Source organism: Gymnoscopelus microlampas (assembly GCF_963454915.1).
Source record: "Gymnoscopelus microlampas genome assembly, chromosome: 2".
Taxonomy (NCBI): domain Eukaryota; kingdom Metazoa; phylum Chordata; class Actinopteri; order Myctophiformes; family Myctophidae; genus Gymnoscopelus; species Gymnoscopelus microlampas.
The window spans coordinates 45,101,222-45,245,400 of record NC_139939.1 but is presented as its reverse complement, the minus strand read 5'-3'; the positions used below and the strand labels follow the sequence as shown (position 1 = coordinate 45,245,400).

At 41.3% G+C, this 144,179-nt stretch overlaps 7 protein-coding genes across 9 annotated transcripts in view; 6 read left to right on the top strand and 1 right to left on the bottom strand.

The window, feature by feature from the left end:
- Nucleotides 1–3,071: 3,071 nt before the first annotated feature.
- Nucleotides 3,072–26,511, top strand: evi5l (ecotropic viral integration site 5 like; the record flags this gene model as incomplete). Its single annotated transcript, XM_084046677.1, has 19 exons — nucleotides 3,072–3,316; nucleotides 5,872–6,061; nucleotides 7,739–7,963; nucleotides 8,342–8,416; nucleotides 8,677–8,802; nucleotides 9,501–9,644; nucleotides 10,044–10,133; nucleotides 12,742–12,839; nucleotides 13,193–13,253; nucleotides 13,404–13,457; nucleotides 14,175–14,207; nucleotides 16,343–16,483; nucleotides 19,497–19,613; nucleotides 20,280–20,420; nucleotides 21,735–21,911; nucleotides 22,633–22,779; nucleotides 23,198–23,293; nucleotides 24,190–24,285; nucleotides 26,182–26,511. 19 exons carry the CDS (start codon nucleotides 3,072–3,074, stop codon nucleotides 26,509–26,511), a joined length of 2,586 nt encoding a protein of 861 aa, XP_083902803.1.
- A 6,663-nt stretch (nucleotides 26,512–33,174) lies between these two features.
- Nucleotides 33,175–37,865, top strand: LOC311037510 (uncharacterized protein). The gene is made up of 6 exons (XM_084046689.1): nucleotides 33,175–33,351; nucleotides 34,445–34,721; nucleotides 35,154–35,317; nucleotides 35,450–35,590; nucleotides 36,071–36,236; nucleotides 37,156–37,865. The coding sequence occupies exons 2-6, from the start codon at nucleotides 34,466–34,468 to the stop codon at nucleotides 37,332–37,334; spliced, it is 906 nt and encodes a 301-aa protein (XP_083902815.1). The 5' UTR covers nucleotides 33,175–33,351; nucleotides 34,445–34,465; the 3' UTR covers nucleotides 37,335–37,865.
- Nucleotides 37,866–41,211: 3,346 nt separating this feature from the next.
- Nucleotides 41,212–46,512, bottom strand: LOC311057842 (N-acetylmuramoyl-L-alanine amidase-like; the record flags this gene model as incomplete). The annotated part of the gene is made up of 5 exons (XM_084074956.1): nucleotides 46,403–46,512; nucleotides 44,778–44,873; nucleotides 43,399–44,265; nucleotides 42,147–42,357; nucleotides 41,212–41,515 (listed from the first exon to the last, which is right to left on the bottom strand). Exons 2-5 carry the CDS (start codon nucleotides 44,848–44,850, stop codon nucleotides 41,212–41,214), a joined length of 1,455 nt encoding a protein of 484 aa, XP_083931082.1. The 5' UTR covers nucleotides 44,851–44,873; nucleotides 46,403–46,512.
- Nucleotides 46,051–49,336, top strand: trappc5 (trafficking protein particle complex subunit 5). 2 transcript variants are annotated; one of them, XM_084074965.1, is made up of 3 exons: nucleotides 46,051–46,116; nucleotides 47,372–47,655; nucleotides 48,391–49,336. In XM_084074965.1, exons 2-3 carry the CDS (start codon nucleotides 47,386–47,388, stop codon nucleotides 48,685–48,687), a joined length of 567 nt encoding a protein of 188 aa, XP_083931091.1. In that variant the 5' UTR covers nucleotides 46,051–46,116; nucleotides 47,372–47,385; the 3' UTR covers nucleotides 48,688–49,336. The 2 variants fall into 2 exon arrangements, with proteins under 2 accessions (XP_083931091.1, XP_083931090.1); XM_084074964.1 differs by having other exon boundaries at nucleotides 46,056–46,120.
- Nucleotides 49,337–50,246: 910 nt separating this feature from the next.
- On the top strand, nucleotides 50,247–69,262 carry mcoln1a (mucolipin TRP cation channel 1a). The gene is made up of 14 exons (XM_084044778.1): nucleotides 50,247–50,424; nucleotides 57,455–57,726; nucleotides 60,032–60,199; nucleotides 61,653–61,809; nucleotides 62,729–62,813; nucleotides 63,215–63,311; nucleotides 63,708–63,807; nucleotides 64,123–64,229; nucleotides 64,932–65,081; nucleotides 65,343–65,444; nucleotides 65,586–65,708; nucleotides 66,130–66,336; nucleotides 66,641–66,771; nucleotides 66,949–69,262. Exons 1-14 carry the CDS (start codon nucleotides 50,394–50,396, stop codon nucleotides 66,983–66,985), a joined length of 1,767 nt encoding a protein of 588 aa, XP_083900904.1. The 5' UTR covers nucleotides 50,247–50,393; the 3' UTR covers nucleotides 66,986–69,262.
- Nucleotides 69,263–72,087: 2,825 nt separating this feature from the next.
- prr36a (proline rich 36a) lies at nucleotides 72,088–110,852 on the top strand. Its single transcript, XM_084043672.1, has 6 exons — nucleotides 72,088–72,257; nucleotides 90,313–90,970; nucleotides 91,237–91,318; nucleotides 98,674–98,906; nucleotides 99,719–102,340; nucleotides 106,412–110,852. Exons 2-6 carry the CDS (start codon nucleotides 90,391–90,393, stop codon nucleotides 107,605–107,607), a joined length of 4,713 nt encoding a protein of 1,570 aa, XP_083899798.1. The 5' UTR covers nucleotides 72,088–72,257; nucleotides 90,313–90,390; the 3' UTR covers nucleotides 107,608–110,852.
- Nucleotides 110,853–122,694: 11,842 nt separating this feature from the next.
- pkn1a (protein kinase N1a) overlaps nucleotides 122,695–144,179 on the top strand; it is a 61,069-nt gene continuing 39,584 nt past the window's right edge. The window contains exon 1 of one of the 2 annotated variants that reach the window (XM_084044318.1): nucleotides 122,695–123,622. In XM_084044318.1, the coding sequence (XP_083900444.1) occupies nucleotides 123,602–123,622 (21 nt within the window). In that variant the 5' untranslated portion in view covers nucleotides 122,695–123,601. Of the gene's footprint in view, nucleotides 123,623–134,794; nucleotides 134,912–144,179 lie in introns of those variants that run through there. The other variant, XM_084044319.1, reaches the window with a different exon arrangement.

The window sequence follows — 144,179 nt, the reverse complement described above, 5'->3', positions numbered from 1 at the left end:
ACACTCAGACAGACAGACATACATATATCTCCATATATGAAGATATACAGATGCAGACAGACGGGTACAACGAGATTGCATAACTGGAGGGTCATGTGTTTCCAATGGTCATCCCACCAGTGTAGTTCCAGCAAATTCAGGAAAATAAAAATACATTTACCTTCATCACATTAGTGTTACTGATTAACTTCTGTTTACACCATCTGCATCTTATTATATTGGTCAAGTCAATACTAGTGTGTTTGATAGGCCAGGCAGGGCGTTACTATGTTGTGACAGTGCTTCTGATTGGCTGATTTGACCAAGCCGTTGCTCTGAAGTGTTTGGTCTCATGTGGACTTCTTAATGGTTCTTTTGATTGGGCTGGTTTCTGTGTATGAATGCAGCGCTTGTGCCTTCTCCAGTGTCATCCCCATTCAGACTGGTTTCATGCCCTATCCTCTCTCTCTCTCTCTCTCTCTCTCTCTCTCTCTCTCTCTCTCTCTCTCTCTCTCTCTCTCTCTCTCTCTCTCTCTCTCTGCCCCCCCTGTCTCTCTCTCTCTTCTCCTCTCCTCTCTGCTCACCTCACCCATTCTCACCCTCTTCTCTTCTCTCTCTCTCTCTCTCTCTCTCTCTCTTTCTCTCTCTCTCTCTCTCTCTTTCTCTCTGCCCCCCTGTCTCTCTGTTCTCCTCTCTGCTCACCTCACCCATTCTCACCCATATCTCACCCCCCTTTCCGAAGACATGGGAAAGAGCATGTACAAGAGCAAGAGCCTTAACTCTTCTTCAGAGGTGGACAGTTCCTCTTTTTTTTTTTTTTTAAAGTTATGCCTCTTTGTCAACTTTGCTTTGAAGTATTCTGTAAGTCAAGTGCATGTCTGTGTGTACAAGTACAATTGTGTGTGTGTGTGTGTGTGTGTGTGTGTGTGTGTGTGTGTGTGTGTGTGTGTGTGTGTGTGTGTGTGTGTGTGTGTGTGTGTGTGTGTGTGTGTGCGTGTGCGTGCGTGCACATACTTTATGTAGTGTATGTACAGCAGTCAGCTCCACAGGGTTCTCCCATTATCAGAGCTGTCATCCATAATGCAGAGTGAACAGACACATGATTATGGCTCAGCTCGGCATCTCTCCCCCAGAGCAACAGTATTGCCACTGGCTTCCTACCGAGAGGAAGAGGGGCAAAACGGGGATGGAGGGAGGGATGGAGAGAGAGAGGGGTAAGGACTCAAGGAGAGAAAGATTGGGGGGAGGGGATATGAAGGGAGAGACTGAGGAAGATGGAGAAAGACACGAGAGAGACACACAAGGAGATGTTTACCTAATGTTTATCCATGTAGATGGAGAGAGCTGGTGGAAAGCTCTGCCTTTCGAGGCCTTAGCTTGCTATCTAGCATTAGCTGGTAGAATGTTGCACGTTGAGCAGGAGAACCCGCTGACACACCATACACATAGCCTGTTTAAATGTCTCACAATCCTCCCATGCATATAGTGATCAGTCAAACACTTCCCTCGCTCCATTTATCTTTTCCAGACCCCATAAATAGGCTATGCTTTCATGCGTGCACACACACGCGCAGTCACACACCCACGCACACACGCACGCGCACGCACAGCACACATGCACACACACTCCTTCACTTTGCTTTATCAGAAAATTCAATTATAGTTTTTTTTTTTTTTTAAACTGCTGTTGTAGCCAGTGGCTCATATAATGGTTTAAGTCTCACCAAAGATACCTTCTACGCAATTCTTGACTAATTTCACGATATTACTATAACTATTGAATCAATAAATGTTTTTTAATTAACTGGCTGCCATGAGATCAAGAGCAGTGATGACTTAAAGAACCATGACTTAAAGAACCAATACATATGTTCACAGGTTTGACCATATATCGTACATAAACATTCCCAAACCCTAGCGGCCCTATTCTGGGGCCGGTAGAATAGGGCTATTTTTGGTGAACAGATTTGGTGTAGTCTAGAGGGGAAAAAGAGGGAACCAAGTAGTCCCCTGGGGGACCCTGGTGTATGAAGTATATAGAGTTTAAGTGGTTAATGACTTTGCTTTTGTTGACATTTTATCCAAAGTCATTTAAGTGTTACCGTACTTACCAGAATATTTAGTGAGTCAATGTTGAAGATGTCACAGGCATTTAAAGTCACTGCCAGTTGGTTTTCATAATGTACTGAAATTATTCAGTCTTTCTTGAAAATAAAACAACCCACAGTATGGTGTGGAAAATGGTAGTCAGTGATGTTGAGTTTACCATGATGAGTTGTAGACAATGGGCTGAATCTAAACAGAACACCAGTATGATCCTTTTTATTTTGGCATGTCACTACTATAGGCAAAACGTTTTCAAAAGTTGGTTAAGTTGTTTGAATAAAAGTCATTATTGGACCACATCGGTGCAACATGTTGCAGAGAAATGGCAACGGACTGAATTGCCCTGTTGCAGGCAGGTGCATTTTGGGGATTCTAAGTGGTTGCAAGTTGCAAGTTTAAAAGAAGACACTGTTGTTTAACCCAGTTTAAAAAAACAAATAAATTCCTTATGAGAGTGGATCCTCAGGGCTATAATAGAATAGCATGATCTACTCTTTCTCCTAAGATTACATCATTTCAGTGACTCCTGACCATTCAACTCACTGCATATATTTGAGAGAAGAAGTCGTTTTTTGTATCACTGTTGGACTAACTGTATAACTATGTTATATATCAATTAAGTGCTGCACAATCCTTTTTGTTAAGTATACATCTTACATCTGTATTTCTATGAGGCATTTTTCACATCACTAAGAATTATAAACAAACAAAACTTCCACCAGCCTAAATGATAATTTGTTGCCATACGGTATTGCTTGCTGAAAATAACTAGATTTGAGTCAATCTAATTCTCTTCATCAACTTTTATCTCTGTGACAGGTTTGAGGATCTCTAATCCGGTTGGCTCCGAGGCCAGCACGGCGGCCTGCTAATCAAAGCAACAGCCAGCCTCACTGAGGGGGTGGCGGGTTACAGGAGACCCCCCTGCAAACCTCCCATCACACCGCTAGTGCTTCGCGCCTCCCTCCACCAGCGACCGCGTCGCTATGTCTACACCGAGCGCCAGTCCAGAAAGAGAGGGTTCTATCGGGGCTCCCACTCAGTTGAGCTGCCCATCCTCATCGTCCCCCGGCATGGACCAAGACCCCCCTTCGATTGGTAGCCCCGTGCTCAGCCCGGACTCATCTTCCCACGATGCACTGCTCTCGGCACCTGCGGCCTCCCCGGCAGACTCGGAGAACCTGAGTCCGGATGAACTGGAGCTGCTAGCCAAACTGGAGGAGCAGAACAGGTGAGAGGGGTCCCGCTGTTGTGGGGTGGCTAAGGCTCGGGTGAGGATTCTGTTCTGTTTACACAATGGCACCAATGAAAATGCCAGGTTGAATGAAATACCACAATAGTAGACTAGTGCTCAGCGACTAGTTGTCTAAAAAACAGGTAAAATTGTGTTATTAGGCAGAACAATAGGCAAAAGATTTCTTCTGAAAATACTTCCCCATCAGACAGGGATGTCACCCAAATAATATAGAAAGAATAGTAAGAAATGTAAAATACCCTGCATATTTTAACTTGAACTATTATTGCTTAAAAGTTGGACAAAGAAGTGCAGAGAAAGTCAAATAGACCTTGACATTATCTAAGTAGCTTTGTAGCGGAGGCAAAACATTGTGGCATACATAGCAACCATTAACTATGTCCTTCATTTAATTACCAGCCATACACAGAGCACCCAGTGTACAATCATGAAAGAGAGCCTCTCATGCCATCTGCAGGCAGAGCATGACCTTTTCGTGTACTTCTGCACCTGATTATAAGAAGCATAAAATACGTTGAAATGAAAAGCGTGTCTAATCAGTCTAATCAATCTTTTAAATGAGTAGACAGAAGTCAATGCAATAAAACATTGGTGAATATATCTATGATCACAATATATCTGATACATAATATCTCACACATAAGAATTTACTACACACATATTAGCTAGTCACAGTTTCCTAAAACCATATCCTACAAACCCATTTCCTTTTTGGAACCCAGTGTATTAAGTGGAAATACAGGCCATGGTTCTGCAGGATCCTAGTCTATAAGTGTCTGTGCACACCGCCAGTATGCCAAATAAATATTTTACTCAAATGTCATCTAATTATTGGCTCAGGAATACGACAAAAACTAAATTCTCCATGAATTCAAGGCGTGTAATTATAGATAGAAAATACGTTTTTTTGGGGGGGGTGAACTACACCTTTAAACCAAACACAGGATGTCTGGTTTGTTAACTGCAACAGTTAACAAAAAAATAATGTTATTGATTATTATTATATATATTTGTGATTACAGCCACTTTGCTCTGTGGAAAAAAGTAATAGATAGAATAATTGCTAAGAAAAGAATCGATAGTTGCATCCCTGTCTGGCTAATTGCTTGGTGTTTATAAGGACAGACAGAGAGAGAGAGAGAGAGATAGAGAGAGAGAGAGAGAGAGAGAGAGAGAGAGAGAGAGAGAGAGAAAGAAGAGGAAAAGGCCATATGAGGGTCCATCTGTTATTATGTGGGATAGACATACACACAGACACATTTATTATCAGTTAAGATTGTTGTGCAGGCTTGTGAGTGTGCACTGTGCATGAAGGCTTGTAGACTTTGTGGAAGAATTTTAAATTATATTTTGCTGTGTCATTTAGAGAGGTTAAAAGAAATAGCTTCTGGCATTAAAAATGAGTCAGTAATGAAGGTACAATATGTAGGAGCAGTTGAGTATGCAGGCTCTATTTAATTCTTTTACATTTTTAAGTAAAGTTTTTTTTTCTAAATGAGAAGAAAATAAACAGGCTGAAATGTACATGGCTGGCCTGTGTATACACTTAATACATTGGGTCCTAAAAAGGAAATGGATTTGTAGGTTATGGTTTCAATGCGTTGTAAATTCTCATGTGAGGTCCAGATGCAGTAAACAGGTGTCAGCGGTCTAGACTGTGGGTGACACAGGTGCAAGGACAGAACTCACACAGAGCTGCACCATCAGCCAGGATATATGTGATCCAAGAAGTGGTTACATATTTTAGTCAGAGGAGGTGGGCCAAAAGAGAAAGACATTTTACACCATTACTAGTAGTATGAATAGGATTTAAAACATGTGGACTTTGGGTAACATGCTCTTTCAAGAAGCATGCTGCATAGCATGCTACTTATTTGTCACTCACTCAAGTATTTATTATTGTACCTAACCTACTACTGAACCCAACTGGTGTGAAGTCAATCTGAACAAAATTTCAACATTAATTTTGACCAGAGGTGAAATGAGGAGGTTCACTGCCCCTTCAGACACCCACATTAGAAACAGTAGGCAGATGATTAGATACATATTTAGTATCTGTAACATCTGAAGCAATTGGTGAAAAGTAGTTAAGTATTTGTGACAGGCATACTTATAAATTGACCAGCTAACCACTGGGGCAGCAGTGGCTCAGGGGTAGAGTGGCTGGTAGAGCTGCCGGATGGCTAGAGTTAGTGTTGAAGTGTCCTTGAGCAAGACATTGAACCCCTAATTGCTCCCAATGAGCAGGTTGGTGCCTTGCATGGTTTCAACTGTCATCCGTGTATGAATGTGCGTGTGAATGGGTGAATGTAATGCACAATCTATGTAAAGCGCTTTGGATAAAAGCGCCATATAAATGCACCATTTAACCACAGACTTATGTTACAGCCCAGCCATACTTTCTTTAGCAAAACCGGGACATGCTGACCTGTGATTGGTCCCTCACTAGATTGGAGGACATAAAGGCAGTGGGTACGTGAGACTACAGTGGGACATCGCCTCTTATAAGTTGTAACTTCCTCCTCACTCAGGTTGCTGGAGGCGGACTCCAAGTCCTTGCGCTCGATGAGCGGCTCGCGGCGAAACAGCAGCGGCTCTCTGGTGTCCAGCTCCTCGGCCTCCTCCAACCTGTCCCACCTGGAGGAGGACACCTGGATCCTCTGGGGACGCATCGTCAACGAGTGGGAGGAGTGGAGACGCAAGAAGGACAAACTGCTCAAGGTGAGTGTGACAGAATGGGGGTTAGTTAGATTACTGGTGTTGGATTGAGGGGAAACGTGCTTAATGTGATGATAGGAGGGATTATTGACAGAGCCATTCATCATGAGACCAACCTATCAATACTTCATTCACCCTTTTCTTATATTACTTCCTTACTGGACAGCAGTGTTGCCAGATGTGAAATGTTGAATTGTCGTACCGGAGGCTTAAAATTATCGTATTTGAAAGAAAACCATGGTACACAGCCAAAAAAGAGAAATCACACGTGTAAATATGTAATAAAAGGCAACTTCCTGGACCTTACACAAATAAAAGCCTGAAACTGGACTGGAAAGACGCGACCGGTGTTTTTAATGCCTCCAAGTGCAGATCTAGGGTCAGATTTACTGATTTCCTGACTTATTTTGAAAAGCCAAATTGGATCCCGAATCAGCAGCCAGGGAATTGATTAAATTCACAAACTTTTTTGTTATATGGTGAAATTATCGTACATTTGGGCATTTTTGGAATTATTGATCGTACATCGTACAGAGGGTAAAATTATCACACAAGTACAAGTACGATAATTATCGTACATCTGGCAACACTGCTCGAAAGGGGGGCCTGTGAAAAGTGATGGTAGGTCTGGGCCGCTGGCGTAGCGTCCAGGCACCTAGGCTCAGTGTAGCCTGACAGTGTGTCGCGGGTTCGAGTCCCAATCCCGATGGCCTTTGCTGCATGTCACTCCCCATCTCTCTCCCCATTTCCTGTCAGCCTACTGTCCTGTCAAATAAAGCATAAAAGACAAAAAAATGATTTAAAAAAAAAAGTGATGGTAAAGAAAGGAGAGTATTTCTATTTGAACAGTACATGTGAAATAGAGATTGTTTCCAGGCATTGTTCTTTTAGCACACTGCCATGCAGAGGTTTGGATGTCTCTGTGTGACCACCAGCTACACTGAGGGGTTACTATCTGCATTGGACAAAGTATTACCTGGCTGGTCTGGTACCAAAAGGAAGTACAGTCGAGTTGAGTTGAGCTGGTGCAATGCAGTGGAAAAGCACCTATAGTGATACGTTTTCGCTCAGTCAAAGGAGAATCCCTCCTTAGCCAAGGGAGATATTAGGCGTCTGGTCTTCAGGCAGGACTACTCTGCTACACATGCGAACTTGACCGGACAGATCTACAAACAGTAGATAGTTGAATTTAGAATTGATTTAGCAAAGTAATGTTAGTCCTTGATGAAACAAGCAAGGCAATAACCAAATAATATTGTTTCTATATTTAAAAATGTGACCAGCCTCTATTAAATAGAGGCTGGTAGCTGGTACATTTCTAAATATAGAATTATTATTTATTTCATTGATTTATTATTTATTTCAGAATTGCAATGATTTACACCCACTGTCTTACTTTCTTTAGGAACCGATCACAAGGGCTATTGTTCACCATAGAACCAGTATTTATCAATTGATTATCGATACATTTTGCTCACACTCTCTCCTTCATCCTTTCGTCTTCTCTCTCTCTCTCTCTCTCTCTCTCTCTCTCTCTCTCTCTCTCTCTCTCTCTCTCTCTCTCTCTCTCTCTCACTCCCTCACTCTCCCACTCCCTCACTCTCTCTCTCTCTCTCTCTCTCTCTCTCTCTCTCTCTCTCTCTCTCTCTCTCTCTCTCTCTCTCTCTCTTCCACCACCAGGAGTTGATTAGGAAGGGGATTCCCCACCACTTCCGGGCCATAGTGTGGCAGCTGCTGGGCAACGCCACGGACATGCCAGTGAAGAATCAGTACTCAGAGCTGCTGAAGATGTCGTCCCCCTGTGAGAAGCTCATCCGCAGGGACATAGCCCGCACCTACCCAGAGCATGAGTTCTTTAAAGGTCAAGACAGCCTTGGCCAGGAAGTACTGTTCAATGTCATGAAGGTGAGAAAGTAGGACCTTGAATGTTGAATATTCATCATTGAGCTTTGAGTCTTGGTTGAAAAGTTTTCTGAAAAGTCAAAAGTGTGTGTGCATGTGTGCTTGCATGCATGCGTGTGTTGGGGCAATTTTAAGGAGTAGACTGAATTCAATTGTTTATTAATTGAATACCAAGGACCTCAATGGAAACAAGACCGCAAGGACTTTTTTTGGACAGACCTTTTAGACAAAATGTTTTAACTGTACTTGTGCTGTTTTGCATTTATGCCTAATAAAATATTCAATAAAAAAATGCAGGAATGATTACAAATGTCACCCTTGTCGTTTCCTATTCACATGAAGTGAAACCAACCTAACGTGTTTGTGTGGGTTTTCTTTCAGGCATATTCACTGGTTGATCGGGAGGTGGGATACTGCCAAGGCAGCGCATTCATCGTCGGCCTGCTGCTAATGCAGGTAAGATGGTCAACTAAATTCACTATAGGAATGATGAGGATATTTCATTGAGATGGTTTTGTATCTTGCCATGGAGACCATAATGTGGTGCGTTTAACCAGATCCAATTCCTGTATATCCTATATACTATATAGTGTGAGTAGTGAGTCACCAACTATAACACTGTAACCAGACTGACTGGCTTCATGCCGCGCTGTGATTGTAAAGACAGAAATGTATATTCTTTACATAATGAATATACTGTCTGCCTTCCTTACCAGATGCCAGAGGAGGAGGCCTTCTGTGTGTTTGTACGTCTGATGCAGGAGTACCGGCTAAGGGAACTATTCAAACCCAGCATGGCGGAGCTGGGCCTGTGTATTTACCAGTTTGAGTACCTACTACAGGTAAGAGACTGCGGCTGTGTAGGAGGGCATTCGATTTTGATGCGAATATTATCCACAAGGGGGCAGCAAGTATCCGGCTTCATAAACTAAACCAGGGGTTTTCAACCCTTTTCATATCAAGGTCCATAATTTATACCATTTGATGAGATTTATCCTCTCAGACCCAAAACTTAGAATATTTTGTTATCGTTGGATATGATTTTATTCACAATTCCATGCTGTATTGATGTTGGTACCATAGGAGAAATAACAAGCAAACGTTGATCAAAATAACAATTCTTTATTTAAGTAATGCAGATGCAACCTGCAGTTTATTTAAGTAATGCAGATGCAACCAGCAGTTGAAACCAAATGGACCCGGGTCCATTTGGTTTCATTTTACGCTCTCAAGAATTAAAGATCTATCAAATAAGGGTCCATTTGGTTACCAACTCTCCATCATTTAGCTGGGGACCACCTGGAACCCCCTCAAGGACCACTGGTGGTCCCCGGACCACTGGTTGAGAACCACTGATCTAAACGTGCTTGTGTGCCTTGGTTTATTCATTGGTTCAGTCATTGTGTGGCTCAGGTGTTGATCGGCCATGCCTCTTTCTTTTGCTCGTTATTTCTCTTGCGTGCTGTCTTTCTCCCTCTGTGTTTTTGTCTTTCTCTCACTTTATCTTCTGCCCTCCTTTTCCATCATTCCATCCTTACAGGAGCAGCTTCCAGAGCTAAATCTCCATTTCCGCTCCCAGAGTTTCCTCACCTCCATGTACGCCTCCTCCTGGTTCCTCACCCTCTTCCTCACCTTCCTCCCAATGCCTGTTGCCACACGGATCTTTGACATTTTCATGTATGAGGTACGAGACACACACACACACACACTCTCTTTTCTTATTTTTTTGACAGTTTTACCACTTGAAATCTAACTTCCCTATTCTTTGAGGAGCGTTCGCAGAAAATAGTTGGATCTACAAGCTCACAACGTGTCTCAGTCTGACACTTTGTGAGCTTGTAGATCGTCTATTTTCGGTGAAGATATTTAATGTTGTGGTAAAAAAACACCAGACCAAATACGTCTCCGGTAGGTAGTGTAGTGGCTTAGGAATTCGACAAAAACAAAAAAAATCCCCATGAATTCAAGGCTTCATGGAGTGTGTAATCGATAGAAACTACTCCTTTAAGTCTATTTTATGTGTTAGAATATGTTTTTTCTTTTTTTTAACGTGTCATGTCGTCTGTGCATCACATCCCTATAGGGTCTAGAGATCATCTTCCGTGTTGGTATGGCCATCCTGCAGTACAACCAGACTGACCTCATCCAGTTGGATATGGAAGGCATGTCACAGGTAAACCACACCAGTTGCTGTAGCCTTGCACAAGGTTGTGGTCATCATGGCCACGGATTCACGGTTATGGTCATGGCCAAGGCTTCACGCCGCGCTGTGAGCTTGTAGATCTGCTATTTTCAGTACTTCTTAAACTCTTTTTTTGTATTTATTCTATTATCTATTTATTAAATTGAATTGTTTTAATTGATGAAAAGTTGTGATTTATTTTGTTTAAACCTTTTTTTATGTTTTCAAATATTATATTTTCTTTTAAATGTGGGAAACGGAAAAAAGGGGATATTTACTTGCGTCTCGTGACCCATAGAAATTGGTCCTAGACCCAAAGATCGGTCCCAACCCACTGTTTGGGAAACAGTCCTTTAGACTCCTTAGAAATTATCCAGAATAACCAGGCCCCCACACTGTGTTTGTTTATGGGCAAACACATTACAAACCCTGAGCAAGGAATTTCCCTTGAGGACAATAAAGGACATCTAATATAATCTAATTTAATCTTGCCAAAGCGTAACATCATGAGAGGGATTTTCTATGATAGCTAAGCGTTTGGTCCTCATCCTCCTATTGGCCACCTCCGTTTACATATCTTCGTGAAGTAGGTGGCCGCCTTTTTAGGAGACCGGAAGCAGGTTGGAGTCTATTATTTCCAATGGAAGAGTGAACGTGAACTCAGCTTCTGAACCATTCTTTATTCCCATCGTCATTGAACAAAATATTGGACCCAATATTCACAAGCGACACAATCTTCCCAAGATTTTCGTTCTAAAATTGGCTTTTTTCAGAGAGACAAATCAGGAGAATATCAACTTTATTATCGACCTTTCTTTGTCCCGCGGGATCTACAGTAGCACCAGTAAACATAGGACCTTCGAGATCTGCCGTCGGCCACTTAGGAGACTCATACCGCGGCGAGTTTGTAGATCTGTCATTTTTGAAAAAATAAATCGTGAAAATGTGTGCAAATCTTTGAATATATATATACATTTTAACTCAAATCTTTGCTTCTGGGGGTCCCTGGAACAAAATACTTTTAGATGGGGGGGTCCGGGGCCAAATACATATCATTTTGGGTGGTCCTTGACATGAAAAAGTTTGAGAACCATTGATATTATAGCAACATACGTTTTTTTTTACTGTTAGGATTTAGAAGACATTTGTAGAATCCCCAGAAGCTAATATTGTTCCATGGACCCCAGAAGCAAATATTGCAGTTAAAAATGTTCACTTTAGATTTGCAGAAATTGTCAAGATTTTTCAAAATCTACAAGCTCATAGCAAGCTTGTATACCTGCAATGTCATATATCATATATATGTCTTAATGGATTAAATAGATACTACAGTATATGCCACACAGACACTTTGAGCACCCTCCGTCTCACAACATCAGCCTTCCTGGTGGGTAGTTTCCCCAGCTCTTTCTTCTCTCTAACCTTGCAAACTGCAAGAAACTAGCTTACCAACTGTGCTTTCCTTTTGTACCATTCCTTCAGTTCACCTCTAGATGTCACCTTTGGTTTAGTTTTTGGCTCTCTAGTTATTAGTTTGATGATCTTCATCTTTGTTGATTATGTCATTGAGTTCACCTGTTTCTCTGTGTATTTTGATATCCTAGTTTACTCAGTTCCTTGCGTAGACTTGAGCTGCATCCCTTTGCTTTTTGTGCAAACCTTGAGCCCTCAGAGCAAACGAAAGCTAGATAAACTTTTAATCATCATCGCTTCGAGGGTCACCTTGTGTGCTTTGACAAACTGGATTGCGACAGCCTTAGATATTCCCCTGAGACTAAGTTACACACCACTTCCTGCTGGTCAAATCATCAGCATGCAAACGAAATGGAGCTTGTAGAAAATCGAGCAGTTAGTTCACAGCAAACGCATTTATATTTGTATGATGAATTAAATGTCTTTGCACTCTGCTGCACATGCAAATACGAAATCACTCACTTTGAGGGTGTGCTGTAGTGAAGCTGACCTGCATAATTTATGAATTGGAGCAACATTTTGTGATGCGAGACAAACTATATCAGGTTTTGTTGGGGGCAGCCCTGAGGGCTGAGGGGTAACCTTGCCCTTATTCTTACCTTTAAATCCTTCAGTAAAAACTTGCAATGTTTACCTTCAAACCTGCATCCTGTTGAGCATCTATTTCTTGCCATTGTCCCAAGCAAGTGTTGTTTGGAAGACCCACTTCCAAACAACACTTGCTTGGGAAGATTCACTTTCAAATTCAATATTTGAAAACATACATTAAAATCTAGTAGTGATTCAAAATAAATTCTCAATTGTGTCCTAATGATTTAGATAAGTCACCCTACTTTTGGCAATGTTTTTCACTATTTGAAGAACATGACCTGTGATTTGAGGTAAATCAACCAAAGATGTGGTATACTTCCAGGAAAGAAAAAGAAGAAGTATGACTTTGAATTGCAAAATTCTATTTGACCTGTACAATGTTTACAAAAGGGAACAACCTTGGTTAGTAAAGTACCACTTATTGTTTTTTTCGTGGCAGCCGCCAGTCTGTACATAAAACATGAATAACGTGCTTTGTCTCTCTAATCCCATCTGTGCCTCTCTTTGTGTCTCTGTCTCCTCTGTGTCTCTGTAGCATTTCCAGAAGGTGATCCCCCACCAGTTCGACAGTTGCCCAGACAAGCTGATCCTTAGGGCATACCAGATCAAATATAACCCCAAGAGGATGAAGAAGTGAGACTGTTTATTATTCAACCGACAGCTAATAAGGCCTGCTTTAGGGGAGAAAATGCTTAATGTAGCCCAATGGGACGTGATGCTATTGTACTTGTATTGATTGAGGTTTGTGGTCTTTGCTACTGTATGATACTGATGGCCATTTTGGAAACACATGCTTTTGTGATTTAGCATCTGGGTTGATGAAACGTCTGTTTCCTTAAATGACAGTGTACTTGTCACTTTTGACTTGAAGAAATAATGAACGATTCTGTACAGCTATAGATCTTTACATTTTGTTTATTTTTATATTGCAAAATACAACACTGAATTACTGTTTTAAATTTACACTACTCTGCTTAATTCTCCAGGCTTGAGAAAGAATATACCACAATTAAGAACAAAGAAATGGAAGAGCAAATTGAGATCAAGGTGGGCTGCATTCAAATGTTGATGTATGTGTTTGTGCACTTTAAATAAAAGAGCCATAAGTTTTACACTTTTGGGAGAATCGATCAAATGCATACACTGTATGAAATGACTGACTGATGCATAATTCTCTCTCTCTCATGCACATTTCAGAGGTTGCGTTCAGAGAACAGGCTTCTGAAGCAGAGGATCGAGACTTTGGAGAAGGTAAGAGATGGGCATTGACTCTATGTAAAATGCTCACATAAAACAGGTTTATGGAGGACATATTGGACTGAAACGACTAGAGTGGATACCAGAATGCTCTTCACATTGGTACAGGCCAATCTGAAAGCTTTGTGTGTTTAGTAATTAGATCATGTCGCATTGCTTTAAGATTTGAATTGATGGAACTCATTCTGTTCAGAGTCGTTTGTGCCGAAGAGCTTGTCTGTCTGTTGTGTATGTTTGTGTGGGAATGGTTGTACATCTGCTAATAAATGAGCCCATTTGTAGAATACAGCCTGCTTCTTCCGTTCTGTACTGAAGCACTTAAGAGTCAAAGCACTTTGTCCTATTTTTCAACCTGGTGTATGTTTTCATGCAACTTGAAATAACATATTTTCAACGTGTTGACGTTAAACGTTGGCACTTTTTCAGTTTAAAAAACATGTTTTTCTTTTGTCGCTAAAGCATAAATCAGGCTTCCCTCTCCTATTCACTTGGAAATACTTTTATCTGTCTTTTCTCTGTGATTTGATGCTCCTTGCTTTTTCACAAACTTCCAGTGGTTGTTACATGCTCTCTTATTGAGTAAAACTCCCTCTCCCTTCAATATCCTCTTTGGCTTCCTTGTGGTTCATCCTCCCCGGGGTGCCACAACCTTTCTGTCACTTTCTTCATCTGTTATTCATCTTCCTCTTCCTCTCCTTCGTGGTCTTGTAGGAGAGCGCTGCTCTGGCAGACAGACTGATACAGGTAGAGTACTGACTGATCTTCCTGTCTATTTCTCCTCTCACTCCATTCTTTTCTTTTTTTCTCCCCCCTGCACTGCTGTTTGTCCGTGCCTCTCTCTTCTTAACAGTAACCAACAAAGTCTGCATGAGAGAATGAGTTTTGTTTTGCTTCTTTATCTTTGCTCATCCTTTCCCTCTGTAAGACCCATCACCAATCCCTGGCTGCATGATGGAAATGTGAACATGCAGCACAATGCTGCATGTACAGTACAGTAGCATGCAAAGGTTCAGAAGCTCAGCACTGAGAAATATCTCAGTTTTGAGGATGAACCCATTCAATCCAGGGAAGAATCTGTGTCATTTTAGATTTATTTGGCTATTTTTGAAAAATCGTGAAAATTTGTGCAAATCTTTGAATATATATATGGGGGGGGTCCCACATATAGAAACATATGTTTTTTTCAGAAACCTGTTTGAAGACATTTGAAGAATCCCCAGAAGCAAGGTTTTGAGTTACAAATGTTCGCTTTAAAAATATATATTCAAACTAAAGATTTGCACAAATATTCATGATTTTAAAAAAAATGGCAGATCTACAAGCTCATAGCACTTGGTGCCGCGCTATGAGCTTGCATATCTGCTATTTTTGAATAGCTAAAGAAATAAAAAATAATTACACAGATGCGTTCCAGTCTTAATGGGTTAAGCCATATTCATAGTTATGTAACATAACAATTGAGATTTTTGACATAACATAGCATAAAGGGCATATTATGCGTTTACATCTAGTAACTTATAACACAATGTAACTATTAACTATATTGAAATCATCCTGGTGCCTGGTTGCTCAACCGGTGCACAAACCATGCTCCTTGAGAGTTCCTGTCCTGTCTCTCAACTCTCTTACAGAATCTACATAAAGCATAAAAATACACTAATAAATAAATTAAAGGATCATAGCGCGGCACCGAGTGCCGCGCTACAAGCTTGTAGATCTGCTATTTTTGAAAAATCGTGAATTCTTTTTTTAAATATTTTTTTCAAAAACTGTTAGGATTTAGATTTTTTTAAAGAATCGCCTCAGGTCTTAATGGGTTAAAGGAGCATACTGGCATCATGACATCATTGTCCATTCACAGCTTCTGCCATATATTGCAAATAAAGAGAGACAATTTTCCTGTTAATATTCCCCTTTAGTGATAGATTATACATTTGTTTGTCATTAACAGAACTTACCTGAATAATTGAGTCAACGTAACCTAAATATCATTGCATGGTTAATAAGCCATGGATGTTTTAATATAGTTCATAATTCAATCTTTTCTACAGGGACTATTTGGGGCTAAAATGTTCTAATCAATCCACTGACTAAAATACATTGAAACACAACGATAACAGAAACCGCACAACAATATTTAATGTGTTGGATTACCTACCTCAAACAAGTTTCAAGTCTCTGCAAGTTGATTTTCTTACTGTACTGAAATGTATGTAATCCAAAATCTAACAAACCATTTTTACTTCACCAGCACCAACACTCTTTTCTTAAACCAGTATGGCAGTACACTACAGTTCCAAGTGTCAAGTATAGCATGAGTCGTAGACCATGGGCTAAACGTGACAGATGACCAGTATGATCCTTTAAAGACCTTTTAAAACAAACAATAACGCTAATGACACAATGCACAGAAACAAGCTCAACATTTTGTTGTTACCTGAATAGTTACAGTAGCATGTTCTCCAGCCTTTAATCCATAAGGACCGGGAACGTATCTGCGTCATTTAAGATTCCTTTGGCCATTCAAAAATAGCAGATATACAAGCTCATATGAGCTTGTTGATATGCTGCTATTTTTGAAAAATCGTGAAAATGTGTGCAAAATAATCTTTTCATATATATTTTTTATTGCGAACATTTGTAAAATATTTTGTTCCAGAGAGCTCCAGAAGCAAATATTAGAGTAAAAAAAGTGTTTAAAAAATATATATGCATTCAAAGATTTGCACAAAAAGTTCATGATTTTTCACAAATAGCAGATCTACAAGCTTGTAGCGCGGCACTCGCTCTTAATGGCTTAATGGGTCACGGTAAAAATATGATTAGTAGAGTAAGAAAACTACTCTGACCCCTGTTGTTGTGTCATCGTACTGTTCCAGGGTCAGGTGACACGGGCGCAGGAGGCAGAGGAGAACTATGTGATCAAGCGTGAGCTGGCGGTGGTCCGGCAGCAGTGCAACGCGGCCAACGAGAATCTGGAGAAAGCACAGGACACCATCCGAGAGCTGCAGGAGCACAAGGTAAATGCTGCTGACCCACAGAGACAACACAGTACACAATACAATATGTTCATTAAAAGGGATAGTTCACCCAAAGAAGAAGAAGCCTAGGCTTTGAAGAAGCCTAATACTTAAATTGAACCCGAGTGGATAACGAGATGATAGGCATTCATAATATTGTCACGTATGGATTTTCAAAATCTCTTATCTTTATTATTTTCACATGACTGTATAGTAGTATCATGTCTTTGCTTTGTCCAAATCATTTTTTTCCCGTTTTTGTCTCTTCTACCCAGTTTGAGCCTTTAGCCTGATAGATAGCGGTCTTCAAACCAAAGTTTGTTGTTTTAAAGTTTGAACTCGCTTGAACTGTGTCTGATGGGAAGTGCTTCCTGCTATGATTCTCACAAATCACTACACCACATTGGTTTGCGAGAAAAGGGAAGGGTTTATGTTAAGACATTCATAATGTTTGGAAATGTCATTCAAACATTTCGAGTGCGAGTTGTCACAAAGTGTGTTGCTTCATGTGATTTGTGTGTTTTGTGTGAGTTCAATGAATTCAATCTCTATCATCTGGCACTGAACTAGTGTAGATTTTGTTTCAAGTCTAAAGGAAAGACTATTTCATACTTTATTCTGGCCAAACATGTTGAGCTTTGAATCAGTGGCTTTATTCATCAATAAAGGACATAACACTGTTCTGTCTTGAGAAATTGCTCTCAAAGTCTCTGGAAAAACTGCTCACCATGGACCACATGTTAATTCATTGTGTAAGACCACTGTCCATCCCATCTGTAGACTGTCTTAAAGTCACACTTCAGCATTTTCATCCTTATGTTCATATAATTGGTCCTCACTATTAGGGCTGTCACAATTACAGATTTAAGTTGACGAGTAATTATCACTCAAATAATTGCGATTAACGATTTAATTGTGTATAATTAATGGAACATTATGAATAAAAATTACATTTCTGTTTGGCTTTTAGCTTTCGTAAACAAAAGTTGCACTGGTCAGATTTGACAAATAACACATATTTAATTACTTTATACTTAAAATTAAACATTAATAGTGGAAATAGCCGATCTATAAGCTCAAAACGCGTCACATCGCATTTTAAGCTTATATATCTGTTATTTCCACTATTTTTGCCTTTTTTTTTTTTAAATTATTATTTTTTTACATGGAATTGATTATGACGATTATGCAAAAAATAACTGCAATCATATGAAATAATTGCGATTAGACGATTATGTAATAGTTGTGACAGGCCTACTCACTATGCTTATTATAAGATGGCACCATTTCCGTCTACTGGCTCTGTATCTCATAGGTGGGCTGTGGAAAGTTTAGAAAACTGCCTACTTGGGATTCCAAGCTAATGGAAACTACAGCCCGTCTCTTCCTGGAAAGTTAGCATTCTGAAATAGAACCCGCTAGCCTGGCTCCAGGCAGCCCCTGAAACGCTAGCCTCGCAGTCAGGGTCTGGTGACGCTGTAGAAGGCGGGGTTTTCTTTGTTGGAAATCTAACCGGCGGCCTAGCCTCGTTCCCAGCCTTACTCATCTGCGAAGAGAAAAGCCTGGTCACGACCGAATGCAGACAGTGTCTATAGGAGCGGGACTTTCGCCGTACGCATTTCCCCCGGAAACTATCTTTTTCAACCAATCACAACACTCGTTTCATTCATGTTGGAAAAAAGGCTAAATGTTCCCCGATGTTTCTATTCACATTTACCAGAAGAGCTTTGGATTTACTTTGGGAAATGTATATAATAACATCCCTCGCAGGAAATGCATAGATAAACCATATAGATGTACCATCCCACTGGGAAATGTACACATATATATTTACTGTTTTCTTTTTCATTTACCATAACATATACAATGTTTTTCCTCTCACAATACATACACGCCACGGAAATACGCTCCCAGAGTTAAATTAACACTCAGCTTTACTGTGTGGATGACTCACAGATACACATGAGTTCACACGCCCACTGTCACTCCCAGTGTGGTTTGGGGTTGAGACTGAGATGATCTGTCAAGATTTTACACACGCAATCATATTGTATTTCACCTCGTAGTGTTTTTCCTCTTTCTAACCGACTGTCTCTATTGTTCGCATTTATGAGTGAGCATTATATAAATTATATTCTTGGTTTTCATTTTCAGTTCATGTGTCACCAAAATGACACCAACTTTATCTTTATCTGCTACAGCTACAGTACATAAAATCAGGGCCTTCACCACAAGCTTTCTATTGCACTGGTTTTTAAATTGTTTTATAAAGTGTGTGAATAACTAAAATGCCATAAGCCATTTATACCACTTTATTTAATTGGCAGAGCAGTTTTCTGGCAGTAGACTACTTGTGGAATGTGAGTGTTCCTATGGAGAACTGCTGCCCACAACCTAATGTAATCTGTTTTACACATCATGTCCTGCAGAAAAAACATTTCTATAAAAAAAAATGCCTTCTGGGAAATTGAGTAAAATTGAAAGCACATTGGGGCCTAATTTCAGCTGTCAGTTACTGAAATAAAAAGTTCATATAACATTGGAGGTGTTGTTTACTGATAAGGTGTCACTGCTTGGCTTTCTATTATACTTCTTTATCCAGAATATCAATGCAGCTTCTGCAGGTTATTACTTTTGTAAGAGAAAGCAGTGAGAGACCCAGTGTGGCAGCCCCTACCCTCTGGAACTCTCTTCCTATGGAGATTCCTCAAGCGCCAACAATGGACTCTTTTAAGTCCGCACTGAAGAGACACTTGTTTACACAGGCTTTTAGGCTTTTTTAGGCTTTTAGCTTTTAGCAGCCATATAAATTAAAGTTATTATTGTTGTTATTATTATTAGATGTAACACATTTGAGGTCATTAAGTAAATGATGTCAACAAGTACTGAGAAATTACTGTACGCCACACTTTGCAAGGCTATGGGTGAAATATTGGTTGAATAAGCACATTTTTAAGTCTTTTACTGTTGGTTGACAAATCCCACCATCTTACATCAATGGTGTTCCTTTCAGTACACAGATCAATTTGTGAACGATCTTCAGACGCAGCTGGAGCAGTCCAGGCTGCAGGAGGCTGAGCTGCTGGGAGCATTGAAGGAGATGCAGGACAAGGTGCTCGACCTCGAGAAGGTGAGCTCACATAAAAACATATCATCAGCAATCACATACTTAGTGCCTGCTGCACAGAATTAGGCGCACGCAACAGTGTGTCGCTGTGCTGGTGTCGCTGTGCCGGTGTGTGTGAGTGTTTCTGCATTGTTTTAGTTGTACATCTGTAAAATACAGCATCTGCTATGTCTGGGGGAAAATAAAAAATCATATTACTCTCTAATAATATCTTAGACAGAAGCAGAGAGATGCCAAAATGCACACACACTTTAACAGTCACACGCACGCATACGCACGCGCACACACACACACACACACACACACACACACACACACACACACACACACACACACACACACACACACACACACACACACACACACACACACACACACACACACACACACACACACACACACACACACACACACACACACACACACACACAGAGAGGGATAGAAAGAAAGACAGAGAGGTGAGAGCATACATTTTACAGACTGAGAGACAATGACTTTTGCTTATTGATAATTATGCATTTTAAATATCATTTTATTAAAGATATATTACTGTGTGTGTGTGTGTGTGTGTGTGTGTGTGTGTGTGTGTGTGTGTGTGTGTGTGTGTGTGTGTGTGTGTGTGTGTGTGTGTGTGTGTGTGTGTGTGTGTGCGCGTGTGCACACATCCAGAGGAGTAGTTGCCTGCCTGATGAGCACAACGTAGTGGCTCTGCAGGAGGAGGTCAAACAGCTGAAGCTAAGGGAACTGGAGACCCTGCAGTCCTTCAGAGAGATGCAGGACTCCATCACCGAGCTTAACCAGCGCTGGCAGGTAGCAGGCACACACACACACACACACACACACACACACACACACACACACACACACACACACACACACACACACACACACACACACACACACACACACACACACACACACACACACACACACACACACACAGCTGATGCAGTATACATGCAAACGCATGTCCACACGATGACTTGAAGCTGGCTTTTCACAGGCTACAATTACTTTGTGTCAAGATTTTGAATTCTCCGGACTAGAGACAAAATGTGGCTCATGTGGTGACATACCGTTGTACACGTAATTTCAAAACTAGTGTGCAGTCTTGTCGTGCAGTTGCAGTTAAAATGTGTCACTTTGTACCAAAACCAAACATCCTTTCCGGTCAAGTATAATTTGTTTCCTGCATGAAGCACACCACTGCATACATGAGAAAACCACTTGAATTCTGTTTACTGCATGAGGGACTTTTACTGCCCAGGACTGGCTTAACCTATGACGGGCTGTTATTTCTTTGATTTTGTGCCCCACATGCCTGGGGCGAAAAGACACTCTGAAAATGGACTCACTGTTGCCACCTATCTAGCTTACATTTTACACAACAATAAAGAAACCTTAATTCTGTAAAATTTGTGACTATTTAGTCAAATTATGTCAACTATGTTGATCGACGCAATTCTTTTACAAAATAGATTTCAGTCCCATTTTAAACATGCCGTTTTGCTGGCTGCTCCTCACACAGTTCTTGAGGCCGTTGCTTATAGTGGCCACTAGAGGCAGAGGGGAGAATGTTTTGTTCTCTTTTGTTCTCCCAATTTAGTTGTTATGCTTATTCACAATTCCCCCTTGTACTGCAGTCTGTTGTCACTGCTCAAGTAAATGATGTCAACAAGTACTGAGAAATTACTGTATGCCACACTTTGCAAAGCCGGCTGGTTCGTTCATTAGGGAGGATGTAGGCGAGCACATGTCTCGCTGTACAATACATGTGACACCGCCAGTGTGTTAAGTCCTCACGGTGAAACACCTTTTCACCACAAGGACGTTAACACATGCGGAGGAAAGCATTCTTTTTCTCAGTTCAGACTGTAGTTATTGTCTGTGGCGCTTTCAATCTGCTACCTCTAAACCCGGATGTTCCGTGTCCTGACAGATTTAGTTTTACACATCGACCATTAGTCCGACCAATAAACAATTGAGTATTCCTTTATCTTATTTTATTTTATTGCAATTGTTTTTTACAAATGTTTGTTTGTTTGTTATTCTTTGTATCTCTATTTTGTACACAGATACATACATAAACATACTTCTCATACATTCCTCCTATGTTTTTTCCAGCACCACATGTCCCGGGGTGGGGGCACCGGTGGTGGTGGGGGCCATTGGAAGGAATCCCCTAAGAAGAATGCTATGAATGAGTTGCAGGACAAACTGATGACCATCAGACTGAGAGAGGCTCAAGCCCAGGCTGAACTCAGAGAGGTCAAACTCAATGTCTTGCAGCTGGAAAGCCAGGTTAGTGATGACTGTCATTCCCTTGACTTTAGGAACTCAGTAAAACCCTAAAGGTCTTAACAGACGGGGAGCGGTGGACGCGGGCGTTACCGCTCGGATCAGCGGGGATCGCGCCGCGATCATCGTTGTTTTGTCCTTCTACGAGGTACGGGGAAAGGAAAAGCTCACCACAATCCAGCTCTTGCCGCCCCGCGTGCGCGTGCACAAACGAGCATGAGCGTGATAATTTCACGGGGCCGCGCCCGCTCGCCTCACCACCCCTCAACTTCTCCGCGTGTCCCAAATAATCGCCCGCCTCTCATTGAAAATGAATTACATACATAGGCGCGTCGGCCGCTTCCCGTCTGAAATGACCTTAAGTGTTGAAGTGTAAAACTGGACGCAAATGGAGCCCCAGATGTACATCAACACTGAGGATTGTATTGTGTAGGCACAGTATGATGATAGTTGGATCAGAAAATATAAAAAAGACATGCACATCCCAATGTCCAGTAAAATGGGTCATGTATAAAAATAAAAAAGAACTTTGTAGAAGAGAGAGCAGAAGAGAACATGAATGTGCGTCTCTTTCTGTTCTAATCAAGAAGGTAAATTACATACATACTGTACATTAAGGCCTCATCTCTTTCTTCTCTGATTTCGGTGACTTATTCCCTCTCTTTCTACACTATCTCCCTCTCCCATGCTCCATCTCTACCCTCCCACTATTCTCGCATTCTAGAACCAGATCCATAGCAAGCTGATTGGTCGCCACGAACAGGAGCGCTCTGCCCTCCAGGACCGTATCCAGATGGTGTCCAATCAGAACAAAGGCCTACAGACCCAGCTCAGCGAGATGAAGAGGAAACAAGCAGAGTCTGACTGCAAGGTTTGGAATATATTTATTCCCTGGCCAAATCTCTTACTGACGCATGCTTGCATTACATGCTGAAAGGACACACTGTATTGGTGTCATACACAACATAACCAAGCTTATTTTCTACATAAATCAAAAACACTATGGTAAAAAAAAAAAAAAAATCATTGAAAAGGGAACACACTGCAAACTCACTTACAGGTTTTAGGACTACAAACTGAAACAGACTATAAAGCTGAAATGTACAAGCCTGGGTAAAGCCCTCCCTCTGGAAAACTCATTTTCATTTGAAATCAAATGCAAATGAGATTTCCGGAGGGAGGGGGGTTTACCAGGCTAGAAATGTCCTGGAAAAACGTGGAAACATAATTTGTAATCCTATCTCTCTCTGTTTCTTGTGCCCCCTTTACCTTTCTCCTCATACATGCAGAGTAAAGAAGAAGTCATGGCGGTACGATTAAGAGAGGCTGACAGTATGGCTGCGATGGCTGAACTGAGACAGAAGATGGCCGATTTAGAAATACAGGTGTGTGCGTACATCATAGTTAAAAATAATAGAGATGGCAACGGAAATCCCCTCCCATCCACTTGCATTGAGTTGCTCACCCAGCGCATGGGCTGAAATCACCCCTTCTTCCGGGTTGTGAAATGTGACGGACGGAGCCTATTTGGGGCTTCTGTGACACGTTATGCGTCACGGAGGTGACGCGTTTTGCGACACCCCCATGCGCAACCCTGTGCGCAAGCTTGTGAGTCGAGCCCATTGGTCGAAACCGTTTTCGCTCGTTTGTGACAGTGGCCCCAGGCCGTTTTAAGCTGCAGTACCTATGAATGACCAGCATGTCCAATGTGCTTCAATACAACCTCTGGGTTCTGGGGGCTTGGCGTACATGCATACATCCATGTGCTGATGTGTGTTTGTGGGCGTGAACGCATGTATAGGTATGCAGTTCAAATCAAAGGAAAAACATCCGCGCACCATCTTAAAAGCTCCTAAAATACCTTATTAACTCATTCACTGCCAGACTTATTGCCGGCCGCGTTTGCCCACTGCCAGAGATTTTTCATCGAAAAAAAAAAGTCCTCAGGAGCTGAGATACAGAATTTTTAAGCTTTAAGTTAACAAGGAAGTGGATGGGAGTCTTTTCCTTCGAAAAATCATATCTCTTTGGGTCAAATTTTTTTTTTTTTTTTTTTTTTTTTTGAAAAATTAATAATTACGTTTTTTACGTCTGTGGCAGGTTTGGTAAACGGGAATAATTACGTTTATTACGTCAGTGGCAGTGTATGAGTTAATTGCAGCGCAATGTTTCGACCTACAGAAGTCTTCGTCAGGTACAAACATGATGTAGGTCGAAACGATGTACTCCAATTAATGTGTGATTTGTGTGTGTGTGTGCGTGTGTGTTGTGTATCTTGCAGAAGGAAGAAGGGTTAATCAAGGGGCAGCTGAACCATTCAGATTCCAGACAGTATATCACCCAGCTGCGAGACCAGATCGCTGAACTCAAGAATGAGGTATGACACACCCACACAAGGGCACACACTTCATTACTGACCTTTAGTTTATTCACAGTTTACAAGTAGTTGGAAAATAACAATCACATCTTACTATCTGCTGTGTCCCTGATAGAGTTTTTCTAGTGTCTGTGATCAACTGGGCTGAATCAATATGGCTGATTAGTAATATCAATTATAATGGTGATTAATGTCAAGGAACACTAATAAACAAACAACAAAACATAATACTGACATGACATTTAGGGCATTTTACTGTATTCATTTGAACACACACGGTCTGAAACAGAATGTAGTGAAAGTAAAAGTGCATGGCATTAAAGACGCACAAACCACACCAACAGAACTTTATGATGCCTCAAAAGCTGCATATCACTTCAGATTCATTTATCCAAGTGTGCTTCTTGTAAAGAGGGACCAAAGTTCTTGCAGCTCCAACCACGATCACAACGTTCTCACCTCTCACAAACCTGCTGTGAACTAGAGCTCTTCGACATAGTGTGAAAGTTGTTTCACACGTTGAAGTCCCTTGATGCGTGCGAGTAACCACCCACAATACTCACTCATTTAGTGAGTAGCAGTGCGTGACTAGGAGTTGTGCGTGTCAAGGTAATATAATGAGGCTGCCCTGCACTTTGCCATAACCTTCCTCGCTACCTACCGTTCACAATCATAGCAAGATTTTGTTTATGTTTTCCACATAAATGGTATTGAAACTTGCGTGACTACAATAGAGATCAAATCACTGCAGTAGGCCTAATGTAAGTTCTGGATGACACATACTGTCAGTGTTGACGTATAATGAAACAGCTTTGTGATTTAACTTGACTTAGCAAGGCACTGAAACAAAATAAAGAATTACTCCTAATTCATGAGTTTTCAAAATCCCGTGGGTGCATTTTTACACTCATTTGGGTCTAACACTGATAATGTTATTGCGCAGTAAGGTTGTTGTCTAATGAACATTTCTGTGGTGTAAATACAGACAGAGAGAGGAGGAAGACAACAGCATTGTCATAGCAGTTCCAATGGTTTACCACAGAAGATCCCCCCCTTCACACCCCACCCCCACCCAACCTACTCTGTGGGTAGCCTACCCCAATGCATGATGGGAAATTTATGTGCGTACATTATTTGACATGAGTGAGTGAGGAGCATGCAAACCTACCACACCACTCAGAAAAAAAACACCTACATACGCACAGGTGCACAGGAGGCTCAAACTGGTGGCTGTCTGTACACTCATATGAACTTTATGAACACAAAAACGTACATATACCACATATTCACCACACATGTACGTTTTCATTGGACAGAAACGATCTGGTCTGGTTGGTGAGAGACCACATGTGCCCTGATTGAGTTGTAAAAAAGCACTTGCTGTCCTACATACTCATACTACCACCTGATGCAGAGCTAGATCACTGGGTTCCCACAGTTTTCAAGAGACATTTTCTCATCTCCTGATTTTTTTATTCCATCATGTATCATGTATATACGAAAATTATGCAAAGATCTCAAGGAATAGCTCTAACATGCATTCCCTTTAAGGCCAGTCACACCACCTACAACCGTCTCGAAAAACTAAACTGGGGGCGTGGCCAAAGCTGCGGGTGTAGCAACACAGCTTTCAGTAATTGCACTTACTATTCTATGGGTTTATTTCGTCATAGTGCAACATATGGGTTTATATGGGGACGTTGATTCCCTTCCCCTTTTCGCTCATACTAGGACATGACGTATGTGTAGGTGGAGGAATACTTTATGTATATTCTTTAATCTTATTGTTATTCTTTACACCCACTCCTCCTTTGGTGTAAACTTGTGACGTGAAGGATAAGAAAACTTGATTAATTGAGGTATATGATCAAATTTCCATCCCTTCTGTATATCCAGGTCCGAGAACTGCGAGGGCAGAAGGTCGGCCCCGGCGGCGGCGGCGTAACCAACGACTACCAGGACCTGGATTGCTTGGCCAGCCCGGCCTCCGTGGAGGGGGACTACCTGAGCTCGGACGACGACCTCCTCGCCAGCCCGCTGCCGCCCAGCGCCCTGTACCCGGGCACCCTGCCCGGCCCCGGCCGCCACCCCTCGGTCACCCCGCTGGACAGCGAGGGCAGCACGGACAGCGACCCGGAGGAACGGATGGTGGTGCGCGCGCACCAAGACCACCCGCCGCAGCAGCTGTACGGCAGCATGGTCTGTGCCGAGGGCCTGGAGAACTGAACACACTGACACGCGCTGGTCAGCCGCTATTAGGTGTCAGTGTGCACGTACGGACTGAAAGAGAGGTTAGAGGTGCCGGTGTTATATACAGGACTGAGCCGCTATACTTTAACCCATTCAATCCGGGAACGCACCGGTGTCATTTCTTTTTTTATTTCTTTGGCTATTCAAAAATAACATATATACAAGCTCATAGCGCGGCACCGAGTGCCGTGCTATGAGCTTGCAGATCTGCTATTTTTGAAAAATCGTGAAGGTTTGCACAAATGATTGAATGTATATTTTTTTAAAGCGAACATTTGTAACTCAAATCTTTGCTTCTGGGGGGGTCCCTGGAACAAAATATTTTGAGACGGGGGTCCGCGGCCAAATACATATCTAAAATATTTTCTAAATCCTAACAGTATGTTGCTGTATCAGTGGTGCTCCAACTTTTCCATGTCAAGGACCCCCAAAATGATTTGTATTTGGCTGCGGACCCCCATCTCAAAATATGTTGTTCCACGGACCCCCCAGAAGCACAGATTGGAGTTAAAAATGTTCGCTCTAAATATATTCAAAGATCTGCACAAATTTTTCACGATTTTTTCAAAAATAGCAGATCCACAAGCTCATAGCGTGGCACTCGGTGCTTCGCTATGAGCTTGTATATCTGCTATTTTTGAATAGCCAAAGAAATCTTAAAATGACAGATACGTTCCCGGTCTTAATGGATTAAACTGGGACTGTGCTGTATACTGTGTTCTCCTCCTCCTCTCCTTCTTCCCCCTCTCCAGAGATTTTTTTCCTCCCTTCCTCGATGCAGACATAACGTCTGCTGCGATCGGACCTCTTCTAGACTTCGTTACTCGTTGTGTCCTCAGTTGCGTCCCTCTGCTTTCTGTCTTTGTCCGCCCCGCCCCCATCTAAAAGAATCTACAGTTTTTGACCCTGTAACCGCTGAAGGAGGCATGAAGTCAACGCCTCTATTCTTCATTCATATACCCACACACACACACACACACACACATCATACCAGGACAATGACTGAAGCAATGCACACATATTCATCTATCCATAATTACACAATAAATACACAAGTGTAAACAAAGACAAGGTGAGAGGGGCTTGAACTGAACAAACACGGCTGCTCATTTTTCTTTTAGATGTGAAGCTAAAGGACCGCGCGGTTCCCTATAATGCAGGAACTCACTTTAGCCTCTGCAAAGGCTTCGGTGAAAAATGATTATGAGGACGGCGGAATGGATAAGACAGGTGGATGAAATATTTCTCCGTAAACCGTCATAAACTGATCAAATTACGAGACGTCGTCTCCACTCATTTCCTTGTCTCTTTCTTCCATTTTCCCACCTTGAGCAGAACATGCTGTTTGGTTCACAGTGGACTCCCATTTCTTTCTTTCCTCCCTTTCTCCATATCTCGGTTCCATTCATGAAGGATGACACCGCGCGAGCCGCGTGTCTGCTGTCCTCGAGAACAAAGGAATCCCCATCCACTGTCCTCTCGGTACACGCAGGAGAAAAAGATGGACAGAGAGACCGAGATAGGGAGAAGCCAAGAGAAGGAGAGGAGCGCTGTGTGGAAGTGTACACATCAGTATCATAGAGATGTCACTAGACATTTATAAATGACTTTCATAGCAATTTACCATAATTAATATGTGTATCGTCCATGTCTACTGTATGCCTTGAGAATTAAAAAAAAGGCGAGCAAATTATGGTTAAAAGAAAATCCACCAAGACCCAGAAAAACTCATTGTTGCCAAATCTTTTTTTAAATTATTTATATGTTGTAATTTATTTTGGTATTTTTGTTTTTTATTTTTTTATATATCTAGATAAGAACCATATATCTATTGAGATACTGACAGAGGCCAAACTCTCTATTATTGGTAGAGATCCCACCGTCCTTTGTGCCAACATGAGCCCTGCGGCCGTTGTGCCAGGGTTGCTGTGACGAGATGTGTTTGAGAGATGGAGAACGTGCTGCTATCGTTTTAATTTTTACTTCTTCCATTTTGTTTTTGTGTTGTTTTTATGTTGTCAGTGTGAGGTGAACGGGCAACCTCCCTTTACCCTTGGAAAAGATCAGCGTAACGCTTGGAAAAGATTAGTGTGACGATTATTTGAAAACTAATCGCAGTGTAATAGAGCTAATTACTTATATCTTGCTTATGGGTGTCCATATTTGGAGTTCTCCTGGCACAATAATGCCTTTTTTGTTTGTTTTTTTTGATTACTTGATCATTATGATTACAACACCTTTGTTGTTCTGAAACTTAAGACAACTGAACACAATTCAGCAGAAACGGTGAATAATGTGTTTGCCTCAAAACTCAAATGTTATCACGGTATTATGTTAGCCATTATTAGTGCCCTCTGTATTAACAAAGCATTTCATAATAGAATTGCTGATCTAGAATCACCAGTCCAGGTCAGTTTAAAGACAAATGTGATCCCAGATCAATGCTTGGATAATGTTTTGTAGTATGTGCCATTGAAAGCGGTATGGATACCAAGAGAAAACCTATGGTTATTATGAGTGAAGAGTGTATGGGGAAACATACAGTATCAAAGAACACATTCTGACTTCAAGAGTACAGTAAGTCTATCAAGAATTATACAGAAATATGACATGAAATGAAACGTATACAGATACATATATAGCTATATCACAATGAGTTACTTGTGAGAGATTATTCTGAGTGTGTATAGTTTATCAAACAGGGTGTCAAATGTACAGAGAAGCTGCTTTTTTGCACTAGACAAAGAAGACCAGTCTTCTGACTCAGATGTGCTCACAACATTAAACAGGGAGAGTTTTTGCAGAGGTAAAGTGTGGACATTAGAAGGGGATCCAGGGTGAGATCTTGTCTTGTGATCAGTTCTAGAATAAGAATAATTATTAATTATTTATTATTAATTATTCATATTGTATGCTCTAAGCTTAGCCAACCTGACTTGACCAGCTCATTTGACCATGTTGAGAAGAGATGAGTTCTCCAAAGACCTGGAAATTGCTTCATACTCTTCACTGTAAAATTAAGTGTAACTGTTTTTGACCTATGTTGCTAGTAGCTGCAATAGGGTTAAATAAGGAAGGAATATTGCCAACTTCTAAGAAATATACAGACAAGCTAGAATTCTAGCTAAAGAGGATGTTGGTTTACCCCATATAGGAAAGTAAAATAGTCCTTCACCATCTGATGCAATACTTAAAATCTCTACTTTCTATTTCACGTATCAAATCTAATTATTATTGCAAATACTGGCATTAATGTCATTCTAGTGCAGGTCAAAAATGATTGTAAGAGTTCAATGTCTGATCTCCCTACAGTATATTAACTATTAAAAGGTAACTCAGATAATGACAATTAGCTGATGCTTTTGTCTAGAGTAACTAATAGGTTGACATTTATGCCCGGTCAGGGTGGGACCTATACTTGGGTCTTGTTATGGCCAAACTTTGCAGTTGGGCATTTTTGGGTTGGGTTTGATTTCTAAGATAGTTGGAAAAATGCTAGTGTAAATGATAGCTTGGACTGGGGTCACGTGTACAAAAGGTCATTCTCTATCTGTCTCAGTTTGTGTTTGGATAGATTTCCTTGGGTTCAGGTTTGATGGTTTAAAGTTTTACACCTAAGGTCATAAGATCTGATGTGGATGTAAACCCAATGCTATCATGATTCAACGCTAAACTAACACAGCTGTAAACTGCTGTTCAGTGATGGTGCTCCGTACTAGCCACTGTCTAAATACAACTGTATCAACTGTGACAGAAATTTTGATATGTTTGTGAATTCCTTTGGAATATGGTACTGCTTGTCATCATTATTGTTTTTTTTTTATGATTATCGTTTCATTCTCTGAACAGGATTACATGAGATGAATATCATACTGTGCCATAATAGTAGGTAGACGTACACGCAATGCTGCACCGCTACATGTACAGTAACTTTTCATTGACAAGGGAGCCCTCTCATTTCATAGCCAAGTCATTTGAAATGAATTTCAATCATCAATGCCACTTTTGTGCAGAAAGATTCTGAAAACTGAATGCCCCCCCCCCACTCCCCTCACCCCAATCACATACTACAGTACAGGCCGCCCTACTTTCTTCATGGTAAACGATTGAAATGTGATAATACAATGCAAAAACACTGAGAATTCCTCCAGGCTTTGTTCATCCCAGTTCATTATTCAAGGTGTTTAGGACTTCTCTGAAGTACTGTACTGTATGTGACGGCCATTTTGGTAGCCATGCCATCATGTTCCAGAACATTGTCCACTCTCTTGCAATTTTACTGATGTTGTTGTCAAGTATATTAAATGACAGTAAAAAAGACTATATAAATGACATAATATGATTAAAAACGAGACGTTTCAGTGTCCTGTATCCAATGATTGAATGATACAAAATACAACTTGTGACACCGCATATTCGCAGAAGCTCTTTCCAGCAGCTCACTGTTGTTGTCGGTTCACATCAGGGGATTGTAGATGTTGATTTGTGAAAACGCTACTGGTATAGCTTAAAGGAGTAGTTCACCCAAAAAATTACTTATTTTCTATCAATTACATACCCCATGAAGCATTGAATTCATGGAGATTTTTTTGTTTTTATCGCATTCCTAAGCCAATAATTTGATTACCAGCAGAAAGATGCTAATGTAGCCGGTAGGAGACTCAAAGGAGTCTCTTTGAGTACAGCCGGTCATCAAATTATTGGCTTAGGAATGCACCAGAAACAAAAAAAATCTCCATGAATTCAATGCTTTATGGGGTGTTTATTTGATAGAAAATAAGTCATTTTTTGGGTGAACTATTCCTTTAAGATATGCATGTATTTTTCTTAAATACCTTTTCTTTTGGCCTTATGTCTAGATTCAAACTGCATTTTAAATCAATGAAAACTGATGGTTTTAGTCAAACTCCTTCCAGGGTTTTCAGAAAATGTGCTATTGGTGTTGACGTGTAGTCATAGTTAACCGTGTTTTTGTGTTGCCATGTCATGGTGTGTGCTTGAGTTTTTCGTTTTTTTTAAAGGCCTTTTCTGACTGTATTGACATATACAGTAGAGTGACAGGAATTGGGGAGAGAGAGAGACGGGGAGTGACACGCAGCAAAGGTTGTCGGGATCGGGATTCGAACCCGCGACATGCCGTCAGGCTGCATTGCAGCCTATAGGTGCCCGAACCTCTACGCCAGTAGTCCGGACCGTGTGCTTGAGTTTTTGGCTTGTGATGCCATAATGTAAAGTTGGTTGTCCATCCATCTTCATCCGATTATGTGTGGTCGGGTCACAGGGTCATTGGTGGTGTATATTTAAAATCTTCACTTTCTTTCTGTGGAACTTACAATTTGGTAATCCACTACTGTGTCAACATACTATGACAACACCTTACAAAGAATTTTCAGCACCAGTGGCTTCTCTTCTCAATAAATTCAGATTGACCCACAAGGGTTTTTGCATCACTCAACCACTACTAATACAGATACAAGCAGAAAAGTGTAACAATACGAATAATTCAAACTAAGATAAAACTAAGAAGAAGCCTTCAGCAGTAGCAACGTCATCGTAATACGGTAAGGGCGAGAGACAGAAAATGTGTTTGTGTGGCTGCGTGTAAATAAGGCATAACCATATGTGATTTGATTATGGTACACTATAATATTAACCTTTAGGAGGGAAGGTATCTTAAAAGCAGTGGTGGAAAGTAACTAAGTACATTTACTCAAGTACTGTACTTAAATACCATTTTGATGTATTTTTACTTTCCAATTTTAAATTATTTTACTTCCAGTCCACTACAAGGCAAATATTGTGCTTTTACTCTACTACAATTGTTTGAAAATGTGAGCTTGTAGATCTGCTATTTTCAAAGGATTTTATACATTTCCAAACTTGAGAAATGGGACATTCTGCATAATGCATACTTTTACTTTTGGTACTCTAAGTATATTTTGATGCCAATACTTCTGTACTTTTCTCAAGTAAAATTGTAATGCCGCACTTTTACTTGTAACAGAGTATTTCTACATGGTGGTATTGATACTTTGAATCAAAAATCATGAGTAGACTACTTCTTCCACCACTGCTTAATTGAGTGATTGATCGATTGAATACTTTATTAGACAGAAATGTAAACAGTCAGACAGACATTTGAGCTAAAAGGATAACACAAAAAAGTCCAGGGGACTTGATTCCATTGTGGTCCTATGTATTCAATTTATCAACATAGCATAACAATAACACCAAAATACAATATCATCAACACATCATCTACAATATAAAACACTACATGTACTGTACAGAGAAGAAAAAGGAAAAATAAGGGGGAAAGAATTGTAGGCAGTGAATACCATCATTTTTCTATACCTCCCCCTTTGGCCTCATGAAAGATGGACTTTCAGGCCTGTTTTAAAAGTCTACTGACTTCAAAGGTATTGTATTGTCACCTTCCAAATAGTTTTTTGTGCTTCGACTCCGAAGCCTCAGTTGAGTTGATTAAGTTGCTGTGAGGAAGCTGTGTGGTCAAAGTGTCTGCCACAGCGATGAGCCAGATGTCAGATTCAGATACTTCCTTGTCATTGTCATTCTCATCTTTGTAAACGACTATAAGCCCATCAACTGCTCAGAATTTGTCCAACCTCTGATTGGAGATCTGATTGATATACTGTAATAGTTTATCCAACTTATCATAATTGTAACTTTAATAATCGTATATCCTTTTCAAGACAGCGTGTCAGTTTGGCGTCTGAACATTTTAGGTACTTTTTGTGAAGTTAAGTTAAGCTTGATTTGTGATGTTTGTACGTACTTGGAAGAGTGACTAATCTGGTAAGTTTATGCATATTTTCAAACTAAAGTAGCTATATTGTCTATTAGCATTCATAATAAGCTACCTGTTTGTCATGTATTTATCATTTGTTCATTGTATTTGGAGCTGATTTAAATCGTACTGTATCTTCTAACACTGAATTTCTCGTATGAGCTCACTTAATTCTAATTACTTTGAATGATATACGCATTTGTCTTAGTATTAAACGTGTTATTGATTATGTGTTATGTGATATGCAAAAACGTGTTATGAATTAATGATATTAATATATGTCAAGAATCCAAGTGAAAATATTGTGAAGTCAAGAACTTCTGAAAAACCACAGATGGAAATTTCTGGCTGGCATTGTACTTCTTTATATATATATATATATATTTTTTTCATAATAATTCAGAGAGAGGAAGCCCTAGGTGCCTATTCAATGTCTTACTAAATCACTAAATCACTAAATCACTAAATCAAATTGAGTTCAAGTCAGGAATTAAAGAACCACATAGTGAATAGATTGACTATTCAGTGGCAATAAGAAAAAATAACTTTAACTACTGCAACCTGTACAGAATTCTCTGTAGTATTACAACTGCTCTATTCTTCTTGCTGCCCTATTTTAAAATACAATGGGCACATTCAATAATATAACTAATATAAATAAATACGATGATAAGGTATCTATCAAGACTTTACTGATAATAGCTGTAAGTTGTTCATTTAACTGACTTGTGTATAATGTATTTTTATTGAATACATCCAATAAAAAAAGATTGTATTCATTAATTGATAGCTATTGTCACAATATTTGAGCAGTATAAACCAGTACTTGCTGCCCTCTCCTGGGTAATCGTTTTAGTTTCTGCAACAGCTCCCTCATTTTATAGTCTTATTGGCAGAAACAGGATTAGTATTACATTTTGTATAATATTTAATAACACAGATGTCACTCATGTATATCTAGATCTACTTAAGCTTTTAAATCTATTAATTGCATTTTATAATAAAAATAAAATGTGATGTAGTGAACCGATTGATATTGATATTTATTTATTTAATCTCAGAGGTGTCATTTTATGGAGTCTACATTATTTGTGTCCATAGGTTGTTCCATACATCTAAAATATGCCTCGTTCATTCCTGATAAAACGAGTGGGTCTGCATCACCTGCGTCCCACATCAACCAACACCCACCCAGGTACCATAGTAACACTGAGTCAGCTTAAAAAAGAACAGGGTTCCTGGAGTACACCCCTGGAGCATTCCTCAACCAAAACATATACTGATCGTATAACTAACGGATCATTACCTCCGTGTCTTGCAACTGGCTTCCACCCTGATGCAAACACTCAACTTCAGTCATGCAGCACCAGATCACATGGTAGGAGCTTTTTTTTTTTAAATACGTCTTAATATTACTTTGTTTGTTTAAGTACAGTACTGTTAAGCCCTGGAGGAGAGCTAATCTAGGGAAATGTGTTAGTTCACTTGGCCATGGTGTATAGTATCCCCTGTATAACTGAAACTGGAACCCTGTACATGACCTTTGTTGCATGTGATTGGTTTCCTTTATTCCTCAACACTTGCACGTGTAATATTGCTTAAAGAATAAGTACAATAATCATTAAGAGAATGTTTGTAAATATATAAAATATATCAAGTGTCCAAGAATCAGGAAGAGGTGTTGTATTGTAACCAACCAACTTCTTCTTTTTTTAGACCACAGCAGGCGACCTAACCCTGACCCCAACCCTACCTATTGAAATGCCTGCAGTCCTATTGACATAACAACAATCTCCCCCACTCTCCCTAGTGGTATGGTCCAGGCCCACGTTGAGCCCAGAATGTCAGCAAGCACCATCAGTAGTGAGGTGTGAGGTGTTGATGCACCAACCTCAGAGCCTCAGAAAGACCCAAAGCAGTGGCTGCTCTAAGATCAGTGCTCTTCTTGAAGAACAGTGTACTCTCTGTGGCAAAGTATGGCATCATCTCATATTACAGTAGTTATATATTTGATCATGATCCAACTCTGGGACTAACACATACAGTAGCCTTCTTAACTAGAGATGGAGGTGTTTATCGTTTTATTTCATATCTTTCCCATTTTAGATTTTTCCATCCCTGTCCATTTTAAAGTGTCACATCCACAAGTGTCATGGAAGCAGACTGCCCCTGTCACCAACATACACCAAGACTAGCAGACAGCATGGTCAAAGGACAGACACTGGGAAGAAACCATGCAGGAACAAGGTATTCTTCCTTTAAAAAAAAACAAATCATAATTTAACGACTTGACTTAAGCCCTACATAATCCGTTGTACGACACATTTCATAAATAGCCAATCTCCAAGCTCACAATGCTTTAGAGGTGCTATTTTCAAAGAATAACTTTTTTTAAAGTTTGAAGTTTTGAAGATTTCCCCAAAATAGTGATGCCAGAGTTAATGTGGTTAATATGCATAAGCATCTAACTTGTAATTATATTTAAGGACATACAATAAACAAAAAAAAGCGAAACCCCAAAATAAAACAATACAGCACCAGGCGATATAAGATGAATCATTTGAATAACATTATACCCAAAAGGGAACTGGCATCCTCCAAAAATGCATTGTTTGACTCCACACTACGCAGAATGTATTTTTCCGTTTCGATCTAAAATCAAAAAACATATTAGATCTACTATCTGCAGATAAGAAATCATGAGAATGTTATACTCTTACATTTCAGGAAAGGACATTTGACTGTAACGTGTGCGGAAAAACGTTCAAGCGCTCCTCCACCCTGTCTACTCATCTGCTAATACATTCAGATACCAGGCCGTATCCCTGCCAGTACTGTGGCAAGAGGTTCCACCAGAAATCTGACATGAAGAAACACACCTTCATTCATACTGGTGAGTCTAGAAAACAATATTGACTTTTCAGGGCATGGTTGTTGTGACATTGCTGAATTTAATGTTCAGCTGTACGCCATAGGCGCCCTCATGTGCCAGAGCACTGCTATAGATCCTCTGACAGAAGCCATCTCAAAGTCTAGAGACTGTGTACTGAAGACTGTGCAGCCATAGCTGAGTGGGTAGAGAGGTGGTCTGGCAATCACCGATTAGACCCTCGGCTCGCCTATTTACTTTGACCTTAACCTTGTTGGTAACAGTTTCTATGAAGCTATGACTATATTAATTAAATGAAATAGTCATAATACTTTATAACAATAATCATAACACAATATAAAACATTTTACAATTGCATATATATTGTAATACTTTATAATTTCTGGTCACTCACTGAAATCTTTTTTTTTGCAAGGATCATAGTGTATTATAATTCTCATTTTACAATGCATTATACATTAATAACTGTTATAATGCATTAACGTGTGATTACAAGTCACTAAGTGAAATAATATCAGCAAAACTATCCAAGAACAACAAGGGGGAGGCTGAAACAGAAGATAGGTTCCTGAACTATGGACCACATGACTCTGGAACCATTGGTTCCAAAGGCTACTTACTTACTTATAACTAGAATTATACAGTGCTATAAGCAAATTATAATTGATTATAGACATGGGCTTCATAAAAAGTGTTACTGGCTGTTTCCTTTGAGACAACTGAACTGTAAGTGTAGCCTAGACTGTTTGACCAGAGTTATTTCATACCCCTTATTCTTTATTTTAGTTGTTGCATGATTGTACATCAATTATTAAAACTTTGTTTGAAGGCTTTTGAGAAAGCAATTGCATAGCTTTTCTGTATGAGGATCTCATTGGGGATCTTTTGCACTTAATTCATTGCCTCCCGCTGTCTCTTTCAGGTGAGAAGCCTCACGTGTGCCAGGTGTGTGGTAAGGCTTTTAGCCAGAGCTCCAACCTCATCACCCACAGTCGTAAACACAACGGGGTCCGGCCGTACCACTGCCCTCACTGTCTCTATGACTTCCAGCGCAAAGTAGACCTCAGACTACATCAGCAACATCACTGCATGTACCACTGATTTCACTGCGACTGAGTTCAGAGTTGGAATAAATGACCGTTTAACCTAATTTATACTTTGTCATATGACAGTGTTGCTTGCCAAAAATAACTGATTTTCAAGCTTGAATGAGGCCACTCCACTGAGTGGAGTTTGTTAATATGTGTTGTTTTATTGTCTGTCAGACAGCCCTATACCAGAAATATCTGAATGTATCCCTCTTTTATAGACAGAAATAGCCATACATAAGCTTGGTAGTGGCTTATGCTCTGTAATTGTCAAGAAGAAAAGCACCAGTACTGGAGGTTCTCTAGGTTTAAAGCATAAAAAGACAAAAATAACTCATACAGACAGCTCATGTAAATGGTCATTGCTTTTTTTGCCTGGGCATTATGACAGCTGAACAGTAGTGTGACTTAGCATCCAAGTATAATGTGTTGAGTATAATACAATAGTGTAGAGTATAATAATGAGACCATATGAAGCTTGTAAACATGAGAACCCGGGTTCAAATCTTATGATATGAGAGAGAGGAAGGATTATTATGATATATTATATCAATAATAATTTAGTAAAAGTAATTGAGAAATACGTTTATGAGTCCAATAAATCAGGCAATTTGTGTGTTAGCTTTTGTATTATGTTCATTAATTTCACATCAACAGATACATTTTTCCTTCATTGTTATGATTTTCGTCTTCTCACGGCTCGACTACGGTAATGCACTTTTTTTCTGGCCTTCCTAAGAGAAGCACAGCCAGAGTTTTAACAAAAACCAAGATGAGAGAACATATCACTCCAGTTTTACCATCTTTACACTGGCTACCGGTAACTTTTAGGATTGATTTTAAAATCCTTTTAATTGTTATTAAAGCACTTAATTGTTTAGCACCTACCTACCTTTCCGATTGCCTGCCCAAATATGTTCTTATGTTCTTATGTTCAAAAATGAATTATAAAAAACATGGCGAAGCAGCTTTCTACTTGTATGGGGCAACGGCTTGGAACAAGCTCCCATTACATATAAGACAGGCATAGCTTTAAAAGCAAGCTCAAGACCCACTGTTTTACTCTTACTTTTAGATTCCATTTTATTTTTGTTTTGTTCCTGCTATTTTCTTGAATTGTTTTAATTTGTTCTTGATCATGTTTTTGATCTTATTGTTTTTAATCTTGTTTAATATTGTGTTATTTTTCTTTTGTTAATCTTTTTTATGTACATCACTTTGGGCTGCATTTGATGTCATGAAAGGTGCTATACAAATAAAGTTTATTATCGTTATTATTATGATGTTCTAATATCTACGTTGTTTATACCACTGAGCTCTGGCAACAAAGTCATTGGAATAGTCTCCACCTGTAGTGTGAGCATCCACTTGAGGATTTACAGATTCATAGTCATGTACAGTGCAGTAAGATGATTGACTATATGATGGACATATATTTGTTCATTTGACTCACATCAGTCTCAGCCATTTTATGTGATGCATCAATACCTTTGAGAGTGATTGAATGAGAATAATAAAGTGGTTCAACTAAGTGCAATTAATAACATGCCTTTGAGATGATTGACAACCACACATTCCATATATCAAATTATTTCCCAGTGTCTCTTAAAACTTATAATACTGTACCTGAGAAGCCCAAATTGTGTCTCCTAGTTTTATTCAGTTCAATCATTTAATGCAAGTATTTGTGGACTTGGTCAGGGTGAACAATATCACTTTTAGCTTCACTATAAGTGCTTTAACTTAAAGGGTGATGTTGGGTATTGTAGTTCTCTTGATCAAGTAATTATACTTTGTAAATTGATTTAAACACAGTGGTGTGTATATTGTGGATGTGTTAAAGGTTAGTGCATAAAATGCAAGATATACCCAAAAGGCCCGACTGAAGAAAGCCCAATGGTCAAATGAATATATTCTGGACGAAATGAGGAATGACTCAGGTAATAAATTCATGATTTACCAAGATCTTTGATTGTAACTCAACACAATATAATCATAATCACATTGGATAGTACATCATGAATGTATTATGTTAAACACACGTGATCAGCTGAATTATATTCAATAAGGGCTTTGATCTTTTTTGTTCTGTTTGACATATTATGTTGATGTTATTTCTGATGCCCTCTCCAGAAAATACGCTTGAGAATTATTTTGGAACCCCCCTTCCATAACATTTGCAATGAGAGTAGCTGAGTACTACAACTGGTTTTATTTCCCCCACAGCTTGCGAAGTGATCTCTTGAGCCTGTAGAGGGCATTGATACATCAATTAACTAAAACAGTACAGACACCATACTGTTAGTGTCTTGTCATCTATAGGGCTACCGAATACCGATATTTATACTTGGTGATAAGATTACAAAATGGGGGGGTTTGTAGATCTGTTTTTTTTCCGGTGTCTTCTATGCCCAGGACGAGTGCTTATAGGCGGGTAGGATGAGCGAGGAAAGTCTCTGGTTGTTCCAAAGCTTCCATGTGGTGCAATTGCTGTGTGTTAGGCTGACAGGGGTCTCCAAAGTTGGACTGGCTCGCTGGATAGGCCTGATGGTCCCCGGGGGGATAGGGGGGTCCCCAAAATTGTCCATGAATAAACTTGAGAATACACATATTGGCAAAAAAATATGTTTATTCTTTTTTGTCTTTTTTTCATTCTTCTGCTTTTGAAGAGTCTTTTTCCTGAAAAATTATAAGACAGGAAATTAGATGATTATAGTATTACCTATCCTGTATAATGTATGCTGAGTTATTCAAAAGGCTTTTAGTTCAAATATTCAAAGAACCAGTTTCAACCTGATGCACTGGTGAATTTACATGTCACCAGACATATCTGTAGGAGGAGATCTCTGATCGTATGCCAACGCAAGACTGCATTTTACCAAGCAGTGTGCTGTTCAGGTGAGCAAACGCGGGGTGCAATTAGGGGTTAAGTGTCTTGTCCAGAGACACAAGGTACAAAGGATAGAATAGAGGACCCTTTGATTCCAATGCTCTACCTACTGTGTCTGCAATACTTCCCCCCTCAACTTTGTTCTACTGATACCTTATCAGTTTTTAGGAAGCCCAACACACACACTGACGCTCAGTAGTACCATTTATATTATTATGTGCCTAATCATAGATGTAAGCATGATGACCTCCTGTAAAACCTTAGTTTCTATTAGATAGACCTGTTTAAAACCGACAGCTCTATTGAAAGCTGCATTTATTTTTTGTCTTTAGATCTTATGTTGACCTTTTCTTTCAGAAAACACATCCCTGAATGGGGATGAACACCATACTGTCTTCAGTGCCCTTAAAGTAGTATTAAACAACATTTTAAAAGCTGCTACGGTGAAGTCTGACCTTATAGATGTTATGCCACAAATCATCAAAGTCTCACCATGAGGACTGGTGCTCTACTGGTCTACTGGTGCTCTTTCATATGGTACCCACCTGAAACAGGCCCATGACCCCCTATTCACTCCAAGCCATGGTTTCAGAAACTTTGAGACTAATCCTGCTTCAACAGAGGTTTGTTTTCTTAAGAGGTAGTTATGTGTGTAGTCAGGTACTTTAAGATGTATTTTTAGATAAGTTTCTTATTTTCATTTTCCCTCACACTCCCCAATCAATTTAGACATTTTCAATTCCCACTGTGTACTGCGATCCACCGGTCCCTGACACGAACAACCTCCACTGCGGAAGTAGTAGACAACCACATGCCTCCTCCGTTTCACATGGAGTTTTACATGACAGCAAGGAGTTTTACCAGGGGAGCATAGCGCAATGTTCTCTCTGAAATATCTAGCCCTGACCAGTAAGCCCTATGATAGATAATTCTGCACATGCTCATCTGCCTCACCATATACCAAGTGTTGTTAATCTACAAATCTGTTCAGGATGTCTTTTCATACCCTGAAGTGTTCCCATCCGCTGATCTCGGCATAGAAGGCATCCCCCGGGCAGGAGGTGTAGTTCACCATTTGTCGATGTCCATGGATGGTGAAGTTGGCTGTCAGTCTCCCTCCATCTACGGCACACTGGATGAGACGATGGCGCAACAGGTCCATGGAATAGCGAGATGGCAGGGCGGAGGAGTAGTTACCGATGATTGACACGCCGTGGCCGATGGAGTTGTGCCCTCTGGTGTGTGTGCCCATGTATTTCCAACCCCTGCCCTCATAGACATAGCCATCAGAGCCAACCACAAAGCTATGGGCACAGAGTGAGTAATGGCACACAGATAACAGATACATTACAAGCTTTCTAACAATACTTCTCAAGGATCTTGATTAAAACATTTTTAAGCAACAGTATATAAATAACTGCCCCAGGATATTATCCACCCTACACCTACACTACACCCCTTCCCACCAGTTAACATGATGTCTGTCCCTTTCTTCCCTACAATATTCTTGGAATATTCTTGGAATGTGTTTCCCTCCTGGATCCTGGATCTATAGAATGAGCTCCCCCTTGGGACTGCACTCAATTCCCATTTTTCACCACACTCCGAAAATTCGAAAATCTTTGTTGCCTATTTCAATAGATTCTAGTTATGCTATGCAGATGTATAGTCCTTACTTGTTCCCACATGCTATGTATCATATTTAGACAGACAAACTGTATTGCTGTATGTTATTTAGACAGCATGTTTAGACAAATGCTATGTTTGATGTTTTGGTATCCTACTTTGTAGCAATCGATTTCTTTGCACTCTATTTACTTGTCCATTTACCCTATCGTTTGTTGACTAGGGTCCATGCCATTTACTCCGATGTGGTTTGCCTACAGTATAATTTGACAGTTGCATTATTACAGACAGTTTCTGGTTCCTGTTTACCTGTACCCAATGTCACTCCAGCCACGGTCATTCTGGTGGAAGCGCTGCATTGACCTCATGTTTCTGGCGCAATTTGGGAAGGACAAACAGGGTGAGGAAGGCTCATAGGTGTGGTGGATGTACAAGAAGCGAAGCGGCAGCGACACTGGGATAGGCGTGTCCCGGAAAGGTTCTGCCCCCCACTGACACCGATGGATGATGGGAGGGCAGTCTGGGTAGAGGAGGAGAAGATGGTGGGTTTTGTTTACTGAGGGGGTGGATGTACATGTCTCTATGTTTACATCAGAAATACAACACTGCACAATTGACCATTTCTAAATACTACTACTACCACTACTACTACTATTACTACTACTACTACTTATAATAATAATAATAATAATCATCATCATCATCATCATCATCATCATAAGAAGCCACTCTCAAACCCGGTAAATAAATTGTTTTTTAGCGGCGCTAGCCGCTCTTAGCCCTCTATACCTGGCTTTTGCGTCAACGTTCTGATTGGTCAGGCTCGCCAAGGTTCTGATTGGTCAGGTCCGTCAACGTTCTGATTGGTCAGGCCCGCCAAGGTTCTGATTGGTCAGGTCCGTCAACGTTCTTATTGGTCAGGCCCATCGAGGTTCTGATTGGTCAGGTCCGTCAACGTTCTGATTGGTCAGGCCCGCCAAGGTTCTGATTGGTCAGGTCCGTCAACGTTCTGATTGGTCAGGCCCGTCGAGGTTCTGATTGGTCAGGTCCGTCAACGTTCTGATTGGTCAGGCCCGTCGAGGTTCTGATTGGTCAGAACCTCGTAACATATCTTTCTGGTACCAGATGTATACACACGGACACACAAAGTTTATTTTTTAGGTACCCACTCTATCAGCTATGACAGATCAGTTTTTGCCACTTACCTTGGAATGCATTTGGTGATTCGCTTCCAATGGCACTATTTAGTGCCACTGGAAGCCTTGAAATAAATTTACAGAGATTTAATATTGTTTCTCTAGTATTTCTCTGTGTGTACGTATGTCCGTGTCTATGTCCAGGTGTATGTCCATCCTTATGTTCGTCCTCTGTATTCTTATTAACTGGGGTATAAACTAATATTGATATTATATATTAGATATTAATATTGAAACACATATCTATGACAAAATGTATCAAAGGCGCCGCTACCTTCACACAGGTGTGATTTTTTCTTATACATTCCAGAGTTTCTATCAGAGTGACCAGGAAACATTTGCATGAATCTGTGCCAAAAACGTACCCCAATATTTGTGGGCAAATTGCTGCAATCCGGCTTTCACAGATTTCTCCACTCCGTCATCAAAGGCAATCCATTGTGTCTGCTCCAGCTTCCAGACCAAAGCTAGCGTCTCCATCACCTCCTTCTGGGGATCAAGTGGTTCTAGAATGGATCTGGAGATCTGCCTTCGCCTTGGGCTAATGGGGCTAGATATATCATCAAGGCCCTTCCCTTCCTGCAGAGCATAACTGTAGTAGCCCTTCAAGATCTGACTTAGGTTCTGAGGTTGTTCCGAGTCAGGCAGATTGCTGATGTCGGTGCCCAGGATAACTCCATCCATGCCCCCATTGATCAGAGCATCAGTGGCCAGAGAAGGTGGACGAGACAGTTTGAACACCTGAGGATGGGTCATATTGTCCCAGCAGCCATCAGGACCCAGGCGATTTGCAGGTGGGAAATCCTGGAGGCTAAGGAAGGACAGGCCTAGATTTCTGGCTAAGGTGAGTGGGACAATCCCCACAGCTGGCGTACCCTCCATTTTACCTTTCAGTCCTGCCTCAATTCCTAGCAGTAAGGGTGCTAGGGCTACAGTGGTGCCATCTGGGACAAGAACTACACCTCTTTCCTCTCCATGGTTGGTCACAGTATGATACATGGCCTTATCAAAAAAGCTGAAGCTTGAGCAATTCAGGATGGCTGACTCAAGTGTTTTGATGTCACTGATGTTGTTAGAGGCACCCAGGAAATGGATGGTCAGTGCGTCATCGTGACCTGCTGTCCTCCGCAGGGCCCGGACCAGAGCAAGAGGGGGCAGGCCTGGGTTTGAGTTTTCAACCTGTGCCACAGCTCTGATGAAACTCTCCATGCTTCGCAGGTGAAACCCTGGCCCTGACATCAGAGAAATGGAGACGAAGAGAAAAACAAGTGCTGTAGGACATTAAATGTAGACGTGTGCCTCACTACACTGCAAAATCCTGAATATACATTTAACCCATAAGGGATCTAAACTAACACTCAGAATTGTACAGTGTACATGAACCTGGATGGAGTAATTTCATATGCTCATACTGTAGGTCACGCTCTTCCAAAATATATTTTACAGATTATATGTTACATATCTCGAGGGAGTTGAAAAAAAAATAAACATAAAATTGTCTTGTTAATGTGGAGAATAAGTGATACACTCATTTGGCAATCATTTTGTCAGGGAAACATTGCACAAATAAATACAGAAATTATGAATGTTGGTGTAATTGTTTGTCTTATGTAGACAACAATCAACATTAACAATGCCAGTATAGCAAACAGTATAATAAAGAAATGATATTTAGATAAATCATATTATAAATATTAAAGTTGATGCTATAAAACTTGTCAAATGGTTTACATGAACTGATTACCTGTCGGTCTGCTGTAGACACTGTTGCACGATACAGTCAGGATAAGGAAGAACCAATGTCCACTGCAACTCATTTTCAGCTCTGTGATTGAAAATACTAAAAAGGACGTGAAAAAAGCTTAATCTTAAAGATTATTGACCTAGACAACTACGATGAGATTGTCTTCCACCCCACTACTCAATAACTCAGTGTAAGGCATGGAGGAATTTGTAACAATCCTCTGTAGGCTCTCCAAAACGTTCCGTTGGGCAGCAGATCACTCTCTTTGTAACTTCACAGACTGTGTACGTGTGTATTTATGTGTGTATTTGGAGTATTGTGTCCCAGAGGAGGAAAGTGGGTGGGTTACTCTTTGTACACTGATGGTTCCAAATATTGATTAGCCCAAAGTTAAAGTGTGTCATAGAAGAAAAAGTAGTTCAGGTCCTCTAGTTTAGCCTACTATATGGAGTTTCCAAATAAATTCTTTAAAGTTGTTTATATGTCACATTCACTCTACATTTTTTCTTTATAGGTTACTTAAAGTATTCCATATGGTGTTCGACACTAATAATTCAAATGGAACATACTGCAGACCTGTGGTTAATTTTTACCAGCTTATTGGACTTGTATTGATCTGTTTATTTGTTTAGTGGTTAGTTAGGGCTACAAGGAAATACACTGAACAAAAATGTAATTTCACAACATTGCAGTTCACCAACAATTGAGCATCATTAGCCGATAGACCTCACATTCTGAAATCTCAGAATAGATCCCAGAATTAACAGTAAAACTGAAAAGAATATAAAGTTAAACTATTTTCCACATAATTACAATTGTAAAATGGAATAAGACTCTGGTCACCTCAGAATTTGTAAGGTATTCAGTAAATGCACCATTTACCTCAGAGGCAAATATTGTACTTTTACTCCACTAGCCTACAATTATTTAAAAACTTTAGTTAGTTCCTTTGTAGATTTTTATTATTATTACAAAACATGCATTAACCATTTGACTTCAACCCTATTTTGGCCATTTTAAAATAGTCTATGCGATGCGACGCATTAATTGTGAGCTTGTAAATCTGCTATTTTCAAAAGATACATTTACAAAAGAAAACTTGTGAAATGGGACATTCTGCATAATGAGCACTTTACATGCACTTTTGGTACTTTAAGAACATTTCGATGCCAACATGTTTGTACTTTTACTCAAGTAAATGTTTTAAAGTAAAAAAAAACATACTGATACTGTCATATCTCTGTCACGATGGAAATCCCACGTGACTGTGACGTTTAAACCGGGATCAGGAAGTAAAGTGAAAACATTGGATTGGATTAAAGCTTGGAAGTGTATATTCGTAAGTAAGTAAAACCTCTGCCTCGTTTTATCTTCAGTTTAATGCATACTGCCAACTGATCAAATAAACAGCAAATGATTTGTTCAAATAGCCTTTTGCTAAAGTTGAATTGCATTGTTTCTTTTATGTAAACAACACCAAGCTAAGGCTAGCAAGATGCTAACGGAACACATAGCCATGGTTCACATGACGGTTATGGATGAACTTCAACCTGGTGTTTGCACTTTCTCCATTTACAGCCCGTACATCTACATAAACGTTCAGATTTCAAATATAAAGTGCTTACCCCATGGCCACGGATGTTACAATTTTGTACAGTACCCGTATCTTCCGTGTTGTTCAATAAAAAGCTTTTTAATCCGATCGGTGGCCATTTTCTCCGAATTTTCTTCATCATGCTTTCGACTACGCGATCCTATTGGTTGGGAGGTGTATTGCACTCTGATACATTACAACTCTATGAGGAAATAGCCACCAATCGGATTAAAATGCTTTTTATTGAACAATACGGAACGTACGGGTACTTCGGAGGGCCCGTACATAATTGTAACATCCGTGGCCATGGGTTAAGCACTTTATATTTGAAATCTGAACGTTTATGTAGATGTACGGGCCGCAAATGGAGAAAGTGCAAACACCAGATTGAAGTTCATCCATGACTGTCGTGATATGTCAGTCATGCATCAGGGCTAACGTAACTGCATTTTTAATCGTTGCTGTTGCTGACTGAGTTTATTGCTGTCACGATTATACATGTTCTTGACGATTCATTGTCATACAAATAATTGCGATTAACAATTTAATCGTGTGGCTTTTAGGCCAGATATGACCAAAAAAAACTGAAATACTCTAAGAAATGACTGACAATGACCGACACCAATAATCAAAATAAAACATGTGGCCAAAACATCCCATATATGATATTTTATACAAAAAGATATGTTACAAAATAGTGGAAATAGCTGATCTACAAGCTCACAATGCGTTGCATGGCGACTCGTTGTGAGCTTGAAGATCTGCTATTTCCACATTAAAAAAAAAAAATGTTTCAAAATGTATCATGAACCTTTCTCAACATGTAAACGATGATTATGCAAAAATAATTGAGATTATCTCAAATAATTGCGATTATGTAATAATTGTGACAGGCTTAACTGAGTTATGTTATTTTTGAAAAATATATTTGAATATGTAATAAATATATTTTTTTATTAAACATTTTTTTAATATTTCATATTATTATTATTATCACTAGATCATCCTAGAAACATGGAGACTCGCTTCACAAGGGGGAAGTCTGCCATCTTGGAGCGGCCTCTCACCCGACCCAAGACCGAGGTATCGGTGAGCGCCTTCGCGCTGCTGTTCTCAGAGATGGTCCAGTACTGTCAGAGCAGGGTCTACTCTGTGTCCGAGCTGCAGGCCCGCCTGGCGGACATGGGCCAGGGGGTGGGTGCCAGCCTGCTGGACGTGCTGGTTCTGCGAGAGAAGAATGGCAAGAGGGAAACCAAAATACTCAACATACTACTCTTCATCAAGGTAAGAGAGACGTCTGTCTGTCTGTCTGTCTGTCTGTCTGTCTGTCGAGCTATAAAAGGTCTTTTGGGGAATTTCAAATCGATGCGATCGAGGACTAAATAGTCTTCACAAGGGAATTGTTGTTTTTATGGTAAAAACAAAGTTGGATTATGAATTTATGGGTTAGGCCGTAACCTAAAAAAAACAGTAATCTTAACTACTACTACTTCTTCTTCTTCTTGTATTAAGTAAAAAAAGAGCCCATAATTATCAAAAAACATAAAAAATGCTTTTGATGTCCTCACAAGTATGTGAATGAATTAATGACATTTTTATTTTCGTGTCATTCCACCATTTTGGCCCATCCCATATGGGATTATATGACACATTACACAAAAAGAAAGCAACTGACATTAACAATCCTTCCATTTTGGCCCATCCCATATGGGATTATATGACACATTATACAAAAAGAAAACAACTGACATTAACAATCCTTGTCTCACAAGAGTGTGTGTGTGTGTGTGTGTGTGTGTGTGTGTGTGTGTGTGTGTGTGTGTGTGTGTGTGTGTGTGTGTGTGTGTGTGTGTGTGTGTGTGTGTGTGTGTGTGTGTGTGTGTGTGTGTGTGTGTGTGTGTGTGTGTGTGTGTGCGCGCGCGCGTGCGCGTGACAGAGAGAGACTCTGATAGACTCTTATCAAGCCAGTGACATATTATAACCATCTCTTCTCCTCCTCCTTTGTTCAATGGTCCACAGGTGTCTGTGTGGAGATCGCTGTTTGGTAAAGAGGCAGACAAGCTGGAGCAGGCCAACGACGACGACAAGACCTACTACATCATAGAGAAGGAACCCCTGGTCAACTCCTACATCTCGGTACCCAAGGACAACAGCACCCTGAACTGTGCAGCGTTCACTGGCGGCATCATAGAAGCCATCCTCACCCACAGTGGCTTCCCTGCCAAGGTTACAGTTCACTGGCACAAGGGCACCACGCTCATGATTAAGTTTGATGAGGCTGTGATCGCCAGAGATAAGGCCCTGGAAGGCAGATAGAGGAGGAGGAAGATGTGGGGGGTCATTTGAATTTGAGTGAATAAATCTTTATTCATTATTATTATTTTAATCTTTTTGAAGTGGTCTCGTTGCACTTTTTAAAGTAGAAGTGGCATTATACTGGGGATCAGGTGTGGGCTTTTTGTGTGTTACTATGTTAATAGACATAGAGTAGAAAAGCTGTTAAAATGGCAACAGCTTTATGGAGAATGGAGATCAGAATATACTAACTAGACCAAACCTGGTGACCTGCTTATCCTTTACAATAGAACAAAGGAATTGCCAGATCTCTTTCTAAATCAAATATATTGCTGTTGGCAGCAATGAGCAACACAGTTTTAAATGGGCTGTTTTCATGGAAATTGTGAGCGAGTCACCTGGTTAACCGTACGGATACTAGGATGATAGAAGCATTTTCCATGCTTGGCAGTCCATGGAAACTCTTCTAGTTCCTCATTGTTCTTGATTAGTTAGATAATGTGATCCAATGGGAGTCCTGATGCAGCCACAGTTGAATGTCTCCGTTCATCCATTTAAGCCCCATATACTTATTATTCACACACACACACACACACACACACACACACACACACACACACACACACACACACACACACACACACACACACACACACACACACACAGAAAATAGCCTATTCAAGCTCACAATATGTTGGCAATTCTTTTGTTGTCTGTATGTAAATATGTTTCTGTTTGTATGCTGGGCCTATTTGGGAAATTTAACTTAAACATGGCATGCACAAGGAAAGTATTATGGTTCCAAGGAGTGCCAGCTTTATTTCTTGGTCATATAATTCAACATTCTGTTATTGTGTATTCATGTAATGGGATTATCGATCAATGATCAATCCAAAATAATGTTACTTGTGTTGTACCAGAATATGAGATGTAACGATTACAATTTTGAATCATGTTTCGTAAGGGGTATTTCAATTTAAAACACTTATGTGATCATTTTAACTTCTACTTAGGCTTTTACGTGCAATCCCGACAACTTTTAAGTTGCTTGATTCTATATTTAGATATTTGATTTTGATATTCATTTTACCAGACACACCTCACTCCTATATAAACCTATTCAACTTAATTATTTCAAACTCCATGTTAGACTCCTTGAAAACACACATCCTTGGTTGTAAAATTGAAACAAAGATGTAAAAGTAATTGAAAAATTACCCCTTAACGCATTAGAAGGACAATATCATCAAGCAACTTAGAAACTACCTGGGCTGCACACAAAATCCCCCAGAAGATGTTTATGTAAAAATGACCCCAGAAGTGATTTAAAGTGAAACAACCCTTTTACACCATTGACATAAAAAAAACCTGGAATAAATACGTGCAAGAATCTTTTTTGTGTTAAAAAATGTATTATTTTGTACTAGTATGAATCAATAAACAGGAAAACACAGTCATGTTGCTGGAGGCAGGTTGGAGCCATAGACTGGTTGTGGTTGGAGCAGGGAGAGTGGAGAGGGGAGGGGATGTTGTTGCTCTCAGTGTCACATGGTACAGCGTCACATGACCAGTAAGGAAGAGACCTTCAACAGTAGTCGGCAACTTGAGCTCCTCGTTATGTATGGTCTTTACCGATAGCTGCCTGTCTTCACGGAAACAACCTTGTTTACACACACTATCAGCTGTTTTAATGTTATTCTGCATATATATTTTAAGAGTTCAACTTCATGGCTACGACCGACAACCGCGATGTCCCAGGTATGGTGATATTTTATATGGGCTTTTCGTCCCTTTTCTTTTTGTTGCCATATGCCTTAAGTTTAAGGAGGTGTATTGTTGTATTGTGTAATGCTGCTTTTCTAGAAGTACGTTGTTTACTTAATTTATGTATGTCTAAAAAACAGGCTTTGGATCAACCAGTGCAGTGGTAGTGTACTGCAACAACACTGGCAATGTTTTTGGGAATTCTTAAGTTCACTGTCTATGACACACCACCTTATGTGTTGATCCTTAGTAATGACTCAGTAACTCCTGTGTTTACTCCGAAACATTGGACTACTGATGACATTTGGAACTTTCTTGTGTGTTATTGTCAATAGCAATAGAATGGAATATAATACAGTTTAACTTCTGTACAGTCATCAAACTTACCACTTGAGTAGAACTGTGCACCCCCCCCCCCCCCATGGAGTATTTGTCCTAACTTCTTTGGCAATTGTAAGTAACAAGGCTGTCCTGAGTTTAACTGAAAGAGGCTATTGTTTTAGAAGCCAACCAAGAATCAGACAACCCCCCCCCCCCTCTGTGTCTCTCTCTCTCTCACACACACACACACACACACACACACACACACACACACACACACACACACACACACACACACACACACACACACACACACACACACACACCTTGTATGTCCAAAACAGATACTTTTCAGGAAATGGAAAAGATAACCTGTGTTGCAATGGATCCATTGTAGTTATTATTTGGTCACAAGCTCTTGTTAATACATTCCAGCAGTTTCATACTTTTTTTTTAAAATAGCCGATCTACAAGCTCACAACCCGTCACAATATGACCCGCTTTGAGCTATTTTTGCTACTCTTGTGTGACACTGTAGTAATGACGAAGTTGCAAAAAAAAAGTTGGAACGATATGCTGTACTTGCCCCTGTTTTACAAGCTCTCTCACATGAGCAAATCTCAGGATTTCCCATGTGAGAACATCCATGGTCCTACCATCCTTCCCTTGAGGGATATTCATTGTTTTCCAGCCACGTGCTCTCCTTTTCTTGGCTTATGTAATACACAACAGTGTTGGTCTGTCTTGTGTCTATAAAACAGTGCAGTCATTATCAAAACAAGGAAAATCAAAAGACAGCACTACTATAACAAAAAAACGTCTAATACTACATTAGCCATGGTTCACATGATGCTCGTCTGTCACAAGCAGTCATGTTTCAGGGCTAATACTACATCATCTTTCATGTCAGTTTTGCAAACTGAGCTTCAGGAAACCATATTAATACATAATATAAATGAATAACTTAATTTGCGTGTAGCCTATCTTTTATGGTTATCCCATTTTTAAAGTTTTTTTGGGGGGGGAGATTTTATGCCTTTATAGATAGGTGTTGGACAGTAGACTGACAGGAAATGGGGAGAGAGATGTGGAGTGGCAACTCTATGGAAGTGACACGCAGCAAAGGTCGTCGGGATGCGAACCCACGACACGCTGTCAGGCTGGCATTGCAGCCTACGGTGCCTGGACCGCCACACCGGTTTATTCTAATGGAAGCACTTCTGACTAGGGCTGTCAAGATTATGACATTTTACGTGACGATTAATTGTCATGCAAATAATTGCGATTAGCGATTTCATTTTGTTTTTCGTTAAACACTGGAACATATGAATACAAATGACATTTCTGTTTGGCTTTTAGGCTTTTTTTTAAGTTACACAGGGCAGATAAGAGCAGTAGCGACTAGCAAGGCTACGAGAGCATTGCAGATGTAGCTGGCTTTGAATGCTAGACATTTACAATATAGATTTATAGCCCGATATTGTACTGTCAGTACAGTATGTACCTGGTAACTTCCTCCACTCATGGCGTCATCACTGTACAGTTCTAATCTACTACCTGTACACCTGTCACCCTTTCAAGTAATTTCCAAATAATTATGAAGTCTTTCACCACTCTAGCTCTATATGAAAAATACATCTGATATTGTTATTTTTTAGATGTATGGACTAGTGTAAATACAGTTGTACCATATATGTTGCCATACAGTACCTCTACTAACAGGTTTAAGCAGTTCATACGTTGTTACAGTAATTATCCTGGCCTTCACATGTACAGTATATGAGCTAGAGAATCTGGATACCAACCCAGCATCCTTTAAGTTTGTTTAAATGTTATCCTAACTTGGATTGGCAGTTTGTCCGTGGGTGGCCTAGGCTAGTGCTCTAGACTGGCAGTCACAGCAGAGATCCAGTCAGTGATAGGGACCTGTTGATGGACTTACTGTCACGCTAGTTTGAATGACTTTGAATGACACATGGGGAGCTGAGTCTGCTGTCACCGTTGGCGCTACAGGGACAACCCTGAACCAGAAGGGCCAGATATTTCCACAGATTTATTCAGCTTGATTGACTCTATCTCCTTATATCAGCGCTGTTGGCACTGCAAGTTGCACGCAACCCTTTTAGTTTGGCCAATCACTGTCAGCCGTGACCATCGACAAGCGTCTCTGATCAAAGATCTCTTAACTTATTTGCGAAGCTTACCGTGTCATGGTGACACAAAATGTTAAGTGGCTGAGTTATTCTGGCTGTTTGTCATTCTTTCACCTGTTCTTTCTTTCAATGTTTTTGAAGAGAGAGAGAGAGACAGACAGACAGACACGCAACCTCTGTCAAAACATGAACATCTCACCTGCCTTGTCTCTAGTAGACTAGAGCTCACCTGAATGTGGACATATTACCATAGAGGCTTCTTACTATGATGTTATTAAGGTCAGTCCAAAACAGCAGCTGTGCTGCTCAATAGGAAGTGATCCTTGTGATTATGGGTTTGATTTCTACTGCAATCAACCTCATGATGTTTTTGGGTTAATGCATATTCCTCTTTCCTCAAGTTATATAGGCCTACATTAAACATGTTCAGTAACTTTCACTGCAAGTAATTATTTAAAAATACAGTTAAACCAATTATTCAAGATTTGATAATTTGATGATTTGATTGATTTGAATAAAATGTCTGTGGTCGGGTACAAATTGGGTTCATGATAAAGAAGCTATTATGTCAGAAAATTACACACAAACCAATAATCCTACATACTACTTGGTATATAAGCGATTATTACAACCCTGTAACAATCTAAGCAACAGTAACCATTTTCTCACTGAAATCAATGTTCACTCTGTACAGAGGGAAATCGGGCAGTTGTTGGTAGAATTAGCCTAATCTCTGCAAATTGTTGTCATTCAACATGCTTACTTCTGCTGCTGACCCACATTCTACAACTGTCTGCACTTTTATTGCCCCTGAGTCACATCACAATTTGTCCTATCGCTGACTGTAGTCTGTGAAGATTGGTACAATCCTGACTCAACATGTTATCCTTCCTGGCTCACGTGCTGACTAGCTACTGATTTATTCTTAAATTAGTTGACCCTTAGTGAACTACATAGCAATAAATACAGACAATATAAACACCATATTTGTTTTTATTTGTTTTTCTCGGGAACAGTCTCAATTTTGTGTAGAGTGCGAGGCACCTAGTGATCATGAGAAATGAAGTTTACATACACAAGTCCTTGCTTCTGATTTCAAATATCGTACACTGTGTAGAGGTCTTTAAGGCTTGTCTGGAGTAGCATGCTAATGGAATAAATATTTTGGACTAACGTCTAAATAGAGAATTCTTTTGAGGCGTGTTGAGTTACTGTCACTAGTACTATGACACATTGAACAATGTTGTTTTGGACCATACATAATGAACTCTCTGTGTGCCTGTGCCCCCTGGCTTTGTCACAAAAATAGCATATATCTCTGTATCTCCCATAGCTGGATTTCTTTATACTGTTTTTTTTCTCCTTTCCTTAATCGTTATTCTTATCACAAGATTAGGGTTTGTTTTTAGCAAGTAAAGAAGTGATACTTCTTTGTGAAAAGGTGGGGTCTGTGTGTTAGTGGTAAGCTAATTCCGCTTATTGGTGCATCCACTGTCATCAGTGTCTAATACTACTTTAATTGAACACCACCCTGCTTAGTGTCTAATCCATCCTACATTTGAACACCACCCTGCTTACAGTGTCTAGCCTACATTTACACAACCCTGCTTAGAGTTGGAACTTGGCTGTCTGTGTCACCCGGCCTAACCCATGTGTAATTACCTCAGCAGAAAGTAGTATCACAAGTTCCAAACTGTTTCACCCATTATTGGGGAAATTAAGTTCTGAGTTCAGAGAATGTCATGGGTCCACTTTGACCTCCTTCTGTTTTTACTTACACTAGCCTTGACAAACCTGGTCAGGCCAGACTTCTGAGAATTGCCAGCTTTAGCTACCTAACCATCCAAGGAATTTGTCAAACTTCTACACTGGTGTCCGTATTAATTACCAGAGGTGGCTGACATAGCAGCACAACAGTCACCCATAGCGAAATCAGACCAATTTAGTTTAGGTCTATTTACAGTGGCACAGTCACTAGTCACTACACAGTATTTGTGTGAAAGTAAAAAACACATTTCAGAATGTTATTAAAGGCCATATGGTTATATCTGAAGAGTGAGTCTACTTAACATGTTTTAGTTCAGTGATGTTTTAAAATAAATCATAATCTTCACTCTTCAGGCGTCCGGGTGGCGTTCAGGTAAAGCTCTTGCCCGTAACCACAGAGGCCCGGGTTTATGGGTGTTCATGGGTAGGAATACTGGTTAGTCTGGGTCATTGGCGTTCCCAGAAATTACATTTAGGGCAGGCGAGATTTTTTTCTCTACCTACCCCCCCCCCCCCTCCGAAGGGGGGGGGGGGGGGTACTCGGGGAAAAAATCTCGGGGGAAACAAGTTAACAACGCAACACTGACTACAAAACTGAAAAACGTTAATAAAAACAATATGCAAGTATAATCAATCAATCAATTATTCAGCAGTGGTCTCTTCATGTTGTAGTTTAATCTGCTCTCATACTCAGAGCCCCTTTTATGCCTGGTGAGTACAGGTGATGGCCCAGAAACCCCCACACCTGGCACTCCTGGCACCCCATGAAGATAAAGGCAAACATTTGCATCACTATAGTATAGGCGACGTCGCTCTGCTGTTTGGATGCGGTAGTGATTAGCTGCCTGCCCGCGTGAATGGATGAGGTCCGACGGCCACTATTCTCTTTGGATTTTTTTCACTGCCTGTTTTTCAGTCTTTTACTTTATTTTCTAGGGGAGGCTAGGTTTTAGTTGGGCAGGCGGGCGCCTGCCCTGCCTCTATGGTGGGTACGCCACTGGTCTGGGTGCCTGTTCGGTGGGGAGGGGAACGGCGGAGGATAGGTTAAACCTCTCCACGCATCTTGCTCTCCTGGTGAAACTCCTCACTGTCAGTGAGAAACAGCTGGCGACTCCATGTGTATTGGAGGCACATGGGTCTCTACACCCTCCCCAGACTAACTGTTGGGGTTGGCAGCGACAGGGACCACAGTACACACACGGAGAATATAATGAATAATGAATTGGGGCAAATAATGAATTGGGGAGAACATGATGAAAATGTAAAAAAAAAATAATAATATCAGACTATAAATAATATGCCCTGTGCATTCATAATTTAAAACTATAACTTTAAAACTAAGCCTGACCCCTTGATTGTAAGCCAGAAGTATGTGATAACTATGCTATACTAAACATGAAACATGAATTATTCAGTTATCCAGCGGCTATTTTCGCACCTGGGTTGGTTATGAACATATGCTGACTTGATGAGTGTGGATAGGAAGAGACAGCTTGAAGAACAGGAACAAAGGTTGTCACTTACTACCAGAGGGGGAAAGATACTAAGGACATAGTGATGGTATGGAGACAATGTGCAAAGGTGTCAGATTGATGTAAAGCCGACAAAATTAAGGACAGGCTTTCCTTCACAAACATGCACCTGTGTTGGTGATAGCAGATATACAAGATATACAAGCTCATAGTGCATCCAGTGCCGCGCTATGAGCTTGTAGATCTGCTATTTTTGAAAAACTGTGAACATTTGTGCAAATCTTTGTGTGTGTGTGTATATATATATATATATATATATATATATATATATATATATATATATATATATATATATATATATATATAGCTTGTATATCTGTTATTTTTGAATAGCCAAAGAACTCTTCAAATGACACAGATGCGTTCCCAGTCTTAATGGGTTAATACAGTGTCAGCAGTTCAAGCTAACTACAGCCCTGTTAGATCTGAGTGAGATTGTTTTAGAACTTACAAAAATAAACCCTGCAACAACATTGTTTTATGACTGTCAGAGTTGGAGCGCTAATGGATGATTGATGACACGGCCAGACCAGTTCATTATGATGAATGCAGTATGAGTCAAATTGTGCAGTAGCTTCTCAGGCTGGCGATTTAGAATGACATGCTTTCTTTCTTACTATTTTGATTATGTTGTGGAGCTGAGATTATTTCCAAGGAAACTGGTTGTTTTTTCATCGTATTGACCTTCGTCAATTTGCAGACCGTATGACAAATTCACATTGTGATCACATATTCCATGAAGACACACTTGTACTGGCAGAAATTGACCGTCCTAACAGATGACTTAGGTTGAGCATCATGTACTTGGATGGAAGAATGTATGGTAAAGCAGTGGTTCTCAAAGTGGGGTCCGGGGACCCCCAGGAGTCACTGCTGTAACTGTAAAAAAGCTTCTCTTTAATATGGGGGTCTGGCATATCTTTTCAAATGGGGGTCTGCGGGCTTATATGTGTCAATTTTGGGGTCCTCTGCATGAAAAGGTTTCAGAACCAGTGTGGTAAAGAATAATTTGGCCTGGGGCCTCCTACATCAGTATGCTACGTTGAGCATGTAGTTGCGCAGCAAATTCCATGACAATCAAGCAAGTAGTCTTCGAGATATGTTGTTTGGGACTAAATTGATGGACGGACTATAACGACCAAATAAGGCCATCCTTATAGTCCCCCCTCTAGCAGAGATAAAAATGTTATGAAAATTATGAACAAAATGCTTCGTTCTCATTCTCAACCATCTCTTTTTCTTCTCATTTAGAAAGCGACAAACAGTCTTCGCCTGAGGCTCACCGTGGCTCCAGTGACGACAGCGCCTGCGAACACAACCACCATGGCACCAACCATATCACCAACCATGGCTTTCCCACAACCACTGCAGGTCATTGGCTGGGGGCCGATCGAGACGAGGAGGCTCTTCGCAGGAAACTGAAATACTTCTTCATGAGCCCCTGTGACAAGTACTACGCTAAGGGTCGCAAACCCTTCAAGTTGGGTCTGCAGCTGCTCAAGATCATTATTGTCACTGTGCAGGTACTGTACATGTTTTTTATATATTTATTATTATTAAGTGTGTGTTCGTCTACAATAGTAAAACAAAACTAAAAACTAAAATAGAAAAACACAAGAGACGACGACAACAGCAACAACATTGTAGTAAGTAGTATTCGAGTAGATGCAGATTTCAATTATATTATACATGGAGGTACACAGAGGCAGAAGATGCAAAATTGGGGTGGATTGTCCAAACCGCTGAGAAAAATAGTAAAACAGATTCTAAGTTAGTATAACTAAAATGTAACTTAACAAAAGGAGAGAAGAAAAAGAGAAAAGGAAGTGTGAGGGCGCGCTCCCACCACACTTTTATTTTACCTTTGGGGCCGAATCTGCTTTGCCAATGCTTTGTCAATGCAAATGCGTGCATTCATGGTCTTCCACGCATTTGCATTGACAAAGCATTGGCAGATTCCTCCCCAGAGGTAAAATAAAAGTACGGTGGGGCTGTGCCCTGAGAAAGAAAATGGAAGTGGAAGGAAAAGAAGGGGAGGATTAATACGAGAGGGAAAAAGGATAGGAAGAGGGAGGGGGTTAAGGAGAGGTGAGGGTACGGGGGGAATTAGAGCTGAGTTTGCAGTGTGTCAAAGTACGTAGGTTATGAAAGAATTCCATTCATGGAAAAACAATTGCAGAGTTACCCTTTACAGATGATTTTATCTTTTCTAATTTAAGATAAGACATTACATCCCTGAGCCACATAGAGGTAGATGAATTTTTTGATGATTTCCATTGCAGTAGAATGCAACGTCTAGCCAAGAGGTATGTGAAAGCAGGAAAATACGTATATTTTCACATTGGGTTCTGTGAACATGTCACACTAACTCAGGGTTTCTTAAAGTGGGTGCCCGACTGCCCGTGACGCCAGTCCAGGGTTTCAGTGGAATAATTTGATGGTACAAGGAATTTACCAATATCACTTATAAAATATTTTTGGAGCCTAGTACAAAGTTATTTTCAATAAATTCTAACCGAAATGGATATTCTTTTGACGTTTTCCTCACAACATATCTCAGGGGAACAATGGACGCATTTTCATACCCCCTCCCTCTCCCTACGTAGACTGACACATGCGCTCTTCCTAACATTACCTGTCAGCAGATGTTGGAGAGGCTAGATGAAAGAAAGGGAAATAACAAGGATAGTTTTCTAGGGAGAAAAAATAACCATTCAGCAGTAACTGACATTGGAGACTGCTGAGTCAGGAGCAGCAAAACGGCCAAAAGTGAGGCTTTATAACGAGTATATCTATTATAGTTTGGAGTGGCGCTTCTACCTGCCCTACACTGGTATGCCTGATCTGTAGGGAAAAGTTGTCAAATGCAGCAATGGTACCAAGCAAATTAGCCATCCAGGATACAAGTCCTGAATTTTGTACAGAAACACAAAACCTTGCAGAGGCCCAACATGCTGGTATAAATGAATGGAGTCTGAAGTGTACAGTGCAAACATGAAGTACACACAATGTACAGAGGAGAGTAAACAACAAAGAGACAAGCTGCTATTAGAAAGAGCTCTTTAACACAAAGCCGCAGGCTTGCTAGAGTTTTCGCAACATACTGCCCAGGGCTTTTTACTTTTCTTTTTCTCAGAATTTCTGGTACAAGGTTTTTTGGTTCTCAGGTCAAAAGTGAGGGAGCTAATAACTTCCACCTGGCGTACACTGATTGTCTGTTGAGTTGTCAATACAAATTTCAGCAGGAAGCGTAAAGATGATAATACTTGGGTTTTAGAGTTTTGGGCTGTTGATTCATTGCCTCTGATGGCTCCATATTACAATGTCCCCTTTTTGTTGACTTTCACTGGGGAATGCAAACACTGGTAGAATAAAAATACAGCAAAGGCTTGCAATGTAATCACTGGACCATGACAGCATAATGAAATCCTAGAGGTGTGCATAGTTGAGCGTTGTGGCTGTGTTTGTTTGGGGACCGAATGACATAAACACATACGTACGTAAGTACAGACGGCATACAGACAGAGAAAGGCAGACAATCAGACAGCCTCATTACAATAGTTTCGCACTCAACTAGTTTTGATAATCCAAGAACATTTGGGACGATGGCCAATCATTGTTAGTCTTTTTTTTTGCTCTGCCATATCGCTTTTCTCTCTGACATAATCTCTCACACTCGCTCCTCTCCCTCTCAACTCACCTAGCTCCTGTCTCATTCTTTGTTGACTCTCTCATTCTTCTCTGTCTTCCTCATCAACCCCTCCCTCAATCTCTGTCTTATCCCCTCCTCTCTCCCATCACTGTCTGAAACATCTTTCCTCCCTCCAGTTAGTGCTGTTTGGTCTGAGTAACCAAATGGTGGTGACGTTCAAGGAGGAGAACACCATGACCTTCAAACACCTGTTCCTGAAGGACTATGACGAGGCCTCTGATGACTCCTTCGCTGTGTACACTCAGAGTGACGTCTACGATCACATCTTCTATGCTGTGGACAAGGTTAGCACTAACAAAATGAACTTCACCTTGGCGTGCAAACCCTGCCTGCAACAACATCCACAAAGAATCCAGTGCATCAAACCTTATCACCGGGTTAGGTCAAACTGGGCGGCAGTGGCTCAAGTGGTAGAGTGAGTGGCCGCCTTGGAATCGGAAGGTTCCCGGTTTGATCCCCTGCTCCTCCTGGCTGCGTGAGGAAGGGTTCTTGTGCAAGACACTGAGCCCCTAACTGCTCCTGATGAGCAGGTTGGTGCCTTGCATGGTTTCCTCTGCTGTCGGTGTATGTGAATGAATGGGTGAATGTGAAATACATTTTAAAGTTCTTTGGATAAAGGCGCTATATAAATGCAATCAATTTACCATTCTGTGTCTCTGTTCCTTTTTCTTTTTTTTACATTGACCTTGAGTTTTTTGATAGCGTCCCAACGATGCTAATGCCTGCCCCCACCCAGGTTCAGGTTAATGTATACGTTGTCGCACAATAGTGTCACGCATCAAAAATAGCAGATCTGTCTGGTGGGTATAAATCAGGATTCCGTTTTAACACATTGACTGCCTAGAACGACTTAACTCGTTTTTAGCTTTTCATCACTTGCCTGCCAAGATCGAGTTAAGTCGTTTTTAGTAAAAAAAAATAACTTTTTTTTTTTCTAATTTGACCCAAAGACCAAGGAGATATGAATTTTCGAAGATCTTTACTCTCATCCACTTCCTTGTTAACTTAAAGCTTTAAAATGTTGTATCTCGGCTCCTGAGTACTTTTTTTTTTTTCATTGAAAAATCTCTGGCATGAATAACAATAGGCAGTGAAAATAATTCAGGCAGTCAATGTGTAATAATAATAATGGATTTAATTTATAACGCACTTTACATTTGCAATTTACAATCTCAAAGTGCTACAGAAGGCAATTGCATAAAAACAGAAACATCACACCAATAAAAGAAAACAACAACTAAGAAACTGAAACAAAACAATTAAAACATGGGGGCATAAAGCCTAGAGGTAAAAAAGCTAAAAAATGCTTTGCTAAAAAGGTAGGTCTTTAGTCCTCTCTCAGTTTAGGTTACAAGATCGGGTCATACTTTCGTTTTTGTGGTCATTTTGGTGACTGTCGGAGGATGAACACGTGAGTCTGCTCCTTCCCCAGGCCAACAGTGAGTGGAGTTTGCAGTCAACTTGAGAGGAATTGGCCATTTATAATTCAGGGACAAAATGTAAATAATGAATAGTTGTTAAAGAACAAAGTGCCATCAGATATGAAAACACAAGCAAGCACAATGTGATTTTAGTCCATTCAGAAGGTTAGCTTTCATCTCAGCTTAAGAACTGTAAAATGATCCAATCAAAATAACAATTGAAAAGTCCAGGTGCTTGACATCCTATCAGTTATCGACTATCGCAAAGAATGGAGTATTGTTGTTTTAGTTGTTGTTCTTCCTGTCTCCTTCCCAGTATCTGACCTTACCAGAGACCACGATAGGGCGCTACGCATATGTCTACGATGTGGGTGTGAAAGGCAGCGCCCTCTCTCTGTGCCAGCAGTACTACAAGAAGGGAAGCATTGACCCAGCCAATGATACCTTCAACATAGACCCTCGGGTCATCACAGGTACAAGATCTCTTAGGAAAATGGGAAAATAATAAGTTTTAGGTGTTTCTCATAGCTGTGCAGTACTAATATATAGGAACCATGCTTCTGCTATGAGTGAAGCAGTCTGTTATATTATATGTACAATATATGTTATAGTGTTGTACAAGCAAAAAACGCTGCACTTCATGCCGTGTTATCAGCTTGCCCTGCCTTGATGGGGTCATTTCACTGATAACACGTCTCGAATCGACGCATTGATCAGCATGTTCAGGTTTCGGTAACCAGCATTGACCAGGTTATTTCGTGGGTAATATAGGCTCTCATTTCCCTCCCTCCCTCTCTCTCTCTCTCCTTCTCTCGCTGACCGAGCTCTCCCTCTCTCTAACTCTCTCTCCCTCTATACTGTACCTACCCCCCCTACTCCCCATGTCACTCTCCCTCCAGATTTATGCTGACGTTATATGTTGCCTAACAATGCCGAATGTGGGCACGTCTTCATTTTATAATTGATAATATTCCCATTTACAGAATTTGTCCATGGTCTCAGTTCTTCAAATTTCAGTTATTGCTTTTATCTTTGTGCAGTATTCTTAAATTCTTAAATAAATCAAGGTGAAGTTAGATTTCCAGTAGCCTTTGTTTGGCTATATTTATATCAGCAGAAATTACCTTAATTTCATAACTGGTAAGGATGTTACATAACCTTTGAGTACCCCGCTTCCTCCTTTTGTGTGAAATTTCATAAGATGAAAGTGAAAACAAAACAGTGGAAATAACCACAAATCTACATTCTCCTGATCTCTCTACGGTTATCTCATAGGCTTTTTGTAATTATGTTAATTTGTACTATAATCACTCTAGATTGAAATAAATGCTTTTACTTTGATTATCTACATCATGTAATAGTGGCTACAATATCTCTCTGTGTTTTTTCCAGACTGTGTTGGAGTGAACCCTCAGTCTGTCCCGCCGCCTCCCACTGTCAATGATGACTACAGAAACTTCACCCTCAAGTTCCACAAGTAAGCTTTGATTTGTCACTTGGCTCTAGCCTTTCCTTACTACACCCCCATTGGAGAGACTTATCTTTGTGTAGTATCTGCTTTCATTCAATGAGGGACTTATCTCTTTGGCCCACACACACGCATACGCACACCCATGCATGCAAAAGCACGCATACTGTACAAGTCACCTACATTTTGTAGCTAATCTACAACGTTGGAAAAAACAACAACAAAAAAGATTGGTGCAACAGTCATAAATTATCAGTTCTGTGGTCCGATTTCCTTGTGGAGAACAGGTAAGAAATGAACCCGCTGTAGGTTACATGAGTGTAAAATGGTGTTCACCCTTACTGAGATACTCCTGTCTGTTTGTGTCACTTTGTCTCTCTCCTCCATCCCTCATCTTCCTTATTCGTTAGACTCATTAATGTTACCATACAGTTCCAGCTGAAGGCTATTAATATTCAGACCATCATCAACAATGAGATCCCTGACTGTTATACATTCTACATTACGGTGAGAGCCACACGCACGCACCCACTTTTCTCACACACACGCACGCAAGCACAGACAGACACTGAAGTAGGACTGTGACGGTACGGAATTTGAATTACTGTGGTGCAATAGCAACGTGTCCTGGCGGTACATAATATGTAGGGCTGTCCTTGAGTAAAGACATTTTCAGTCAACTAATAGTCATTGGCGTTATCCTCTAATCACTTACCTGCATCCATTTATTTTGGGAAAATCTATTGAAAAGTGTTTGAAATATTTTTTTGGGGGAAAAGAAAACAAAGAAATTGTAGGAAGGTAAAAAAAAAAAGACATATTTACTGAACCATAAAAACGGGTCATTATGTTTTGGAAACACTGTGTTACAGTCATCTCTGCTGGTACTCTGCTGTCTTACAGATAGTCCTGGACAACAAGGCTCACAGTGGTAAAGTTAAGATCACTCTGAAAAACCAGGCCTCTATAAAGGAATGTAAATATCCCAGCGTCTCTGGACATGGTAAGACACAGTCAGAGTGGGAAAGTATGGATGGGTGAATGCTTTGAATAATGACTTGAAAACAGATGTCAGTACTCAGTAGTATATAATGCCTGCCCATAGCCTATATTTTTCATTGTTTATTATATAGTCTCGTACTTAATTTTTTTTCATCCTTTACTTAATATATATATATAAATAAATTAAACACACACAGTATATATAAATTAAAGTCTGTATAGATGTACTTGACTTGAAAGATATGCAGCAATTAGGTTGTAATTTGATGTAAACATGCTGTTGGTTTTGGTTTCTTCTATCTGTGTCAACTCTCAGCGGAGAACTACACACGTTTGGCGTTTGATGTGGCGGTGGCTTTGGTGTGTTTGCTGTCGCTGCTGCTATGTGGACGCTCCATACTGCGAGGCATCATGCTACAACATGTAAGGATGGGATCACTTTTCACATATTTTTATTGAGCAGTTTTGATATACAATACTATATACATGTAACACTACTGACTCGAGATGTGCTCACACCAAAGAATAGGCTGGGACATAGAGACAGGATGGATGATTGATTGATTGATTGATTGATTGATTGATGGGGACATGAGACAAGATGGTGGTTCTCAACCTTTTCAGGACATGACCCCCCAAAATAATCAATCAGTGCAACACATTCAGCCAACTGTTCCCACTCCCCACAGGCTATGGGATTTGGGATTTTTATTGATTGACGAATGGCCCAAACTATACAGTTTATTGAGAGGACCGGGTACGTTGATCTGATCACTAGTGATTTGTTATGGAAAATCAAATACCCTCCACCTTGGAAATCGCTTAGAGTGGATGCAGTGTCGGACTGTAGCATTCAGTCTTCAGTCTGATATCAGGCTAGGTTAGGGGGAGAAGATAAGTTGATGATGGAGTTGAATGTCAATGGTCCACATGCCATGAAGGGTTAAATTGTGTTATAAAAGCGTCCCAAATATCATGAAACATTTTTTTTTGTTTTTTGTTTTACAATCCTACATGGGATTTTTCTAATTTGATGATTACCAAACTTCTATGCTGTTTCCCTCCACTATTCATCTCTCTCTCTCTTTCATTCTCCACTCTTTCTTACTCTCATATCTGTTTCAGGAATTTGTTGAGTTTTTCAAAGATAGTCTCAATCGTAAGGTGTCGGCAGGTGATCGTTGGGAGTTCATCAACGGCTGGTATATCCTTCTCACCATCAGCGATATCCTCACTATCATTGGCAGTGTGATCAAAATAGGCATTGAATCCAAGGTTTGTCCTCTTTGCGCCCTCTAGTGGACATTTTGTGGTACTGACTTTTTACATTATTGTTTTTGAACGTCAACAACATGTGTTACACATTCTCTCCATCCATATTGTGAAGAGTGGGGCCACAACTTCAGTATATCGCCTTGATGACTAATTAAGCCATTCTTGAGCTTTTCAATAAAAGAACTATGATTGTGCATGTTACTTCCCTGTCAAACTTGGCTTCCCTGGCTTACGGCGACTATCTTGCTTCTCTCCTGATAGACTATGTCTGCCTATGATTTGTGCGGTATCCTGTTGGGAACCTCCACGCTACTGGTGTGGGTTGGAGTCATTCGCTACCTCACCTTCTTCCAAAAGTACAACGTAAGTTACAGACGTTCAGAAATGCTTGTGTGATTGAAGACTCACAACGGCGAGTCTCTCTTTCGCCGTCAACCATACTCTCAAACAAACGCACACTTGCATGATTCGTAATTGCTGTCTAAGACATTGTTCTGCCCATAGATCCTGATAGTGACGCTGCGAGCCGCATTCCCCAATGTGATCCGGTTCTGCTGCTGTGTAGCAGTCATCTATCTGGGTTACTGCTTCTGTGGTTGGATCGTTCTGGGACCATACCATGAGAAGGTTTGACAACAATACCTCCCTTAATTAACCCTGGTGCCCGAGGTTTGGGCAAACATAAAAATACGACTAATAATAATAATTTATAATATAATAATGTAAAACATAAAAGATATGAGAATAGCAGATCTACAAGCTGATGATGTGAAGCGTTGTGAGCTTGTTGTTTGGCTATTTTCACAATATTTGTCTGTGGAACCGAGTCAAACTAAATGTAACTCTTACAATTCCAAGTGCTTGTCAGGGTGGGGTGTCCCCAGTTATAATATGATTATTTTGGGGGGTCGCGGTCTGACACGTTGCTACAGAGCCCTGGGGGACCCTGGTCAGCTAAGTACATAGGGATAAGATGGTTAAGGATCACATTTCAACCATTGGAACAACGGCTTACATTTATTTTATAAACATTTTGATTGCGTTGCAGTTCCGCTCTCTGTCCATGGTGTCAGAGTGCCTGTTCTCCCTCATCAATGGAGATGACATGTTCGTGACCTTCTCGGGGATGCAGGACAGCAACCTTCTAGTGTGGGTCTTCAGCCAGATTTACCTCTACACCTTCATCTCCCTCTTCATCTACATGGTGTTGTCACTCTTCATCGCTCTCATCACTGGGGCCTATGAGAGTATCAAGGTGTGCTTAGATGGAGTGGTTTATTCATTCAGATTAATAATCATTGATTATTATAGGTTTGTTTTCTTGCAAGAAATTATTCAATTTAAAAATGTATTCATTCTTATACTGAGACGATGTAAGGGGAGAGGAAACGGAAAGGGAGACCTGTGTTAGTACCACAGGTGAAATTCAGTTTCAGCTTCACCCAGCTGATGGCTCATAGTTTATGTTTATGTACATTTTTTACCAAATAACATGGTACATTTGTATTTACCTAAACACTTGACAATGTTTCCTATACGACTCCATTCACTCCCACCAGCACCAAACTCAAGAGCCAATCCATATAACGGACCTGCATGCCTTCATAGCTGAGTGCACAGACACGCCGAGCTCTGGGAAGTTCAAGGGTCTGGAGACCTCGCCCTGCTCCTTCTTCTGCTGCTGTGACAGGTTGGTGGAAGGCACAGAGGTCAACAAGACAAATGAAAGACTTCTATTATGTCTCTTTATACTGTATCCATTTGTAAATTTTACACAAAAAATCATTTTGTAAGGAGTTGTTTCTTTTTAGTACATGACTTTTTATTATTGTAACATAATAACCCATGACATGTGTGCTTGCTGCAGAACAACAACATATGAGGATGTCCTCCTGGTGAACTGAAGTGTGACCTCACCTCAGTGATATCACTGACACCCCCTCCTGGCCATAGTGTCATACTGCACACTCCTGACGCTCCTCGCATTGTTTCCCTGCTACCAAACCTGGGTCCTAATCTCATCAACACTTCCGTGAAGGACGGCCCTCTGCGGTTTGGTAGAGACTCACAGTTCATAGGGTTAATTGGAACCGTTTTCTGTCCCAGGAGTGTGTAAACAACAGTCAGGACCAGGACTGGTCACATCACATAGAGAGCATGTACTAGCAGAGCACAGTGTGGACTCTGTGGAGGCATATTGACATTGACATCTGCTTAATTGGTTCTGTGTTCCACAGTCCATCCAGCGAGGATGCATATCATGATACATTTCCGGCTTCTCCTTTTACTGTTCTCTTGACTCTGACCAGCTCTGACCAGAAATGGACCAGCACTTCCGGCCTCTAAAGAGGATTCAGTGGCATCATGGATGAATACTGCAGAGACATTGTGCAGTTTCATTTAGACAATCGCTGGCCTGGCTAGCGGTACATTAATACAGTGTTTCATTTAAACAGACTTAAGTTCATCAAGATACTAAAAGTGCCTTGGGAGAATCAGAAGGAGATGGTGTGAGAAGGCACTAAAGGTTTTGAGATGTCAATATTTTATTTTATTTATTGAGCATCAAAAGAACTGTTCTTTAGTTCTTTTAATTTTCTACCCAATTTAGTCATTGCAATTCAATGCATTATAGTTCCTGTCACTGTCAACCTTGTTGGTCTCGGAGGAGGGTGTGTTGACCACCACATGTCTCCTCCAATACACATACCAGCCATGCCTTTCCCATTTTCCTAGTTGTCAATATTTCAGAAGATGATTATTTATGATTAAAATGGCTTAACCTCATACTAGATGTATAACTAGTAGTTGCATTCATTAGCTCTCATGGAAATTGCTTATTGACGCTTATTCACAATATACATTTAATGTGCTCAGCACATCTCTATCCATTACACAATTGCCTTGAACTGAATGGACACACATTCACTGCCAAACAATAGTTTGTTTATTTAATGAATTATGCAACTTGAAACACTAACAATCAAACCCACCTGAAATGGTTTGTTGTCTGGTTTCTGGCAATGTTTTTAAAGAAGTATAGGGCAGCCTGCCCTATTTTTTTAGTCCTTGTTTAGACAGAATAAAGGCTATGCCTGGCATTGGAAGATCACCTTCAGAATTATATTTCAAACAGTAATGGCACAGTCCTGTTCTCCTGCAGAAGGCTCCTGTTGGCATGGCTCAAATATTATAGTTGAATGTTATCTGTTCACAATCAGATTACCCACTTGTTTCTCATTTGAAGTACAATTTCACCATGGAGAATTCCTCTTGTTCTGAGCTAATGCAACTTTTACTTTTAAGTATGCGAGCAAACTAAGAGGAGTCATAATTTTCTTTATCCACCCCTCCTGCACTCTTCCAATTACATGAACGAAATGCGTCTCTTTCTGCAAGCAATGATGTCTGGGTCACACTGACCTACAATGCTTTTAGGCTGCTTTTGTTTTGCCATTTTTCTTTGTCTGTTTTATAATGATCTCTCATTTAAAACTTTAACCTAGTGCCTATACAGCATTGTACAGCATAATTTTATTTCATTATTTCTATGGAGCATGAATAGAACAGAATACATCTATTATCCAAGCATAGCTGGAAAATGCACAAGAAGATGAGTCTTCAGAACATTTTTTTTTATTGAAGAAATATATTTCTAGTTGTTTGTTTGTTTTGTTTTGTTTTTTTAAAGAGAGGTTGAATTATCCTATACTGTCTTTGGATTGCTGTCTTAACCTCATCGTTCTGGGGCCCTTTTCCATATCTCAGGCTTCTGCTGGCATTAGCAGAAATGGACAATAAAACTTGTTGAAATACATTTTAAAGTTTATATAAATCCATATAGTTTCTTAGATACAAATAAGAAGCCTCTTTGTTGTTCAGCCGTTATGTTAACTATCTTGTTACAATGTCCAGTAGTTCATTATGGTGAGAAGAAAACAATAATTATCTTGAGAACATTTGAATTCGTTTTTTGTACTTTTACCAAACAGGACAAACAATCCATTGTAGCTTTGGATGAGTTTTGTGTAGCATTAACTAGATGCATCTTTCATGCAATGTGCAGATATTTGAATCTATACTTGACCTGTGTTTGAGCTTTGCTGCATCTGCCTGTTGGTTGTGACAACCAACCAAAAGATACCATTGCAAATCCACTGATTAAAAGGATTAGTTTCTTGGGTTGCTCTCATATTCTCATTTTAACATTTCAATAAGCCTTTAAATAAACCACAGCATATGTCATAATTTAACAGGGAGCAGAAAAGGCTGATGTTTTCATCTCATATTGCCAATGGTTTCAGGGATCAAGTTTCATTTGGGTGCAATTCCTTTAAAATATCAGAGGAGGGTGCAAATGGTTTGAAGACCACAACATCCTAAAGGATATTGACAAAGTAATCCTTAGGTGGCGGAATAGAAGTCATAGTAGATCATGAATTAAAGTGAAAAGTTGTTTTTTTTATGTTTGCACGTAGAATCCAATCCGGACAACAAATCTCACAAAGAAATACAAAATCTAAATGGATTTAAAGGCTAAAGCAATTTGGGAGATAGAACACAATACCATTCTGAGTAGGTCAGTTTGAATTGTACAGTTTCTTTTCCAGAACACTCTTGATTGAGAACTCATTTATTGTTGTTCATCTTCCTAAGCGGCATTTGGCAACAGCTGTACGAACCACATCTTTGCCGTTTATTTACTTAATTGCATATGCTCATACATAATGTAGGCTACCGATCTGCTCTATCCAGCACTGCTGGTTTATAGCCTGTCTTAGTGATGTGCGTGCATGCGTGTGTGTTTGTGCGTGCGCGAGACAGCTAAAGTTTACAGTTTAACATTGGAAATACGTATACCTCATTATTAACATGCACAGAATAGATTAACTACTACAGTATTTAGAAGTGAGTGTACTGTACATATTTAGCTCTTTTTGTGCTGTATTATCTTTTCAATGGACTGATCTAATTTGTTTGTTAATGTCATTTTGGATATGAACTTCTTTTGTAAATAAATGTGTGTTCCAATCTGTAATTACTGACAGTGTGATTGTGGTACTGGGCCTTTTATTCTAAAAGCATGTCAGCAGAAAATTGCAAAATGACAACAGTGAACCAGTTATCCTCTTTGTACCTGAAATAAAACTAGTGTTAGATATATATAGTCTGTTTGTGTTTAGCATATGCGTGTATCTACTTGGCTATCTGTGTCTATCGTACTAATCTGTGTGTGGGCTTAGTTTGTTTTGGCCCACAGGCAGTGTGTGCAGCTGTTCTTGGTACAAGGTGTGTGTGCTAGTGGGGTTTGGGCAGATGGGTGAGAGCAGACCACAATAAAGAGATTGTTATTCAAAACAACCAAGAAAGGTCTTTAGACTATCACTGTATCCCATTTTTATTAGGGCTGCATAACAGAACCACACCCTTCATCAGCATCAATACTTAGCAGTAAGTGGCTGGGCAGGAAGAGTGGGATTTAATAGCTTTGGTTTCTCTGCGATGTAATGGTGGATGTGTCATTAGAGAGTCTGGTTTACTAGTTTTAATAGTTTACTGGTTTTGGGTAGGGACCCAAAATGGGTCACTGACCTGACCTACTTAGGTCCCCATTATGATGACAAGTGCCATGTTTTCTGAGAAAGACATTCAACAGAGATTCTTTGGCCAGTATCACCCCAAAACAATCTACAAGGCGTATGCATCGTAGTTATTGCACATGAAAACATAATGCATAGTGTTCCAATGCAAAGATGTGTGCTAATACTCCAGCAGAGTTTAAGCTGAACCAGTGAAATGTGAGGGAGCCGCGAGAGAGGTCAGGATTTTTTCCTTTCATCTTGGCATGGGGCCCCTGCCGATTGGAAAGACTGACAGGCTGCTGATGAAACAATTGCCAGAGTCCTGAAAAGCTGGGAGAATGATCTGGTCGGGCAGACAGACTGCATGACTCATACACTCACAAATCTCCCCTTTCTTCTAACTACTACTCAGTCGATACACACTTTCTCGGAGTGAAACGCACTATGGAATGTATGGTGTACAAGGTCCATGGGTTTATGTATTTTAGGTAACTACTCACAACTTCAGTGGGGTTAGTTTGTTTTAGTTTCTGTGTGATAGAACTCGTGCTCCTTCTTTTTATTGTTTGCATTTTCTCTTTGTCGTATGGTTTTATTCCAGATAAACCAGTTGATGTCAGACTTCTCAGCCCATTCATCCCTTCTCTTTTCACCATGCAGTCCCAATAGTCTTTTTATGTTGCCCTCTTTTCATTGATTTCTATTGTGAAGTCTGCAGCTGCAGAGCTCAAAGACAGAGAGAAAAGCATTCAGCTCACAGCTATTGTGTGGGGTTTGTACCATAGCCGAGCAGACACTGTACTATACCTATTATTGATTATTCCATCATGCATTAGTTTTGAGAAAAGGTTGTGTGAGTTGACTTGGTGAGAACTGGTTAAGACTTAAAGATAAATAGTCTGCATTTGAATACTTTTCCCTAAAACAATAGGCCCGGGGGAGGGGATATTTCCTGTATATCTTAATTTTGGATGCTATGAAGATATTGAAGCTGCCTGGCAAGGATGAATGATGATACATTCTTGACGAATTGAATACGCAGGACCTAATGGAAACAAGCCTCTAGGGATTTTTGTGTTATCCTTTAGTAGCATCATTTTGTAGAATCGGAGTCGCACCACTGTACAATTTACAAACTGTAAAAAATAAATTTAAAAAAATAGTAATTAATCAATCAAAATGCTGAGTCTGACCTGATGACCTGACCTCCTCAACCCTGTTTTGAATAATATGACCCCCTGACTGTTTTGAATAATCACATCTTCATGTATTTGATTGGATCCGGGCCAACTTCATTTACATCTTTTGACGACGCTTCTCCTTCAATTCCCGGCGCCACAATAGTCACTCCCCCCTCAGAACCCTCATGTGCTGCACATTCAGAATCCGCTCAATGTTATAGTATCCTCTACCCTGCCGCTGCCTGCTGCTGTCGCTTCTTGGAAACAGGCACGCCGTTATTGTTCGTCCTCTTAAGTAATTTACGTCTCTCTCGACATATTTAGTGCATTTCTACCCCGCACAGCATTGAAAGGGTGGGACTGTTTGTTTTCTGCTGCCACCGTGAAGCGAAGCGTGCCTGGACGCCTTGAAGGTAAAGACTGTTACATTGTAGCCAGTATGTCGAAATATAGCCTATTCTACTGTTTCACTGAGGAGGTTACATAGTAGCCGGACTATAATGTAACCTCTCGGTGAAACACAGGGGTGGTCTGGTCTCTGTCTTCCTATTCTAAGCGTTGTTGTAGATCGGCTGTTTTTCCAATGTGCGACACCGTCCACCGACCGAAGTAAATCAGGCTAAAAAAAAAAACACCGTCCTTGCTTTTGGTTGGATGTATTTATTTGGTGATTGTTTTATCGTAGCATGCATGGAATTCAACGTTTGGGCGGGTGCACAAACACACACACTCAGGCTACGGTTACACAGCGTGTTGGAACAACGGTTCACATCATGCTTGTTGTATATCGACTGTATTTGACAGTTTCCACTTATCCCACCATCTTCACTCATTCCCCGTATGTATATATGATGATGCACTGACGTCTATTGTTCTGACTGAGAGGCTGAAACTGGGCCTCAAACAACGACGCGTGTGGTAAACCAGGGCTAAACCAGGGGTAATTTAGCGTGTGTGATTGTGCTCGCGTGTGTGATTGTGTCCTGGAGCCTGTGCATGGCTCACTGTCATCATGTCTGATCTCTTGCCCAAATGCACGCCTATGGCCACCCTGAACCTTAAAATGATGGTCAAATCTTTAAACGGAATAGTTTTTCATTATCTCCCCGAGATTTCTTATTGACACTTCAGCGTCACATCATAATTCTAGACTTACCAGTTGTTAGCTTTGGATTTGAGACATTGGCTATATTTATATTTTTACAAACCTTGAAAATAAACATTGCCATAAAATACAAACAAATAGACTGTGCATTCAACGTGCTAAATGGCTCTGTCTGTTATAATCGGTAGGCTACAGTGAATTTCACTCTCGACAGACTGGTCAAGCATTTACTGATGGGAAAGGGAGAGATTCAGGAGCATCAGTCTACCTTCTTGTCTGGAGATCCTAGTGCCGTTTGTTTTGGCTCAAACTCCACATTACATAATCGGTACATTTTTGGGGGGAGGGAGAGCAACCATGTGGGTGTGGTGGGTGTGCAGTGAACCTTTTTGCTCCAAATGGACTCACCACCGGCACCCACTGGGGACTGCCCCCCCCCCCCCCCCCCCTTTGACACACACACACACACACACACACACACACACACACACACACACACACACACACACACACACACACACACACACACACACACACTGGTGTGAGTTGCTGTCAGGTCTCTCTTGTCACTCCGACCTCATCGCTTTGTTTATATTTAGTGTAGCCCTCACCTCAGTTTCCCTTTCCTCTTCCCAAGCCTGAAGCTCACCAGGGGACCAACTCAAAATAGTTGCTTGGTTGTTCCTGTAACCTTGGTATTTAGCACGTTTCCCACTCAGCACGTTTCCCACTCAGAAGCCATACACACACACACACACACACACACAGTTTCAGTGTAGTGTTGGACCAGTCCTCACAATTGTTCTATCGATTCAGTTTATTGACTACACTTTTGCCACCACTTATCCTGTCTTCTTCATGCATTTCCCGTATGATGCCCTGGTGCAGACAGCCTTTTAGCCTCTCGGTTCTGAGAGGCTAAAACCGGGAAGCAAACAACTATGCTTGTGGTAAACCAGGGGTAATTTAGTGTGTGTGATTGTGTCCCGGAGCTTGTGCATTGCTCACTGTCACGTCTGATTTGAACATTGTTGTCTTGGCCAAGTGCATGCCAAGTATTAACGTGAGTAGGGAAACAAACTGGCCTAACCCTATACCCATTCAATGTTGTTGTATTTTGCCTTTTCGGTGCATGTAACTTCATTGTCATATCATGATCAATAGACCAGTTTCTAGCTTGTGATTTCAGACATTTATGTATTATCAAGCCCAATAAACCCCCATTTACATAAAATACCACAGACTTCTCCACTGGGGAGTATGTAAGTTGTGACACTGCTACCAGGGTGTGAGTTGTCGCTGAGGAAGGTGATCATCACTGGCAGCAGGGGGTAGCCATGTGTGAAAGACTTTCTCTCTCGCTTCGAGACCTCATTATACGGTCACTTTGTTTATATATAGTGCAGCTGAGCTGATTCCCATAGTAGGCTACCCACACCTCTGTTTGCCTTTCCTCTTCCCAAGCCTGAGAAGGGGGGTGATTTGTGATAGCGGAGGTGATTTGGATCATCGGAAAGCAGAAGCTGTGATATTCTATGGGTGGTTTTAAAAAAAGGGTCTGGACTTGTATCCTGACTGCTCCATTGTGTTGATATAATGGAGCTTGTGTACTGCTAACTACTTTTTCCCTGTTGTACTACAGTACGAACTGCAGTCCTGCTTGTATCCATTTTGAGTTGACTACTAGTCATGGAGTATAAATTGACTTCACTGTCCTCTCCCCTTTTTGAGTCAGGAATGAGTGTGGTGGTACACATAAAAATCCAGATATTAATTAATAACCCAGGACTGTACAAAATGTTTACACTCGCAGGGTTAAATACACAGGATTTTAGTTGCAGTTTGATGCAAGCTTAACTATCTATGAAATGCAGATGGTTGACATTGCAACATGACTGCCATGGGCTCCTCCACATGCATGTTATTCTCTGACATGCATGCGCCAAGCCACCTGACACTCCCATGTGTGATTTAAGACTAATGTGTTTAGTGTCTTCGTCAAAGTGCCGAAGCTCAATACCTCTCACATGCCTTTCGATAATTGGCTTAAACAAAGACTTTCTTTTAAGTCTTGAGCAGTTGCCTTGGGGTATATAAGTTTCAGTTAGAACTACCATTGAAGGATTTATTAGTTGAGCTACAAAAGATTGTAATGTGTCTGTAATTTATGTATATGTTAGCCTGTCTGCATGACTCCCATACACTGCATCATCAAATCACAACGCAAGACCTGGTTGAAACTTTAACTTTGAACATCAAGGTTGGTGTCAGCAATATAAAGCCATGCAGCTCCACAAAAAATAAAAACACTTGAGTAGTTCTTGTGGTATTTTCACAGTACATTTGCACGTAACATGAAATTTGTTGTGTGAATTTACCCATCCTAATTATTAGGGGCAGTGGATACTATTAGTTCAGCGCTCAGGGAGCATTTAGGGGTTAAATGTCTTGCTAGGGGACACATGCGCTGGACCAACGGGGGGGGGGGGGGGCGAACCGAACCGGTGACCTTGATTCCCAGATGGCCTCTCTACCCATTCAGTTATGGTCACCTTATGCACCCTTGTTATGAAATGCAAAGATGAAGGGTAGACTGCTACTTTGGGATGCATTCACCATTTGTGTTTTGGATGCTCCAAGACGAGGTGTTTTAATAACTTAAGAGTGTATTGTTTTCTTTCATAGTTCTCCTTTTGATATCTTATCGTTTTGATATCACAGCATCGTTTCCAAAGAGCGTCTTACGCTAGGGATAATTGACGGGTATCCAGTCATTATTGATAAATAAATCCCGACAGGGTAATTAGGCACCGATGACTTATTACATGACTACTTCATGAATTGACCCAAAAGTAACAACGAAACAAAGTATTTCCTTGCTTACGGCAATGAAAGTATTCCATAAGTCTTGCGCTGCGCCGACACTGTTGCCTCGGAAAACAATAAAGTGTTGATCAAATGGAATACATTTTTGGTTACTGCATTGTCTATTTCTCGCTTCAAATGTTTTCAAAAACATTCTTGAGAGCAATGTTTAGTTGTAAATGACATGGTGTGTTTGTTTACATGGCTGTCATGTTGGATACTGCATAAAATCAAGCAGCGCAGGTTGATATGAGCAGGTGCTCTGAGCCTTTAATAGACAGCGGTCTGTTATTGAGCTCATTGGTCACTATCCAGAAATAACACACAGCTGAATTCAGCGATTTGAACAATCAGAATCAAGCATTCAAACAAGCCATGTAATAATGCTGCTTATTTGAACTCTGCTGAACATGCCTAGTTCTTCTCACATATGCAAAGATGGATGACAACAATTTCCATACAAAGCTCACCATCATGTTTCTGTTGGTTAACAGTGTGGTATTGCCTTTGTATTTCTAATGGCTTATGACTCTCCATCTGTTTTTTTCTTGTCCTTGTATTAAGCACGAGAGCTTAACAGCTGTAGGAGGATGATCATGGATGTTGGGTCGGGGGGTTCAAATCCATCTTCCTCACTGTTGTCCCGCATAGTGAGTGGATGATGTACTCGACAATTATATGCTTTGATCCTCTCCCACTGCCGGCCTGCCTAATATTATCTGTCCATCCACAACCATTAAATCATACCGGTGGTCCATGCATGGGCTTGATCTAGTTATTAAAAAGAGTGAGCAGACATTTGGCATTTCTTTTACGTGCATTGTGGAGGTTGTGGTTTGATCTATTATGAAAAAGAGACTGAGCAGATATTTTGTGTGAGTGTTGTGGAGGCTGGTTTCATACTTAAACCCCAAATACTTTTGGTTGATTAAGAAGTAGCATGCATTTAGATACGTTTTGGATAAAAGGAAAATATGATGCAGCAGAATGAAGCCTCTGAAATGTGTGGTCCATCAAACGGGCATGAGTAATGAAAAATATGAGAGGGGAATAAATTGATTCAGGCATTACAGGTTTGGTTTCGGTTGCATGTATAGTTTAAAACACATTTCTGTTATGAAACTGACTGAAAGTTACTGTTTGTCTGTCCAGGCCCAAGAATTTAATACCAGTTGTAGCATAGCTTAGAGAATTGTGCAGAAGTCATCTGCAAGAGTTTTGTATCCACATTGTGTAGTTGAGTAAAGTTGCATTTCAGTCCCTTCTCTCAGATGCTTAAATGCTGTCAAAATCAGAAAATGGAAATAACAACTCTTAAGTTCACAATGCAGAGAATTTCCTTATGCTAGGAAATTGGCCACTTTTGCGTGCCTGCACCCTTTTTTTCAGTTCCACACCCTGGGAAATAGAATCTCTGCTATTCCCCTCCTCTGCTAGTCCAGTTTACGGCTTTCACAAAAGTATTACTGCACGTTTCATCATTCACTTGCATTTCATTGGGTATTTTGCTGTGGTTCTTGACTGTCCAACATCCTAGCATTGGCAGTGTTGTTTTTGGCTGTCCGGCTATGGACTGGTTCGATGGTGCTGTAACTATCGTCACTGTGGTTTGGAGTCTGGCGGTATCCTTCCCATTAGGATAAAGGGAGCCGTCGAAGGAGACTGCATTTTCAGGCTTTCTGTCTGCGTCTGGCATTGTGAAGCCAGGATCCAAGCACTGTAATTATTGAAAGAGTAGTTCAGCACTTTCCCCCCCCAATCTGTTTTCATCAGCTTTATTTTTTGGTTTCGGCCTTGAACACCATCTCAAAGAGGTACTTGTGCAATGAGCTTCAACCGTCACTCAAGGCTATTCGTTTTTTTTCCCCCTATAGCCTGCAACATTTAGGCTACCATATTTGAGACGCTGCAATATAATGGGATATTTTCAAGCTACTAACTGAGGGTTGGATAAGGTGAGTTGTAGTTTCCTGTGGATGTAAGGATGTCTTTGGGCTGGCAGGGCATATCCTGTGATTACTCTAGTCTACATAGTACAAGTTTCTCAATGTTAACCCATTCAATCCAGGAACGCATCTGTGTGATTTTAGATTTCTTTGGCTGTTCAAAAATAGCAGATATACAAGCTATGAGCTTGAAAAAGCACTATGTCGATCTTTGAAAAATCGTGTAAAGTTCAAAAACTCAAATCTTTGCTTCTGGGGGTCCCAAGAACAAAATATTTGTATTCTACAAATGTCTTCTAAATCCTAATCCTTTTGAAAACACTTATTTTGCTATATCATTGGTACTCTTTTTCATGTCAAGGACCCCCAAAATGACACTTGGTGCTGCGCTATGAGCTTGTAGATCTGCCATTTTTGAATAGCCAAAGTATAAAATAATGGTTCACTCAAATCTAAAATGACACGGATGTGTTCCCGGATTGAATGGGTTAATTTAACTTGGAGATTGTAAAGATATAGGTCCGTTCTAAGTCCATCCTTACACTCGCCGAAGACGTTAACACTGACTATTTTGCTGTGCGCTCTACCTCTCTGTCCATGTCCATGAGTCTAAGGCTATCCTGTGTGTTTGGTAATTGAGTGTGTTGTTTCTCGCGGCACAGGGGTGTGGCTGTGCACTTGGCTGGGTGTCAGACCGGCGAGTGGTGGGTGAGGTGTGGGTTCAGTGGCCAGCTGGCCCGATCTCACCCTGCTCGCTCTGAGGCGTGCCGGTGGTAACTGATCCCACCCGTAGGCTCACAGGATGACATTGACTATCTGCCTGTCTGACAAACTGGGAAGCTGCACGCCGAGTCTAATAATCTAGCAAGACTCTTAGACTGCCTCATCCAACCATCCTTCACAGAAAACCAAAATTTGCTTGTGTTTATCAACATGAAAGCCTGTTCTGGGGCGTGAATATTCAGTGAAAAAAGCAGATTGTGATATGTCAGCGCTGTGATATGTCACTTCGTGCCACGCTGCTATTTTTGAACATTTTCAAAATCTTGAAAGTGTGAGAACTACTGATTTTAGAAGGCATTTGTAGTATCGGCCTCAGGTCTTAATGGTTTAAGTGAGGCGTAAGTGGTTAATTCATAATGTGTTTTTGTAAGGATGGGTCCTGGAGAGATGCTACATTTCTCTTTGGGTTTCGAGCTGGAAAAGTTTAGGAGGAACCCCTGATCTATTTTCTCTTCACCTCTCACCAGGCCGCCTGGTGTCCATGCATGGTGAGTGGAGTGTTTTTGGGCAAAGCCACCAGTGTCAGCTGCTCCTCTCCCCAGCTAATCCCCCTCCCGCCCTCCAACCCTCTTACCCTCTTTCATGTCTTCCCTTGGGGGTTTCATGGTGTTGTGTAGACAAAGGGGCAATGCCCCACCCCATCCAATACTATACTATAGGCGGTGCGCACTCTGCGCACACACAAACACACACGTTGGTTTATTTTGGTGAAAAACAATAATCCTCAGTGCTCATTTAACTGGATCCTCACAGGTCCATTTGTGTCCATTATTACTCAGCTAAATGAACACTGAGGATTTTACTGTGTATCCTTGTTTTCTTGATCCCCTGTCCATTCTAATGTTTTATCTTCTGTTGAATAGAATCTATTCTAATAACATTCCTAATTTTGATGACAACACATATTGTACCGCATCACCCTGTCCTGCCCTGTTTAGCCACCTGATTGGACTAGTCCTCGGGTGCTTGTTGGAAGCCTGGCCAATGTTGAGAACAGATTTTGAGAGGACTCTCCCAGGCAATACTAGTCCATGATCCATTCCGTACATGATTGCCATTCCTCTAAAGGCTGGTTTGTCATCCTAACTTGTACTTAGCACCTGCTCCTCGCGGCATTATTGAGTGGTACTGGTTTAGCCTCACTTAGCACATGCTCAGTGTCTCAGATGGAATTGATTGGAATTAGGAAAGGCCAGTCCAGCTCAATCCTCCCTAATTAATATACTGTAGTTTTGCGTTGCTAAGCATATGGACTCTGATCCTATATGGTCGGAATCAAAGCGAGCATTGACGCATTCTCCATCTGCCTTTGACATGTGCTGGAAAAAGAAATGCACCTATAGTTTACTGCTTTCTCCCTATTCCTTTAAAATCTCGTTATTGATCATACTTACATACCTTTTTGCATTGCATTTGCATAGATTTGAGTTTTTTTTTTTTTCATTTGAGAGTACACTACACTGTAACTATTGGATGCAGGGTAGGGCAGGGGTAGGCAATTGAGATAAGCCTAGGGCCAATATCACTCCCAGACATTCCATCGCGGGCCGGGCCTCCCCGCGAACATGCACGCGCGCGCAGCGCGCGTGCATGTGCGTGCACAACACGCGCCCGCGCGCAAAGCGCGCGGGCGAAAAAATTTTCGGGTCTAATTCGGGTCTAACTCGGTCTAATTCGGGTCTAATTTGGGTCTAATTCGGTTCTGTTTGACCAATATAAATCAAAATTTTTTCCGGTTTAAATATCAGCACAGGCGATTTTTCTGGTGATTTTTTTTTTCTTCTTCATTTTCCTCTAATCTAGCTATAAAATGTAATAAATCCTTTAAAATGCATCGTGTTTATGAGTGCATGATTTCAAAAGTGGGTTCAGGTTCTATGAAATAAGTATTTATAATTATTTGAACATGAATTTTTAATACTTTTTTTATGACACTTTTCAGTAAATCATTCATACTGTATCTTTCTGTATTTGGATATAATAGATATCGGTCTGATACTGTATAAAAATAAAATCCCTCCCCCCAAAAAAAATAAAATAAATATTTTTCAAAAAAATTTTTTTTTTTTTTTTTTTTTTTTTTTTCAAAATTATCTCACGGGCCAGATATTATTTCTGGGGGGCCAATTTCGGCCCGCGGGCCGCCTATTGCCGACCCCTGGGGTAGGGCATTAAATTGCAGCAGGATTAGTTGGTGCTTTTATCTTATATTGTAAACATGCATTTGTGGTAATGGGAAAATGACTCTCCCATGGTTGTAAATGCCATGTAATGATATTTTGATATTACTTTTTATTTCTATTCTTATTAACCAGAATACACTTACAGAAATGCACTGCTTGCACAGAAGCTACAAATCATCACAGAGAGAACGCGAGAAGCCGATGATGAATTCAAACATTTTCAAATGTTTGGTAGTATGTCTAATCAAGGCTGTTCTTCGGTGATGGTGATGGTTGCCAGTGGTAGACGGTAGTAGATGAACATGTATGGTAAGTTGACATGTGTTAACACTTAAGTGCATAGCCAGGTTTTGTGTAGTCTTGTTATCTTAGACAGAGTTATAGATGCCAGTCAGCAAGATCGTTGAGGATTAGCTTGAGAGAGCAGTGTTCTTTGGAGATAAACGTGCGGTGCTTGGCTGCATGTCTTCCGTGATTAATTCGCCACAGAAAGAACAGACGCCCCTCACACACACACACACACACACACACACACACACACACACACACACACACACACACACACACACACAATCCTGCAACCTAAGTCCAGCAGGAGGAAAATAGTGGATAATACTAGTATGAGAGTCAGAGTTATTATGCGTCATTTTCCTGAACCATTAATGGCTTTTTTGAATATATAATATTCATAGCCATATGAATATATAATAACAGGATCAGTGCCCTGCCCTCACCACTATTGGAAGTAAGTCACTGGCAACTGGAAGAAAGACTATAGTGCAAAACGTTACTTTTCAAGAAATAGATTTTTTTTCTTTTAAAGTTTAGTTAATTACTCACAAGCTCTTGTTAATGCTTTCCATTGATTACATATTTATGCAACTACGGTATGATGAAATATGAAACGGAATAGGACATTCAATTATGAAGAAAAACAAAGATGAAATATAGGGCAATATGGACAGTTGGGTGGGTGTCTGACTGAGAAAAACAGAATGCCAACTTCTCCCCTCCTTACCCCCCTGCATCCCTGTTTTGTTTCTATCCATCACGCTCTGTGAGGAGGGAGAGGGGTACGGAGGCTTGTTTGGCATGCCGAGGAATGTGTCTGCTACAATTACAGGCTGTTGTGATGTAAACACTCATCTCCAGTTATGTCAACTCATCGGTTATGGAGACTTGTTCTGTTTTCTTCTCTGTAATACAATCGATAGCAAGGTTTTGGGGGAAGTGGGGGGGGGGGGTCGTTTTTAAAAGCCACCTTTTTGAATTTGGGATGGACACAAATAAGAAAATTAGCAACAGCAACGCTGATATTTAAAACGTACAACGTGGAAAAACATGGGTCTGTAAAGACAGGAGGGAATTGGGTTTGACCCTCAATGCCACACATTTTGGCAGTGCATTTGGTAAGGGCTGGGACCCTTTTTTGGCAGTGCATCATCCATCATTCAGATGGTGTTTATACGTCATCATTGCTTCTTTGGCACGACCTGCCAAACTTCCTGTTTTGGGGGTTTCTTCTGTCAAGTCTGGGCAGTAATTTCTGCTCGTCTTTTAACCACTTACGTAAGCCCTACAGTATACGCGTATACTTGAAATACAGAAATAGCTGATGCATGCATGACATGCCCAAAATAGAGATGCCAGCGTTAATATTAAAACGATTTTCTTTTAGACTATGTTATGCAATTGCCTTCCTGCAGAACTGAACTTGGTCATGAGAGAAAGATGCTATTAAGCAGGCTGCTTTTACTGCTTTATAGAGTTTGTGTATTGTAAGTACTAGGTTTTATGTGCACTTGGCTGAGCCTCTCCATTTGGCATGCTAGAAGGTGTGCGCATGTAGCTGCTTCCTTTTTAACAGGAGATTGGATGTGTGTGTGTGCTCGCCATTCAGCTGCGATGCAGTAGAAGGGACAACACTACCTTATATGGTCAGATGGAGGAACAGTCGTGCACACAGCACCCATCCTTTCATTCCCTGAACTTGAACTACGCTTACCTAGCCTGTTATGTCTTTTTCTTTAGCCAAGCACACTGAACCAAAATCTTTGAACGTAACGCATTGAAAATAAATCTTAGATTTTGTCATTTGAAAAAGGAGTGTCCTTTTTACTTAGTTAGTCTAAACTGACCATCATACATTTGTTTAGCACAGACAAGACCTGTGGTTGAAACCAGACCTGTCGTTGAACCAGTTGTTATATTTAAGTGTATCCTGGATATGCCATTAAAAATGAAGGGCATTTTAACTATATTTAAAACACTGTTCCTTCCCCTTTTTCACGCAAGAGTGGAGATTATAGCCATCTTTTTTTAAAGTTGAGTATGACTCTGTGAAGTTTGATCACTGACTGACCCGTCTGTATCTCTGTTTCTCATGGATGTCTCTCACACTGGTTTAAGACCCACCTCCTTTTATATAAATTCACCGGCCTTGGCTGCACTCCTTTGCCTTGCCGTATAAACCAACTACTCTTTCTCCAGTCCCCCCCTCCTTTCATTCCAACTCACCCGTCTATCGTTCTGCCATGCTCAATTGCATGCACACGTACACTCACACACACACATGCACGCTCACAATGAATACAGCCTGTGTTTCTTCGCGTGTGTGTGTGACCCTCTCTTTCCCTCAGCTGGACATGAGAGTAAGTTAATGAACAGACAGACAGACTGAGGGTTTCCATGTCTCCAGCACAGTTTACCAGCACTAGCCTGTGTCAGGGTCAGCAGAGCCATAAGTTGTAGGCCAAGAGTCTAAATGGTAGGGTTGTCACGATTACAAAATTTAAGTTGATTTTAATTGTCATGCAAATAATTGCGATTAACCATTTAATTGTTTTGGCATTGAACATTGGAAAATATTAGTAACATTTTTATTTCTGTTTGTCTTTTAGGCTTTGTAATAAAAAAAATCCACAGGTCATATGACAAATAACTTGAATATACAAAGAAATGTGACGCATTTAATCATTTTATTCTTTGAAAGAAATGTACAAATAGCGGAAATAGCTGTTTCTGCTAATTGCGATTATCTCAAATAATTGCGATTAGACGATTATGTAATAATTGTGACAGGCCTACTTAATGGGGGACAAACTATGCTCGTCACTGAGATTCAGGAGATGAAGTGTGTGTGTGTAATCATAAGAATGTAGGAACTGTGTGTGTGTGTGTGTGTGTGTGTGTGTGTGTGTGTGTGTGTGTGTGTGTGTGTGTGTGTGTGTGTGTGTGTGTGTGTGTGTGTGTGTGTGTGTGTGTGTGTGTGTGTGTGTGTGTGTGTGTGTGTGTGTGTGTGTGTGTGTGCGCATGTACACCGATCTCGTTGACGTACTTTGGACACATAGGCCCCACACATAATGCTTCATGTCATGCACCCACACCTTCAGAGTCCATAGGTCTCTCACACTGACACATTCTCTCTCTCTCTCCCTACACTCTGGCTCTCGCTCACACACACACATGGTGCCAGCTGTCTCTGTGCAGCCCTGAGGAGCCAGAGAGGAAGTCAGTGGAGCTGGAATGTGGATGGGTCAGATCTACTCACTCAGGCTCCGGTGCTCCGGGCGTTTCATTCCATTCATCAGCTTTACCACAGATGGAGCATTGAAATGACTGAAGCCTAATTTATGCTTCTGGTAGAAAACGTGAAATGCTTTTTCCCCCCGGTTGACAAGGCGATGTGGTGCATATCACTTTTTTGACACACAAATTGTTTAATTAACCTAGTGACTGATCAGCATGAACGAACCCTACTGATAAATCTGTTATTATTATTTTCATTATTATTACTATCTACCACTTTGGTCCCACATCTCAAACTACTGGGTAGATTGTCATGCACATCTCAAAAATGACTGGGTAGATTGTCATGGAATTGCACCTTCATGCTCCCTGGAAGATGACCCATACTGATTTTGATGACCCCATGGCCATTCCTCTTGCACCTGAACAGCTCTATTCTAAAATATTATGTTTTTTCATTTTTAACCTGACTAATGAGAGCACAGTCCGTTCAAACCACTCTTGTCTAGTTGGTTGTAAGGAGCGGCATAGCCTGTAGTGAGCCTTTTAGACATTGGCCTTGTTATTCATGCTGGCATTTGAACAGCAGTCCTGGGTGACTGCACAGACAACATTTAAGCCAGCTTCAGTATTCAACCCCCACCCAAACAAGTCTGTCTTCCCTCAATGTGCACAACAAGGCCCCTGCCTTGCTCGTAGCACAATTAAATCCCTCTCCGGTTATATTACAAAAGGGTATTAAAAGTGACCCATTTGCCTCACCCCACCGATGGCTGTAGGAGTGAGATGGTGATGGGCCAAGACAGATGTAATTAAACTGCTTGAAAGAGGGAGTGACAGGATGCAGAAGGCTACATTTCTTCAGCTGAGAAAGGGGATTGAAATACCCAGCAGCCTAGTCAGTTCATTCTATGTCTAGACTCACTCTCTTCCATAACAGGCTTTGGCCTATTGGCTAGTGTGCACACATACTCACCCTCAATGTCTCCTCTCCCAACTCTTTAAAGCCACATTATACTTGCTATAGCATTGAGGGTCTGCTAGGGTCTAAATTACTGTACTTTATGTGAGGACAAGTATGCTGCCTGCACAAGTGCGCATGGCATGCACTAGAACATAAAAATGGACACTGTTTGAGGAGAGGTTGAGTAAAGAGATCTGTCGTTACGCTGTATTATGAGCATGTGACAACTGGGGACTTGAACTTGAAGTGATCTTCATTGGTAGGTTTGTTAAATGTTATACAAGCAGAAAATAATTGGAGCCTGAGTAAGACTTCTCAAAGCTTTGCTGAAGGAATTTATTGGCATCTAAGGACTTCAGAGTATAACAGGAATGCACGGAAATGATGTTAGATGGAGTTAAATAGGACAGTAGACCTGTTCATTACAGACTTTAGAAGGTCATTAGATTATGCTATATATATTTAGTGCAGCCTGTATTGCTCTTGCAGGTGTGCGTGTAGACACTAAATGGCGGTATAATCAGAAGAAAAATGTAAAAACAAAACCTGTGGACAACTAAATAAATGTTAATTGAAAAACTATCTAACATTACATGGATGTCCTTTGAAAATAAAGAATATAAAAATATATAATTAGATGAACCATGTTGCGTCTGCATCGATGTGCAAACTCAATGTATAAACAGGCCTTTAAGACCTTGTCTGGTCCAGTCTGTACATTAACATACTTTGAACACATTGTAATTGCCGCTAGGGGTATTGTGCTAAATTGCAACATTAACCATGCTGGGCTCCTAGAAAGAGGCATGCTGTGCCCTGAATTTTGTGTTGGACTTTCTCTTGAACAGCGGTTTGTTATGCAAATGTTTTCCAAAGGAAGAGTAGACAATGGTGGATTTCTTATTTTTCATCAAAATGCATGAGCTCCTGATTCATGATCGTACAGACCATGTTTGGTTTCCTAGCCATGTGGTCACTAGTGTTTTCAACTTTTTGATCATAAAAGCCCTGGCTTGTAGTATTTATTAAAAAAGATAGGACTACCGTTATGTGCCATATGGCTGATTTATACTTGGTTAAGCACCGAAAAAATAGCACACGCTCTACAAGTATGTAGAACTTGTAGTATAAATCAAACTTAATTTCTCTGACATTTTGGTCTGCAACACCTTGAAGTGTCTCCAAGTGCGGGAAGTGTAATTTTCTCTTGGAGTTATGGATATGCTTGCTTTGCAGTCCAGTTCTTTAACTCTTGCAGCACATTCTCCATTTGACTCGCTGTAATGCCATAAAACATTTGTGTGCAAAAACTGCGACTGGGATTTAGCTACATGCTGATCCATCCATGTCTCCCTGTGCTGTTTGACATACTGTCCAGTTGGCAGCTGGTGGGTGATAATGCCTGTGCTCGCCCAATGGAGGGGTCATCTTCTGAGGAATGTGATTCATGGTGAACTCTGCTAAGCCCAGGGCATTAGTAGCCAGACTGGCAGAGCTGTGTCGTGTAACTGGCATTGTCACACGTTTGAGCTGTCTTCCTTTCCAAACACTGCCATGTGTCTTTGGAATATTTTTTTGTTTTCCTCCATTGAATAGGTGGGTGGAGAGCTTTGCCTAAAGAAGTGAAAATAAATGTGGTGTCTGTTTCACTGGGTGTTAATGTCACAGAGTCTAAAAATGCATTTTCTGACGTCTAGCCTAATGGTCGTAAATTCCTCTGGCGAGTCCGATACAGCCTAAAATGGACGTGAGGTGCATGTATGGATCATGTGATCAACAACATGTGCACTGCTAGTGCAAAGTGTCACGTAGGTCAGAACTAGCAAAATGGAATTGACAAAATACATTTGTTCTCTGTATTTATTTTTTCAAGATTTTCATCTGGGGGGGATTAGTCTGAGCCAGGCCATACAACAATGATGACAATCATGTCACATCCATAAAGGCTAAGTATTATACAGCTGTTAAAAAAAAATGTTGTGTAATAAATACACACATTACTGTGTATGTAAAAAAAAATGCACTGGTGCATCGGATTGTTACTCACTCAATATCAACCGTATGCAATTAAAATCAGTGTAGAGAAGGAAAAAATCGTATCAGAACAACTCTACCAACAAAGCTACCAAGTCACTCTGTATTCTGTAATCCAATCCAGTGGTGGTGATGAATTGTAAATTTGTAATGGGTAGCAAAACTATGGAAGGTTGCCAATTTTTTTTAATGGCTTCAAGCCCCATCCTTGCATGTGCAAGACTGATAACGGATTTTATTATAATCCTCTGCACTCTTGATTTACTGGTTCTTTAGACTTGATTTTATTTTGACAGACATTGTCCCTCCTACATTTGATTGAATAGGTCACTGGAAAGTTGGTCTGATGGACTAGAACAGTCATTCCAATTTAATGTTGTCCGTTTTAAACACTCCTCTCTGGATCTCCCTCTCGGACAGGAAATTAGAACCACAAAGAAGCGAGGAGTAGAAAAACTAACTGCAGGAGGTGAGAGGAAATGGAAATAAGGGGGAAAACCCAGAGCATAATGTCTACTGCTCTCATCCCTCAGTGAACTCCAGGGCAGGGTTCAGGGAGATTAGGGGGTTTCAGTGGGTGGATGTTTAGTTCCCATATTTTGGGGGTTGTTGTTGAGCTGTGTATTCAACTGTTGTCGGGACCAAACTCGTCAAACTAGTTCATCCAGAACTAGCAACAAGTGGCCTGTTTGTTCTTTGATCAAGACTGGCATGTTGTTCTCTTGGCCCCCCAGGTACATGGGGGGGGCCGACACAATGAGTCCATACAGAGATTCTGCTGAGCAAACAGAAATATGAGCAGGAAAAGTAGCTATGTTTAGGGATTTGGGAACCGAGTGTGCAAAGCTGTGGTATCTTGGATGTTAATATGTAACTAGCGAGGCCCAGCCGAGGTCCCTGGCCTGTGGATATAGTTGCCCATAAATGCAGTGCAATTTAAATATTGCGATTTCCACTACATTGCTAAATAGTGCAACAAAAAAACGCATGTATTTAATGTTTATGCAGGCAGGGAATTGCAGGTAAAATCTGTACATTCACTCTTGATGCATCTTTATCCATTTTAAGCCCTATTTTATACTTAGGCACTTATTTCCCCTTGGGAACATTTTTAAAACTTAAGTTTGCCCATAAAGCAAATAGCAAAACCAATTGGTGCTTCTGCAGAGTGGAGAGCTTGACAAATGTAATCTTTGTATATGGGAAATGTGTCTCAATGGAAGCTGACATGGTCATTTCATTCATCTCACTTCCGAGTTAGTATGTCATGCAGCAATGATAGTCATGGTCTTCACTGTCTGTGTTGTGAGAGGAGATTCCCTTTATTACAGTATATGGTGTGGTTATTCTCACTTATGCCAGATTTTTTTTTTTTAGTTCCATAGCTTTCTTCCCTCTGAATTTAGATCTTATCCTCCTACTTCTTTTCCCTCTTGGTCCTTTCCCAACCAAGCCTGTTGGTCCCCACAACACCCATCTGTGTAGCTATTTACTGGAACAAGACCTTGGGAGAGGAGGAGGGTGGAATCAATTGGCTGTTGGTGGGGTGTCTGTGTGTGGGGGTACGCGAACAGTCTTCTCCCGGGTGGTTGAAGCCAGAAGGGGGCGAGGGGCGGGGCTGGCGGCAGGGGCAGGCAGGAGTAATGCTAGTGCTGAGATGCTCTCAGCAGCAGGAGGAGCAATGTTCTCACTAAATAAGTGTAGAGGAATATCTTGCGGAGTTTCAATGTTAATATGTAAATATGGCAACTCATTTAGATGTAGGTTTATGGTTTCCCATGGACTATAGCAGTTGCAATTTCTCTTCTTTCATAACATAATCCCCACACCAAGAGTAAAAAAAGAAAAAACGTTTCAGTCATTCGGTCCGACTTCACTGTAGCCCATAGTAGCCTTTTCATACGCGATATGTGAAAGTTTATAATATTTAGAGAAATTGAAAAATGTCAAATACAAAAGTAGTCGTAGTAGTGAATATTTATTTTTGTTTCTCATAAGCGTGCATCCGTTGTATTTTTGTTTCTCATCATCCGTTGTCCGTCAACAACACAGCCGTCTGTGCCTCGACGTTTGCGCTCTGTCTCAGCTCGCTTGGTGCCTTCTGGCTTCAACCACCCGGGAGAAGACTGTTCGCGTGTGGGGGGGGGGGGGAGCAGCTGCTGTGGGTGTCAAGAGCGCGGGATAGTTGAAGGTATGGGGTGAGGTATGAAAGAGGATAGATGGAAAAGGCACAGTTGATGATCAGTCAAAGATGGGAGACTTTAGCGTATGTTGTTGTCTGACAACTAGTCGTATAACAAAGTATAAATTTGGTTTTATACTGGACCCTCTGAGGGTCGGAGAGACTTGACTGAGGTCAAATGGGGTCGACCGACGCTACTTACTTGGACCCCTCCCCCCCTTTGTCTTGCTCCAAACTGATCTCTAAGCTGTCATTGTCCCCTATTAGTTCAAGCGTGTCCACTGGTATTGTCTTTTTGATGGCGTTCATCATCACGGTGGTCGCTCATAAATGGGACATGATGGTGTGGGTTTTCAAATCCCTTTCAGCAGTCCAAACCACAGCGTTCTCCCCTCTCTAGAGATGCTGGAAGGCATTTTTCAAGCATGCGTGCACACACGCACTCGCGCACACACAGTCACACACATTCTCCATAGTCATCAGTCTCTTCCCGGACTATAAAATGTGCAGCAGAATTTATGCACCAGTGCACCTCTGTTGTGGTTTGTTAAACTATTCATTCATTTTGTTTGTTGAATTCCCACAGGCATCAAGTTGGTCTTGTTATCATAGTTGTGCTACACTGATGAACCAGAGAGCGTTCAAGACTCGGGTTGAGCAGCAGATGTGTTGGCTTCTATGAGTGCTCTCTTCCTGTTTTTCAAATTCCCCCCAAATTCCTTTGAGGCCCCTTGCCTTAAATTACGCTTCCCTTGGCTTACACTGACTGATTGTCATGTGACTTATGCTGACTTGAGCATGTTGTTAAAGACGTATTTTTCTATAGGTATAGATGAATGTAGAGTTTTTTTCTAATTTAATGTTTTTTCCTTCTGCAGGACACTGAGGTCCATACAGGGTGTGGTCTGGGTGTGAACCGGTGAGAGAAGGATCTCTTGACAGCCACAGACTAGGTGATGAAACCGGATGGGGTTAGCGCTCCTGATGAAGAAAACATGGAGACCACTGAAGTTCTAGCAGGAGAAGAGCCCTCCTCTCTTCCTGGAGCACAGGAGGAAGTGACAGAACAAGCCACAAATGCGTCAAAAGCGCAGGGACCTGAGGAGGTGGCAGTGCCCTCTGCTGCACGGGAGGCCAACAGCAAGCCTGCAGCGGTAGACTCAAAAGGCAAGACGAAATCGGTCTCGACTAAAGCCACATCTGCGGCAACAAAGACTGGAGTTTCTGGACTAAATTCACGACCCGGTGCTGCCGCAAATCGTACAGGGAATGAAGTTAAACCCACAACTAATGCCCCAGCAAAGAAAACTACCACTGTCAGGACCCAGGTGAAGGTGGCTGACAAAAAGCCTGTTGGAACTGCCAGGACCACCTCTGCTGCTGCTTCTGCCGCTGTAACCAATAACACCAGGCAGGCAAATGGCACCCCAAAGAAGAAACCACCAGCTGGCCCATCAAATGGAGCTAGACCAGCCGGCCCATTAAATGGAGCTAGACCTGCCGGCGCATTCAATGGGGCTAGACCCAAAACCACAGGTTGGTCTAAGTCTCTAAAGGGAGATTTTATGTTATTATATTAAATTGCAGCAACAAAATAAAAGTAACCATTTGACTTGTGAAGAATGTTGGGTGTAATTTAAGGCTGTTTCAGTTCAGATAGAAATGCCTGCTTATGTGGTTCAAATATTGGATACCAATTTTTCAACAGACTGCTTCAGTTTTGGTACTATGCTAAACATCCAATGTTAATATAGAATCATTCATCCATTCATCCATGCAATGACATTTTCCCACTCTTCCAGCTCCTGCTAGCACCACTGTTCCAAAACCCAGCACTTCTTCCGTACCCAAAGCTGAGAAGGCAATTGGTCTCAAGACAAACAGGTATGCCGGCCAGCTCTCCATCTAACTGCAATCTATCTACTGGCCCAATGACAGTTATCATCATGGCTCCATCAAATAATTCATATCAGGATGGAAAACTCCATAATTCATATTTATTCTCTCTTACACACTTTATTTTCCCTCTGGAGATATTGCACACAGTTAAACATCCCATTTACAACTTTGAAGACATGAATGGCTTGGTTTAGCACGACACCCTGGAAGAGATAAGCAAAGAAATGTGTCCATTGTGGCATGACCGCCATTATTGGGTTGGGTTTCGCTTCAAGAGTCTGAGTCATGCTTGCAGAAATAACCTGAGACAGAGGCCCTTAACAGTCCCAGTGATACTGAAGAACCAAGGCTTTGTACCATGAAGATAGACTCAGACACTAGTCATCGCCTCCAGGGCAGATGGCTATTGACATGCATTATAGTCCTCACACTAGGCTGCTGATTTAGATGGTGGAAGCTTAAAATGGTTGAGATTGTGATATTTCTCTGGACTCTCTCCCTTTTGATAGTACTGGCATGTTACGGCATAGCTCTGCTGGAGTCTAGCCATCTATAACGGGGTCAGTGGGGCTCTGAACGGGCTGAAACCTTGTCCCAATTTGCAGTCGTATGTCATAGACTACTGATGTCACAGGGCTGTCCACATGAGGTTCTGAGATCCACATTGGAGCCACGCCGTTCCCATGTGGATCCTGAGATTTACATGATTGTATTTTTTATCATTTTAGAATGGATAGCTCCACATAGATGTGGGTGAATAGTATAATAGTCATCAACAATCATTATCATTCAAAAGAGTTTTGCAATAACATTGTTTTGCTTTAATCTGGTGGTGTCTTCTAGATCAGCGGTTCTCAACCTGTGGGTCTGGACATCCAGGGGGGTCCCGACATGATTTTGGGGGGGTGTCCAGGTGACAGTAAAGTGACAATTTAAGGGCTTTTGAGACCTTTTTAATACCGAAAGAAAAAAGACCATTACTGCATCAAAAATAATCAACAAACTATACTATAAAAAATGGTCAAACATTGGCCAAAAATAATAATATGAGGCAACATTGTCAAATAATAATAAGAGGCAACATTTTTGAAAATGGCCAATCTACAAATCTACTTTGGGACCCCCCAAAATATGATTATTTTGGGGGGTCGCGGCCTGGAAAGGTTGAAAACCACTGTTCTAGATCACTAGGCTAAATCGAATTACGCCCAAGTCAGATCCATTAGAGCAGATCCCACATCATTTCACAGGATGCACTATTCTGCTCTGAGATGCCTGATTTGATTCTGGGTCCTCCTCACTTCCTCTATAATGCTCTTATTAAATAAACAAAATGGCCATCTGACACAGCACAATGGTGTTACGTCCTACTTTCTTAGCGAAAGCCTCCCAGATACCCACAGTTTCTATGTTTCAGCTATTTTTATTCTACAATTACGCACACACACGCACGCGCGCGCGCGCGCGCACACACACACACACACACACACACACACACACACACACACACACACACACACACACACACACACACACACACACACACACACACACACACACACTGCTTCACCTACACTTACTGTATGTTGTTACACTGTCATACTCTATTTTACATACAGTACATGCTCTTGGACTGTCCTGTTAGGTTTAGCTACATATAGAGTGAACTTCCTCAGCTGGTGTTTTCATAGGTTTCTGTATTGGGTCTGTCAGGAATGGTCCTTATTTGGCAGGCACATTTTGTGTGTGTGGCTCTCGCTCTCTCTCCCTTTTGTACGTAGACAAGCTACGTCTTCATCTTTTGAATAATGCAAATGTGGCATTTTGGGTACAGGAGTCCTATTACCATGGCATATGATGCCTTCAAGTAATTGGACATTGTTCCCTGGAACATGACATCAGGCATTTGCTTCTAAGTTGACAGACGGACAGATTCTGGATGATGAATGGTATGTGTCAGATTTCATGACACCTGTGTTAGTGATGTGTACTGAAGGTTCTTTAACAGAAACCGTGGTGTGCATTTCATTGAAACCTAGTGAACAGTGGGAGGTGTGCGCACACGTCTTCATGTCGGCTCCTCAGAAGAACTAGGAAATGAGACCCACAGACTTGATACACTATCTGAATTACATTTCCAGTGGTTCTTTCCAGCCCTACCTTTCTGTAGGAGTTCTCCAACGCCAATCTGTAATGAGCAATTACGGTGACCCAGCTGCAATGCATGACTGACCTTTTCATGATAATATATATAACATCGGTTTGACAATGCATTTGCTGCAAGGATTTTCAGTGCAAGAACACTTGACTACTGTACAGCTCTATAATAACACCGTTGCTACAGCAGCACACCTAACATACCACACACCCAGGAGACCCAACGAAAATGACTGTCCTCATTAAGTATTAATATTAATTGCCCAAACGGGAGAATTGAAAGGCTATTGGGTTAGAGGAGAAAGGATTAGGTTTTACCAGAGTGATTGCTATAAAGGGAAGTGAGATTTGAAGAGTGTATGGTCGTGAAAGCTCTTCAGAATATGCAGTGGGTTATTGGAGCTCAGAGTCTGAGGGCCGAGGCTATGACTCGGTATGATAATGGATGAGTGTGGGTTAATGGATTTAATGTGCCCATCAATGAGGTGAGGCTTTTCCAATGACAGGCTGATCTATCAGCAGTAAGTCAAAGAGGCACACAGCAAAATCCTGACCATTAATTAAAAAGGTGTGTAAAAAAACTAAACAAAAGATTTACGCTCTAATTAACACTCAGTAGGCAGTGATCTACCATCCAACCACAAAGATAATGAGTGGCTTCAGACGAACTATAGTGCACACTGCACAGCAAAATCCTAAGCACCAACCAATCAGAAATCAAATCACTCTGAGTCACGGATGGATTTGAAATGGTTGATGTTTGAGACGAGTGCAGAATCCTAATGATTTATACTTGGTTGTGCGCAGTGTCACGCGCCGAAAACAGAATACAGTTCCAGGCAGTTGGCCAGCACCCCCTTGAGCCCTTTTCCATCCTTCCCTCCCTCTATCTGACCATCCCCCTCTCCCTTGCTCATCTATCATTTTGTGGTTCCCTGAGACTCCCACTGAAAGTGCACTTGGACTTCCAATTAGTTATAGGATTAAGTGGAGCAGAACACAAGGTGCGCGTCGTTAAGTGAACAATTGTTGGAGACATGGAGATCAGGGATGATTGTTCCACTTGCCTGTTGATTTGTTTTAATTTTATAATAATCCTCATTAACCACTTTCAACTCTGTCTCATGTGGAAATGTGATTATACAGTAGGTGTTTTAAAACAAAAAAATGTAATAGCGGATGTTCACGGAAGCTCACAACATGTCACGATGCGACATGAGCAAAAGTGTGCGCTTGTAGATGGGGTATTTTTGCCACTTGTCGTACAATGAAGTGGATAAATATAGTGGGAAAGGTCTTCAAATAGCTTTGCTGACCTCATGCTGTGAAGATATTTGAATCGCACAGCTAAGACTATCATCCATGTGCTGAAACATAAATAGGTCAAATACTTTGTGACATTCTCCATCAGCCTTTGTTCCCTGTGAATAAACGGCAACGAGAAGTAATGGTGTCTTTCTCCCACGTTGTTGCTCCCCCCTTCACTTGCAGTACCTTTCTTACCTCCCATGTCCCTTTGGGAATGAAACCATGTCATGTCTCCCCATCAGTCTTGGCAGAGGAGTCGGATTACTGTCCTAACGCAAACAAACCATGGCATCCATCATGTTGGCAGTACTCTGTAGCTACCCACGGCCTCATAGCCGTCTGCCCATCCGTTGCTAGGCTCAGCACTGACACTTAATCTAAACCCTCCTCTTTATTGTCGGGGAGATGACTGTGGGCCAATACAAGCCCCAGGAATGTGTGCTGCTTGCTGGAAGCTGGCGTAAAGGAGCTGGTTTTGGATGGCTTACAAGCCAAACAATGTATTGTTTGGGGTCTCCACTTCCATTAGCTGTCCTGCAGGGGGGCCCTTGAACTTGAAGGGAAAAGCAAGAGCCGGAACAGAAGTGTGTTGGTACTGTGTCTATACTTGGTGTACTTGGTATGTGTACATTCTGTCCTGTATTTGTCTTTGACTTGATGAAAGCTGAAACTAGACTGAATCTACAGTATACTCTGGTAAAGGTATAAGTGTGCGAGTGGACATTTTGTGTCCCAGCTGAGGAAATGTTTCAGTTGCATGAATATTGTTGTGCACAGAGAAGCAAAGTATGCAGACTATGTCCACGTATATTACAACCTTTTGCAAGAATATTGTAGTACGTTTTTTTTGCCAGTATCATGCAGCATCACACTGCTTAGCATCTTAATAGTGCCGTTTACAACAAAGAGGCCTGGGCCTGTAACATTAATTCTTGAATGGCATCAGTGACTCATCAGTGCCCGTCCCTGTGCCGACCTTTGCCCTCCGGAAGACCTTCCGATAAATCATTAAAACATGTAAATGGCTGTGTAGCTCTTCACATCCTCCCATTAGCGTTATTAAGGGTATGTCTCTATTGATTTAAATTCATTGTTTGGCAGAATGTCTGCTAGTGCAACAGCTGCACCCTTAGAGCCACACAGAAGGAGTGTGTACTGTACAGTATGGGTATAATGGCCCAGTCTCTGTTTGTAGTCCCACTGGATCAGATCATTGTGAGCTGTGAATGATCAAGACCAGGGCATTGGGAGGACTGGGGTTATTTGAGGCTATTACATTTGTAACCCCTCCTTACCCTCTTGACATTCCCCATGTCTTTATTTATTCTGTAATCTCACTCTTTCATCCAGCTTTACGCTCTCTTCCCTAGAGGAAGTCGTTCTGTGTTGTCCCCCGTCTCCAGCTATAATTGAACGGTTCTGCAGATTCAAATTCTCTGCATACTGCAGGAACGGTGATATGAAGTCAAACTCATTTAATGGGCAGCTTGTTATTTCTCCTACTCTCTCTCTCCCCCCATGTTGTTATTCTCCTTGCCTCCGCACGTCCAGCCATCCATCACAGCTCCTCATTTTTCGTCATGACTGACCTCAAAGATAAGCCCCCTCCCGCCCTTTCCATGTCGACCTCCATCTCATTGTTATCCTGCCATTACTCAACGTCCATTTTTCATCCAATGCTACAGTAATACCCTCTCCTGTGTCAGATACACTTTTCAGCAGGGTTATGCTGTGCTTCCCGTTGCCACAAACAACCAAAACGCTGCTTGTCTGATGTAAATGTATCAGTAGCCTGTGAAATTAATACACTTTGAGTCCACGTCTGCCCACATATCGTTTGATCAGGAGGAAACAAAAGGCCGACAGTACACAGTGTGGTGGGAGAGGCATCTGAGCTCGGGTATGCCACTGCCCTCCATCTGTGTCTGTCTGTCCGTCCATGTCGGTACACGTCTGCATTGTCTGTCTCACCAGCAGGCAGTGCAAATCCCAAAAGAGAGGACAGGATGGGTATTGTAGTAATCGATGGTTGGGCCACAGTTCAGTAAACTGGGTCCTATGCCTTTTTGTACTTTCTGTGTGTACTGTAAAATGTATTAATTTAACTCAAAGTGTATTGTAACTAAATTAACACTGATATTCACTTAATTACAAGCATGTCAGTTAAAACAAAGACAAAATTAATGTCCCACATTCATGTTTTCGCGGTTAAGGTTGGGCATTTTTCTGTGGGAGAGAAACTGTCCCCAAAAGTTAGCACAACCAATGTATGCGTTCCTGGAGCAGAGCTAATACCCTGCTAAATTTAACCTATGTCTTTTCAGGCAGGTTAGTGCAGTGTGGGTTTCAGTGGATTAGCTCTCATTTAAGAACCATTCTAGTCGATAAGACTAGCCTCTTATCTTGCTGGGAGTGAAATGCCACGCCGTCGAAGTGTCATGACTTCTGCCATTCTCTTGTTCCACCTGCTTCAGAGGCCACCCAGCCCTTCAACCTCCACAGTCGCTCTCTCAAGCTTCTCTTCCTCAACTGCTGCAACCCTGTGATTGTGATCCTCCTCCTTAATCATCATCATCCATCATTCTTTCCCCTCCTCTCCCTTGTCTGTCATTTTCATCATCCTCCTTAATCATCTTCCATCAGTTCCCCTCCCCTCCCTCGTCTGGCAACTCCCTCCATCCATCCCTCCATCTTTTTTTCCATTGTCTCCCACCATCACTTTTTAGCCTATCCTGCTCTCCTTGCCTTTTTCCATACTCCCTCCTCCTCCGTTTCTGCCTCATCATTCTTATGTACCCATTTCACACTGCTCACTCTGCTTTCCTCTCCTACCACCACTCCTTTCTAGCGGTGCAACGTTTAATCGAACTCATCGATTATAAACAATTATAGATAATCAATTTGAATAAAATCATCGATTTTGGTGGGTATTTCAATGTCACTTTTCCCCATTGCTTTAACCCATTAAACCCCGGGAACGCATCTGTGTCACTTTTAGATTTCTTTAGGCTATTCAAAAATAGCTTGTAGATCTGCTATTTTTGTAAAATCGTGAAAATGTGTGCATATCTTTGAATATACATATATTTTTTAAAGTTATGATTTAGAAAACATTTTTTTAATCGGCCTCAGGTCTTAATGCGTTAAAATTGCGACACACAATTGCAACTGGATTTAGTCTATTAAAAAAACGCATTTCAATCATTTCACGTTGATTCGTTACACACATACAATGTATATGAATGTGTGTGTACTGTGTAATCTATTTATAAAAAAAAAAAAAAAAAGATTCATCACTTAACAAAATAATGGGTAGTAGCAGCCCTACTCCTTTACCTCTGCTCTCTTTCCCTAACTCCTTTACTTCTCCTTTCCATCACCATGACATTCATCCCTCCCTCACTTGGTGGGGGATTAGAACATGAATAAAAGCTGCATTACTGCGGAGCAGGAGATGGATGAGGGATTTGGTAATGGTTTTTCACTATCTATCACTATCTCTGACAATTTCATGTGTGGCCTAAATCAAGACTTGATTGATTAAGGTGAAGGTATGTCTTTTTCAATCTGTCGGTCGATAAAATAGTGAAAGCTGCTTCAGAGCAGTTATTTAGGTGTACATGGTGCTTATCATTGGTGTTTTAATAGGAATTTCTGGCCATGACAGACACACACACACACACACACACACACACACACACACACACACACACACACACACACACACACACACACACACACACACACACACACACACAACAATGAATACCTAATATTTCTTGTTGGGTGGGGTCCGCCTACAACAGTCATAAACTTACCCATTACAATTAATGCTATAATCTGAAAGAAAGATAACCTATTCACTTTTTCTCCAGGCCCACCACTGGTACTCGACTTCCATCGTCCCCAGCCTCGTCAAAGCCCACCACAGCCCCATCAAAGCCCACCACAGTAGCTGCAACCAAGCAATGGAACAGCTGCAACCTCATCAGTACAACCTCCATCAGTGGACTTGGCCGACCAGCTGCTTCCAGAGTCACCACAGCACCATCTGCTGGCAGGGCCACAACAACACAGCCTCCAAAACCAAATGCACTTGCTAAGAAAGGTACAGTGAAAGATTCCTGGTTGTTGGTTCTGTTGTGTTATATGCACTGCTTCATACCGGATGAGTTGTTCTTGAAGGATCAAGCTGTTGTTGTATGTATCCAGAGTCAAATGTAGCAACCATCCATACATAGGTCTTGATCCAGACAATTGTAAGCGGATAACAAATATCCATGTTTTTATTTTGGTGCTGCGTTCTATAACTATATTTAGTGAATTCAAATTCTATGACTACTGCTTCCTGGTACAGTGTTTTTGTTGATGAGAAAATGCATTTCATAATTAGATTTTAAAGGTAGGTTAATTGATTTTCTTTGGTTAAAATAAGTGTTAAATAGCTCTATGTTCTGATAGTACTCATTGCTATAGAGTGTTTGTTCAGTAAAAGGAGTCTCCTTGACTCTCCAGCTCTTTATAAAACAGAAAATGCATTTTCGTTTCAGTTTCATTTCCAATTTTATCCAATTAGGATAGAGAACTCAATCAGGATATAGATTAAACAAGTGAAATTGGAAGTGATGACACTAAGAAATGAGCAGGCAAATTTGGAACTGGAACACTATAAAAATGAAGCTTAAAAATGGGTACTTTCTCCTGATTGGCTGATTTGACACCTACCGGAAAATGTATTTTCTGTTTATTAAAGAGCTGGAGAGACGGGGAGACTCCTGTTACTGAACAAACACTCTATAGCAATGATTACTATCTTTAACCTTTTAACAAAATACTTTTTGTTTTAACCCACAAATATCACTTACCCTACCTTTAATAATGCATTCATTAATGTTGTTGTTTTATCTCTATGCTCTCCAGATGTCAGCAGACCGGCTTCTGCCACAGCAGCTAAGAGACCAACAACGGCAACATCAGCTGCTGCCAAAAAACCAGAGCCTTCCAAACCCTTGGCGGCTTCGAGGCCCATCCCTGCTGCCAAACGCCCACTTCCACTCAAGGCAGCAGAATCCAAGGCAGCTGAAGCCAAGCCAACGCGGACCAAAATACAGGAAATCTCAAAGCCTATGGCTGCGAAGAAAACCGCATCACCGGGACCACGGCCCGTGGCTAATAACAGACTGCTCCCGGGCAGGAACCCCCCTGCTTCGCCAGCCAACAAATCTAAGGCTCAAGCGAAAGATGTCCCCAAACCCACCCTTGGTGTTCCACCTTCTGCTGCCAGCAAGGAACAAGAAGGCCTGAATTCTAGCGCTGCTGTGGTAGCAACAGCTGGTGGTGTTGTAACCGCAGCAGCAACAAGCAGTGTTGCTGAGTCAACAGCTGCGGGGGCAGAGGTTCCATCCCCAGCCACATCAGGTGCAGAAAAGGTCCCCTCTGAAGCTTCAGCCGAAGACTTTCCACTGGCACCTTCAGCAGCTGACACATGCCTGCCCCACAACCCTGATGGGACATCTCCTCCAGACCAGGCCCTATCGGAGAGTACAATTCCTTTAATAGCAGCTATGGAGCAGATCTCGGTTGGGGCTCCCCTCTTGCAATCAGCCAGCCAACCAAGTCCTGAAGACCCTCTTCACCCAATAGCAGATCAAGACACCTCAACATCTAAAGCCTCTCTACCAGTAGCAACTATCACTCCATTGGATATTTCTTCCTCCAATCTAAATGAGGTAGAAGATGAGGAGGAGGAGAGAGAGGGAAGCCAGCAGGTTTCTGTGTCAGAAATGAGCGGCACCACTCAGCCCACTGAGGAGTCCCGGCCTGGGTCCGCCGGTCCTGTCGGGGGTGCAGCTTGGAGGGCCAGTGGTGCCCTACACTCTGAGCTGGACTCTGAGGAGGTGAGTGGCAGCCAGCAAGGGGCATCAGAGCTGAGTGCCCCTGGCGTCCTAGAGGGAACGGAGAGCATGGACGACCTCGGAGACGCAAGTCTCAAAGGAGCGATTGACATGGAGGGGGCTTCTGCTGGCTCCCCCGACTTTGAGAAGGTTCCTGACATACCAGTCAATGACTTTGAGGAGGATGATGATGATCGGGTGTGTGACATGGATGTGGGCTCGGAGAGGGCAGAGGACCCGCAGCGGCCCAGACATGACAATGACGCAGATGAAGAAGAGGATGAAGATGTGGACATGGCCAGCGAGGGTGTGACAGAAAGTGGGCTCGAGAGCTATGGGAATGCAGATGAGGATGACTTTGCAGAGGATGAAAGGTTGGACAACCTGAACCGAGTTGCTCAGCCACCACCTCCACCTCAGCTGCCCTCAGCCCTGGCTGCTCAATGGGATCAGCCCAACCCATACTCGGATCCATGGGCACAGTCTTTTGAGCCCCAGCAGCCCTTACAACAACTTGCTGAGCCATTGCAGCCAGCTGCAGTAGGCCTAGTCCCAACAGAGTCGGCTTGTGAAGGTTCTGAAGGACTTGAGACTCCTACCCAGTCCCCTGCTCAGGCCTGGTTAGAACTGGGCACAGCTTCCTTTCTACCCCAAAACCATCGCTCCACAGTTCCAGAGGAGCCACTGAAATCAGAGGCCCAAAGTTGCATGGATGAGTTCGGCCCGGTACCGATGCATACCCTTTCCCCGGCTCACCTCTCTGCCCCTGGCCTCTCCCTGGCCAGCACCCTAAGCAGTGATACCAGTACACCGGAGGACTTGTGTGAGGACTTCAATCAAGAAGCGAAGCTCCAGCTCCACACCCATGCAGGCCCAGCCCCAATGCTCTCCCTCCAACACGACCCAGAGGACCAAGACCTGGGCATCCACCTGGAAACAGAGGACCGGGAGGAAGAGGAGGCTGAAGCTGAGACTCTCCCGGCTGATGATGTCCTGAGCGGCCCTGCCACTGCCCCCACGTCCAACCCCTCATCTTCCTCGACCACCGAGGATGAGGCCAGCGACACGGAGGGAGAAGCCCAGCTGGAAGTTCCACCTCTTTTAAACAGGACCTTTGAGGCCAGCGACACGGAAGTTCCACCTCATGGGCGACTTTTAAACGGCACCTTTGAAGTTCAGCCTCAACGCCAACCCATCCTGTCTGCTGTAGAGGAAGCAGAGGAGGAGGAAGCAGAGCGAAGCGTCTGCGGTGACACCACCCCGCCCTCTGCAAACTCGGCCGCCTCTTGTGGCTTTGACACGATGACCACGTACTCAAACTCGAATGCCGCCTCCACGGGTGGGAGCTGCACCAAGAGTCCTGGTATCTTTTCCCTGGAGGAGCTGCCGGATGAGGCTAAGGCACCCTGTCTCATCCAGGACCCGCAGAGTCTTCCAGAACCACCGTTTGCAGCAGAGCAGCACTACATGCAATGTGGGAATCTGGCCGAGGCGCTGCCAGCTGAGAATGCGGGGATAGAAGGATCTGGGTCCGAAGTCACCCCGGACCTCCCTCCATCAACCCTGCAGCAGCTAGAAGACGACCCAGATGACACCAAGCCTGCCTACTACTCGGCTATCTGTGAAAAAGCTGAGAACTCGGTTGCAGGTAATGTTCCCCAAACCCCTCACAGCCCACATAATTCCCCTTCCCTCCCACAGGCCCCCTGTGACTCTCTCCCAGACCTCCCTCATAAAACTAGCTCTTCCTCTCCTCATAATAGTTTGTAGTGAAATTCTCTGGGGTGGATGTAATTCAAAAAATTCAAAAAAAAAGCAAACACAAAGGGAAGCAAAAAGAGACATTGAAATGACAGCAGTGGCGCTTCCCTCTATAACATTTCCATTGAGTATATGGCTTCAACTCCTGTATGTGCAATAGCTACTATTATTAACTACAGTGTGCGTGCCTGCGTTCTTATATTAACACTGCATTATCCAGTCACTTTGAAATGGCATGGATTTTGTATACAATGAGTAAAAATATATTGTAACAATAGAAATATGCAATGAACCGTTGGTCTTATGGAATTAACTGTTGGTCTTTCTGTATGTTGCTGAACAGATGTAATAACTGAAAATAAGATTTGAGTGTATTTTATTTTGATGTCCACCATAATACAGGCATGTTTCCTTACCCTACCTAATGCATTGCCCCCCGGGTGTGTGACATGAATGTGTGCTAGGAGCGGGCAGAGGACCCGCAACGGCCCAGACATGACAATGATGTAAATGAAGATGTGGAGATGGCCAGCGAGGGTGTCCAGAAAGTGCCATCCTCATGCCCCTAAACTTTAAATATTAAATAAAGATAGAATTTTTTTAAACATTATTTGCTCTCTTCCCGTACAGTTTTATTAACAGTGGAAATGTGACATTCTCTGTGCAAGACACCATCACTATTGACACTATTACACTACTAAGTCTTAGTTTTTATTGTAGATAGTTTTATTATTGCAGATAATTCAAGAAAAGTCATATAGCCTACAGTAAATTTCACCTTGTTAGGCCACACTTACATTTTGTCAGTGAAATTCAGTAGTGTGAAAGGTTTACTTTTTGTATCATCCCTAAATATAATCATACAAATTAACAGCTTAGATTTGAGTAAAGTTAAAGGACATCTTCAATCAATTTTAAGATGCCTTCACACTGAGGAGAAAAATGCATGAAAACCTCATTTACCCCTATTTGCCAACTGGTCTTTCCATCACTGTAGCACGCAGATTGCTACTGTGGGTTGTTTTGCCAATAGGCTACATTTGATTAGACCATTTTGTAATGAAAAGCTTCTGCACTTTTTTTTTTTTTACCACAAACGGGTACATCTATATTTCCTAGGGAGCTAACTGGGGGGAAAGAGGTTGTGTCAATTATGGGCAACACTTAACTTCCTGTTGTCAGTCATTCAATTCATTTGAGGGATCAAATCAGTCAACAATATTGTGGGAACACAACTTGACAGAACTTTTAAAGGGTCTCATTAGTCTGCCTACTTACTCTACTAGATCTCCCTCCAGTCCACACAGCTGATTCAAATTGATGATCAGTGCTTATTATCAAGCGCTGAAGTCACAGGTTTTGCCTAGACCTGCGGTGGGATCCATAATAACGTGTCAGCAACAGCAGCCAGTAAGAATGAAACCCAGAACAGGAGTTGCTAAGAGCAAGTGTCAAGTGCCATTGATCATTCATTTGAATCATCTTGTTGGGGAGTAGGCAGATGACTATCTGATTTCTGTCAGGTTGTGTTACCACATTATTATTGACTGACACGGATCACCCAAATTAATTGAATGAATAACATCAAGGAAGCTTATTTAAGGAAGGGACACGCTGGACGCAGGGGATGTGCCATGACGCTCATGGGTGGCAAAACCAGAAGTTCGATGAAATGCATGGCAGTGAATGGAGCCAACTGGACCAGCTCATGAACAAACACTATTTCTGAACGATTGCGACCTTTGTCATATAATTGGTTCAGGAATATAAATCACAGGTTGTTTTCTAATCACTTGCTTTTCGTTGTACACTGTACATTTTTTTTTGAGGCATCTAAACAGCAGCAGGCATGGTTCCTGGCTCGGAGGTGTCGCGAGATTTGTTTGCCAGACAGGAAATGGTGGACATAAACGTACTTTGTGCTCTTTAGCTGCCTCTATGAAATTATACAATGTGCACATCGAAAAGCAACACAGCAGAAAACAATGTCTTATTATCCTGAGCAGAGTATTTTATAAAGGTCTCAATCGTTCAGAAATAGTGTTTGTTCATAAGCTGTCTAGCCAGCTCTCATAGACTCTGTTATTTCACCCAACTTCCGGTGTGACAAATCTGCCGGCTGGAATTGCTAGATAGAGAAAATGACGTCGGTGACCTTTCCTTTAAATAAGCTTCCTTGACTGACATCAGGAAGTGATGCCCATAATTCATGCAAGGTCTCATGGGACACTGGAAACTTGTGTGTTGTGTCTGGTGTGTGTATGTGTGTGTATGTAGCTCTGTGCCCAGGTACAGCATCCTACTATAAAGAGGATAGAACATTTGGAAACGCCTGCCAATCAATTAACCCTGGCACCACTCATGAGTCTCTCCCCTGGTGAAAAATAAGCTTCCTCATATGCTAATGAAGAGAGAAATGGACAAAACATTCTGATTGAGAAGGATATAGTAGGATGCAAATACCTTGTGAACAAAAAGCTATAGTTTCTCTACATCATTTAACCACATCAAGTCTGAGTTTTGACAACTATTACATTTTTTTTTTAATGCAACTCACAATATAAAGTAATAGCGAACTGGACATGAGGGAAGCCTTTATATGGTGTTCTCACCTACAATATTCTCAAGATTCTCAGCTTACAGTTCAATAATCTCTTCTACCCATCCCATGGAAGACATTGATCTGGAACTCACATTGTGCTAGGTCTCATTCCATTGGTGGAACCAGCACCTCTCATCCATGGCTCAAAGCATCAGTATCTCCAGCAACAAAAGACGGCAGACATCTCATCCCTGTCTTTCAGTGTACTGCTGTTTTGTGCTTCCTTTCTGTACCTCAGGTTTTCCCACTGCAGCATTTCACTACACTGTCTAATGTCACCAGAGCTTATGCATGTCACCGTGGCTAAATGACCTGCATTGGGTTGTTTCTGTTAACATGTTCCTGTATCTTGGCTTTAGGTTGTTTATATAAGCTTGTGTATAGCACTTAACCCATTAACACCTCTGGCCGATTCTACAAATGCCTTCTAAATCTGTAGTTAAGTAGTTAAATGACACAGACGCTTTTCCGGTTTTAATGGGTTAAACCTGCCCCTGTCCCAATTTTGGGAGATTTTTCAACATAATTTTAAAATAGATCTACGAGCTCACATCGCATTGTGAGCTTGTACATGTGCTCTTTTCCCCATTTGTTACGCAGTATGACTAAGTATATAGAGGCATACGTGGATTAGTATGTAATGTAACTAGTTTGACTTAAGTTTGTGTATGATAGTGTGAATGATCAGTTTTGCTAAAGTGACTTACTACTTGAGGATAGAAATATTCAGTCTAAAGCCAAGCTATTAATACTGTTGATGTGATGTCAAATGTGCATAAATGCATGGAGAAAACTCTTGTCTTGCATGCTCACTGGTTGACTAACTATACGCTTCATTCACGGTTGATGACTGTTATTGCGCACAAAGTTTTACGGTACTTGGGTCACTTGTTTATGTGACACTATAGTTGGTAGTGATTGCATATACAGGATGTTTGGCTGCTTTTTTGCACACAAACCTTATCTGGGTCTCAACTGAAATGGTCAATTGTGATATGAGATCCAAAGAAATGGCTGCATAGTCACTCTGCTTAAAATTTCCAACCCATGCTTCCACCCCAGTCACTTCAAATTGCAACTGTCACTGTTTTGCTGGTGATGATGCTGTACTTCCATCCATCTATATACTTGATGGACAAACCACTTGGCAGACCTTTTAAGCACTGCACTCAAAAGGCTTCCACTATTCTTTCACTATTGTCTGATTATGAGCCTCCATGGGCTGCCCCTGTACCCTTCTGCTTCTACCCACACTGCACTGCTCTTGAACTGTCCTGCTGCCTGTCACTCTTGTTTTTTTTTAACGCACCATGCTATCATGATCTTCCTTCCCCCGCTTTTCCTTCTCGCACACAGGGCTCCGTGCACCGCCACATCCACACTGCCGTGATCACTCTGCACACCCCAGACCCCACTGCGACACGGTCAAACCCCTCTGCAACGTCGTCAAACCCCACTACGACGTGATCAAACCGATCTGCGACATCATCAAAGCTCCCTCCGAAGCCGCGACGCTGCCCAGGCTGAGCTGTGCGGACCTCCCGCCCAGGAACTCTGGCCCACAGGCGGTCAGTCCCCAGCTCCGCAGGCTGGAGCAGCACCAGAGGCAACTGCTGGAGCTTCAGCAGCGCAGGGAGCAACCACCGAGCAGGCCTAGCTGCGAGCACAAGGAGGCAGGGGAGGAGGAGGTGCTACAGGGAAGCCAGAAAGAAGATGAGGAGGAGAAAGATAAAGAGGAGGTGAATGGGGAGGAAGATGAGGAGGCGAGGGAGGAAGAGCTGGAAGAGCAGGAGGTGAGGCAAAGGGAGGAGTTGCAGGAGCAGAGGAGGGATCTCCAGCTACAGCTGCAGCAACAGCAGGAGGAGCTGCAGCAGAGGCAGCAGATAATGCAGTGGCAGCAGGAGCTCGAACAGCAGCAGCAGCCTCATGGTGGCCAGACTGCAGTGCTGCTGTCTCCCTCTTCTGGCCTCTGTACCATCTATGAAGCCTTGGAGAACAGCGATGACGAGGAGGCAGAGAAGGAGCCGTTAAAGGTAGAGCTTAAAGAGCAGAAGGAGTCCACCGAAGAAACGTTGAGCAAAGACGTCAACAGCGATCGAGAGAGAGTGCTGTTTGACGACAACGGCCGAGACTCTTCTTCTTCGTCCTCCCAGAGCTCTCCTCTCCCAGACTCTCCCCAGAGACCCGCTGACCCCCAGCATGCCCACATCCTCAGCTCCCTTCTGGATGAAACCCTCTCCCTTCCTCCTCTTCAGTCCCCAGAGCGGCCCCCGCCCCTGGACCTGGACTGGGGTAAGAAAGTTGACATCGTTCAGCAGCTCATAAACCAGACACTTCTGCTGACCGGAGACGGCTGCTCCTCCCTCCTGCTCCTGCCGGGGGGTGCGGGTGGCACTTTGAGCCCCCTGGAGAGCAGCCTATGGCCCAGCCTGCTGCCCCCGCTCACGCCTCCCTCTGCCACGGTAACCTCTGTCAGTAGTTTCTCCCCGGAGGCCCCTGGGAGTTCTCCACAGGGAGAGTGGACAGTGGTGGAGTTGGAGACTCATCACTGAGGTACTATGTCAAAGTGAAACCTGATCACTCGCTTACACCCCCCAGACAGACACACACACACACACACACACACACACACACACACACACACACACCGCAGACAGAATTTGGATTGGAAGTAAATGAATTCAAGAAGATTGACACCTGTACCGTTTATATACAGTACATGTATGTGGTACGGTTTATATGCACACATGCACCCTTGAGTTAATGGATATCGCTAATGGGTTTGATATGTACAGGCAAGCACAATAACCTCTAAAGGAATTACTGCACAAAGCAGACACCCATGTTAACACTTGATGGCGCTTTACTAAGTCCTGTTCTGTTTTTTCAAGCATGCATGCAAACTTAACAGGATGCCGGAAAATGGTGTCCTATGTAATTCATAATTGATGATAAATGCATCACAATACCCCATTTGTCTCGGACTTAGTAACTCTTACCTCATTTATGCTGGCCCACAAGTATTGCAATCACATACACGTATACTGCAGCTACTTTATCCTTTCACATAGATCTTACTAACTCACAGATAAAAAATGCTTGCCTTTCTCATGCCAAATCAAGGTGCCATGCACACACACACACACACACACACACACACACACACACACACACACACACACACACACACACACACACACACACACACACACACACACACACACACACACACACACACACACACACCAGTGCCAAATGGGTACTAAAGTTGAAATAATGTAATTGATGGCCTTGGTTCCATTACTTATTTTTCTTAGCTGTTGTCCCTTTAACTGTAGCCAAAATGGCACACTTAATTATGAGTATTTCCAAGTGACTTTGAAGTATTAGTATTTAAATATTTACACTGGAGCTCAAGTCTTGAGTCTGCTGAAGTTCTAAATCCTGCTTCCCAGATGAATATGCACTTGGCAAATATGTTAAAGGCTATTTACTCTAATGCTATCATTGCTAGTTTTATCCTTGGGTCTTTTCCTGGGTATTATTCAGACATTTCACTGAGGTCAAAGAAAGTACGCAGCACAAGATTGAAGAACAAATCCACACTTTTTTATGTCTGAGTACAATCTTGTTATAGATTTAACACTGGACTCACTGTGCTGCAGGAATGGTGATTCTTTATCAAAAGATCATTACAGCACTTTGCCTTGGAACATGCATGAAGATTTTTTTATTTCACCCTCATTTTAGCTATGAATGAAATGATAGGCCCACATTCTATTGCGAAGTAAGCCTTATCTTGTAAGCAGTGCTGATATAAATTAAGGTTGTATTTTTTTGAGTTAAATTACATTTTCACAAAGATAAATTAACACAGCGTTCACAGCTAAATTATCAACAGCATTCTGTAGCTCATCTGGCTATGAACTTGAACCTAATCTGACTTCACATTAAGTGTGGTGCTGGTTTGAGTGTTGTTTCTGTATGATGTCATGATATCTGTAAAGATGTTTTCCAGGAAGAGTGCCCAGTGTAAAGACTTTTAGTCAGGTCTTACTCTGGGTTGAACCGTTACTGCTGTGAGGGGTGTCGTGTATGGATAGTTATAAAAGGGAGAAGACATTACAAGGTTATGTTAGACAGGGGGGTGTTCCTTTGGAAGAATGAATATTGTCGTAAAAACTGTGATGAACAATGGGTATAGGAGCTTAATGACTACTGTTCGTCTGTCACTGTCCCTTATGTGTCCTGTGTGCTTCTCAGCTAATGTATCGGACTACTGTCATTTTTAAATGTTCCATATCAGACTACTGTCATTTTTAAATGTTAATGTCGGTGCTCTTATGAGGCGGGATCACTTCCAGAGCGAAATTGGATTTGCTGTGCAGTGACTCGGATCTGTTTCATGACGCCCACGTAATGTCATATCCAGGAAATGTGAATTGGCATGTAGCTAAGCTCATTGTCTGTTTGAATAGTTTTAGTTGTGTGCAGTGAGTACTTGGCTGTTTGATCTTGCTCCCAGCATAGTGCAAGAACTGAATTGATGTATTTAGAAATTGAATTCATAGTTGAAACGGTCTATTCAATGAGCCATGTATGAAACTGAGATGAACTCCTCATCCGGCAGGCAGCTCCACAATCTAATTGACCTTTGAAATATATATGACCCTTTCTGCCACTGGATCTACAGTAGCTTATACCGCAAATGCCCTTTAGAGCCGCTTGTTTTAAGGGCTTGTAGCGTCCTTTTCAAGTTGATATACGTAAGGAAATAGGCATTTACCAATGTAGATTGGTACATTCCAGTTGTCAGGGTCTGCAGCTTGCGCTCCCTGCTGGGCACATAATGCACAACATATCTTGACAAAGCTGGACTTTTTAAATTGTCGTTGTTTTGTTTTTTATGTCTCTGTAGTGTTACTGTTTTGCAAATGTGTATGTGTACATTATAATTTTGAAGAGGAAGACTGCTGAAAACCTGATCACTGTAATGAAGGGAAACCTCCACTAGAATTTATTTTGTACTGTAGAAAGATGTATGTTTTAAGAAGTCATTTATACAATTTTATAAACGGTGAATGAAGGATATTTGTTGCAAATGGCAGTGAAATGGGTTGTTTAATTTAAAATGCTACGGATTTCATTGGAAACTGTTTGGCCACTTAAATGGGGAAAAAATGATTTTGATGCAACTGCAGCCTATTTGGTCTGCCTTTGAAGAGCATCATTTAGAGACTAGAGTCTGTGTCCTCCAGGCCAGTCTAGTGAACATCAGGTAAATATGCCCATGCCATAGAACATGGCAATTAACTTGATAAGACGAGTTGAACGGTTATATGGGTAAACAATGGGCACTTCTTACAGATCAGATTATGTTTTATTTCATTTGTTTTTAGTTATTTTAGGGGCCTTTTTTGCCTTATTTGATAGGTAAGTGGAGAATGACAGGAAACGGAGAGAGAGAGAGAGAGTAGGGGAGTGACGTGCAGCAAATGGTCCGGCTTGCTGGGAGTCGAACCGGGGACTTGCTGTGAGATTTGAGCCCATGTGGTACATGCCCTAACCACTGGGCTATCGTATTGCCGGCTTAAATTTGGTATTTTCAGTTGGCACCCCATTCCCCTTCACATTATAATTCTGAAAATGACAAAATAAACCTATAGTTGTGTAATTTATTGAAAATGAATGAGGCCTGTGTGTACTAATTTAATTGACTGGATATACAGTATTTGTCAAAACGAACTGGGAATTCTCCTTTATGGGGCTTGGAATCATGGCAGCTTGTTTAAATATGTTCCATTTCTCTTCTGTTATTTGACTTTGAATAGCAGAGATTTGTGGTTGTGTGTAATTATTTCAATGCATTATTTGAGAATAAAATATTTTTTTTCATAACAAGTGTCTTTTTTTATTGTTATGCCAGATAACATTAAGTAGAAATCTTTACAAATGTAGAAATTGTATATAAAGCAATAAAATACAATATGAACAATATGAACACACTTTACAAATGCAGAAATTGTATATAAAACAATAAAATACAATATGAACAAAGCAGCAAATTGGTGTACCACAAACATCTGGATGAGCACATTAGCAGAAAAGGCACATAAAACCTAGCTAGGAACATTGGCACACCAAATAATAAAACATTCACATTTCCAAGGAAGTTATTTAAAAGGTTATCAGTCTAAACAAGTCCTGATAAATAACATTAACATGTTCTAAGTAGTGCAATTAATACACAACCATTGCCTATAACGTCATGGTCATATGACTGGCACATGACCCTGGACCATTCCTCCATGTCTTTACATTTGTGCACAGACATTTAGCTTATACTATATTATATATAGTCAATTAGCACATGTCACATATGCCTTAATGTGTAAGGCCCAGAAACAGTCATATACTTCTGAGCTGTTTTAGTAGGCCTGCTGTATACTTGGCCTTGAAGATAATACTGCTCTCTTCTGTGTGGTCTGCTCTGCACTGATCACTATTGCTGAATGCTGACACAGGCACACAATTCTAAATTTCCAGTTTGGAATCTGGGAACACACACACATGCACACGCACACAGACAGAGACAGACAGGCTCCATTCTCCCTCACACAGCTACACAGTAAAATCCTCAGTGTTAAGTCCATTTGGTCGCATTAGTCAACTCTTGTATTAACACTCAGGGTTTTACAGCTACACACACACACACACACACACACACACACACACACACACACACACATACACACACTAATACACAGAAGGTTAAGTTATTTTATCTGCAGTTTGGAGGATGGTGCAGCTGTTTTTCTCTGCCATCTGCTTGAACAACTCGGCCAGGAGGCAGTTGGTAGCATGGTGGGTTGACGGCTCCTCCTCGCAGTCCAAACACAACAGCTTGTGGTACCTGCCTTGCGGAACCTCACATAGGATCCTGGAACACAAACAGACATGGTCCCGTAAACACAATGACAAAGGCTTTAGGCTGAAACATGTTCGTTACTGCGGTTGCATTAACCACTTGAACCCTAGGATCCCTATTCTGCAGCAAAGATTCGATGAGAACAGCCGATGTGCTAACTCACTACGCTGCAGCGTGCTGTGAGCTTGTAAATCGGCTATTTTTACTGAATAGATTTGGTGTGGAGGGAAATACTAGAGAAACCCCGGTCAACTAGCAAGTATATACTGTAGGCTTTTAAGTGCTTAATAGAAAAGGCTAAGTTTGAGAGTGTGCATTGTTTGTACATTTAGACCATCACACACAGTTTGGTGTGAGGCTCAGATAGATACACAGGGTATAGTGTTCACACTGAGCACCGTGGCCCATAGACACACAGACACGCACACACACACACACATTCATGCATATACATATTATAGTAATTATTATGTGGTTTAACTCTGCTGGAAATGGGAAGTCATGGGTGAAAACAACTCATTATCTCCAGTACAGTATATTTCAGAGGGTTGCATGGAGAGATGAAAATACAGCAGAATTGAACGTACCAGTCATCCATATTCTCTGTCTCTGGGTCAGGGTGTGTCTGAATCCACTGACCAATGGTCCACGTTCTCACCACGCCACCCGTAGCAACGATTTCATCTCCACCGTTTCCATTGATCTCTGTCCGTAACTCAGGAGTGTCCTCGTAACACAGGAAGAAACTGAAAAGGCCATAAATGGACAAACATACACACACTGAGTACAATTGTTACTTTTAGTACTATTTTCTACTTTAAAAATGTCTATTGCTATTTTATCGATATTGTTTTGTTTTTTGTCGTTGCTACAATGTAGGGGAGGAATCAATCTAGGCCATTAGGAGGGGGGGGGGGCTCCAGGGGGACGAGATGAGGTGGGGGGGTGTCCGTCCACAGCCAAATACATATCATTTTGGGGGTCCTTGATATGAAAAGGTTTGAGAACCACAGTCTTTTATAATGGGACTCACTATTCTGGGTCTCTGACTGTCTTTGTCATTTTCTCCATGGCCTCTCCGTGGTGTTGGCCTGGCTCTGTCTGCAGCGGCTGGTTGTCTCTGGGCCTCTCCACGTTCCAGCGCATGCGTGTGTACATCCCGGTGTCAGCCCGGGCATCGTAGGGTACCGGCCCGCAGTAACGGAACATAGTCACCATGACTCTGTCTATCTGACACTGGCCAATGTAGAAGTGGGACAGGCTGATGGAGAGGAGAGAGAGACTGTTAGGACTGTTTTATTATACTAGCTTGTAAAAAGCATCACACCAAGTTGTGAGCTTGTAGATCGACTGTTTTTTAAGATTTCAGAACATTTTTAAATATTCTTGCTTATAATGACATGCCCAAAATACAGACATCAGGTTGAACATTCTGCTACTTGAATAGACATTACTTAACCACTTGAATCCCAGTGTCATAAACACAGTTAGGCAAACGTTCGGCTAAAATATCTAACCTACAAACTCAAAACGTGTTGCGTTGTGAGCTTGTACATCCATTCACTAACATCCAGGTATTTTCCATCAAACCTTAAAAAATGTCTCACGATCAAACAAAATATGAAAAATATTTTGTAAATTACGGTAAATGTAGTGTGCACTGCTCTCCCAATGAATATGTAGAGCACAAAAGGTTGGTTATTCAATATTCCTGAACTCGTATAAATAAAAATGAACGTGTTCTCTCAAAGTGAAATATCACCTCTCAGGTTCGGTCTGGTCCAGAGATATGATGTTGTTGACGGCATAGTACAGCACCAGCTGCTCCAACCTCATACACAGCTGTTGGGAGAAGTCTAGCAACTGTGTCACACACACACACACACACACACACACACACACACACACACACACACACTACGCAGTCAACTGATCGGTTAAATCCTGAGGTATTAAGAGACAACTGAGTATAAACATTATGATAGATAAAACAAAAAGCTAAATTAAGTGCCCAGTTAGCTCAGTCGGTAGAGTACCTGCCTTTGACTTCCGAGGTTCTGGTTCAATACCGGCACCTCCAACTCAGTGTAGCACGGCATCGGTAACTAAGACATAGCCTGGCATGGCCAGACTAATATCACTGCATATATATTAGTCTGGAATCTCTATGTGGAACCTGCATTTCCAAGGGGCGAATTCAAAAAATAAAAAAAGAATAGTCTGTAATGCTGAAAAAAGCTCTGCTTTGTATTTATTGCGTTTGTCAACGTTTCGGCCTGTTTAGACCTTCATCAGGACATTAAAGCGAATAAAAAAAAATGCCTCTGGTGATAAACCCGCCCCAAATTTGCATACTGGGCCCTGATTGGTCACTCGCTACTTCGGAGGGAGTGAAATCCAATCACAACTGAGCTGTGGCAGACCAAATCTGCCGAGGCCAATTTTGTTTTTGCAACAGATTCGTCTGGTTTCCAGGCTAACTAAGACATGCGGAAGGCTACAGTAAGTACCGGGAGCTGATGCTCTCAGTATTGTGCGGTAATGATGTGGCGCAGTGGCGGTCCACCTGAGCAATCCATATTCCCTGCTCTAGATGCCCCCGTTCAGCTGATACCGACAATAAGTCACTTTGACTTAGTTACTTAACTCATATACTGCCTAGAACGACTAAAACGACTTCTGTCCATAAGCCATGCCTGCCAAGAACGACTAAAACGACTTTCTAAAAAATTAAAAAAATTAAAAATATATATATATATATTTTTTTTTTTTTTTAGATTTTTATTTATTTTTTGACCCAAAGACCAAGGAGATATGATTTTTCGAAGATATAGACTCCCATCCACTTCCTTGTTAACTTAAAACTTAAAAATTCTGTATCTCGGCTCCTGAGTACCTTTTTTTTTTCAATGAAAAATATGGCAGTGTTCAAACGCGGCCAGAAATAATTCTGGCAGTGAATGAGTTAAAATAAAGAGTACTTTTCAAACTCTGGATTAAGACTCGAAAGACTCAAATTGTGCAGTTATCTAAAGGTGTAAAAAAAACAATATGAATAATATTTCCATAGGAAATGCAACGGATGTAAGAGTGGGCCCTGGTCCACCTCTGGTAAGAACACTTACCTTTGAGCAGATGTAGGTGGGTGGAGTGGTGAGTTGTGGCGTGCGGCTCCGAGCCGTGGATTCCAGGTAGGTGAAGTAAGGCTGAGAGGTGTGCAGGAGGTTTCTCACCTTATCGACCAAGGCCTCCTTCTCTGAATGGTCCTGGCTGCACAGGACACAATGACAAAGAAATATTCAGTCATTTTCACAGACTGCACACCTCTTGATACACTGGCTATCGTTCAAATATGAATACATGTGGATGTCAGTGAGACTTACAAATTACTAATAAGGTTTGATATGATTATATACCCGAAACATAATAGAAAACATAAGTTGACCACATATCAAATAATGGTTACGGTACCTCTTTTCACATTTCAAATATTTTTGCTATTTTTGAAAGGTATTCTGAACAGTAATAGTTTTGGACATATGAGGTTTCCACCCGACGGCAACGATATAAAAGATCAACAGATAAAATTGTTGAAATTGTTACCATGGGAAATACAACCATACAAAAAAACAATCAGTTAAAACGGTTATAGACAGGTAATGGAGGTCACGTTGCAAGAGATTCCATGAGTCTGCTGCACACATACTATGAGGGAGGTACTGTACCTGAAGAACCAGCCAGTCACTGAAGCCCATTAAAAATGGACCAAGGTGCCAATGCAACATACTGTAGATGTGATATGGTAATTTTCTGACCAGGGCTTTATACATGTAGATATACAAACACCAATGATTATTGCGTATCTCTGCCAGAGAAGACCAATTGATCTTATCATAGGATACAGTGGTGAGTGTTGTAGTTAATATCACCAATAATATACCTTAGAGCTAAATGGTAAACAAATTCTACGGACCTAAGCGTGGAGGCAGCAGCATGTCTTTAAATTACATACCCATAATCCAAAATATATAGGAAAGTTGATTTAACAGTCCTCTTCCTAGAAATCTAAGGCTGGTTTTATTTCTATATATGCAACAAATCTGTTGTAATGTAAATGTAAATTTGTTGTTGAGCAAGATGCTAGGATATTTCAATATTTGAACAGTTGACAGTGTCAGTGGAGATGGTTATTGAACATCTTTCATTTGATGTGAGCATGTTACACAGCAGTCAGACAATTTATCATATTTAGCAACTATGACATACAGAATTGAGAAATGATTTGATTGAGAAGTTGGACCAATTTATCTATGATGGAGGGCTCTACAGAAGGGTGTGTATACCCACTACAGTCAAGACTGTTTATTTTCAACGCTAAAAATAAAAATGCAAAGAATAGCTGTAGCATTACGTAGTACTGTAACTGAGAACCAGGATTTTACATAAATCAGTACCCCCTCCCCTTCCAGATCTGTCCATACTGTACAGAGTCATACTGTATATAATCTACTTTAGCCAGGAATCAGTTAAGGATAAGGATAATTCCTTTTCATGAAAGTCCTTGCGGTCTTGTTTCCAATGAACTAAAATATCAGGTTCCGCCTGCAGAACTAATATATTCACATGATCTAGTTTTTGTGGCTGAAGTAACTTTCTAATATTCAGATGAAGGCGTTCCAATCCATTCCTGGATTTAAGCGAATGGGGTTTTATTATTAAGGCGCTTTGACGTGGGTACAAACTCAGTTAGGATTGATGTTCATTCTGATGACAGAACCGAGCGCTTGCACTTGGGATATTTAACATTCAGTCTGCGGGTAATCCTGTTATTGGGAATGCTATAGAGGCTGTACTCTATTATAATTAAATTCTCCACTTAGAAATGAGCCACAGTCAGATCATTACTAACGTGTAAAAATGAGTTCTTCATTCATCTACCTGAGGCTGTTAACAAGCACACTCTGCAGCCCATCGGCCGTACCCATCAGGACCCGGAGTTGCAACTCCAGGGGTAGGAGTTTGTCATCCATCAGGCTGATGTCTTGGCATGAGGGCGAGACGTCACAGATGGAACCGTACTCTGTCTCTTCACCACACGGTGGCAGCCCTTCACTGCAGCCAAACTCCTTGAGAAATTCCTCGAATTCTAAAAGGGGATTGATTTTTAGCAGTGGTGGAAAAAGTACTAAAATGTTTTACTTAAGTAAAAGTATCAATACTACTGCAATGTAGAAGTACTCTGTTACAAGTAAAAGTCCGGAATTCAAATGTTACTTGAGTACAAGTACAAAAGTATTGGTATCAAAATGTCCTTAAAGTACCAAAAGTAAAAGTACTAAAGTAGCCTAACTTAGATTAAATAATGTTACAAACAATATAGCATGGAACATTGTTTAAATAGATTATATGAAAATGCAATTACAAGTGGATTTAACCTTTGTCTGGCTGAGTTTCTGTGATGTCCAAGCTCTCACACACCATCTTCCAAGAGTCCTGGGACTCATGGCCTTCTGGTGAGGCCCCTGCTGGGGTCAACAGCTGGATCTCAGATGGCACTTCTCTCTCTTCCATGTTGTTTACTGTACCCAGTGGTGGTGGAAGAAGTACTCTCATGTTTTACTTAAGTTTAAGTATCAATACTGCAATATAGAAATACTCTGTTAAGTAAAAGTCCGGAATAAAAAACAAAAAAAAATACAAAGGTATTGGCATCAATATGTACTTAAAAGTACAAAAAGTACTCATTATGCAGAATGTCCCATTTCAAGTTTTCAAATGTATAACAATCCTTAGAAAATAGCAGATCTACAACCTCACAATCGGCTATATATCAAATGGCCTAAATGTATTGGGTTTAAGTGGTTCCTGTATGTTTTGTAATAATAATCAAAATCTACAAAGTAACTATAGTAACTAAAGTTTTCAAATAATTGTAGTGGAGTAAAAGTACAATATTTGCATCTGAGATGTAGTGGAGTAGAAGTAAAAGTACTGAAAATTGGAAATACTATAATAAAGTGCTTCAAAAACATCCTTCAAAATTGTACTTAAGTACAGTACTTGAGTAAATGCACTTAGTTACTTAACACCACTGACTGTGATTGATTGATTGATTGATTGATTGATGTACTTTATTTAGTAAGACATAAGAAACAGTACATGGAAGTACAATTCACAATACTAGGTCTACTAAACTGGATAACTCATAAAAGCACTAAGCTTGTTTAAAATGACGCACACAAATCATGATGTACCAAGTTGATCTGGTGAATAAATCAAGCAGATCATGTATTTACATAGATATAGTAGTCTGAAGTCTGAACTCTTGCTAGTTGTTGTTACGCTAGTAGGACGTCTAGATAAGTTGATGACAAAGTCGTGTTGTTTTTGTTTTGTTTTCTGTAAATTAAATGGTCAAACATTAGATGTAACTTTGCATATTAATCGAAAGCCCATTCATTTCATGAACCTCTTTAAAAGTGTGTTTTAGAGACTAAGATACTCACTTTAGTCGTAGAAAGTCGAGCCTCTTGATGGGTGAATCTGACGATGCTGGGTCAAGTGATGCTCACACACTACAGGTGTTGTGTGGAATTCCGTTCCCCGAGGATTTGTGTTCCGACTGTGATTTAGCCAGAAACGGAAGTCCTAACCAGTCTTTTCCAGTGGTGTAAATGTACTCAAGTACTGCAGTACAATGTTGAGGTCTTTTTTTCACTTTACTGGAGTATTTCCAATTTTCAGTACTTTTTACTTCTACTCCACTACATCTCAGAGGCATATATTGTACTTTTTACTCCACTACAATCATTTGAAAACTTTAAGTTTACTTGTTACTTTTCGGCCGTTTCAAAAATTAGACGATCTAAAGATGTTTTATACATTTGAAAACTTGTGAAATGGGACATCCTGCATAATAAGTACTTTCTATTTTAGGTACTTTAAGTACATTTTGATACCGATACTTTTGCACTTTTACTGAAGTCAATTTTTAATTCTGGACAACTATTTCTACATTGCAGTATTTAAATGTGAGTATTTTTTTCCACCACTGGCCATCATATCTAATGCCTAAACTAAAGGGAAAACATTTTGACTGGGGAACACATTTCGACACAACATGTGTTTATGTTAAACACGACCTAAAGATGACCCTGGCCCCTCCCCCTGGAAACGTGTGGATGAGTTTCAGTCCTCCAATAGAGGTAAGACAATTTATCTGTGTCGATCCTGAATCAGTGCCACTTCTGTTAACTGAGAAGATGTAGGCCTGCTATGGCTTCCTCCTCTAGGCCTTTCAGGGGTATAACCAGAAGAGTGGGCACCTGTGAAGTCTGAGCACTTCATTGTTAAATTGGCTATTTTTTCCAAAATGTGAAGAGAAAAAAAAAGAATGCAGTGTATGCTTTGGAAAATGGTCTGAAATAAGGTAAAGTATACATGATGTGAACTTGCTTGAACATTTGACATTTAAGGCCTAATTCAGCAATTGCTACACAACATGTGGATAGCCAGTTATTGCATAAACAATAACTTGAAGATTAAGTTTAGGTCTAATACTGATGTATCGTGCATGTTCAAATCATGCATACTTAACATTATTTCAGTCAATTTTCCAAAACAACAACAAAAAATAGCCAATTCCACATTGAGGTGACCAGACTTCTGTTGCCCACTGTTCATGTATCACTTTCAGACAGTGAATATACATAGAGATAGATGATCAGTGTATGTGTTAGATATCACTTCTGCTGACCTTTTGAAGTTATTGTTCCTGTTTCCCTCAGCACATTTTCATCATGCAAAACAATAATGCAAAATAGAGGATAGCTAATGCAATCTATTGTCAAGACTTTTCAAAGCAGACCTGTATGCACGCACGCATAGCCCTATATAACTATTCAATTATCTAATTATATAGGGCCTGTCACTATGATGGTAATAGGGTTTCAAGAAAGTTCTCCATACTTGGCCAATACTTATTTGATATCTGTCTTGGTGGGGTTTGTAGGATTGTATGGAACATTCAAACCCCCATCCAAAATCCACCACTGTGGATGCATTTGTATAAACTTCTCTGCAGTATGTTAGTGGGGTGAGCCCCATAGCCCCAGTATGTGTCTGTCGAGTGCCTCTTAAAGGTTTGCCATTGTGGTGGTAATTGCTTTAATATAAAGATACAATACGTTTATTGTTTATTCTTACTTTTTATTCTACTATGCAATAGTAGTAATGAAAACATCTGCATTTTTTGAGGGATGGGGTTAGACTATTCCAATCCTGGGTGGCAGTGCTGTAGAAGGAGAATTTGCCCATGTTTGTTTTATGGGTGGGTGGTACCAAATTGTTGTTAACGCTCCCTCTAGTATTGTGACTGTGGGTGTTGCTAACTTTTTAGAGGTATTTACTCAGATATGTGGGAATAGGCGGCATATTGGGCAAATTTGCATTTACAATTTTGAAGACCAGTCCCATTTTTAGTTGTTTAACCCTGTCTTCCACCCTGAGCCAGCCTAGGCTGGCAAAATGGGTCGGAAAAAGGTGGGTCATGGGCCCCAGTCCGAGGAGTAGCCGAATCAGTTTGTTTTGGGAGGTTTGAAGCTTAGTCTTCAGTGACACTGAGGTGTTGGAGTACCAAGAGGTGCAAGCATAGTCAAAAAGGGGCTGACCATGACCTTGAAATCATTTACATCCATCTGTCTGAGGGAATGTTTGGTCCCAAAGAGAATGGATTCAGTTTTCCCAAGGTAAGCCAAGTACGGATTTTGGAGAATTTCGGAGCTGAGAGCTTCCTCAACTTGCAATTTGTCCTCTCCCGAGATCAGGAGTGCTGAGTCATCAGCGAACAGGAACAATTTGCAGTTGCAGGCAGCATTCATGTCGTTAATGTATAGAAGGAACAGTAACATCCCTAGAATGCTGCCCTGAGGAACCCCACAGCTCACCGGGAGGGATGAGGACATGGTTCTGTTGATGTCAACCACTTGTTCTCTACCCTCCAGGTAAGATCTCATCCAGTTTAGTGATGTGCTATCAAAACCAATGGCCCTCAGCTTATCAAGTAGGCTAATTCATTGGATTGCTTATCTCTTACTGAGATATAACACATACAGATATAATTACATCAGCTACAGTGAATCATACATACAAACATATGAACATCAGAACAACATCAAGAGAAAAAACTAAACAAAAAAAACATTGTCGAAGTAGAAAGCTGAGAGGTGTCTAGACTTTTATTCGTTTCCGACACCTGCTGTATTAAAGATAACAAACTGGTTTTATGATGATCAGACAGATTTATTCATTTATGGCCAAATTTGTGCCGCTCCCCTATTCTTCAACTTCAATATTATATTCAATATATCATGTAATATCATATCATAATCTATGTTATTTTTCAACAGCTTTATTAATTAAACATATCCCCCAAAATAGTTATTATACACATTGTTATGTGTATACAACTACATTGTTACTACTACTACTACATTGTTATGAAAAAATATCCTGTGAGTTTTGTAATGATTGTATTATGCCACGCCCCCCCTTTTTTTTAAGCACCCCCTAGTAGTCGAGTAACACTTTTACAAATGATTGCGGTTTAGCAGGAGATGTCAAAAAATTCCTTTTCTCTTTTTTTTTCTTTCACAAATCTTCATTTATAACAGATATAATACAATACAATACAATACAAACAACAAACACAAACAAAGAAGTTATTAATACAACAATACAACAACATCAGAGCCAGGGGGATATACTAACGGAAAACATTAAAGAGTGAACACAAAAGTACAGTTCTTGTGGGTTTCTTATTTTTTTAGTCATACATAGTTTTAATGTACTGCTTGTGGCATTTGTTCCTAGTGCGAATGTGCGTGCAAAGTTTCACACAATCGGACACTGCGTACATGATTTGCAGCATTTTGTTCAAAACGGGCCACTCCTGCAAACTTGTCAAAATTAGCCAATGAGGATGGAATATGAAATACCAAACAGATCCGTCTTGATCACATGACTATAGAGATCATGTGCAATGATTTGGATAAAATCTGAAGGAGTAGTATTAAAAAAATGTTGTACATAAGTCGGCCTCCTGGTGGCGCTATAAAAGGCAGATGTGGAAAATGCAGGGCAAAGCTTTTTCCTTGGCATCTATCTAGGAGTGCGCATACAAAGTTTTACACAGATCGGTGCAGTTATAGTAAAAACTAGCTGTAGTTTACAACCCTCGTAGACGTATTTACGATTCTGACGTCTTCAATCAACGTCAGAATCGTAAATACGTCTACGAGGGTTGTAAACTACAGCTAGTAAAAACACGAATCGGACGGCCACCATGAGGCTGATTTGTTTCGATTAATGACTATATGACTGCTCTGGCATTCAGGGAGTGTGTGTGCACAGTTTAGCTGCGATCAAGCCAAAGGTGCCGGAGATTAGCTGTTCAACCACGGACGGGGTGCAATTGGGTGCAAATGCATTTGACAATAATGATCAAATTAATTAAGTATACCTAATTTGTATTATTATTACTATTATTATAGAAGCCAAAACAGGCCTCTGTGTATGCGTGATTTAAGACACAACACTTAACTGACGTAATCAACAGTTGGTTTATTAGACACGGTCACGTGACATATTTAGGCGCGTCCCCGCAGCCAGTCTACCAACCGACCTACCAATGAATGCAGTCGAGAACGCGCGGCTTGTCTAGGAAAGTGTTGTCGGTGGTCGGTGTCTCCTCCCATACAGCCAGGCGGTGTGGTGTGTGCCCGTCCATTCTGTTAAAACACAACGAACAACGGCATTTTTTAACATTTCTACTTCTTTCTCTGTGTTTTGAAAAGTCAGTGCGATATTCGGAAGAAGAAAAACAACATTAGTGACCACTAGTCAGCCTATCAGCGCCTGTGTGTCGGAAAAAAGGGGCTTGTGTTGGAGTGACAGGCGGCTTTGTGGCATGTGATACAGTGTCGCGGATGTTACTACAAAGGAGAAGAAGATACTTTGTATCATCATAATGTTTTCTGTGGATCATCATCAGCACTCTGACTAGAGCTGAAGAAGATGAGTCCTGATGCTCTTATGTTTTTATTGTGCTCTTCTTGTTAGCTGTGGAATAGCAGGCGGTCCCAGTCGATCAGAACAATGACTATTCGGAAGCCAAATTGTTTTCTTGGATACTCTTCTTATTTGACATTGCATGGACAGTGATCTGCGTTTTTAATCCTGTTGGAAAGGAAGTGTCACAACTAAACGTTGTCCAGAAGACAGCTACAGGGAGGAGGTGGATCAACTCTTGATTTGGGCAGTGGCGCGTTCTTCTGGGGCAATCCAACCATACGGATTATACCTCCTGCCTTGCCTTTGTGTGACTCACTGTGAATGGATTGTATTAAGTTCATATCTAGCACTTTGCGAAACGGGTCACTGTATTAGTTTACCTCCCCTTTCCTCCCCACTTCTGACATTATATTAGGTTAAATTATTATCAGGAAGTGTCGGACAATTCCTGATGTGCCGTTTTGCTGCTCTCTGAAACTGTCCGTTACTGCAGGCAGAAGCAACGAGCGCGCAACCGTCGACCCACCCGGCCAGGCGGACGAACAACGATGGCGAACGATTCTGTACAAGTAAGTCCATTTAAGTTAATACTTTTCACCTCCTTCCAGTGCCGGCTGTGTGTGTGTGTGTGTGTGTGTGTGTGTGTGTGTGTGTGTGTGTGTGTGTGTGTGTGTGTGTGCTCCTAAAGGCCATTTGTGAGAATGCACACGTCTGAGCTGAGTGTACACAGTATATCCACTTAAGACTAAAGCAGACTTAACGTGGGGTGGGACAGTTTGTTTCTTGTTCTAGTTATTAATGAATCATGTGACACTTGTGGCAGCAGGCAGGGGCATGGCCCTCTGGGGGTGGAGGTGGGGGGTGCATGGCTGCAGTTGTTGGGGTCACCTTGGTGCTTCTTTACCAGATTGGTGTGTGTATGTATGTGTGTGTAATGTATGTTCTGTAATAAGTAAGTGTTGTGTTGAAGATGTTGGGAGTTAAAGCTAGGGCACACACAGGCACAATAGTGGTGGGTGTTTGGAACACACACACACACACACACACACACACACACACACACACACACACACACACACACACACACACACACACACACACACACACACACACACACACACACACACACACACACACAAAGAGGGCATTACTAGTTCATGGAAGCATTAGCAAGCATGCCGTGCAGACTGCTTACTTGGCGTTTTACAAGGGATGATTGTGTGTGTCACGAAAACACGCACACGTTTGCCTGATGTGTCATGCAAAGCGATAAGGCAGTATGTTTATAATAGCCTCCAGCCTCCAGAATAAATTATGTAGACAGATGACAATGACAAGATGTTGAGGGAGAACAGCCACTCTGATATGACTTCCGAGGAAGCTGCAGGGCCATTGAGCCAGGCTGCAGTTGACAGTACATCTAATACAGTGTGATTTAACCAAGTGCTAGTGTAGTATGTCAACTGTTGACTTGTACAATGGGGAGGTATGAAGCCTTTGGCAGTAGGAGAGTCCACACTGCTCTCCAATTGTAGCATACAGTATGTGTTTTCCCATACAATTCTTCTTTTCTTCTTCTTTTTGGCATCGCTTTATTTAGATAGGAGAGTGTAGAGAGTCAGGAAACCTAAGGCAGAAAGAGGGGAGACATGCAGGACAGCAGTTGGATTCAAACTCAGGTCCTCATCACTCACAAGGAGCATTTAGTCAGTACATGAGGGGCCCCATCTTGCCTTACCTTTGCCTAAACTTTGTAGGCATTCTTCTTTACCATTTTGAACGACGTGTCGATGTAGATCGGCTATTAACACTATTTTAAAATGTTTTTCAAAATAGTACAAAATGCCAAAAAAGTTTAGGCACAAAGGGTAAAGATAGGGCCCGAACTGTTTGAGCCACTCGGCACCCCTTCCCATGCAATTATAAATTTCAAGTTGGAAGTATCACCATATCATTTTTGTAACAGTACAAGAAGCCAGCATATGTGATCTCCGCAAATTGCAATTAGCCGAGCAAAGAACAGGTGCAAGTGGAAGTGCAGAAGGTGAACATTCCCATGTTCCATCATCAACTAAAACATTAACATTGTTGGCTGACATTAACAAGGATAAGTGGCTTAAAACCAGGTTGCCTAATGCCTGCCCTACAGTAATAATTGTCTGAAAATGACATGCTTAGTAAGTATGAGGAAGCTGCGTGTCTGTGTTTCCCCTGGTTCTTGCCAATCCAGTCTCTGGTAGGCCTTCATTTGCCTATTGCACTAAAACAGAGGTCACTGTCTGACTTATACAGACTCTGACATGGGGTTAAATCTTCTTTATATGCTTGCTTTCTTTGTTTACCCATAAGCCAAGTATGAAAGTTATTCAACAGTTCTCTGTGCCAATTTCTCAGTGTATGTTATATTTGTCACACTTCAAGTTCATGTCTGTTCAACGACCAGTCTTTATTTTCCCTCCTAAGTTTATGTCAGGAAGTCATAATAACACCGCCATGTGTTGGTTGTAAAAAGAAGAGAAAAAAAGGCCACGTCTGTACTCTATTATGCATCCTTTTTAAATACACCATGTCATCTGAATGCTTTTAAAAGCTTTGTACTTCTGGGTTGGTTTGCCACCTCAACTATGGCTAATTGTAGCTGTTGGTGCCTTGATGTCCCCCACTCAGATAGCTTGATGGTAGTTGACAGAAATGGAAATGTCTTAACACTACTAGCACTGTAGCACATGATGGTAGAGTGGTTGTGTCTTGACAGTTTTCTTTACCCATTTGCACCATTGCAGGCAAATGATCATTGACTTGAGGTTGCTTAAATCCTTACCACTGGCAAAATCGGTGCGTACTTGTGTGTATATTATGTATATATTGTATATTTATGAGTATGTGTATTCTAAACTGTGATTACAAAGTGTTCTTCTTCTTCTTCGAGAGAGAGAGAGACACACGCACGCACGCACAGTATATTCCCGAAACTGTGAAAAAATATTATGTATATATATAACAAGTTACACAACATTCCTTCTTGAAAGTTAAGTTAACTTAGAGACAGCCTCTGGTAGAGGAGAAAGCAGCTTTGACATTTCATCTTTTCCATACTGGGGCTGTTTATGTTTTGCCCCGTCCCTCCCAACCCTCAGCGGGCTCACACACTGTTATGTAGAATGGCCAAACAAAACGAGGATGATGGGAGAAGAAAAGAAGGAGATGGAAGGAAGCCCCCCACACCACCCCCCCTACCCCACCTCGATCAATGTCATTGTAAGAGCACTGAAGTGTGGAAAAGAAGGGGAAAGGGCACTCAGTGGCCACTGGTCTGAGAACACTGGAAACTATTATTCCCTTCTCTGTCACAAGATCTTACCATACGGGATTCTCAGGGTTTGACTGATGCACTGAAGAAGCACTAAAAGTTGACTCTCCCTAGTGTGAGTTATTATATCTATTATTTGCTGACTGTCTTTTGTCATACACCTTGGGTGTGTGTTTATCACTGTATGTGTATAACACACCATTTTCACTCATAAGAGCTGTTCTATGCAGTTCCTGTACTGCCAGCCCATATGGTTTGTGTTCACAAATGTATTCAGGTCTATCAAGTAGAGAATAGCCAACTGGGCCAGCACAGGTGATGGTAGGTTTTGTCAAATGTAACTGATGTTGTACCATCATGTTATAACATAAAGTGAAGTATCTGCTCTATGCTGACTTCTGGTCTAAGGTGAGCTCAGCTTGGGTCCAGATTCGGACCTCAAGAATCCAGGCTGTATAATAAAGTATTGCGTGGGTGGGGGGCTTTCGCATTGATGGACATATTGAAGATCCTATGTTCTACTTAATAAAGTCAACTGGGAGACAGACTGTACGTTTCAGGCTATGAATTTCAGGTGACACATTTTAGATTGTAACAACGTGCGCATACTATACGGTTTGTGTACTTATGTCAAGTATGTTTTGGGCCCAGTCCCAATGTCATCCAAGACAAGTATATTATCTTCCTATATAGAGAATACACAGAGTATACACAGTGGAATGGCTACCCAAACTCATAGAATTACAGCATGTACATTGTGCACTGGTCCTGCATTGCCGTGTGCGTCCACCATTTCTCACATTTTCTCACGCATCAGATATGAGGGGATAAGAGGTTTATCACACATTTCTATACATCACATGCCTCTGATTGTGGACGGGAGGCAGCAGACCAGTGGCGCTCTGCAGCCTCTTCAGTCACAGCGTGCCTTTTGTTCACCCCACAGGAAGACTGGATACAAAAAAACAACCCCAATAGGAATCTGAACCAAACTGCGTCACGCTTCCTCATTAAGGTCAAAGGGGAGACAGGAATGAGTGGGGAAAGCTGCAACACAAGTGTTTATAATAACCTTTCTGTACACCATCATGTAAGGGAATGGTGGATTTTGCTGTCGCAACATCATATTTTACAGGGAAGCTGAGCTGAACTGCACAGCTGAAAGCCCCAAGTCACCACATAGCACTGTAGTAGTTGCATGTAAATGGCATGCACAGAGGCAGACACACAGGGGAATACATAGGGATACTTCCCATAAGCCGTTGCATGACGTAAGGAGACTGTTATGCACTTATCTCATGCTTTTTCTCAGCACTGCCTCTTGGCCATGGAGACAGACAGAACCCAAGCTAATACATTTTTTCATCACAGAACATTAGAGTAACTGAAGACAGAGAAATAACTGATGCTCTCATTCATATTGCCTAGGTTTGTTGTTTCATGTTACAGTACCACATGAATTATACTAGCAAGCAAGCAAGCATAATGCTTAATATAGGCGTAATGTGCTGCTAATCTCTTATGATCTGGTTCTGCCGACTGTACTTACATTGTGCTTGTATCTCTTGCTCTCTAGCCTATCCTGAGTTTAATGTAGGCAACTGTGCATTGGGTGTATTGTCAGCATGAACGCAATGTGTCTTTTGACAACCAGTTCTAACTTTCATCTACTAGTTGATGTTAGAAGTACATTGTCAGCTTCCTGTGCAGCACTTATGGATCACAGAAAACCTCACTCCCTGCTCAGGGCTCTGCATGCAGACAGTTTGAGGTACTGTAAGTAACACATGTAAATGTAAACAGTCATACTAACTGTCTTCTGTTCTGACAGATACTGTCTTCTGAGAGGCTGTGGATTGTGTCTTTATGTTTATACTGCGGTGCTATGTGGGGCTTCCTGCTGTCTTTGTGCTGTATTGTTCACATCCCTGCAAGACGACATCAAAAGCACCATTTATTTGTTTTGCTGGTGACATTAATCTACACCGCACAATACGTTAAAATAAACCACAGAAGTGTTGGTTTTCTGCCAAGTGTGTGTGCATTTCTTAAAGTGCTACCTTTGGCTACCCATGTTTGATCAAACTTAAATTACACTTACACTCGAGATTGGGTTGTGCAGTTACCATGCCATGATGTAATTCCAAATATTGGTGATATTTCTTCTTTAGATGATCTGTTGATTAAAAATGTAGAATTCAAAATAATCTCCCCATCACATGAGGAAACGGGCCATGTCAGTTGGGAACGATGCAAATAGGGAATACATGCCCCACCCTGTTATGCAATGCCCTTTATACCCGTTGTCAGAGTACCTGTTGTAACTGAGGGTCAGTCTGTCTGTGTCCCTTTTGGAAAAGTCCTTGTGCAGTCTGTGGAGACTGTGTGAAGAGTGCTAACTGACTCTGAAAAGTGGACCATCTACCTAATGAAATTGCAGGTGTGGGCAATTCGACAGGTGTGGGGAATTGACCAAATCAAGCTTAGGCTGGGGTTGCCACGGCAATCAATTGGCTCATTTTGGCCACGGGCAGAGCCTTTTGTTGAATGGGTGTATCAGTTGGCTCGGCGGTTCTGGACAACCGCCTATCGACTGACTCGACACCGGGCACTGCACTCCCTCGGGTCATTCCTGTGTGCCGAATTTGAATTCGGCACACAGGTACAGGTACTACAGATCATGTACAGAGATTTTGCGCCATTTATTGTAAGATAAACAAACTCAAACAAAGCAGATTCTGACAATGTATAGCATTATAAAACCCCACACATATTTTTATTCAAATTGACTTGTCAACTTGCTGGTGATTTTACTATTTGAACTAAGAATAAGCTCCGGACTGGATCCCCGGATCTAGATTCAGATCTTCAAATTGTTTGCGTTTGTTTGTGTGCCGCCCTTTTTGTTTATGATAATTGACTCAGATTGCTGTGCTGAAATGAATGTGCAACATCGATTTGCACAAAGACCAAACAAAGTACAGTATGCTTTGGAAAAATGGTCAGCAATAATATCCGGTGAGTTGTAGTCAATAAGCCAAACATGCAAGGCCACCGATAGAGGCTACTCCTCTCAAGAGGTACAGCACAGTGGTGGACCAGGCCTGTAGGGGCCTGAGGGTGGAATAGAGGCTGGGGGATCTAAAGGCCATTATGCTGATGATGAGGCTCTCTGACAGTAGCAGTACAATAGGATCTATTGTCTGACACGCTAGCAGTCCAGATCACATTCACTTCGCCTGTCTGTTCATTTCCCCTATCCTAGCTTGGGCAGACTCAATGACCACACCCTCAACTAACCAACCCAACCAGCCAACCAACCCCCCACGCCCAGTGGTGCTAAAGCCCACGAGTGCTGTTCGCGTGTGTAATGACAAGAGTGCTCGTATTGTTTGCATATTTGTAAATGCGTTTTGAATGCTTGCTTGGATTTTTGTCTTGTGTACTGCAAAGCTTACTATGGCTTCAAACAGGTTTTGTCTTTGTTTGAGTGAACATTCAATGCATATTTGTGTGACTTTTGCCATTATAGTATACAATATCTGATCGGATTTGTAGTGATTAACATACTGTATATCCCAGCAGCCTTTCCCTGGTAGTACACAGTCCCAGGGAAGTCTTTAGGTTCCCTCCAGCCCTCCTCCACCTCTTCTTGCCACTCTGCAGAAATCCTATAATTCTCTTGCCCTCATAGTGACATGCCCCTCTGTTCCAAATATCAGCTCTTCCTCCCCCTACCCATCCCACTTCATAAGATTAGATGATGTGACACGTTGTGAGCTTGTATATAGGCCTGTCACAATTATTACATAATTGTCTAATCGCAATTATTTTAGATAATTGCAATTATTTTTAGCTTAATCGTGGATTCGTCATGATCGTCAAAATTGTTTCCATGATCCAAAATGCATTTTCAAATATAAAAAAAGCTGAAATTGCATATCTACAAGCTTACGACATGTTGATTGTAGATTGTAGATCAGCTATTTTCGCTATTTTAATTTTAAAAGTATAAAATAATTAAATATGTCTGTAATTTCTTAGAGACAAAAGTTATTTGTCATCTGCCCTGTGTAATTTTTGATTACGAAGCCTAAAAGCCAAAGTAATTTGTATTCATATGCTCCAGTTTTCAACGACGGAAACACAATTAAATCGTTAATCGCAATTATGTGTATGACAATTAATCGTCAACTTACATTTTCTAATCGTGACAGCCCTACTTGTATATCTGCTATTTTCAGGCTACCCAGCCTTGGTCAGCGATCTGTTATAACTGTGATTCCTAGAAGTCAGTTTACAATGAAACAGTGTCATGGGAAGCGCCACCCCAAAACAAACACACTGTGTTTTGAGCTGCAAAGATGTGTCTGCGGGCCGACATACCACTCTCCACCTGATCAGAAGGAACAGCAGGAGCATTTATTCACTGTCATAATAAACTGTACATTGTGCATTGCTGCATTAACAACTTTCCTGCCAAAGCCTAATTTATATTCTGTACAACGTACGTGCAAGTGCATACGATCCACAAGTGAACATTATGTAAACCTAGATTAAGAACTTAAAAAGTGTGATTCTTTTTTTTAATCACACATTTGTATCAATAATTGTCTGGCGATGCATCGTTACATCCCTATTAGCCAGGGATCACCCCACCAACTGGACAGCTGGTGGCCTATGATGTACAGTACAGAGAAACATGTGGGACAGGTGTATGACAGTGTAAGACTGTTCGCTTTTCTGTACTGTGAGGCAATCTAGAAGTGTTTTGTTTAATCCACCATCCCTATTGCTCCTAACTCCAGCCCTGCTTTCTGACCTTAACCTTTCTTCATTATGCCTGGGGGGGCCCCGTGGCCAGAAACATTGATCCCAGGCCTGCCACTTAGGGTTATCTATGTGGCCACTAGGATTTTGTGGCAGCACAAAATGAACAACTCTAATGTAGAGAGAGAGCTAAACTTGAACTGAGTTCTCTCAACATTAGCCAGCCAATAAAGCTAACAAGCTGTGGGTTTGTTAATGGGATTGTTATCTTCAGTGACACAGCCTCACATTTCGAGTACATCTTCTAAAATAGAACATGCTCACAGCAGCCATCTCTCTCTTAGCATCTCAGTCCTGTGGTCTAGGACTGTCTGGCAGACTGCTCTTACGCCAGAAGAAAATAAATGTCTACTTCTTAATTAAAGATACAATCAGCAGTTTATTCATCTATTGCAGAACAGTTTATTTCAACTCTAGAAACTAGTCTAGACTAGGACATGGCATTTGAGTGAGTGTTGGAATGCGTTGGACTGCAAGACAAGTACAGCTATTAAATATGGTGTAATACTCCCATTTGCGGAAAAAACATAGTCTCTGGCCTTCGGCATGATGGAGACAATAATTAATCACTCTAGGAATGATTAGGGTTATTTTAGAGGGGAACATATTAATAAGGCAGTCGTTCAATACTGTTGTTGACTCAGCATGACACCTCTGTGATTATGCATGCAAGACCAGTTACCAAGAAGTCAAGAAATCATTGTTGTTTACATAATGTCTGTCAGATGGACTGTACTATTTTAAGTAAGTACAGTAAGTGAGTGACTGGCCCAATTTGCCTTCGTTATCCTTTGCAAAGTCACTATGTGTATGATGTTGATGCTGAAATAATATTGTGCAGCCCTACAACGCAGTAGGCTTCAATGTTTTGATGTTTTGTCTTTTGTGGTGGTGGTTCGATGCTCCTGGCGTCCCAGTAGCTCAATTAGTTGGCCTACTTAAACCTGTAGGGATACGAATGTATGTGCAGAGAAAGGTGCACAAGGGATAGTTGTCTTGACACTTGGATATCGGGGTCCCAAATCCCTTCCCCTCACAAACTAGGCTACTAATAGTTTTTTTTTTAACCGATTCAATCCGGGAACGCATCTGTGTAATTTTAGATTTCTTTGGCTATTCAAAAATAGCAGATATAAGCTCATAGCACGGCACAGAGTGCCGTGGTATGAGCTTGTAGATAAGCTATTTTTGAAAAACAAATCGTGAAAATGTGTGCAAATCTTTGAATATATACATTTTACAACTCAAATCTTTGCTTCTGGGGGTCCCTGGAACAAAATATTGCTACTTCTCTTGCCTTTTGGCACACCGTAACCGACCATACAGGGTGATTTCCCCCACATTTATAAGGGGGTCGGCTACACGACAAAGCAGAGAAGGAAAACTTCATGGAATCAATCGGTCCCCAAGGGTCACAGCAGAGGACAGTTACACATAATAGAAAACACTATTGTTGGGTGTGCTGGTTAAGCCTTGTTCTGTGGGGAGTTTTCCTGCACATTACCGTAAGCCTTAATATGACCCAATTTATTCTTTGAAGCTGTAAAGGAAAATTTCAACCCCACGATGTCACGTTCAGTGTGGGAAATGAAATGAACACCAGCCCTGTCTGTTTAGCCAAATAATGGTTTATTTTGTCTGCGACTGGGGATCTTGTTAACTCTACCAGCCTTTTATCACTGACTGACTGTGTGATAAGACAGTGAAAGGTCACTATGGACAATCGAGTACACTGCCCTGCTCACACTGTCAGCATGGTTTCTGAATGGAATAGGCTTTCACAACATGTGAGAAGAGTCTTATACCTACCCTTTTAAAGATTCATATGACACCCTATGTAAAACCATCCCCACTGGCCCCCTGTTGCCCTTATGCCCTAAAGCACCGTTTCCCAAACACTGGGTCGGGACCCATTTGTGGGTCGCAGACACAAGTTTATGGTTCGTGAGGAAATCTCCCTTTATTTTTAGTTTCCTTTTTTATTTATTTTTATTTATAAATATTTTCAAAACCAACATTTCTTTTCATACAGTACATTTAAAACAAATTCAAACTTTTCCAAAAAAAAAAGTTTTATCTAAGAAATTCCATCCAGATCTACAAGCTCTTGTGAGCTTCTAGTTTGGCTATTTTCACTAGTTTGTGTGTTTGTGTCCTGGGGAGACATCACATTTCTCTTTTGGGTATGGAGTTAAAACGTTTGGGAACCACTACCCTCAAGCCCTGGTAGGACCAGTCCCACCAGTAAACAACTATTATTGACTAGGTTACACACTACCATACCATTCCACTACACCAGAATAACTGTATTGGATTTCTGTGATGAGATCAATGAGATCCAGTCATGCTCACGGCAGTTTTGTGTTGCGATCAATTGTGTTGTCCAATATGAACAGATCATTGTACAGTTCTTAAGCTCTGCTGCCGGAGGACACGTTAGCGCAGTCTTTCTCAAAGTGGGGCCTGGGGACCCCAGGGGTCCTTGAGGAGGGCGTTCCAGGGGGGCCCCCAGCAAAATGTGTTAGTATACTGTAGTATCAAAATCAGTTTAACCACTTTAAACCTATATACATTGGCTATTAGAAAATAGCTGATGTACAAGCACTCACAACGCAAGTTGTGAAATTATAGATTGGCTATTTAAAAAAATCTTTGAAAACATTTCAATTTCACTCAAATCTTTTTTTTTTTTTTAAATCATTTTGTGCCATGTCCCTGGCACGAAATAGTTTCAGATGGGGGTCCATGGCCAAATGCAAATTAATTTGGGGCTCCTTGACATGAAAAAGTGTGAGAACCACTGACTAGCAGACCAAAGTTCTTCTAATCAATGGTTCTTCTGGGAGAGAGAGCAACAGTTGGGAGTCCTCCCTGTGTAAAGTGATCCAGCATGTAGTCCTTCTGTTGTTGTATCCCCTCCCTGGCTAACTCACTGTCCCTCCCTCCCCTTCCTCCCTTCTACTGAGGCAATACACCAGCTGGTCTGTCCTCCTCCTCCTCCTCCACATCTCCCCTCCCCTGCACTCCTCTCCTCACTTCTTTCCTCCTTTCCTGCGGCCTCCCCTATTTTTCCGCTCTGGGTATGGTTGGACCTCAGGACCGTATCATCCACTGGGGATAATTAGAAGGGAGAGGCTACGTTTTCTTTTTCTACTTTGGCCCCCAAAATAGTGCTATTGGTGCTTATCAGTCTTCAGCCAAGGAGACATCTCTCTTTAGTTTTTCTCTTTTTTAGTTTTTGCTTGTTTTTTTCCTGTCATCGGGAAACACCTGTGAATTCCATTACAGAACACTGTGTACTATATTAGCAGTAATTTAGCACAGCACATCTATTTTAAAACAAGCTATTGGAAGATTTTTTTTTAAACATCAGTGAATGTGTGTTTGAAATCCAGCAGGCAAATATTATGTTGATAAGATCTTGTTTTAAGTTGGACTTTATCCAAGTGTGTGTGCGTGTGCGTGCGTGTGCGTGTGCGTGCGCGCGCGTGTGTGTTTTCTCATGCGTCATCATGAGAATACGCCAAGGGTGGGTGTGGAGGTGTATAAATAGGCTGAGGGACTTATTAAAGTCTCACTCGAGTCTAAACAATACTTCTCATTAGAATGGGCTGGAGATCAAGTTACGCTGATAAGAGTCTATTGGAAAACCCACCAACACGAGGTGAAACGACGGCTGGAACAATTCTTTGTCTTGACCTGTATGGCTGAAAAGATGGTGAGACTTCTGGGGTCCACTTCTGAAACACATTTATTCTGTTATTATAGCCTACATTATTCATTGCAAACTTCTGTGACAACTTTCTAGACTAATACTTGAATTTTGAAGAAAGTCCACTTGCTGAATCGATCAACTTAGGATTGCAGAGCGTTTACTTTATGTTAACTCTTGTATTTAACAGTTTTGTGATGCACATGTTTCATCACAGACGTTCATCCACAAAATGAACACTACTAACAGCGAGTAACAAGAGCAGTTTCACTTTGTTAGTCAATTCCCACCTGCATTCTATTCTTTTTAAGGACATTAATTTTTCAAGTTGGTCGACTTCCTGAAAAGCTCTCTATGCCAAAAATAGCTCTATCCACCTGCCTTAGGTGGCCGTGTAGTGTAGTGGGTGTGTGTGGAATCAGGTGACAGTTGAACTGACAGGCAATATGAGAGGGGGAGGGGAATGCCGTAACATTGACACAGACTGGGTGTCATCAATCTAAAAAAACAGGTTTTGTACAACTGCACCCACCTACTGTACAGTGAGGCGGGAAGACGCTCCCAACCGCTCTGTCTGGGAAACTGAGAGACATTTCGGCACCAACCTCCTGCTCGTGTGCGCAAAACCCAACTAAAGAGAGTGCACAGAGACAGACAAACAAGTGAAGAGTATGAGCTGTATTTATTTATGCTGGCCAAGTATGACACCATGACATGTAAGGCGTTATTTATGCTTGGTTGCAGTTTTGGGCACTGAAAATAGCAGATATACAAGCTCTGCTATTTTCTGTGCGCGACCCAGGGTCACAGACTCACAACAAGTATACATCAAGCATAATCTTGTGATTGATTTGCGATAATCACTCAGCAATCAGCATCACTTTCTGGCTGCCTCATCAATGTCACAAGCACTGGATGGATGCAAGGGCTCCTCCTGGCTACGACATATGAATCTGAGAGCCAGAGAGACAGGTGTCTCCTATGTGAGCTTCTATACTTCTTTGCTTGATTATCAATTATTTGTTTTGGTGAGAAACATTGTATGACCAAGAACATAGATTACTGGGGGTGTGGGCAGTCATGGAAGCAGCTGGCAAGAGTACAGCTTGCCAGTCACAATCATGACATTTTACTTGACAATGAATTGTCACACAGATAATCGTGATTAACGATTTAATTGTGTTTTTGGCATTGAACATTACGAACATATGAATAAACATTTCTGTTTGCCTTTTAGGATTTGTAAACAAATGCTGCAACAAGTGGCAGGGCTATGCGCACAGGGCCATATTATTTTGCTTCAACTAATAATCAATATAATATAATAATAGAATGATTATAAAAAATGGAAGCCTGTCATTTCTGTTTGAGTAGCCTACTGTAGAATAGGATAAGTGCTTATGATATTATTGACAAGTTAAAGATCCGGCATATACATTTTGTTTCAGATAAAATATGACAGCTGAGCTGACAGCTGGTGTTTTGAATGAGACGAGCCACGTGCGTGCTCACGCACAGTCCCACACATGCAGCTGTAGAAATATTTATACCATGGATATGCGCTGTCATCATCTGGAGACTCGTATTTAGAATTTTATTTTTGACAGAGAGCACTACCTCTGTATTGCATTAGAAAGGTCTCCGCTACCCCTCCTAGCATCCAACCAGAGAGCTCTACGTCCTCTCCGCCAGCCTGACGGTCAAAACAGTGTACCCCCACCGCCCATTCAACAGCAGAGTTTCGGCAATGGACGCTTTCCAAGACTTACCGGCACCGACGTCGGGTTGGTGTGGGAACACCTTGTATACGTAAACTTTTACGGAAATAGCCGACCAACAAGCACACAACGCGTTGCATCGCTACGCATTGTGTGCTCGAAGATCTGCTATTTCTGCTATTTGTTTTTTTTTAATGTTTGAAACTTTATGAACACTTTTCAACATGGAAATGATAATGACAATTATTTAATAATTGTGACAGGCCTAGCAAGAGGATGAGGTCATAGGTGTATTTCCAAATACGGACACACACGCACACACACACACACACACACGCACACACCTGGCTCATGAGATTATCTCTTTTGGGAAGTCTTCCCTGTGTATGGTCAATGACACATGAAGTGGAACCAAGCTGTAATGATACCGAAACCAATTTGAGTGGAACATTGTTTTATTTGTTGCCACTATGAACACTACTCTGGAATATGAAATTGTATGTGATTTCAGATGTCAATAAATGTTTCAACATTCATTACCACTGTCACCTGCACTAAACTGTTTATTCCATCTGGGTCAAACCTCTCTTAAACCAAGGGCTGCCAGGTTAAAAGCTGCTAAAAGAACATAGAAAACTACATGGAAATATGGAAATAATTATAAACTGATGGAAATATGACATTTCTGTTAATTTTATCCTGCTTTAAAAAAAAATGATTAATGGAATCGATTCTAACAATTATATAAAATAATTGTGATTTGCAGAAATAATTCTGATCAGACCATTATGTAATAACTGACAGGCCTACTTAATCCCAGCACTAATCCTCTCTGTGTAATTCGATCACAACCCACCCAACCAGCACCATCACAGTTCCCATCTTTTCTAATTAATTGAGGAAGGCACCTCCTTCACACACCACCAACAGCTAAATATGAGAACATCTTCATCTACTCAACCTTTCACTCTCTTATGCTCCATTATTGTTTAGAATCTCTCTGTGATTAAAAAAGAAAATGTAGAATTTGTCACTTTCCCCATTACCCATTATGCTCATTTTATTTGAGGCAAAGAAAATAATGAGCCGAATGTTATTGGTCTGAGAATAGAAAGTGTAATTCCAAAACCATGCAACCTCAGACTATTTAACCCCGAAATGACTTATAATGACTGGTTTCTTTGGCTTATTTATTTCCCCACATAATTTGATTAGTAGAAATATGAGGCCAAAAAATATATCTTAAAAGCACAATGTGTTCTCAACTCTGTATTTAACAACATGATGTTCTTCTGTGACCTACTAATTGCCTGTTCAAGTAAATGTTCCGATAATGATTTGGAATACTTGACGCAAAGAAACCTGACTTATTTTATTTGATCGGTGGTTGTGTTGGAGAAAAGCTTGAGTTTAAGATTCTGCCTCAAATGTTATGTTGACCACAGTAGTCAAGATTTTGTCTTTGCCCTCAAACCCAGCCAGAATATTTCATGTATTTGTAATGGGGTGAATTTCTTCTGATTCTATTCAGACAAGCATCTATAAAAAAAAACTCCACTGCCAAATAAAATGTCCTCATTGTTAGTCACTAATGGCACAACATCCACCACCTAAAAACCGCCAGCTGATGACTATAAATACCTTTCCAACATCCATCAACTGAGCCACAGCCGGTGAGTTGAGCTTGTTCCAGCAGGTTCTGTCAGCAGTCACACAGAGTGACAGACCTGTTCAGCTGGTCTACACTACTGTTGCCACACCTGAGTCATTTTTTAAACGTTGTCACTGCAATCATATTATGTCCCAACCCCCTGCTCTGTTTGTGTTGTTTCACTATACATGAGCGCGCACACTCACACAGCTGCGCTATTAAAACCACTGCACTCTCCCCAGGGTGCTCTCATAACATAAATATGATGCACTCCTTGCAGCTCTCTCTCTCTATCTCTCCCTCTCTTCCTCTCCCTCTCCCTCACATACACACAAACATTAACAGTAGGGCTACAACTATACTATACTATAACTATACTATTCATTTCTTAATGATTATTCTATGGATTTCTTTTTCGATTAATCGAATAATCGATACCGTTTTTCATACTGTATAATGTGCGAATATCCACCTGATTCGGATGCTATCAATGCATAGAATGGGAGATTATCACGTTCTATCAGACCATTGAATGGGCGAAGTAGGCGACCTACCGTCTACCCCGCGATTTATCAGACCATTCAGTGGGCGTAATCAGGAGCTACTGACCTACCGACGGAGATGACTTCAATACTTTAGTTTCGGTTTTGGTTTTGGTTGTTTCGGTTTCGGACCATGACGGAGGCGCGCAGTCTCAGGCGAGGTGGAGCCCCGCGACGGGCCACCGAAGGAGCTAAGGCGACTGAGTTGCCGTCCGGAGCGGTGCGACCCTCGCCTGTGCCTACTCAGCGCCGTTCGAGTTATGTACCGATATGGACAGAATCGTAAATATTGTTGTGGGGACTGCTCCGCCTCCGTCGGTAGGTCAGTAGCTCCTGATTACGCCCAGTGAATGGTCTGACAAATCGCGGGGTAGACGGTAGCTCGCCTACTTCGCCCATTCAATGGTCTGATAAAACGTGATAATCTCCCATTCAATGCATTGATAGCATTCGAAGCCGGTGCGAATATCAACTAATCGATGAACCACTTAAAGGAGTAGTTCACCCAAAAAATGTCAATTACAGTACACACCCCATGAAGCATTGAATTCATGGAGATCTTTTTGTTTTTATCACGTTCCTAAGCCAATAATTTGATGACCGGCGGTCTCTCCGGTAGGAGACAAAAAGGAGACTCTTTGTGTCTCCTACCAGAGAGACCGACGTCTTTTTGGGTGAACTACTCCTTTAAGCCCTAGTGAAAATAGCACATCTACAAAACAAGTTCACAAGCTGTAGATCAGCATTCTGCCATTTTCACTTTTTTGATAAATGTTATTGATCATTTTAAAACATTATCGATAATCGATTATTTATTATGATAGATTAAATCATTTGCACCCCTAATCCAGTAACTACCAGTAAGCACGCTCCCAGCATTTTGTTCTGTCATATCAGCTGTTGGTCACGTCTCTGGTCAGGGATCTAAAGATGGTTATGTCGGTGGGTGGGTCGGTCGGTCTGTTCGTCGGTTTACCAAATGGTCCCAAACTGTATCTCAAAACCTATGTGCTGGATTGTCATGGAATGTTCTGTGCATCTTCATGGACCTCTACGGGAGAGAAAAAAAGATCCTGAGGGAATATGATAGCCACTCTGTTATGTCTTGAACCCATTAAGACCTGAGGCCGATACTAAACATGTCTTTTAAATACTAACAGTTTTCAGAAAAAGCGTATGTTGCTATATCAGTGGTGTTCAACACTTTTTCAAGTCGAGGACCTCTAAAATTATATGTATTTGGCTACCGATCTCCATCTGAAAATATTTTTGTTCCAGGTACACCTAGAACCAAAGATTTGAGTTAAAGATGTTCACTTTAAAATATATGTACTGTATATTCAAAGATTTGCACAAATCTTCAAGATTTTTCAAAAATAGCAGATCTACAAGCTTGCAGCGCGGCACAAAGTGACACACTGCAAGCTTGTAGATCGCGCTGTGAGATATATATATATATAGCTAAAATCTAAAATGACACAGATGCTTTCCCGGTCTTAATGGGTTAATTTACAATCAGGCTGTCATGTAGTGTGTCTGTCCACACACTCCTATGTACAGATACATTATGTTCCCACAACTCAACCGTGCATTGGTTTGATACACACATACACACACACACACACACACACAGCATGTTAGGGATTCATGCAGGGAACACATACAGTACACAGCCTACTGTCCCTGAGGGTAGGTACGTGCAAACATAGGAGCCAACCGGTGCCCAAGCACCTGCCCAGATTGCCTTCATACAGCAGGAGAAAGCGCCTTTTTTAGATATTACATAATTTCTCTCTTTATTTACAATAGGGCACTTCCCTTCGCAAAACTGTGTGCACGGCCCTGTCTGAGGTTGTTCCTGACCAAAAGTAGGACAGTCTTGTCTAGTAAAAAGCCCTTATGTTGAGGTGTCTGGTGGCCCAGCCAGTTAGTGCACATGCACACAGACCATATGCTCCTCGTGAGCGAGAGGACTCGGGTTTGAATCCAAGTCAAACCCCCGTCTTGTCTCTCCTCTCCCTCTACTCTTGATTCCCTCTCTCTCTACCTATCTGAAATAAAGCATACTGTAAAGTGCAAAAAATGTATAATGATAAAAAAGCCCTCGCAGAGCCAACTTCGGATCTCCCTTCTCTTCTTACATTCCTCTATGTTTACATTATTTAATTCCTTCATTCATCCTCTCCCTTTTGGCTTCAATAGTTACTACTGACGTTCAGTACAGCTATGGCTGTATGCCAAAGATATGCTTTCAATGATCTCTCTTCCTCCCTTGACCATATGGTGCCGACATCCACCCTTTCTCTGAAATTAATCAACTCTTTGTCTCATTTCCTCTCATAGACCAAGTCTATCAGGCTGTTCAAGTGTATGATTATGCTTACTTTGATTGTTTTTTTATTATTATTGCATGTGTTTCAAATTAATCATATGCTTCAATTACTTTTTTAGCAGTAACAGCATTATTTGTTTTCCATGTTCCATTCATGTTTCTTTCTCCTCTCTCTGTGTGTCTCTTTCTCTGTCTATTATTCTCTCATATCAGTGTATTTGGCAGTGGACTTATCCAGTGCGCACGCACTCTCACATGCTCTTTTATCCATCAATTGCTTCTGGCATTGAAAACCTACCAGTCCCTCCATCCCCCCCACCCCACCTCCCTGCTCTATTTGGCTGGCCATCTCTCCCGCTCTCTTGCTCACTCTACCATTCCCTTTTTTCAGGCGGTACATCTTTCTTTCTCTGTCTCTCTCTGTCTCTCTCTCTCTCTCTCTCTCTCTCTCTCTCTCTCTGTGTGTGTGTGTGTGTGTGTGTGTGTGTGTGTGTGTGTGTGTGTGTGTGTGTGTGTGTGTGTGTGTGTGTGTGTGTGTGTGTGTGTGTGTGTGTGTGTGTGTGTGTGTCTGTGTGTGTCTGTGTGTCTGTCTCTCTTTCTCTCTTTCTCTTTCTCTCTCTCTTTCTCTCTCTCTCTCTCTCTTTCTCTCTCCCTCTCTCTCTCCCCTTCTGGCAATTTATTTTGCTCTCTGCTGAGATGTTCTGTCTGCGTCTCTTGGGAATGGGTGGTGTAGGTCCCCTCCCCTATCCCGATTTTCTCATCCTTGGCTCTGAAACAGGCACAAATGAAAAAGAGTCTGAACGAGTGGAAGAGAGTGTGAAAGGGGAAAGGGGCGTCAGAAAGCAGAAAGTGAACGAAGGTGGCTTCAAATAATACAAAACCCAGCATGAGTTTGGGGGTTTCCCACTGCCATGCAGTGAGTACGGAGACATCATGGCCGTCTGCCCTATCACAGCTCATAACACATTGTCTGTGTGTTAGTTTGTGCATGAACCTGTCTGTGTGTCTGTTTTGCCAATTTGTCTTGTGTGCCTGCTATAGGTCTAAAGTTAAACTGAAAGGCTACATGGTCATGTTGCTGAGCAGGTTTAATAATCCTAGGATTGTTGATGTTCAAAAGACACTCAAATATGTGAGATTAAGATATGTAAGATTTGTACTCTGTAGACTAGTGCATAACCTCAACCAACACTGCAATTGCCAAGATATGCCATTTCCACCTTCATATGAGTGACTATGTCATTTTGCCCAAATTGCCCATGCCTTTGATTGTGACCTTGTCCTTAGTCCTTTTCAACCCAAAAGTGAATCATCTCAATCGGGGGAGCCTACGGAACATTCCCACAAAGTTCCATGAAAATACAACCATCTGTTATTCAAGTTATTCTGCTAACTGACAGACCCTGAGCTTGATTGTGAGTCATACTGTGTGACCTTATGGGCGGAGGTGAAAATGACGAGGTATGGTTATGTTTCTATAATGATGATTACATTTTGTTGTAGAGATTTTAGACTTTCTATCTGGTAACACTGTTGGGAAAAAAAAGACATACATCTTGAGGATTTGATTCAACTAGTGCCGTGCCTGTTCAGGGCGTGGCCATCATTCCGAACGTGTGTCCGTTCAGAGCGGGCCAGTTCTGGAGAACCACTCATTTGATCGACTTCACCCTCGACTACACTTCTTGTCCTCAGTAATACACCCGCTAAGAGGGAAGAGTGAAGTCAATCAGATGAACGCCTTTCAGGATATGGAAAGGACATACATACACAGACAGGCCTACATTCTGTACATACAGTATATACATACAGAGATTCCTGAAATGTATAGATTGGTGGTATTTCAACAAATTCCTTTTAGTCTCATCTGTCTTTTCTCTAATCTATTCTACAGACCTGAGGACATTGACATTCTCTTCCCTTCTCTCTACGTCTGTTTCTTCCTCCTTCGTCTCTCCATCCTGCTATCTCAGCCCTGTTTCCTTTACTCTGAGTCCCCCCTTTATCGCTCTCTCCCTCCCTCCCTCCTGCCTCCTGCTCTCCAGTCCTTTCTTCCTGCCAGGTTTTAGCTGCTGTCACCGCTCAGACATCTCAGGAATGCCTCCAGATGTTTCATTAAGATGACTCAAGTGCACAAACACAGTGAAAACCCTGAAGTTAATTTAACTCTTGAGTGTGTCAAAATGTGGACCTAGGATGTGTCCATTTGTAGAGTTGAACCACCACTAAGGATTTTGTGGTGTGTGTACACACACACACACACACACACACACACGCACACACGCAGCACGCTTCCATTCCAATGCTCTTACACGGTAGCAGATATACATAACCTTTTGCTCCGAATTCCCTTTTCTGAATCATTCTTAATGCAGTGCTGTCACTTTGAATTCTAAGCTTTCGTTGGGAACTGCAAATGTAAAGTGACATCGGCATTTCAGAGAAAGTCAGTCATGCGAACACCACATCTACTACACTCAAGACACAAGCGCTTGCAAACAGACACAGGTCTGTTTGCTGCAAGGACTGTTGAAAATATTCTTGCAAATCTAATTTCCAGTAGTTTTCAAAAGAAAGAAAAGGTAAGAGGGCCATGTTTCTGATGACTACATTGTAGGACAGTGGGTCCCAAATGGTGTGCCGAGACACACTAGTCTAGTGTGTGAGACAAGCCCAGCCTTGTGACAGCCACACATTTTTATTGCAATATACGTATACAGCTATACAATTTTAATGTATTTATTGTATATACTATATCAGTATTGTTTCCCAATACAGAGTCAAATTCTATAAACTAAAACATATATATTTTACCAACTTTCAACCTGGCATCCCTATTTTGGGCATGTCAAAATAGGTGAACATTTTAAATCTTTTAATGTTTTCACAAATGTTTAAAAACTGCAAAAATAGCAGATCATCACACCGCAAGGCGTTATATGCTTATTGATAAGCTATTTTCGCTATGAATAGGCTAGCCTACAGGTGTGCGTTGATTTTGACTTGCCCATTGGTATGCCTTGGGCACAAA

Coding starts and splice junctions, on each gene's coding strand:
- LOC311037510 (XM_084046689.1), top strand. CDS start 34,466: ATGCCTCGTTCATTCCTGATAAAACGAGTGGGTCTGCATCACCTGCGT. Junction 34,722..35,153: donor ATGCAGCACCAGATCACATG/GTAGGAGCTTTT, acceptor CACTCTCCCTAG/TGGTATGGTCCAGGCCCACG. Junction 36,237..37,155: donor ACACACCTTCATTCATACTG/GTGAGTCTAGAA, acceptor TGTCTCTTTCAG/GTGAGAAGCCTCACGTGTGC.
- trappc5 (XM_084074965.1), top strand. CDS start 47,386: ATGGAGACTCGCTTCACAAGGGGGAAGTCTGCCATCTTGGAGCGGCCT. Junction 47,656..48,390: donor ACATACTACTCTTCATCAAG/GTAAGAGAGACG, acceptor AATGGTCCACAG/GTGTCTGTGTGGAGATCGCT.
- mcoln1a (XM_084044778.1), top strand. CDS start 50,394: ATGGCTACGACCGACAACCGCGATGTCCCAG. Junction 62,814..63,214: donor TTCACCCTCAAGTTCCACAA/GTAAGCTTTGAT, acceptor CTTATTCGTTAG/ACTCATTAATGTTACCATAC. Junction 66,772..66,948: donor TTCTTCTGCTGCTGTGACAG/GTTGGTGGAAGG, acceptor TGCTTGCTGCAG/AACAACAACATATGAGGATG.
- prr36a (XM_084043672.1), top strand. CDS start 90,391: ATGAAACCGGATGGGGTTAGCGCTCCTGATGAAGAAAACATGGAGACC. Junction 98,907..99,718: donor AAATGCACTTGCTAAGAAAG/GTACAGTGAAAG, acceptor TATGCTCTCCAG/ATGTCAGCAGACCGGCTTCT. Junction 102,341..106,411: donor AGCTGAGAACTCGGTTGCAG/GTAATGTTCCCC, acceptor TCTCGCACACAG/GGCTCCGTGCACCGCCACAT.